The following is a 143,327-nucleotide window of genomic DNA, read 5'->3' as shown; positions in this document are numbered from 1 at the left end:
TGAAACTAAAGGTGACTGTGCTTTCGCCATCAGCTCCCCTCAACTTTGGAACAACCTGCCTGAGGAGATAAGACTCATAGAATCAGTTACATTTTTTAAAATCTCTTCTTAAAATTCAGTATTACAAATTTGCTTTTATGTGATGTCCCCTTTTTAAAATGTATTTATTTATTTATTTTATCTCTCTTCCTCTATTCATTGTAATGCTCTAACTCTGCCTGATGCCCTGTTCTTACCATCTTTTTATTTTTTTATTTATTTACTTGTTCACCTATCTCTTATTCATCTGTTTTTATCTTGTTAACTTAGTTTTATCCACACTTATAAGGTGTTGTTGTATATCATTTCTTATAGGCCTATTATTTTTATCATCTTTATTTGCTTTTATTCTTGCAAGGGGTATTGGGAGAGATTTTTTTCACATTGATTCATACTTTTGGACTATCTAAGACCATTGGAATAACATATATACATTGTGAAAATTGGTGTAGTACCCATTTAATGGCCCCTAATCCTACAGCTTTTCATAGATGTAAATGTTATTTTTCTACTATAAGTTTCAGTGTACCAATACTTAAAGATAGCCAAATGAGGCTAGGATCTCTGCAAGATTCCGCTACTGCCCAGCCTCCTATCGATGGGGGATGCCCTGTGAACCCGCCCACCCGTGCCCCCACCCATCAGTGCTGTCCAGAGGGTGGAGATAGAGTGTAGCAGGACCTGTGGGCTCCCAGGCGCTGCTTCAGGAGCTACTGGCTCCTTTATTCATTATTGACGTGTTACCGTCGACTTTATTACTTGTTGTTCAATTAAATATTCATCAAATAAAAATTCAAATATTTATCCTGTGCAATTCATCCAGCGGCCGGAGTGATGAAGGAGTGGGCGGATGGGGGGCGCAGTCATCGTTAAAGAAACCCCTCGCAGAGCGCATGCGCGAAGATTTGAAGAGAATACGCCATATTGAATTCCCGTAGGAAACGGCTAACATTTTTTTTCCAGCTAGCGGTGTAAAGGGGCCACTTTATCAATGGTCCTAATTCGGTTTAATGTGTAAATTCTTGTGCTTTCGTGACCCCGGACAGAGCAGCGACCTTCGGAAAGCTTCACAACGGGCTCGCTGCTGTTAGTCAGATACTTGTAGGGGGGTGACCAGAGAAAGAAGTTGAATGGATCCGAGGGTAGCTTGGATTCAGCCCGAACAGAAAGGACCTGCGAACGCCTTATGGATGCACGTCTGGGAGACCTCTCAGGGAGTACGGACACTCTCCGCTCAGCACCAGCTCCACAACCAGAACCACAACCAGTGCGTCAACTACGCCGCGCTGGATGTTTTAAAAAATGTGGCGACCGCGGTGGCATCGAGCAAGAGCATTTGCAGCAGCAACGGGAACGTTACTGCCAGTTTGAGCAACGGCAGCAGCCATCACAGCATCATGAACGGCACTACGAGTATTAACGGCACTGCGATGTCCTCGCTCGGGATAGCGCTGTCCAACGGGAACGTCCACAACTCCTTCAGCACGACGAACACCGCCGAGCCAGGTGAGAGAAAAAGCCAGAAGACGGGCTCTGTCTCCTCGTCCTCCTCGCAGGAATCCGGGACGGACTGCCCCCCTTCCAGCTGCTCACTTGAAAGGACTATGGGTGGAAATGTAACGGGCAACATGAATAAAAACGTCGGGGGTGCCAATCTGCTCTTCAGCGTGAGCGACAGCATGGACAATAATGTCAACCTTTACCACCATCACCACCGTCACCTACAGGAGCTCCCTGCTTTTAATTTACAGCAGATCTGTGCCAAGCGCCACCAGGTTCACCCCTCTGTACCTGTAAATCACACACACAACCACCATCCGGGCCGGAGGAAAAGTGACAACAAAGCGAGCACTTATGGGATGAATTACTTGCTTTCAAACTGCACTAATGGCAATTATGCGAGCACTTGGACGCCCTGGAAGGCGAGGAAGTACAATCCCGGGGTCCTCGGGTGAGTGAACACTGCTTTAATATTAAAAGCTAACGTTAGCGTGTGCTATTGGTTTTAATGGTTAACAGTTGTTGTTAATTATTGCAATATTATGTGTGTCGAGTACATAAAACGTGATTCAGCTGTTCGTTTTCCAACGCAGTTAACGCTTTATACGACGGAACACCCAGCATTGCAGTGTAAACTGGCTGTATGCTGGCTAGCTAAAAAGCTACCGTTAGATAAAACCAGACCGGAAGCACTTTGATTTTCTCTGCTGAAGTTTGAACTGGGCCGTTAAGAAAATACACGTTTCCAAAAAATAATAGACAAGTACGTTCAAACGTTATCCATTGTGGGAGAGTTTGCAATGATAAAGCTAGACCTACCATCTATTTTAAAAAAAATCAATTGGTGATTTATTTAGAAGGCTTTTACCGGATGTGAGTGTAGTCCGTTTGTTAGCCTGACCGATTAGCCTAGCTCGCTAACTTTAACGGTTTTCCCTTTTGTTTCCACTCTAAAGTTTAGAAACTAGCTAGTTAAAACCACAAATAATTACATTTTCGACCAATTAAAATAGGGTCTAATTAGAAAGTAGAGTTGGAGCTAATAAAATGATAGTAAAGTGAAATAATAATAAAATGCTAGCACCTCTCCAGGTCTTGGCTAAAGGGGTTGGATAACACCTAACTTGTGCAGTGTTGAGTGAAGTAACTGAGCTGGATATTCAGTCCCAGGCAATCTCAACTGTGCTTCAACATTACTCCTTATTGCCTTATTTGCAAAGTCGGCGAAAAACTGTATTTTTAGATAAGTACCACGATAACATTTTTTTTTTACATAATTAGAATTTCTAAACATTTATTCAAGTAATTTCCTTTTCCCCCTTTTTACAATTTCTTAAATAATTAATTTAATTATTTCAAAAAAGCTACCGAAATGCTAGGGAAAATTTGCCAACATTACATAATTAAAATATTTGTTACAGAACTAAAAAAATTTGACCTTTTTTTTTTTTTTTTTTTACATTTTTAAAAAAACTTTTTAAAGTTGAAATAGTTTAAAAAAAAAAAAAAAAGGTAATAATAATGATAATAATAATAAGAATTTCCTAACAAACAACAACAGCTGGGGGTAATTTCTTCTTCAGTTGCTCACTGCCTTCTTCCCATGTTTTTGAAAGAAATCAGACAAACTTGCTCAGGTTTCAGGCTCTCTTTTTCCAGGTTATTATTCCTGTAGCTTTCTCTTAGAGGGGCTTAACAGACAGAGTGAGTCAATATACATATTGCAAATATTTGGCCAGAGTAATAACAACCAACTTTCTAACTTTTTTTTTCTGTTTTGGTACCTGTGCATGATGGTAGCCGTGTAAATCCACAATACTTACCTTGTTGTTATGGTATGATTTGTGTACCTAAATATATTCAGATTTTTCAGAATACAACAGTAATTATTTGGCTCTGGCAGAAGCCTTCATCCAAAAGAAATAGCCAGGGAACTCCCAGATGTGTTGCAGGACCTTGTGATATTTGTAATGGCTGGTTGCACCCATCTGGGAATTTTCTGTACAAGGAATCGGTGTTTGTCATGAAAGCACTTCCACATGCTTGATGCTTAGTTTCCTAATAACCCAAATCCCTCAGTTGAGTGAAGATTTAAGTTGTATGAGAGTGTATGATATATGTTATTTTCTCCAGCTATTTGTGTTGTACAAGCTTTCAGATGCAAGTTTTGGCTTGTGCACTGATGAGTCTTGCAGTAGTTTGCCTTTAGGGGCACACTTTGAAGTTCCACATAGAGGGATTTGCACTTCAAATTGAAAACTCAAAGAATTGCATAGTGATGCTGCAATGAGTAGTGTAATGATCAGAGATTAGGTTTGGGTTAACGAAAATGCTCACATAGACTGCACCAGTGAACACCACTGATTAACACAAGGCCCTAAAGTTATTCAAATGTAATGTTTGACTCTAAACTAGTGTGTCAGGGATGGCAGTAGAAGCAGATCTTATTCTGACTGTGGGGTGGCCCAACTCTATCGGTGCCCTCTGTCAGTGGTGGATCATTGGCATGGATACGCCCAGGCCTGACTGGCTCGCTGGCAGAGAGTTTTGACCAAATAGTGGGCACCATGGGCTGACTGCATATCCTCCAGGGCTCTGGTAATTGATTGTGACAGTCTCCCTGTTCTGTATTTCACACTGACATCATGGCATGCATTCCTAGAAAAATGAATGGCCACAGGGCTGAACAGAGTTCCTCTGTTCTGAGGCATTTGACTGGTCAGAAATCTTTATATTACATGCACCGCTCTGTTGCCAGACACAAAACCATATCAGCAATAACAATGAAGCCTGGGACTGCAGGAACACACTGGCTGTTATGGCCCTCAGTGTTTCACTAAATCCATCCTCACATCCTCTCAAAGGTGTGTTTTTGTACCTGCTTCGTAATGAGGAACAAATGTCCTCACTGATGGCAAGATAAGAAAACCCCTCCTCCCTTTTTACTACAACAGCTTTTGTTGTGTCTTATTTCTGGGCTTGTGGTTATGTTAAGGGCTATGGTTACACTTGCTGATATGAATAGGGCTAAATCTAGTACTGGGGTTAAGTTGAAGAAATAAGTTTTAACTCAAATGGTCTGTGATCTTAAAATAAAGTAGAACATGTGTGTTTTGTCACGCCATTAAATTGAACCATTGTAAAAAAAAATTTTAAAAATTAAAAAAATAAAAATAAAACACTGTTCATGGTTTCACACAGTAATGACTTAAAAAAATTATTTAACCCTTTGGAACCTGAGAAATAAGGCTTTTCCCCCCAAAAGAACATGGTAAAAGGGCTATGAAAAACCCAAAAATTATCAAAAATATAAACAATTAAATTAAAAATTAAAAGAAGATTACCCGAAAAGGGGGAAAAACAAAGGAAAAAGACCCATAAAATGCTAATAATTCAGTAAAATAATTTAAAATATACACTTCTAATGATTATATATGTAGTTTTGAGGACATAGCCAGCTTTTAAAAAAATCAACCCCCATCTGCATTATCTAGGTGTGTTCGTCTGACTTCGAGAAATTTGTCTCAGTACAATTTCAGTTGGACTAACATGAGTACATAGATTTTAAAAGTTTTAGTCAGACTAACACAATAATTCCACTTTTTCTGACATCATGTAAACACATTGACTGTTGCTGTCTGCAGAATCATGCTGTGAGCAGCATAAAGTATTGCCTGACTTCCATATTAAAACATCAGTAGTTTATTTTGCTGCCCCAGAACTCTGTGACCTGTGGTGTTAAACTTCATGTCCAGTACCTACAGGTGTCGCCAAATCATCCAGGACCGAAATCTTTGAGTTTGCCACTTGAAAATATAATAATAATATGCAAAGTAATAAAGTTTTTACAGATGTCCCATATTTACATTACATTTACTAAGATACAGTATTTGATGTGTCTGGTTGATATTTGATCCACTGACATAGAGCATCAGCACCAGTGCAGATACAGCAGCTTGCGATGCATGTTGTGTTTTAAATATTCGGGTCTCAACTAAAATAGAGGCCAAAACAGAAACTACATCATAGTTATTGTCAGTGGAACATACTGTGCTGTTGCTATGCTTCCTCCGCTCCGGCATGATGGGGGTTAACTAGTACAGTGATAAGAAGGAAGCATATCTTGAGCCATCTGGAGTGTTTTTTTTTTTTTTCAGAATGTAAGCCAAAGATGGTGCATCTCTAAGTCAATTTTTAGAGGATATCCCAAATTGACCGTATATATGTTTGTGATATGAAATACTCCAAAGCAGAGGAGATATTTGACATCAACTACCATTTTTTTCTCTCAATCTAAGTTTTGTACTGGTCTGTGTGTAGCATAATTGTCACAGTGGTGAGTGTAACCCTTATCTGTCGTCCTCCTTTGTGTCCAGACTCCACGAGGAGGTGATGGACTTCTACAACTTCATGTCCCCTCGGCCAGAAGAAGCCGCCATGAGGAAGGAGGTGGTGAATAGGATAGAGATGATCATCAAGGAACTGTGGCCCACTGCAGATGTAAGATACACACACACACACCTCTGTTTATTTGGATCAATCTCTGCTTTCAGATTCCTAATATCCTAGAGAGCAGTCTCTTAAATCATACAGTCCACTCTCAGAGGAGGAATTATTGGCACACAGACAAACCATGATCTCCGACGGCTCATAAATCTTTGTTGAGATAGGGTGATTTAACACTTTTTTTAAAGGTGAGGCAGTGTTTGTACAAGATAAACCAACTTATTGTACATCTATATATTGTTTTCAATACCAATGCCAAATATTTCACAAGAGTTGTGGTACATCAATTTAGAGTTTGCAAAAAAGTACAGATTTTGATTCTTAATTGTGGTTAAAATTGAGTTTAGTCCAGCTGGAGTGAAGCTGCTTTAGATTCTGTCAGAACTGAAAGAAAAGTTTTGGGAAACATGATTTTGCTTTTTCTTGTCAAGAGTCAGATGCATAAATTGATACTGCTCACACATCTGTACGCTGAGTATGAAGCCATCGCCAGTAGCTTGCTAACTTATCAAAGCACAAAGACTACAAAATGGTGGAAGCTGTTAACCTGGCTTTTCCAAAAAAAAAAACCCAAATCCTCCTACCAGCGCATGTTAAGCTCATTAATGTGGGTTCTTGTATTTACATGTTGGCTTTTATACAAATTCAACAATTTGTTTTAGGATTGTGCCTATCTCCTGGTTAAGACCAATAACTTCTTTGAGTCTCTACAGGTTGCCTGGCAACAAATACTAACCAGAAAATGATTTGGCACAGAATAGGCAGGTTTCCATTACAGATTTGCGCAAAACTACAGTGATATTTTCAGAAAGTCAACATAAAACACAATTGGGAGATGACTGCATTTCCATTGAGTGATGTTCTGTGACTTCTCCTCTGGTGATTACATTCCAAGAAACATGGAGATTGATGTTCAAAACATTAGCAGCTTTATTTCTATTGCAGCCACCGCACTAGTCGTCATTATTTCCAATCCAAGGCCACATAGACAAGCAATAATAAAAAGACAAGCCCCTTATGTGTGGGAGTGGCCACATATGAGGGATTTCTGGGAGGTGATAGTCCACGATTTCACAGAGAAATTGTGGATTCAAAACTTCTGCTCTGCTCAATGTTTGAAGAGTTATGTGATGCAATAACACCATAGCTATGGCCATAGCTATTTATAATAGGGCTACCTGATGTGTGCAGAGTGCAGCGTAGTGGCTGAGACGCCTCAGACTCTTTGTCGTACATCATGTGACCTATAAAAAGACAGAAGTGTTTCCATTGCAGTTTTGCAAAATATAGCTTTTCCAGTCACCTGAAATACCACCTAATACGAGCATAAAAGCTTTTTTTTTTTTTTTTTAAATTGACAAATTTTATATTTGCAATATTTGCAATTGCAAAATTGGAATGCGCAATTTGAGGGTTAATGGAAACCCGCCTAATGGCATTCACAGGGATGTTTTTTAAAGGGATACTTTGCAGATTCAAAGCTAGCTTTGTATCATAACTTCTCTCGGTTTAAATCACTGGCTCCAAGGCTGTTGCTCAAACTACAGATTATACAGATTAAATTTCGATAAAACACAATTGCAAGATGACTGCGTTTCCATTGAATTATATTATGCGACTTCTATGGCAATGTTACGCAACGTTCCTCTTGCGATAACATTGCAGTAACCAAGGCAATGGATGTCCCTCCCTCGCTAATTATATATCTTTCCAAGTTTGAATTTTCTTGAGACTTAAATGTTGAAAAGGATGTACTTGCATTATTATGCTATATAATCATTATAACAGTGGCATACAATGGTTTTAAAACAACACAGACAATAATATCCTTTATTGTCATATTTTCTGGGAAAAAATATTGTCCAACAAAATGTGTTGTCACGACAGGCCTACATTTGTGCTACATAATAACGTACAAATGTAACATTTGCAGAAATGGACAGTGCTAACATTTGTTCTGGTGACTGGGTTTAATAAATAAATCACAAAGTTTAAGCTTAAAAAAGTAATTTGATGAAAAGTAATGTAAAGTCATTGTGTTCCTCTTTTATACTTTGAAGTGTGCTGAGTTTGTGCGTGCAGAAATAATGATGGCGGCTCCTGCAGCCTGTTGAGCAGTGCAGCGATGTAGGGTTAATGTACTGCCTCTCTCATTACTTAATCATGTGAAACACGTGCAGTGGTGATTTGTTGGCTGTCAGTCTTCCCCTTTCCACTGTGAGCCACATTGTCAGGTAAATGGATCAAGCACTGATTTGTACCGGCCTCCCTTTTCATTTCAACCTATTAATCCTGGCCTGTCTTTGTGCCGTTGCCTTGTCGTATTTACCAGACGGAAAGGGAAAGAACTCCACTCTACTTCCTCTTCGAGGGCTCTCGCTTGCAGTCCCCAAACAGCATTTTGTATCTGAGCTATTGTATACTTAATTTGGCAGCTTACTCAACTTGTCAGTGTGCACTGTCTCTAAAGTAGAAAGTTCTGAAAGTTTGCAAATATTTGAGTTGGATTTATAAATCATCACAACAAATGAGCTGTAGTAAAATACAGGATCTGTACAGTGAAAAGCATGCAGCCAAGCCCATTATCGTAGAATATGACAGGGCGAGCTCTGAAATGTCAGTGTTTCTTTTAAACCCCTTGAGACACGAGTAAGTTGGCTTGGTTTCTTTAAACATAAAAACATAGAAAGAAGGCAATGAGTAATAACAGGGGGAATTACCCTAAATCGGCAAAAAATAATAAAACTACATGAAAATTACAGAATTATTTTCAAATTCGTTTGAAAAAAAATGCATAGAGAATTTTTTTTAGATTATTAATATATTCATATAAAATTCTGTAACAATTTCAAATATGTAATGATGACAATAATAAATCATGTTTTTACCCTAGACAGTTATCTCTAGCTTTTTTGAAATCATTGTCTAAATCTCCATATTTCTTGCAAATGCCACATTATAGTTGTTACCAATTTGCTCATTGCCCTTTCTCCTGTTTTTTTAAAAGAAATCACACCAACTTGCTTGGGTTAAAAGGTTTAAATACTTGTGAAAGGCATCTGAAAGCAGCACAAAAAAGTGATGTCGCTCCAGGTTTCAAACGGGTTAAATACACTTATTTGGTCTCTTTTTTTTTTTTGATATTTTGTTTTTCCCAGGTCCAAATATTTGGCAGCTTCAGCACCGGGCTGTACCTTCCAACTAGGTAAGATTTGAAAATAACTCTACTGTGTATTTTATACCTGATGTCTTTTGCCAGCCAGTGTTTTTAACACTCTTGTTTCTTGCTCTCAGTGACATTGACCTGGTGGTGTTTGGGAAATGGGAGCGCCCCCCGCTGCAGGAGCTGGAACAGGCCCTCCGCAAGCATAACGTTGCAGAGCCTTTCTCCATTAAAGTGCTTGACAAAGCTACAGTGAGTAACCAGTGCATGTGTCTTTGTTGATACTTAACATTTTAATAAAACAACAGTGGTTTGCAGCAACAGATGTACATCAAAACGCACAGATGAGTGTGATAAAATTACTATTTTATTCCATGTATGCAATGGATAATGACCTGGCACAATAGAATATTTTACGGTTAATTTTAGTCCTCCTAAAGGTGCGATTCTTCACAGTAAGTAAGAGAATGTTACAGCCCCAGCAAATGGGGAACCAGTTGAAACAAGCTGAGCCAAACTGAAATTTGGCAGCACTTATTACATTCCTAGAAAAGTTCTTCTGAACTTCAAATGGTCAGTTAAAAGTTTAAAGCTTTGGCTCAGTCACACTTTTATCTCCATGGAAATATGAGGCGAAGAGAAGTCACTCAATTAGTGTCTTCCATCTGTTTGCGTGATAAGTGGCATAAACTGCCAGTTGTGTGGTCCTTCTCCCTGTTGAACTCTAAACAGGGTACGTATGGTCGTGAAAAACCTAGAAAAGTCATGCAGTTTGACAGTAGCCAATTTCCAGGCCTGGAAAAGTTTTTATAAACTTCAGTTTACCTTGAAAGTTTTGGAAAAGTCATGGAATTTTTGTTCACAAACCCATATAATAACACATGATGTGTTTGAGATTCATTGGAAATTTAAGAATCCCCAAATAGTTTTCTGTTTTTACAGTCTGTGACTGTGATAAATTGTGTGTTTTTGTGATTTTTATTGCAAGGCCTGTTTTCACCAACATCCCCTGTAAAGAAAACGTCACCAACAAAAATTGTAAAGAAAGAAAATCAACTCAAAGTAAAAAAATAAAATAAAATAAAATCTTTTTTTTAAAATAATAGCCGGATATGACCCCCCCATCACATGGCCAGTGGATCACAGATTTGATGCAGAACATCAAAAATAACATGTACACTCTATGGCTCGATTAAGAGATTTTACAAAACCTGGAACCCACTGATAAACTATGTGAATAATTTACCCGGCCTGGCCCTTTGAACTCAATACCTCAATAAGTGGTCTGTCCTGTATAAAATGCATTATAATGCACACGTCTTGTTTTATTGCTTTCTGTTTTGTCTTGTAACTTGTTTGTTCTTTTTTTCATTTTATGTTTCTTGACATTTATGTACACAGAGATTATATTTTACGTTAATGTATTGTCTGATAAACTGAAAAATCTCCATCAATAAAGTGTTAAAAAAATAATAGCCAAAAATATTTAAAGATTTTTTTTCAGAAAATCATCAAAACCTTTTCTTTAAAGTTTGCCAAAGATTTTTATAGAAAAAAAATGCCAAAATTCTTTCTTTAAAAATCACCTTTCTAAACCCTCTCTAAATAACAAACAGTCCCTATTTATATTTAAATATGCAGTTCTGATCCTGTTCTGAATTCATTATTTTTTTGAAATAGTACATATTAAAAATTCATGCCCACTATAATATTACATTAGCAATGGATCTTTTTTCAGCTCTAGTTCCCCCAAAAATAATAGTTAGGCATTAACTGCTCACCCTCATGTAGGGATAGGAACTGTTAAAATTTTTACTGAAAGCGATGCAAATATTGATTCTGCTCATGGGTCAGATTCTTTATTAATTCCCCTGTTGATTCCTGATCAAAAGCACACATGTTTTCAGCATTAAACATCACTGTTTTATTTTCTGAGCACAGTAAGGCCTGAGAGCTGGCTATAGTAGCAGTCTGTCATCATCAAAAATGGATGATATGAGAGAATATTTATACAGCATTTGTTTTGGTTTAGCTTTTTTTAGTCAAAGAAATATTCTGCTAAGCCTGCCTGCATGGCGCTAATGTTATTATAGGATATTTACCCTCAGTATCTGACGTGCTGCTCAGTTGGGAAGCAGTGGCACTCATGCGCAGAGTGTCAGATACGTGGCATTCCTGGAATTGAAAGCCATGTTGTGTAGAGAGATGTTTCAGCATATGGCTGGTGTTTCCACTCTTACTTTAGATCATTTTACGGACATTATAAGTGAAATTAAGTCATTCTTTGGACTGTTTCTTTCTTTCTGATGATTTTGTTTGTTGCAGTGTTGCAGAAAATTAAGCAATGTTGCAATTATACAACTATTACCAACCAAATAAAACTGTATAATCAAAATATAATCATGTTTTGAGGCAATTAGCTCTCAAAATGAAAAGCTTTTCGCGACTGTTATCTCCATTTCCATGGAAACACACAGAGCCTGACTAATTCCTGGAAAACAATCAGTCTTGTCGGTAGAATCCTATATAAAATGAAACATGGTTTACTACTCCAGCAAGTATCTGAAAGCCATGCTTGAGTAAAAGTGCAGATATCTTATCAGAGAATGACTTTGGTAGAAATTAAAGATAGAATATCACTCAAGTAAAAGTCTGAAAGTATCTGATATTTACTTCACTTTTTTATATATATACTTTATTTTTTGACATATCATTTCATAGAGCTTTTCATTTTGCTATATACAACAAATATATTTCCCAAACAAGGCCAACGAATCGACCAAATAAACAAAAAATATGTGAAGAAACTGAATAAGAGGGAAAAGAAGTTGGAGATATGCAGACAGTTCAACAACATGATCACCATATTCTAGTACACATTTTTATACATTATACAAATGGTGTGGCTGCCCTTCCCCATCTTCCGAAATCTACCTTTTTTAAAACACATTTTCCATATTTCATATCTTGTGAGTCACTTTTTCCATAAACTTGACTTCTTGAATCATATTTTTTTATGTTAATGATTCTGGTGGGTTGGATCTGTTTCAGTGCAGTGATTATCAAAATTCTGAACTGATACTTTTCATCTTGTGTGAGAGTAGCTGTTGGTTTTCCTAAAATAATGTGTTCTGCTTTTAGATAGAGAGGTTTTTTGAAAATTTCTTCCACCGACATAAACAGCCAAAATATTTATTTTATATTTACTTTACTTAATTTCAAAAGTAATATCATGATGTTAAATGTTCTTAAGAATTGATAGAAAAAGTACAAGTAAATGCTGGTAATAAAAAAGCAAGTGGTCATAATTTTAGACATCATGTACATTACACTTGAGGAAAAACTGAGGTCTTTTTCACAACTTCCAAATTTAAAGAACATTTTAATTTTAATTTAAAGATATTTTCAGGCTTCTATGGCCTTTATTAGATAGGAAAGCTGGAGAGATGACAGGAAACGGGGATGAGAGAATGGGGATGACATGTAGCAAAGGGCCGCCGGTCAGATTTGAACTCGGGGCTGCGGTGACACGTAACCTCTGTATATGGGGCATGCGCTCTACCATCTGAGCTACCCAGCACCCTGTGAAAGTTGACAGAAATATAAAAACTCAAGTAAGATACATATTCTCCCACAAAAAACTGTAACAAAGTATGATTATGTTGTTACATTACTCCAGTGGTTGCATCAGCATAGACACATGAGATTGGCATCATGTTTTGCAATGCACACTGTCAGAAAAACATGCTGGCATTGATAAAAGGAATTGATAGGCTCTGACGCCTGCTGTTCTGATGGATCGGACCATTTAGAACTGGATCTCAGTTCTCCATTCCCATCCCTGTCCTCAGGTCAGTGGTACTCTACTGAAGGTCTGTTCACTATACCAGTTTTCAGGCATCCAAACTTCCAAAGAGGTGGGAGGTAACAAAGAAACAAGTTAGTCTGACTTTTTCGACCGAAAATAATATCACATTTAGCCATTTTGTTAGCATGCAGGTCTCAGTAACTTTAGCCATAATAGCTAGAAAAAAATACTTTACAGGACAGCTAAGCTGTTACAGATTTCCGGTGATGTGTCGAGCTCATTGTAGATTTGGGATATGCCGGTTTCCTTTTGCTTATCTAACACTCTACTTTTTTGGAGTCATCTTTGCAAATTTAAAACTTCTGACAATTTTTTGACATCTTGCGAGTGTGCATTTTGAGTCTGTAATATTTAGTCGAACTACCCCAGTTTAGGTGCTGCTGGACAGCTGGTGACCGATGTTAGAAACATGTTTAGATGTTCTTGTCCAAGAATAACTAATAAAAAAAAATTAATGCAGATGTTTCATGAATTATTTTTGATCAGTATGTCTTAATTCATGTGCTATTATTGAGATAGATAGATAGATAGATAGATATGTAAAGATACTATATATATATATATATATATATATATATATATATATATATATATATATATATATATATATATATATATATATATATATATATATATATATTATTACACTCTTATAGCATTTATTAAGGCAACAATTAAACAATTGAAGCTTCGAGTCATTCAGGTCAGCCCTAGGCTGCTGTTTACTTCTGTTCATTTTTTTCTTTCTTTTCTTTTGTTTTTTTGTTTTGAAGTGAAAGCATTGTTTTGCAGCTAAATATACACTTTATGTTATGTACTGTGAATACCCATCTGGGTGGTACTTGTTATAACTGCATTCCCACAGCAGTGTGGTAGCTCTGTAGCATGAGCTATCAAGCTGTGGGGTGTGCACACCACCAGGCTAACCACTGCGAGCTTGGATGCTGTCTTGACTGACAGGAAAATAAGTAGTTAATGGCTGTATTTCATATTTGGATGAGCTATTCCATCTAAAAGGCTGTCAGCGGGGAAAGACGGCTTTTTTTCGCTCTTCACGCAGTGAATGTGTCCTTAGCTGATGACTTGACTGTAATGTTTGCTAATGTCACTTTTTCTCCCTCCAGGTGCCAATCATCAAGCTGACAGACCAGGAGACTGAGGTGAAGGTGGACATCAGTTTCAATGTGGAGACTGGCGTCAAGGCGGCAAGCTTCATTAAAGATTATGTGAAGGTGGGATATTCCTATCACCTGGTCATACTGCTGTCAGGATGTTTAGCTTACAGGTGCCCTTGTTATCTAAGGGTTATTTTATTATGGCTCTCCACGGGCGATAGCCGTGACCAGAGGCATTATTTTATCTGGCTGTCCGTATATCTGTCCCACCCATTCTTGTGTATGCAATATCAAAAGAACACCATGAAGGAATTTCTTCAAATTTGGCACAAACATCCACATAGACTCAATAATGAACTGATTAGATTTCAGTGGTCAAGGGTCAAGGTCAAGGTCACTTAATTTGAACACAATATCACAAGAAGGCCTGTAGGAATTTCTCTAAATACAGCACAAAGGTCCACTTGGACTCAAGCGTGAAGTGACTATAATTTGGTGGTCAAAGGTCAACGTCACTGTCATTTTATCTGTCTCATACTTGTGAACGCAATATCTTACACACCTTGAGGGATTTTTTCAGATTTGGCACAAAAGTTCATTTGAATTCAGTAATGAAATGATTAGATTTTGTCGGTCAGAGGTCAAGGTCACTGTCACCTTGAATCCATCTCGTTCACGTGAACACAATATCGCAAAAAAAGCATCCCATGTTTTCACAGACATGGATGTACACTGTAAGCGCGAGGCGGTAATTCTAGTTGAACCAGACAGGGATTGTGAACTGAGGTCTTCGTGGACTGAATGAGTTCCAGCCACAACACACATTACAAGCACAACATAGATATGGAGGAGAGCAGGAAAAGGTCACGCAGACATATTTAAATTAAAACCACCAGAGGAGTCACATAATTACTATTTTACACTGGGGTCTAAATACAGACGTTTGGAAATTCCCTCTGCGAATGAGACTAGCCAGCAGTTTAAAGCATCACACTTTACTTCACTCCAATCTCTTACTGGCTCATCTTATTTCCAAAATGAAGCTGGAATGGACTCCAGCAACTGTGCTCAGAATAATCTCCACTTAACTCAAACAGAGTCTGTGTGTTGCTGAAAAACCTTGTTGCCAAATCTACTCAGTGGAGTTGGAAATCCACCCCATGACTCTGTCAAATTTCCCACTGAAGGAGGTGGATCTTTGCCCGCTTTGTAACACTTGTAGTAGCTAATGCAGGAGAGGAATTCCAGGTACTGATGTTCCAGTGAGCTGTCAGGTTTTGGCTTCTTCCCTCTGTTGTTGTGTTTGATTTTTGTTTCACGCCTCTCTGGTAATACATGTCTCAGCTTGACTGCCTGCTGTTGACAACCACAGTCAGCATCATCCAGTGATAGTTGATGTTGTAAATGCGTGGGTGTGACAGTCTCCAATGCAGTCTTGTCATTTGAGAGGTCAACCTCAAAGGTAATCCTCACATGTCAGATTCCCATGCAGCCAGTTGGAGCAGCAGTCTTGTCCTCGCTTCTTAAAAGCATATTTGAAAAGTCAACCGAGCCCTGCTGCTCCACTGGCACCGATCTGTACACACGTACTGCCAGGAGGCTATGTTTCCTTTTCTATTGGAAAATGAACATATTTGTAATTCCCATTCTCAGGCCCTCTGGGCTTACAGCACATTATCAAGTCACAGGCTCTAGGAAGCCTAACGGAATACCTTTTTTTTTGAGAGTTTGACCCAGTTGGAAGCTAGATATAATACTGTAGCCTAACAATTCATACATGGCATTGACAACAAATAATGATTAGTCCACTCCCTCAACTCACTAAAAAAATAAGATGAATCAGTGTGGTTTCAGTAATAACTGTGGCATCAGCAGGGGTTTTTGCTGGTTTGGCAGAAGTATTGCTTGCTAAAAGAAAATCAGACATCTTCATTAAGTAATATGGAAACAGCATGCATTAGTCACAGTTACTGCGGAAACATGACTAATGTATCAAACTACTTCAGGTGACAAAGCATTTGCACTCTGAGGCTGCAGATTGTGCTGCTCTAGTTACTAGTTTGACCAGAAACTGTAACAAAATCTGCTGCAAGATCTACCTGCATGTAAGGATGGGCCAGTGTGAACATTTTCAAACCAGTTTGACATTAATGTCAGTATAGGACTGCACCAGTGTGTCGAATTTTAGCGGATGTCCCACTCAGTGTCTGCTCTTTAGTGGAACATAATGACATTGCGTCCCACCAGTAAATGAGCATGTGACTGTCATGTAGCATTATGTAACATCAGATCTCTCTGTCCACACTATTAGCTGTGTGCTTGAGATCAGACGTAACCACCTAAAAAATTGCCAAGTAGCCAAATTGCTATCTTCCTACATTTGTTATGTTACATAAACAGAAATTGCATTTTGTATTGGGATATTAACTGGAGGGTAAACTTAATATAGTCAACAGCAAGTAGCCTAGCTTGTTATTAGCGATGATCATTTACCTTAGGAGAAACGTTCAGCTCCCCGGCAATCTCCCTCCAGCCAGCTATAACTGTATTTAGGCTTTTGTAGTGAAATAAGCAGGTATTGTGTTCATAATTCATTATTTTAGCATTGTGAGTCAGCTGGTTCTTGTCCATTGCCGGGCTTTCAAAGCAAGCGACAGGAATAAATAGAAACAAGACGTCCAACTGCAGTTTAGCTTGAAAGGCGCTCGCAGCCAGTTAGGACAGCTCTTTCATCGGCTTCTGATCCAAATTGTTGCCATATTAGTGCAGTTTTAGTTTTCTTGAGAAATCAGATCCTCTTTCCCACTGCACAAAACACCCGCTAACATCTGGCAACTTAATGCAATGGGAAGGTATACAATCAGTATTCACATCTGGTCAAATGACTGCAGTAGTCACGGGTCTTTATCACCTCTGGCTCTAATCGACGTTGATACTAGGGTATCACCATGATAAGAGTGAGAGAGGTAAAAGTGAGAGATGTATACATAAAAAGAAGTTTTCACAGGCCTCTGTCCGTGCTGCTCTCTACTGTTGACCTGTTCTCTGGTCTGTTTGTGACATCACATGGACACACCAAAACAATCCACATTAACAGATTCTCGTTTGCTGCAGAGCCGTGTACACAGCTCTTCTCTACTGGAAATGGAAAAGGAGTTAATAGCCTATTTTCAGCAGGTTTAGTCATGTTTGAAAAACACATGCATGTGTGTTAATTTTGGTGGATAAGAGGTATAACTCTGCCATGTGTCCTCTCATCACCCCAAAAAATGCATGAACTGTCTTGTTATCAAACACAATGTGGCCGCCTGTCCCACCTCCCACTTCTTCTGACGTGATCTCCTTCGTGTTGCCAACGCTGGCCTGGGCTCAGCACCAAGGTGCACACAGCCTTTCAGACACTGCTCCATTAGTCCGTTTATACAACATATTATTATGTTAATCATGTTGTTGTATTGCTTATTACTAATACAATATGAGTTGGCTCTAGCGCCGTGACACCATCAGCACAGGTTGCAGATGCAGGCTACTTTAGAATATGCCAGAACGTGTAATGACAATGAATGCCAGCTCAGCCGGTTTGCATCAAATCAAACTGGTTTAAGCACATACAGTACACTGGAGCTGGCAAAACAGGAAATCGACCCAACTCTACTTGGATGATCCAGAATGTTTAATGGCAGCTGTGGCTCAGATGGTAGAGCAGGTCGTCTTTTAATCGAAAGGTTTGCAATTTGTTTCCTCGGTCCTCCAGTCAACATGTCAAAGTATCCATGGGGCAAGATACTGAACCCCATATTGCCCCTGATGCCTATTCATTCAGTGTGCGAGTGCGTGCCAGTGGTTATAAACTGATCATAAGGTGGCACCTTGTACTGTAGCCTTGGCCACCAGTGTGTGAATGTATGTGTGAATGGGTGAATGTGACTCGTAGTGTGAAACACTATAACCTCCATCCAAGTGCAGGTCGAATTACCGTTAAATTCCTGTATCAAATCACGGTAATTGACTCAAATTTAGAAGAAAACTGCTAATTTTCCTTGAATTAAGTCACTAAACCAGTAAATTCTAAATCAAGCAAATCAAATTAGTATTAGGCCAAAGATTCACACCCCTGGAGGTGAGTGATGTTTTATAATTACTTGCAATCATTTAGATATATTGCTCCCTTCATTTTTAATGTGGCTTCGTCCTATTTCCAACTCACTGAATTCTACACATCTCATCCAAAATCCCCACTTCTCCTTAGTGACTCACACAAACAGAACCTGAGTTTTATAATTAACCTTTTTGATTAAGGATTCTCTCCTTCACCTTCTGCTCGATATCTAATCCGCAGCTTGACTGAATCAACTCTTCTCATCTTCACATCTGTCTCTTCTTCCACTTTCAGATGTATCCAGTGCTGCCTTACTTGATCTTTGTGCTGAAGCAGTTTCTGCTGCAGAGAGATCTAAACGAAGTCTTTACTGGGGGAATCAGCTCGTATAGCCTCATCCTCATGGTCATCAGCTTTCTACAGGTACAAGAAGATGCAGACACACACCCCCTAAAATAACCTGTAATAAAAGCAGAAAGTAGCCTAAGGGCAGGTTGTGGTGTTTGTTGTACAATGGGGGGGCAATTTGGGGGAGGTAGTAGCAGCAGCGCTAATGACAGTAAAAGTGCTTATAATGCCAGCAGTAGTTTTGTTGTAAATTAACCATAGTGTGTCTTAAGGTAGAAATTTAGCAATAACAGGATTTGTAGTAGAATAAGTAGCAGTTGTACACTGACATCAAGAAAGCTTGACTAATGCACATTAAAAGTTGTTAAAAATACAAACTCATGCAGTCTCTCTGTGTTTGCTTTTCAGCTCCATCCTCGCATTGATGCCAGAAACCCCAACGAGAACTTGGGCGTGTTGCTGATCGAGTTCTTTGAGTTGTACGGCCGCCATTTCAACTACTTGAAAACAGGGATTCGCATAAAAAATGGAGGTGCATACATAGCCAAAGAGGAGATCATGAAGGCCATGACAAATGGATACAGACCATCCATGCTCTGCATAGAGGACCCGCTGCTTCCAGGTGTGTGTGTGTGTGTGTGTGTGTGTGTGTGTGTGTGTGTGTGTGTGTGTGTGTGTGTGTGTGTGTGTGTGTGTGTGTGTGTGTGTGTGTGTGTGTGTGTGTGTGTGTTAGTGAGTTGGTTAACATGTAAAATGAGGCTGAAAATGCTGTTGTAGGAACTGCACTGTAACAAATTGATTCAAATCATTTTTCTCATAACAAGTGCAAGTATAGCAGGGACAGAAAAGTTTCCTGAGGGGGGAATGTATTGGTGTTTTGCAAAACCAGATGGATAATAACCCAAGTCTTTAGGATTTAGGGGAATATATGGGCAAAAATGAAATGTAAGTATTTAGTATATGATCACCTGAAAATAAGAATGGTTGTTTTTGTTACATTAGAATGAGCCAGTTATATCTACATAGGCAGCAGGTCCTTGTTTATTGAGATTGCCATGTTGCACCACCATGTTTCTGCAGTAAACCAGAGAGTACAAACCAAACACTGGCTCTAGATAGGGACATTGATGTTTTGTTTTTGTGCTGGCCACCCTGATTAGTGGCCCCTCCACGACAATCAGAACAACTTAGACAGGGTTGGAAATGGTACCAGCCGTCAGCCAAGTGCTGGTAAAATAAACAAGTGGCTAGTAGATTTTCAAGTCCAACAGCCACAGTGGCACAGTGGGCTAACACACTGAAGAGACCTCTGCAGATAATTCAGCTCTTAGTGAAAACCTTCTGGATGTTTGGATCTTAAGTTACAAGTGAAAAAATGTTAGCACAGGTTAGCAGGTTCTAGGCCAGCAGTCTGTCTCTGACATTCAAAACAGCGTTTGAGAAACACTGGTTTGTAACGGGAAACCGGTTTCAGCTGGTCTGTTTGTTTTGGAGAGGAAGAGACCTCCAAGGTAATCCTGCCTCTGGTAAAAACCATCTAAATGATGAGCCCTAAAGGAATTCTAACCTGGAGAACTTTCAGCTGGTGTCAGTCTGTAATCCTCACCACTAGATGCCACTAAATCCCCCACACTGATCCTTATAGTATCACTTCTGAAAAGATCTGATCAAAAACATAGATGTAAAGATTGTGTATTGTACAGAATTTAAATTTACACTCCTGCAGAGTATTCCTCAGTGTGTGATTTGAAGGTTTCTTTTTTTGGTGCCATCCAGTGGTAGTTTCAAGACTGACACTGCTGATTTTAGCCCAAGTTGTCTGTGTCCCTTTGCTGTTTGTCACAGAGAGGCGGCGCCAGATGGACTGGATGTTAAATTTCTTTAAGAAAAATTTAAAAAACTTGTGCCATCACAATAATTTGAAAGATGATTTAATGTTTGTTAAAGAAAAATCAACACATAATGGCTTTAGTGTCCATAATTCATGAAGTTTGGCACATTTTTATGGTTTTTCTTTATATTTGATTTTAGATTTTTGTATTTTTGTACAACAATATCACAAAACAAAAGGAGACAGAGGGGACAGCAACAAAGTAAGGAAAACAAAACAAAAAATCTCCTACCGACAAAAACATACACAAATCACACACACAAAAAAAAAAACAAAAGCAACAAGGAAAATATACGTGGGTGGGGAACTGCCAGGAAATTAGTTTACAGTACAAGAATTTGCATGTAGCAAAGATGAGTAAAACTCATGAGTAATACATTTAGGACTTGTCAAGCAAAGTCAAAAAAGGCTTCGGTACCTTTAGAAAATAGTGTTAAAGCGAATCTGTTCCATCTTTGCAATAGAAAGCATTTCAGTAAGCCACCTCCTGAAACATGGGGATGATGTAGACTTCCAGTCCAAGTAATATCAATTTTTTAGCTGCAACCATGCCTGCCTTAAGAGCCTGTTTTTGATGGGAGGGAAGTGCCGTTGTCCTTTCAGAACAACCAAGTATTGCTGGCTGAATATTTATTTTGAATTGTTTAGAAAACCAGTTGAATATGTTGCACCAGAAATTACCTAGTGCTGGACGGTACCAGAGTAAGTGTGACATTTTTTACCTCAGAGCCCGGTCTGTATAAAATACTATGTGATCATAAGGTATGATATTGATTTACAAAGTTTTAGCACCAACATAATTATCACATCTCTATATGAGCGTGTAATATCCCACATTAAGGGAAGAGTTCAGAAAAGACCATAAGGCTAAATATCACAGAGCTTTCTGAGATAACCGGGTTCTCTTTACCCTGTAATATTTACCTCTGTGTTGTTGTGCTTGTCTTTCCACTGTGCAGGTAATGATGTGGGGAGGGGCTCTTATGGTGCCATGCACGTCAAGCAGGTGTTTGACTACGCCTACACTGTCCTGAGTCACGCCGTGTCCCCCCTGGCACGGTCGTATCCCAACAAAGACTCTGAGAGGTTAGTGCTCAGCCTACACATCAGGACTGATGATACCCTGTGTAACAGCAGGGCTTCTTTAAACTCCTCCTCTCTCCTCCTTGCAGCACCTTGGGCAGGATAATCAGGTTGACCCAGGAAGTGATCGACTACAGGGACTGGATCATTAAGAAGTGGGGGGGCAGGGATTTGGCACGAACAGACAACAGAGGTACCTCAGACCATAATAAACAATTCTTAAAGTCTTTAAACAAAGACTCTATAAACTTTATAGGATAAAGGATGTATTCTAATAAAACAGATTAGTTTGCTTTAGATGAATTACACTTAATGGAAGAGCCCCAGAAATCAAGGATTTTATTATTTTTTTAAAGTAAACTCTAAATGTGAAAACATTAAAATCCACGGAGTAAAGGGTGTAGAATTTGTGATATAGTGTTCATTGTTTTTCTTAGCTTCACCTCCCAAGGAGCCAGCGTCAGAGCAGGAGCCCTGTGTGCTCGGTGGGGGGTCAGAGGAGCAGCAAAGGGACTCTGTGTCGCCCCACAGCGCGGACTCCCCCATGTCCATCTCTAGCCCTCAGCAGCACTCCTCAGCCTCCTCTGTCTCCTCCCTGTCTGGATCAGACAATGTAAGGAAACACACACACACATGCAGAAGTAGGCACACACTGTAAAAGCACTTGGTGTGGTTTGGTTTGGATTTACTTGGACCCAACAATACCCCCAAAAAACTCATTAGATTTTGGTACTCAAAGGTCACTGTGACCTCACAAAACATGTTTTTGGCCACATTCAAGAATTCAGTTTGGTCAGTTACTGAATTGGTGACACTACTCTCGAGTGCCCACCTTGAATTTCTGTGCTACCAGGTTATGGGTTATCTTGTGTGCATGTGTTAGTTTTTTATCATTCTAGGCTCCCTCTCGAAATTTAGACATTTTGCAAATCTGTGAGTGCAGTGCAGGTGGAACTCGTCATGAGTTCGTATTTCCTCAGCGGCAGTTTGCAGAGTTTGAGTCGTAGTGTGGATAATTGATCCAGTGGATGACTAATAATTGATCAGTCGATTTGGTGTGAGCTGAAAAAGAAAGCAGTCTTTAGGACCCAGTGTGTAATGAGCAGGTTATTTTCACTTTCACTGCGCCTGGTGTTCAACTGCTCCGTCTGTGCCCAGAGTACACTCTGTGCTTTGAATGTGGTGCAATGTACTGTATAAGCAAATACTATCCCACAGGCCTGCAGGATTGGAAGGCATGTTTTCCTTAAAAATCACCAGTTTTTAAAAAATATTTATATCTATATATATATCTACACAGACACACACATATATATATATATATATATATACACATTTTTTTTTAACAGATTACTAAATAATGTTAAAGGAAAAAAAGAAGGCTAAAATCTTTAAGGAGAACCTGCAGGCCTGTGGGCTTGGAAGGCATGTTTTCTTATAAAAAAAACAGCAGGAAAATAAATACAAAATACAGCCATTTATCATTGGATACCCCTCCTCTAAAGTCTAAGTCCCTCCCCAGTGCTTAAAAAACTACAATTTGACACGCCTCCTCCTTTTTGCACCACCCCCTCCCCTTTCATAAATAACATACAGATTCTTAGTGGTATTTCAATATGTAGTTCTAATCCTGTTCTTAATTCAGTTCTTTAAAAAATATAAAATATATTTTAGAAAGCGATTATATAGTGATGAAACCGCTAAGGAGTATCAGTGTTTCAGAGAATGTATAATCTTTGCCTCAGAGTCATGGAAATTTATTGTTAAAAATGTGTATGAATCTTGCTCATAATTTCCTTCTTTCTTTTGTGTGTCATTTGCCAGGACTCTGATTCAGCACTGCCCTGTCCCGTCCCTCCGCCAGCCATGCCACCGTACCCGTCTTTCCCGCCTCTGGGCCTCGCTCTGCCACCTGGCCTCAACATGGCCTCAAAGCCCGGCATGGGAGGACACCATCTCCTCCTGCACCCAGGCTCCCAGGTAGTCACACAGCCACAGCACTCAGGCACCGGGCATTTCATTGGCTTAGATCATGTATGGAGGAGAGGAACAAGTGGTGAACATTTGGATCAGATTGTAGCTATAAAAGTAAGAGTGTTTTTTAACCTGACACTTGATACAATCAGCTAGCTGTTGTTGGTCTTTCCTGTCACTAAATGTTCCTCCTTTGGTCCTCCCAGGCTCGCGTCTCACTGCCCGGTGGTCTAGCAATGCACTCCATACCTGGCAGACAGGTGTGTATAGACACCGGGCTCCCCCCCTTCTTCCACATGCCCCCCCCAGCCCATGCTCATGCCCCTGCCCCTCCAGCCCCCAGCCTCCGCCCAGCCCCCACTCCAGCCACACACATAAGGTAGGCGCTGGATGCCACACTCAAACGCACTGTCAAGGCAAACTTGTCTCAGACATACATACATACACACACACACACACACACACACACACACACACACACACACATTCTCTCTCCGTCTCATATTTTCTGTCTGTCTTCCAGAGTCTCCATCCTCTATCATGTGTCTGACTGTCTTTCTCTCTCGCTCTCTCTCTCAAAAATGAATTGCCATCTGTAGTCTATAACTGATTGGTAAACAATAACACGATCACTGCTGCTCTGAGACCTGATGATTAGACATCTGCTGTGCACCTGTTGCTATGGAAAATGACAAAAACTGGGACTTGATCCATATCCATTTCATCAAATCTCAAGTTCTTACTGCCTACTGGCCACAGTAGAGGCTGGAGTCATTATGTTTCAGGTTGTTTGTCCACCCGTCTGTCTGTCCCATTCTTGTGAACTCAATAGCTCAAACACGCTTTTAGGGAATTTCTTCAGATTTGTCTCAATGATTAACTTGTACTTGGACTCAGTTATTAATTAGTAAGGTTGTGGTTGTCATGGCTTAAAGGTCAAGGTCACTGTGACCTTGCCTCCATCCCATATTCTTGAATGCAATATCTCAAGAACACCTTGAGGGAATTTCCCTGAAATTTGGCACAAGCATTGACTTCGACTGGACAGTGAACTAGTTAGATTTGTGTGGTCATAGGTCAAGGTTGCCACAATTTTTTCTGTCATTCTCGTAAAAGTTTTATCTGAAACTCATTGAGGAGATTTCCCCAAATTTGGCACAACCGTTCAATGTGCTGATTGTAGAGATCTTCTGTGCTGCCGGGGGAAGATGTCTGTGAAGCGTCCATGTTTTCACAGATATGGATGTAAACTCTAATTGTAACTTGGCTCTATGTGCAGAGACACACAACTGTGAGCCGATAATGTTAGTTTGACACAGAGTTTGGTTGATCAAACAGATTTAGAGAGGTTCTCGAGATCAGTCTACAAGGTTAAATTTAAAAAAAGAAACAAAAGCAAACCTAGTTTCCTTTTTGGTGTATCATCAGTAAATAAATAAGAAGCGTATTTATATATACTCTTTCTCTCTCTCTGTCTCTCTCTGTTCTCTTTACCCCTCGTCAGAACGGAGCCAAGTTCAACGTGAAGGGCTTCCACAACCCGCCGCTGGTCAACAACCCCGTTCTGGCTAACCGCGGACACACACACACTCACACGCACACACAGTACCACCGCAACACTTGGCGGCGCAGAAAGAGGGACAGCCTACCGGTCAGCCTGAGCAGATAGAAACCACTCCTCTTCCCCCACTTTTGCTCCCTGTCCTCTGCGGCTGCAGGAGCCTGGCTCTCGGCTGGTGTGGCAGGAGGACGGACAGGCAGACGGAGGACCAGAGACCAGCAGTTGTCACTCTGAAACAACAGCCCTCAGCTCTGCATCTTCTTCCTACTATCTCTACCTTTCCATTTCTGCATGACTTTGGTTCACACTTTTGTAGTTTCAGTATTATGTTACTTTCAGTATTTTTGTCCCCTCATTTTAGTTTCAGGTCTGGTTTTTGGTTATTTTTGGGGACTCTGCGGTGGCGCCATCGCCAAGTTCACTTGACCTCGTCTTGACCCTCGTAGCCAAGCTGCCTGTGGTTCAGTGTTACTTTTTTTTCCTTTTTTTACAGTTTATACACTTAAGAACAAAAAAAAAAGTTTTTCATTTTGTGCAATAATGTTATTTTTTTCTTTTTGGAACTAAAGTAAATGCTTATTTAATTTTGTGTGTGTATATGTAAAGGCATTTTTATACAGTTGTTTTATTTTTGTAGAGTTTTAAATTTTGTTTACGAAACCTTTCCCCAGGCAGCATCTCTGGAGTGTGTGTGTTCCTCAGATGTTGTTTCTGTGCGTGATGGGGAGTGTGTGTCTGTCATCAGGTGGAGATGGCCCCGCCCTCCGTCTCCTCCACTTGAATCGTGTTGTTCTGTTTGATAGAGAGCGGCGGGAACAGAAAGGGCGCTCTTATCTTGATATTCCTTCCATTCTGCTTCACGTGCCTTGTGTAAATGGGCGAGGTGAACATGAAATTCCTCTCCGGAAGTCTTGTTCCTCAGCCCAGTTGGTCCAAGGCATCCTGGAGGGAAGTGGAGGGAGGGAAGCTGCACCCCGGGATATGGTGAGCAGAGGATGGGAGTCTGTTTTTGCCTATGAGGGAGAGCAGATAGAGCTTTAGCAGTGCCACCTCGAGATTGTGTGTATTTGTATATGTGTGTGTGTCCCTCATGGGACTGTGCTGTTGCCATGTTTCGTCAGTCAGGGGGAAGGCATGATAGTTTTGCCCTGGCCAAAGCTTCCGGACAGTGCAGAGCCTCTTCTGTTAAACATATATGCTAGTGTTTTCATTCTTTTTATTCCATGTCGTAGGAGGCCGAGAAGCAGCAGCTTATCTGACTTGAATTAGAAGATTAAGATGAGGCTGAGAGGGCAGAAAGGCACTGACTCACGGTTCAGAGAAATCCTCTTCACTCGAGGTGTGGAAATTCCGATCCCGGGGCTGAGGTGAACTCTGGCCCACAGCTGTAAATCAGTGCAGACCAACACTAAAATGCTCGGCGATAAGGTTTTTTCTCCTTTGTGCTCCTGGACAAAGGAGGTGGAGTGAGGGAGTGAAGGGGGGGGAGGGGGGGCGATCTTCCTGAACCAAGGACCCTAGTGAAAGGGAATTATATTTTGATTCCATTCAGGAATCTTGTGTATATTTGATTGCCAGGTACTTCCGCGAATTGTTTGCAATGCCTTTCTTTGTGTTTACTCGGAGTGTGTGTGTACGTCGTTTTTTTCCCTGCGAGCACACCGTGTCACACAAATACACACACTCACAGACGAGACTGTCGGAGGCTGTGACTCGCCCAGAACACTACACGCGCTGGTGTTATTACTATGCAAGTGGATTCCTCTAATTATCGTGTCAACTTTATTTTTTTTTCTCCCAAATGACAAACACTGCTTGTAGGACTGGAGTTATGCTCCTGACCGACTACAAGCCCCCTGACACCCTGTACGCAGGTCCTGATATGTGTCAAAGTCTAGTTTTCTATCAGTCAGATGTAAGGAGCGGGGGATGTTCATGTCTATGCTTGGGTCTGTGTAGTGTGTGACATTGTGAAACGTGTGTGAGAAAGACTCATGCCTTTGCCACCACAGGTTTTTTAAATCCCGACGGTTCGTGAGCAGGTGCACCCAGAGCGCGCCTTGCACTCTGCACGTGCACTTCACAAGGGGTCATCCTACAACTCTGCCCCTCTTACTGAGACTCTGTTCAGTCCGGTTTCACTCTATATGTTTTTTTATTTTCTTTTAAACCATGGCAACTCTGATCCCTCAGTCAAAACCGCACCTGGCATCAGTTCAGATGAAGAGGTTCTCTTTTGACCGCTGCCTCACAGGCAAAGCAGATTATGAGCTAATCATCACCTCCAGAGAAATTCTTTTCAATGATTTGACCAAAAAATTCATCATGGGCGCTGCACCCAGCCATGCTATCTTTGATTATTTCGATCACGTTGTTGCATGAAATGCTCAGTTCCGTGCACTCCTACCCCCATTTATAAATTGGACAACAATGTGGATGTAGTACATCCTGTCAGCCATGTCTGCTTTTAGAGATTCGAAGCAGCATTGACGAGTGGCTGAACATGAAATTGCTTCCGGAAGGTTGTTGACGGGGTTAGAGTTGCCTGCATCTCCACAGCAAAGACTTGACCTGCAGTATTCTAGGAAGTCTGTATGGATTAAAATCTCTGTGCATCTCAGTGGTCCAGCTCACTCTCCGTCCACTCTTCTCCAGATCGGTGAAAGTGGCGGGAAAAGGAAGCAGCAGCGCAGAGCGGGCCGGGGCCGCTGAGATTTTGGCGTACACATGTACTTGTAGATGCAATGTAAAATGAACCCCCATTGCAATACAATGAGGGATTTTAAACTGGCGGCTGCTGTTTAGAGGAGAGTGGCAGCCCCTCTTTGTCCTGGCTGATTCATGTGGGCAGTGGCCCTCGAAACGGACACTGAGCTACCAGTGGCCAGAGGGAACAACTGCCCAGCTTTTGGTTGTTGTTTTTTTTTGACATTTTTATGTAAATATATTTTTTTCTATTTTATTTTTTAATAAACATTTTAAAACTGCCAGTCAGCGTGTGTTTCTTTCTCTTTATGCCTCAGAGCTGGCAATAGCAGTTGTTTTTTTGTACGTCTGTCGGTCCCATTCTTGTGAAGGTCAAAGGTCATCGCAACCTTGTCTTTCATGTGAATACGATATCCCAAGAACACCTGCACGAAATTTCCTCAAATTAAACAAAAATTTCCACTTAGTCTTAACAATCAACTGATTAGAATTTTAACAGTGAACGGTCAAGGTCGTTCACCTCATTCTTGTGAACACAGTATCTGAAGATGGCCTTGAGGATGTTTTTTCAAATTTGGTACAAACACCCACTTGTACTCAAGAATAGATTGATAAGAATTTGATGGTCAAAGGTCAAGCTCTCTGTGACCTCCTTAAATATGATTTGGCCATAGCTCAAGAAGTTAAAATTTCACACAAATGTCTAATTACAATATAGATGATAAAGTGCTGACATATCAAAGATACAAAAGGTCACCTTCACTGTGACATCAAAATTTTCTGCATAAATACTTTTCTGGCCATTATTCAACATCATAAGTCAAACAGAAGGGGAGACATTTGCTCAGATACTGAATCGGTGACACTGATCTTTATTCTGTGCTGATTGTAGAGATCTGTGCTGCTGGGGAGGATGTGTGTGAAGCATCCATGTTTTCACATATATGGATGTGAACTTTAAGTGCAACTTGACTGGTGTATGGTTAAGTATAAATATAGTTAACATTGATATTTTCCCTGGTCATGTGAAAATTGTCAAGCAAAGTTCATTTTCTTGTGACCTTTAAATTTTTATTTTTTTCTTCAGTTTGCCGGATATTTTATACCAAGTTGCTAATAGCCTTTTTTCCATGATTTTGAAAGTAATTCCCTTTTAAAGGTTTAAATACTTCTGAAAGGCGTCTGAACACTGTGCAAGGAAACTGATGTCCATCTAGGTTTTACAGGGTTAAACATTTGAAACTTGAGTAAATTTCAAAAACACAACAAAATTGTGATGAGAAATCAAAGAAAAAAAGGAAAAGTTTGAACAAACAAAATAAAACATGGAACTGACCCGAAAAAGTGTTTAATACTAATGATAATAATAATAATTCTGTAAAATATTTTTTAATTATATAAAATTGTGATAATAATAATATAGTTTTGTTTTTTGTTTTTGCCTAGCTTATAAAAATAATTCTCTAAATCTACTAATTTCTTCTAGTTTGCTGAAAAGTTCTTGCCAAGCTCCTCATCTGCTCAGATTTCAGAGGTTTAAATAATTGTGAAGGCATTTGAATGCAAAGAAAAGCAATGTTGATCCAGGTTTCGAAGAGATAACTTGCCATTCTTGATAGTAATCTCTTTGTCTGAACTCTGAGGGTCGATTGTTCAACTCTCACTGTGTGAATCTCTTCAGTCAATGTGTGATTCCTCTCATCGACACTGGGTGGCGCACACGTACTGCTGTTGCTGCTGAATGAGGCGAGGCTGCTGAGCTCTCTGCTCTGATCCAAAGATAGTGGCATTAACTCCATGATTCCAGGCTTTGTTCACGAGCTCATTCACATTCACATTCAGTCACAGTGGGCCTTCAGTGGACGTCAGGTGTCTGCGTTTGTTCAGGATCAGCTGTTGTGTCCGTGTTGGCAGCGCTGCTTCTTGTAATGATAAGAATCAGCACAGCTGCCTCTGAGGCACCTGCACTGGCATATTTATGACCATCCTGATCCACTTGTCTTAACCTCGCTGATATGACCTCTGAACTGTGATAAAGCTGAACTGCAGATGACGCTTTCAAAGATTAGATGTAATGCGAGGTGACAGGGGGGCAAAAAGTGAGTGCTTGAATTGTAAAGCAGCTTCTTGTTCAAAGGTGAGACATATGGATTAGTGCTCAGAGCAAGCCAGGCTGAAAGACATAGACAGGGATGACAGGGACAAGATGAAGAGATGAAAATCAAAGGTTTCTCAGAGGAGTCTGGGTGTCCTTAAGGTGACAAACTCCAATAAGAAAGTTCAAAACAGAGACAATTGAAGAGCCTGTCTTCATAATGCTGTCAACATATTGAACCTGTCTCCTAAGTTAACAGGAGTTAACTTAGGAGACAAGTTAACAATTGTGAAAAGTATGTAAAATATATGTTTTAAAGTGAAACAAGCTGTTGAGTGCTGAAATCAAAGATAATGGCAAAATATTGACTAAATGAGCAGTTCACAGTTTGATGAATATGTGCAATGTGTGGAAATAATAACCCAAGAATCTGTCCAATAAACAGATTGCAGATGTTTGAGTGGTGCCAGCCGCGCAGCCTGATGACCCAGGCCGGCCGTCGTCTGCAGCCAAAGCTGAGTTTAATGATTCTGAGCGGAAAGACTCAATGCACAGCTGAATGAACAAGTCTCTCACAAGTCAGTGATCAGCTGCTATGCACTTAGTGCTTGAAATTTAATTACCTGGTTGTCAAAAAAGAGCATATTTGTACTTAGTTTTGGCAACAATACCAATATTGTGCAATATAGCTCATTGTATAATATCAACAATTGAACATTTTTATGTGTGGGTGATAGCCATGGCTGGAGGCATTAGGTCTTCAGGTTGTCCCTTCATTCATACGTTCGTCAGCCCCTCCCATTCTTGTGAATGCGATTTCTTGAGAACGCCTTGAGGGAATTTCTTCCAATTTGGCACAAACTTTATTGTGGACTCAACTACAATATGACCTGAATGATTTTGCTGGTCAAAGTTTAAGTTCACAATGACCTTGCGCCCATTTTTGTGAAAGCAATATCACAAGAATACCTTAAGAAAATTACTTCAAATTTAGCAAAACGTCCACAGGGACTTGACAATGAGCTAATTTATATTTGGTGGTCAAAAGTCTAGGCTGCTGTGAGCTCATCATTCTCATTCTCTGTAACACTACAAGAATGCCTTAAGGGAATATCTTCAAATTTGGCACAAAGGTCCACCTGGACTCAATGATGAACTGCTTAGATTTTGGTGGTCAAAGGTCAAGGCTACAGTGAACTTTTCAGTCTCACTCTCATGAATGCAATATGTTTAGACCACCTTTGGGGATTTCTTTTAAATTGGGCGAAAATGTCAACCTGGAGTCAACAATGAAGTGATTCGATTTTGATGGTCTAAGGTCAAAGGCCAAAGTCTCTATGATTTTGCGTCTGTCCCATTCTTGTGAAAGTGATATCTGATGAACTCCTTGAGGGAATTTCTTTCAATTTGGCACAAACGTCATTCTGGACTCAACAATGACGTATATGATTTTGGTGGTCAGAGATCATGGTCGCTACCTTACATCCATTCTTGTGAAAGCAAAATATCAAGAAACACCTCAAGGGAATTTCTTCAACTTTGGTAAAACCTCAACCTGGAGTTAATGATTAAGTGATTAGATTTTGGTGGTCAAAGGTCAAGGTCACTGTGACTTTGCGTCGGTCCCATTCTCGTGAAAGTGATATCTGAAGAACACCTTGAGGGAATTTCTTCAACTTTGGCACAGAGGTCCACCAGGACTCAAGGATGAACTGAATATATTTCAGTGGTCAAAGGTCACTGTGATCTGTTTGCCTCTTTCTCATGAACGTGGTATTCCATCAGTATCTCTATTGGTGACACTAATTTTGAGTGCCCATGTTGAAACTGTGCTGTACTGCAGGGGAGTAATTCTTATGTTATGTTTTTTAAATTATTCTTTCAATTAGTTGTAATATTTATGATTATATGATTGAATAGCACTCAGAAAGGAGAGATTGGAGATTTGGTTTTTCCTTCTTTACGTTACTGTGAATTCCCTCAGATTTGAATATTTTTGTGTATTTACTGGTGTTGTGAAAGTCTTCTAACTCCACATTCATCCACTTCTCAAGATTTTGGGCTGCAGGAAACGCAGTAAAACAGCATTTTAACAAGCCTTGTAAGGATCTCCCGAACAATAGAAATCAAAGCCAATTAAAAGCCTGCTTATTTCAGCATTTTGTCAATTCCCAGATACTTTGTGTATCTCTCCAATAAGACTTTTTTTGTCAGGGGATCAAACGCAAAACAGGCTAAGTGGTAAATCACTACGTTTGATTGAGAAAAACATTGTGCTTTGTGCTTAATGAGTCCCACAGTGTTCACCGTAATGAGGAATCAGGAGTTCTCTGTGTGGGTGGTATCTCCCTCTCTATCGCTCTCTTTTTCTCTCTCTCTCTCCGTTTCCCACCTTCCCACCTTGATTGCTACTTATCTAGGTCATCTCAGTGTGTTTTAATCACCGTTGGGTTGAGAGAGACCCAGTTAGGTGATGAAGCCCTCTTTTCTCCCATCATGGTGGGAAGTCTGCTTAAAATTGAGCACATCTTCGGTCCTGCTGTAATTATCATTGCTTGTGCTCATCTGCATCTGGGATCAAATCCAATTGTATCAATTATTTCATATTCACAAGGTGCTTTGTAACCTAGATCGTGCTTTGCCCTCGATTTAACTCTTTATATAGAAGAGCAGACTCTGTTTTGACATGTGTGCACGTCAGTGGATCCATAAGAAGGGATTGATCTCAATCTCTGTGGATTTCCCATATGAGTCAAGGTGCATTGTGTGACACCAAGCATGCACAAATAAGATCGGCTGTATGCTGATTTCTGAAAATCCTGGTGGGTGTGTGACTGTGTGTTTTTACTGTAAACACAGAGGAAATCATGGTAGAATCCATTTGCCATTCTCTGTGTTCCTCCTGAGCCCATGCTGCTCTCTCTTTTAAAAAGTGACAAGTTGCAGATTTCTCTCAGCAGGCCTGCCAGCATCCAGCATCCTAATTATTCATTTGATTACCCAAGACAAGCTAAAAAAAACAGATTCTTAAACACAGAGGAAACGTCTTGGAGCCGGGCATTAACGCTGCACGCAAACACTCAAAGGTCCTTTATCTTCACTACAAAGCATTTTGTCACTTTGTTCTTAAGGCTCTTATGTGTTTCTTCCATTTGTGTTCTGCAAACACAACTTGTCATTGTTGTGTGTTTGTTATCTGGACCATGACCAAAAACACAACAGACTGATCAAAAAGGGTTTGTGACATAGTGGTTGTTTTGAGCAATCAGTCAAGTTACAAAGACATATTTTGTCTTTAACTGAAGTTGAACCTACATGTGTCTTGAACATTTTTATATCTTATGATACATATACAATTTGTTCTTGATTTTGATGGGGTTAATGTACCTACAAACAACAAATAATGCAATGTCTTTTAAAATATCGCTCTATACTCAAAGTGCAAGCAGCGGGCCTTTGCTCCTTCACACAGGTTGGGGATGCAGGTGGGATGCCAGCTGGTGCGGCCGAGCATTTCCGTGAAAGTCGGACACTGTGTGTAACAGTTAGGTAATACCTCCTGCTTGAAGTGCATGTTGCTGGAAATTATGTATTGCAAATTGTGTACCACGGCCTGTGTCTTTGACGATATGTGGATGAACATGCTGGGGCCTAATTATCGATTATATTATTTAACCTGGACTAATCAGTATTAGGTAAATACTGGATCATATGACAGAAGTCTAATGTCTTGAAGAAATATACCCAGAGAACTATCACCCAACTCTCAAGTTCTCCTCAGGTCCATGGAACTTTCTGCCCACAAACTGCTGACTTTATCCTCATTTTCAGCAGCAATGAGCAGTTGGTGTTTCAGGTAAAAGAAAAAGTCATGCTTTGCAAAACTGCAATGGAAACACTTTTTAGTCTTTTCTAGGTCACATGATGCTATGGCTATGTGCTTGTAAGTTTAATCTTCAAAAGTTGAGCGGATCATCCATAAATTTGGAATCGACAATTCCTCTGTGAAATTGTAGACTATCACCTCCAAGGAATCCCTCATACGTGGCCACTTCCACGGATAAGGGGCTTGCCTTTCCATTATCGCTCGCATAAAATGTCTACGTGGCCTCAGATTGGAAATAATGACAGCTAGTGTGGTGGCTACAATAGAAATAAACATGAGGAATATCCTGTCTCACCTTGACTATTGTTCACTATTGTTTATTTTTAGGGACCGATAGAATCCTCTCTCACTCACAGATGTATGCAAAATAACCTGATTTGGGAACATGTAGTGTCTTCCTAGGGAGGACTGTTGTAGTTAAGTACCAGCCTCAGACAAAGACACCTTCAGAATCTCTGGTTCGGCATACACTGTGCCACACTCCACATGTTCAGCTGTGATTCTCTTCGACTGAGTCTTATTCTCAAATACTGTGTGTATTTCATCAAAGTCCCAAGTTCTTCCTCAGTCATTATATCACCGGCTCTCATCAGTTTGTACAGAGCTGCAATACAATAGAATATGCTTCCATGTCCCATTAAAATAATCATATTAGCAAGTAAAATATAGCTTGTTGGTTTTGGGTCCTTTTTTCTAAACTTTGATATCACACTTGGACTACCATCATTCATCAGATTTGATAAGGTTAGGGATGGGCGAGGGGTAATACAGGGTGTGCTGGGTGGGTATATGGGTTTTTGTTTTGGGTAATGTTGATGTGCTTGTATGTTAAGTATGTATTTTTATGAGTGGAGCCCAGGAAGAATAGTTACTTCCCTGGTAGGGGTAGTAATAGGATCTCCGTAATGGGGCTCCTATTTCACAAATAAACTAATAAATAAATACATGAAAAGTTATGTCGCTCCAGGTTTCGAAGGGTTAACCTCCACATTACGATTTAGGCCTACCTCTAAACTGGGGATAAGTTATGCATGCTCAACTCATCAGTTGGAGTATTTCCTGCAACACATGAAGGCAGCATAGCGCCGTCGTCTTCTCTCCATCTGCTCGCGTCGCCTTGTCCTTTCTCCTGACACTGTGCCTCTGTCTGGAGGTGGGAGGGTGTCGATGCAGAATCAGTGTGTTAGGGCCACTCTTCCTCAATGTGCTCTCATTCTGTCACTGCCTTTAGCGCTGTCTGTGTGTGTGTGTGTGTGTGTGTGTGTTTGTGTGTGTGTGTGTGTGTGTGTGTGTGTGTGTGTGTGGAGTGGGTCACAGGTGGTCAGCACAACCACACCTGTTGTTAATATGATGCAGTACAAGAGCTTATATGGAATTTCCTATTTATAGCACAATGAGCACACACGCACACACACACTGATGAAGGGATGTGGTCTGACAATATGTTAGAGACAGGCGTTATAGCTGTGTCACACACACACTTGCTCATATCTGCTGGACTGTTTTCCAGTGTGTGTGTGTGGGTATGTGTATGTGTGTGTGTTGGACTTAATTCTAGGGGTTGTTACCACAAGTTCCTTTTCCTTCCTCCTCCTCCTCCTCTCGTCACAGTCTAAATTACACTTCACAGATTAGTTCCACAGTGATGCTGCTGCTACTTAGATAAAGAATGGGATTCCCCTAATTTAACATTGCTCAAGGGCTCATGAAAAACAACATTTATCACACTGAGCAAAGGACAAGTTAAATAAAGTAGTGCAGCTAACAGTTCAAGCTGTCTCTCACGTGCACAGCTACAATCACACACACAGTTGCACAACAGTTTTGGAGTGTGTGAGTGTGTGTGTTTGCGTGCAAGCGGCTCAGTTCATTAATCTTGTCTTTGTTGTGTCAAGGCATACCTAATTAGATTACAATACACACACACTCAATCAAAGCAACTGAGCAGGAAGCATATGATCTGTTGCAATATGGTATGAGTGCACACACAAAGGGATAAAACACACACACACACACACACACACACACACACACACACACACACACACACACACACACACACACACACACACACACACAAAAACAACCCACTGCAGATTGAGACCTCATCACGTCTGTCAAATGCCTCTGTTAGCGCCAGGAGAGAGATTTGATGTGACAATGAAACACATATCACACCAATGTCCTGTGGGTCGGGAGGCTGCTGGGACGGCGCAGACTCACAGGAGGCAGGATGAGCAACACTGCCTGGCTGTAAATACATCACACTTGGTGTCACACGGCCGTCAGCTTGTCAGAGAGAATCTGGGTTATTGGGATGCGTGACTCCTGGCGTCAGTCATCCCTCCTATCTCTCTGCTGTCTTTCCTGTTACTAAAATAAATATTTGGGCTTCTGCTGCTCCAACTCGAACAGCAGCGCCCTGCGGGAGGTTACTGACACAGAGGACTTGATCCTTTTCTCACCAACCTCTGAAGCAGCTGGCCTTCACAACTTCAGACTGTTCAAATCCTATTTTTCAGACTGCAGTTAGTGATATTGAAATGGAGCACCTGACGTTAAGTTCATGCACTGGCTGGAGTGTATTTTTAGTTTCTACCTGTTGCTGTTTTATAGGTTGTGAGTGTAGGCTAACAGAGTGTGATAACAAGTGTTTTAATGTCTTGTTATTGATTGATTAAAGGGACAGTACACCCTCCAAATCAAAAATACATATTTTCCTTTGTAAATTTACTTATTCTGAAAATTCTGACAGCTTGCTTTTTTATTACCAACATTTACTTTCAATACTTACCCAGCTAGGTGGGAACATTCCCACAACATTGACTTACATTACCTACAAGTTGCAATGATATTTTAAAGAAAACATTTTAATCCAATGTTCAAAGATGGTTTTAAGGATGTTTATCTTTTCAAAGAATGTCCCTCTATGATTAAATGCTGACTAAGACGTAATGTTTTAACTGCAACATTGTGAGGATGTTTTGGTGATGCTGAGAGGCGACAGATCATAGGATGTTCTTTTATAAAATGTTCCCACAATGTTACATTAGAACTACAATTTTATATGTTTACAAAAAAAAAAGAAAAAAAAAACTTTGCGAAGAACATTCTGGGAACTAAAAGAAAACTTGACATTGAAAACATTGCTAAAACACTACACTGGTTGCATTGGTTGCATTGTACCATTCTCAGAACCTCTTTACAATCAAAAATTGCTAGCTGGATGAGTCACACCAAAATCTGGACTGATAAACAGCACTACAGGTAAGCCTTTTCAGTGACAAGATAGGAGCTGCAATCACTTTTTGGCAGGTGAAATGGTGTATTTTATGTGTTGTATTGGCACTCTACAGGTATTTTAACAGTTAAAAAGGAGGTTAAAAAGGGGTCTAGAATGGTTATAATCAAGGGCTCAGGGCAGGTACAATAATCCAGGGTCATACAGATAATTGCAGATCATTTCTTAATTTTTATATTACTCATCCATAAATCATGTTAAATACAGTCTACTTTCCAAATATAAACAAGAATTTTAGACATAATAAACCCATATAAACATTGGGAACGATAATATTGCCTATTATCACATATATGTCAGGCCTGATCAAACTGTAAATCTTTGGTTACAGTTGTGTTTATTGGGTTTCATAAAACATAAAAGTTTAACAATGACATACCGAAATAAAGTTATGTTTATTTACACGTTATGACTGTTTGATCCATATAAAAGCTGCTTTATAAGTATGCAAGCTATGTGATACAGCTTTGACAGGCTGCGCGCGCTCCCTTGCGCGAGTATATTGTGTGCAAATCCCTGCAAATGTCCACAAAACTAAATCGCGCCAAGGAAGGACGAATAAATCGCGCGCCCGTTTGAAATGGAGACATCCATGTCACTCTCTAATAGTCTGTTTGTAATTTAAACCAGTATTTATTGATATCTTTTCTACTTAATTTACTTTGTTTATCATTAAATTAAAACCACTGAGACATTACCAGAGCTACTTTCAGCTGCATGGTTAACATCACATCACCGTGTCAGTCCTTTGACTCTTGTTAGCTCCGCATTTTTAACAGGACTCTGCTGCTGAGTCCTTTTTTCGTCAGCCCAGCAGCAAAATGAAAAGAAACCTGGAGTTAATAAGTAGCTGTTGGTGGTAAAGAAAGTTGGAGACCTAGTCAGACAACGAAAGACATTTTTCTTGGAATTGGTTGAGACCTACATGGAGTTGAAAGGTGAGTGGATGAATGCTAATGCTATATGCTGTCCTGTGTTAACAGGTGTGTTAATTACGCAGTCGTTTGCTAGCATGTTAGCATCAGGTATCAATATATAGATAACTTAGCATTATATTAATAGACTACTGTAAAATATACACTAACTTTATACACATTTCTTATTGCTGTTTTGGCAGTTTGCATCTTGCTAGCATAGAAATACACAACATAAGCTACACAAAAGAATGCAAAATATATTGTGATATTAGCATGCTAACATTACTGCCCAAAGGTTAAAGACAGGAAACTCCTCAAGAAGAAAGCTAAATGTTTTGTCTTTTTTTCTGACGCCCTCTTACCTTCATCAATAATTGGTTTTAATTTTTTCAGCTGTCAGTGATGTAGCTCCTTACATTTGTATTTACATATCTTTGTGAGACAGCACCTTTTTCATGGGGGGCATTTTGAATGGTTGTATAAAGCTGTAAAAACACAGGTGTAACTAATAACTAAGGGACATATAAATGGAGATAAATAATGTTGTGTGCTGTTTTCTGCTGTGCAAAGTGAAAATTTATGCCCTGAAAAAAAAAAACCTAGGACACTTAAAATACTGACATCATTGTGTATGCTTAATATTGCCATTTTCCCTTACATTCACATTCCTCATCTGCTAATTACTGTAATATAATATTTACTTTGTGTCTCTGGAGCCCTCAAGTGGTCATACATTTGCCCAATGCAGTTTTGAGTAAATGTATGGTTACTGAGTAGCTACACTGAATTGATCTGTTGTTAAAAATGTGTCATATTAAATTCAACAGTTAAATAATACTGACAGTAACTACAGCATTTTAACCAAGGCAGTCCAGCATCCAGCATCCAGCAACAACCAGTTGAGGTGGAAGTATACAAATTTGTCACTTAAGCCAAAGTAATAAACCACACTGTAAAAATACTCTATTACAAATAAAAGTCCTGCTCAGCAAACATTACTTGGGTAAAAGTATGTAAGTGTAATGAGGAAAGTGTACTTATTGAAAGTAGAAGTACCCAATGCAGAAAAATCTAAAAAGCAAACAACAACAACAACAACAAATAAAAAACAACAACTCAGAATTATTCAAAATAAATGTAAAAAATGTTTTTGGAAAAAAAGGTTTCCTGTCAATAGGCTACTTGATTAATTGACTCATTATTTAGGCTGCCCTTTTATAAATTGTTTAGTATTTTTAATTTATCCCCAAAAAATATCAACTCTTCATATGAAATTATTCCCAAATTTAATTTGTAACTAGTAACCAAAGCTGCTCAATAAATGTGATGAAGTAAAAAGTACAATATTTCTTTCAGAGGTGTAGAGGACTAGAAGTATAAAGTGTTACAAAAAACACAAGTACCTCTATATATGTGGGCCTAAGTGCAGTACTTGTGTAAATGTTTTTTGTTATATTCCACCACTGTTTTTCACTTATGTAGTGTACAATGTGACTAAAACATAAGAGTCTTTCTATCCAGGAGTCATGTATCAAATAAAGTGTGCAGGTGAGGTGTAGGTCCTTAAAACGACTTAAAGTATTACAAATATTAGGACCTCAAGTTATTAAATAGTCTTCAATTTGACTTTCTGAGAGGTTATTTGCCACAAACATTTTTTATAATTTAATTTATCCTCCTAATTTCTTTTATTCAAAATAAATCAAGCTATTCAGTGTGAAAGTCCATATTTGTGCATTCCTGCAATACTTGCATAAGACAAAGGTGATTGGTCTAAGAATCAAATGTTTGCATTTAAAATTATCTTAAGAACTACTAAAAAGCATTATATGTAAGTGTCTGATTTTTGTAGAAAAATATTTTGGTAGATTGAGGGTTAATGTGCAGTAGGAAAGGGTGATATCATTATCACTGTTAGCCAGTTAGATGGTGATTATCTCTGAATTTCTCACCATGTCGCTTTCTCTGCAGTGCTTGATCTCCCTGCTCTTACCTCTCTCTGAGAATTGCCATAAAATGTCTCTTTCTTTACTAATGTTTTTCTTTCTTTCTGCAGTCACGCAAACAAACAGACACATGCTTTGACCTCTTAGGCTTCTGGTTATTGGTGCAGCTGCTCATCTGATGTTGAAGAACTGAAGCCCCATATAGTTCCGGATTAGAAACCCATTGAGTAAGTGCATGCTTGTGTTCGTCCATCCCTTACATGTGATTTCACACATATAGCAAATGCGATTTTAACAGCACATCTCAGTTGTTACATTACAAGACTTTCACAATTCCATGAATGCCTGAAGGCGGTGGAACTGACAGTTCAAATAAGATGATGTATGGTGAACCCAGGTGTCTGTATCTGCTCTCAGGAACATCAATGTGCCTTTTCATTTATGTACTGACTGCATTATATGGTATTATATAATATTGGTTAATATTGGTTTTTTGGGGCAGTTAGCGATACCGATTACTAGTAGTTAATGAGACCCATAACCCATACTTGGAACTGATATGCATTTACAATAAAAATTAAAATGTTTGTCAGTATTTAGAATTTGGAATCTAACAAACTCCAACAAAAACTTCTTAAAATATTTAATCAAAACTGAGACTTTCAACATCATATACAGCAAGTTCCCAGCAACTTTTTTATTAAGTCAAGTGAAAATGAATGTTTGAATAATGTTCTTGTACTTTTTAATGAATTAATTTTATCTGCGATCATTAAAATAAAATGCTGATACAGTTAATCAGAATTTCATATGCTGATATATCGGCCAGGCCAATAATCTGCCGACCTCTAATATACTTTGCACTGATCCCTAGTTGATCTGTTCAGATTAGGGCTGCAACTAACAATGATTTTCATTATCAAAAAATCTGTTGATTATTTCCTTGATTAATCGATTAGTTATTTGATTTAGAAAATGAAAGAAAATGGTAAAAAAAAAAAATCAATCAGTGTTTCCCAAAGCTCCAGATGACATCCTCAAATATCTTGTTTTGTCCACATTCCAATGATATTCAGTTTACTGTCACGGGGGAGGGAAGAAACCGGAAAATATTTACATTCAAAGAAGCAGTGTGAAAAATTTAGGGGGCTTTAGTGGTATCTAGCAGTGATGATTGCAGATTGCAACATGCTGAAACTTCTCCTGGTAAGAAATATTTCAGTGTTTATTGTTCAGGAGGTTTTTACCAGGAGCCAGACTATCCACAGAGGTCTCCTCCTCTCCAAAACACACAGACCAGGTGATTTAAACCACTGAAAATAACTGAACAGAGCAGTTTGGTGTTACAAGTCAGTGTTTCTCTTACACTGTTTGGCATGTCACAGTCGGGCTGCTAGCCTGGGACCAAGTAAAGTGTGCCCACCTTTTTTCTCTGATAACTGAGGTTTAAGCTTGTCAGGGTCTGACCCTAAGCTACATAACGGAAATGTTGACCCTATATAGGCCACTCTGCCGCCTTAGAGCCTCAGGTGGATAGTCCTTCTGGGTGTTCCAGAGTCCAGGCTTCAAACTGAAGGTGATTGAGCCTTTGCCATCAGGGCCGTTCAGCTTTGGAAAGACATGCCTGAAGAAATAAAGCATGCAGAATCGGTGACTTCTTTTAAGTCTTAGGGACTGTTTGGCCCATTTTGTGTGCTATTCATTTTTAATGTGTGTATGTGTAATGAAATTGTTACAGTAATCTTAAATGGATAACCTTCCACTTAATGTAACATAACAGCAAATTCATTTTCTGTAGCTGACAACATAACATAGCTTTGATATGTGTCAATGGACGACAAAGTTTTGTTTACCATCACGTATGTTTCCTGATTTTCTCCCCGTGCCATGTCTCTCTCTTCATGTATGCCAGCTAGCTGAATTAATAAGTTTGAAAGATGGTGGGGAAGTGGGGCAAGAAAAAGAAAAAATATTTTGGATCCTTTAGAAGTCATGGAAAAGTTCCTAAACTTTGTATTTGAAAATGTGTGGGAAACCTAAATCCTACACACTGGATCTTTAAGTAGCTGGAATCCGAGAATTTTGACCTTTTTCTTTTTCAATTATTCGTGACTTTTCTCGTAGCTTTACCATGAAGTTGACATTTTTGGTTTTGTGTGAAATTTCTTAACAAAGTGATTTAGTGTCATAAAATGTGGTACTGAGTTTATGCTCCCCTTAGAATAAACTATAGTAACTGGTGATTCCTCGCCTTATTATCCCACAGTGTTGGTGCATTACTCTCCATGGATGACATGTTTATTGCTTTGCTTGTGCGTTTTGTTGCTGGGGGACAGAAGCTTGTTGTGTTTGGATGCAGACAGCATGCAGCTGGTGTATAAAAATGTAAAGCCTATAAAAATATTTCTAAAAATGGCCTTGGGTTTTCTGTACAGTAATTATCATTATTAGACAAGCTGTACGCGTGGCCTTAGTATACAGACTCTCTCTGTCTGGTTAGCATGCTAAAAGTAAATTGTGGATATGACACACTGAAGTGGCACGGTCATTTTCACACTTCACGGAGCATCACGTGGATAACTGCAAGAGAGAGAGAGAGAGGGACCCCACTATGGCAGACCAGGAGCGGAGGAGACAGAGGGAGAGGAATGAAAGCTGGGAGGAGGAGAGGAATATTGGGAGTTTGGTTCGTCAGATCATATTTTACTCCCACCACTGACACACGCAACCACTGTCGCGCTCAAACTTTCACTCATTACCAGCTCTCTCTTCCCGCTCCTTCCCCCTCGTTTGAAGCGCTGATCTCTCTTCCTCCCACACTCTCTCTGTCTCCTGAGGTTTTTCCTTCCTGACTTTGTTTCTTCCTCCTCTTCCTCCCCGTCCTTCCCCCTTCCGTGTGTGTTTTTCTTGCCCGTCTTTTTATCTTGTCGCTGGCTGCTGGATGGCATTTTATTCTCCTTCCCCTCCACACTGTGCTGCTCTTCTTGGTTTAGCACAGCTGTTATAAACCCTCACTCACTTTTGCTCTGCTTATCACGCATGCACACTGACACACACACATGCAGAAAAACACACATACAGCTCCTGGTCTTCCTCTCTTCTTTTCTGCCAACTTCTGTTTCTCTCTTATGTAAATTTCCAAGTCTCTTCTTTTTCTGTACCTTGCAAACACACACACACACACACACACACACATGCACCACAGTTTTGAGTCATATACCAGTTCTGTCCACATTAGCTAATCTCACACCATTCTCACAGTTGCAGCCGCTCTGATAGGTACAGCACACGCACACACACGCGCGCGCACACACACACACACACACACACACACACACACACACACACACACACACACTTTTACCCACTAGCTCTCCCCACCACACACACTGGTACACACCCTCTCCCCTCTCGCTCTCTTCTCCTCCCTCCCAGTTAAACACATCCTCTCTCTCCCTCAGCTCGCTCCCTCTCATTCCTCATCGGCACCTCAGCAGAGTAACATGTTGCCTCGTCTGAGCTCCAGTGCCGAGCGATGAGCGACGCGCTCTCTGTCTCACTGACCAAAAATACAGAGCAAACAAGGAGAGGCAAGAGTGAGGGAACTCATCTCTCGCCTTTGGTGTCCGACCACTGTCTCTGAGAGGAAGAGGAGGTGGAGGAGAAGGAGGAAGATCGCTTTTCACACTGTCCTGACTCAGTTTGTCACCTCCAGCAAACAGAGTGGCAGAGGATGCAAGGGGAAGCAGAGGAGCTGAAAAGTTGTCCCGCCATCGCTCAGCTGTCCATCCATCACTCACAGCTGACCAAACTTTTTTAAACAAAGAGGAGGAGGAGGAGGTGGAATTCTGAAGGTGAGGAGGACGGGGAGCGAAAGCATCCCTGGTTACTTTTGTGTACACGTGTTTTGGTCAGCAAGAAAGCAGCACCATCCTTCCAGAGGCAGCTACCCATGTGGCAGGAGGCTCTGTGGACCCGCGGACGTTACCTGCTGGAGAAGAACGATGGCGGCGAGGGCGGCGAGGGCCCTGAGAGCCTGGGAGATGGGTGCCCCGGGTTCCAGGGTGAGGTGTGCGTGGAGGGCGAGAAGCCCCAGGACTGGCTGTACGAGTCGTACTACAGAATGAGCCAGCAGCATCCGCTGATCGTGTTCCTGCTGCTGATCGTCATGGGAACCTGCCTCGCACTGCTGGCGGTTTTCTTCGCTTCAGGACTGGTGAGTGAGGGTGTGTATGTGTGATTGTGTGTGTTAACAGTGTGTGTGTTTAGAGGATAGAGTAAGTGTATTCATCCAGAAAGCAGAGTTAAGTCTACTTTGATGTTTACTATAAATGCAGCACATTTGTGCCAATAAACAGGAAATGGTATTACAGTTTCACAATATTTTCACATTAACAAATAAAAGAAGTATTTTATTACTGGAAAGATGTCCTTGTAATAAAACGAGTCTGTCTCTGCAGTAGAAAAATGCAAATACTTTTGAAATTGGTGCTACAATGACCAAAGAAAACAGAGAAACAGGACACTTCTGCTGAAGAGGTAGAAAACTTACTACTACCAGAATGCATTGCGCTGCGCCAGACCAGTAAATGCTCCTGCTTGGCGACATAGTGCAAACTTGTATGTGTTAAACAATGAAAGGTTTTTTTGTATTACAGTTAATCAGTAAGCTAAAATATGTTTCTGAAAACATTTGAGAAGAAAAATGCAACTCATTAACAGAATTTTAGCTTAGTTTTACTGTTAAAACTTTGGCCTCCGTTTTCACTGTGCAGGAAGCAGTATGGTGCCCACTTCCTGTTCACAAACTCTCGCTATTACAGCTAAATAGGGCATCAAAAATATGTTTCTGAAAAAAATTAGGTTAGAAATAGGCAGTGCAGTAACTTTATCTTGATTTATGTCGATCAGCACTGCCAAGTTTTACCGTTTGATCAGATTTTGGTCTGAGAGAGAGATAGGAGTGGGTCTGTGTCTTGATGCCCTTTTATACCTTTTTGTGTCTGTGGTGAGGACATGGGTGGTGGGCAATACTAAAATGTGGAAGTACAGCCTGTAGTTTGAGCAACAGCCCCTAGAGCCAGCGAAACTCTGCCGAATTACGTATTTTGCATTTACAAGATACTATCAAGACCCTGGTTAGATGGAGGGAAGTTTACTATAGTTTACTGACACATACTATTTGATACAAAGCTGGTTGAAAATTGGTATTAGTAGTATTCCTTTAATCTGCGACTCATTCAAATGTTACGTTTACATGTTTTGCTCTCTTGTGATCGGAAATCACTTTAGTCTTTTTAAAGATGTAAGGGAACTTGGTACCTAAAGGGAAAGTTTAACATTTTGTGAAATTTACTTATTCGCTTTCCTCCAGAGAGTTAGATAAGAAAATGGAAGCTGCAGCCGACAGATGGTAAGCTTCACACACAGACTGGGAACAAGGGGAAACAGCTCTCCTGGCTCTGTTTTAAGGAAGGAAAATCAGCTGAGGAGCACCTGTAAAGCTCACTAATTAACACGTTACATTTGGTTTCTTCACTTCAGTCCAAAAACCCAAGTGTAAAAATGACTAACTGCCCTTTTATGTGTCAGACTGTTTTTTTGGCCAGCTGTTTGCGTCTGTTTCTAGTCTTTATGCTAAGCTAAGTTAACTGGCTGCTGTCTGTAGATATATATTCATTAAACAGACATGAGAGTGATATTGATCTTCTCATGGAACTTTCATATTTGGCATATTGCCCAAAATACTGAATTACCATGAGCTGCAATAACCAGCACAAAGAAAGGAGCGCCACCTACAGAAAATCACTTCACACACTAAGTGACAGGGAATACCTGGGAAATGTAATGTGAAAATAAGTGTTTTGAATCACCACTTTCACAATTCAAGCATATGACTGTATTTTATTTTGGTGTCACACCCAAACCTTTTTTTCATTTCACTTGTGCTTCTCTTTGGTAAGACAGAACCAGAATTGCAGCATTCAACCAAGACCAGAGTTACATTTGTTTTTATCATGAACCATACCGATCAAAAGACTGAGATGCATTTAAAAAGGTTTGTTAGAATATTGTGTGTCTGTGTGTTTTAATGCTGTGGAATGCTGCACATTTAATTAACAGCACCCTAACAGATTCTACACAGCTACAAGCTTTAATTGCTTTCATCACGCAGCAAATAGAAACACTCTTGTCAGGATCACTGAAGAGGGCTGGAATAAAAGAAGAGTTTTAGGTCACACGAGACTGAATGACCGATGTGCATGTGTGTGATTATGTGTGACAACATAAGAGGCCATGAAGCAGCACTTTAAATCGCACCGCCGGGTTTGCAGAGTGGATCAAGAGCGGGATGAGAGTTTAGTTCGCAGCTGTGTAGGTGTTGGTGCTTTTGTAGAGTGAAAAGTGTTGTTTTGGACACAAACACTCAACCACGAACACAAGCTTTTGTTTCTCAAGCCCTGCTTTTGTGTTTTCATGAAATAGCCATACAAAAGGAATCCCACTCATTGCTGTGATTGTTGTTGTTGTTGTTGTTGTTTCAGAATGATTGTTTTGCTGCTATATGTTCAGGATCATTGTAGATTCATGCTTCTATCTTCAAGTTCGTGGAAGCCAAGAGCAAACTCTTCAATCAGACTTAGGGAGGGACCAGCTGGGTTGGGGGGCTGGGTTGGGACCAGGCGGGCTCCGAGGCTGAAAAATGCAGTTCCTCTGATGACCACTTGAGGCTGGCTCCAAAACAAAATCAATTCCTAAAGACCCCCCCATGTTAAAATGCTCAACTTTACAGCAGAAATAAATATGTTTACGGCCTCGTTCAAAAAACAGTTTGGGTCTCTGTAGCTAATTTAAGCAATCATGACAGCTGCACATGGGGTGGATTTATATGTAACTCACCTGTTCATATTTTATTAAGGCCAAAGTTACATGTATTTAAGGGTGGGGCTGCCTGAGTTAGAGGCTGTCTGCAAGGCGTTACTACCGACTGCTGGAGTCTGTAAGATCCATCCCGCACTCCTCCACAGCTTCCAAATATGGTCACTTATGGCTCCAAAAACCGAAGATGGCAACAGTTGAAATGCCAGCCCGTTCTTTTCACAAGTTGTCACATATTGTCGCTTTGCAGTGGACTTCTGCGTCTACATATTTTGCACTAGGTATACTTCTGCATTACCTGCTGATGTTTCAGCATGCTGCTACCGTGAGGTCAAAACAAGCATGTGGTGGGACTACACTGCACATGTCTAGGCAACAACAGCACATGGCAACCAACACTGGGACGTCAACAAATGCGCATGGTGGCACGGATGGTTAGGATTACGGGAAGGAGGCACGTGGTAAGGTGCAGAAAAAAACCATCACATTTAGACTGGAAGCAAACACTCCCACATGGTAGTTTGATTTTTTTTGGACCCATCCACTGCCCCTTCCACCTGCCCTACAGGGGCTTTCATGCACCTTATATGATGTTGTTACCAACAGAGTTTCAACCTGACACTGTACTGTAGTATATCATGTGGACGCAACAGGTACCATCAGGCTGTCTGGCAACATATGAAAATGCTGTGCCTGGTTCTGTCTGGCCACATTCTTAGCTGACGCAGTCGAGCAGCATAATGTCTTTTGAGTTAGGATCTTATGCCAAAAGCACTGTCAAAACAGTGGTATTTGACAACTTCGGAATGACAACGGGCTGTTTATAGTGTCTATGGCTGGGAGCCTCCAAGATAAGACAAGAATGAAATCCAGATCATCCTCCAGGCTGTTAGAGTGACAAACACCCGACCAGATGTGTTTAACAGAAGTAGCACACTGGTTTATATTCGACATATGCATCAGTGATGCTGTGTTTGGTTTAAACAGAATGTGTTTTGTAGACCTGTGAGTGATCAATTCAGCATACACCAACATGAAACAGGATGAGTGACCATGCGGTGTCAATTTTACACAGTATTGATGGAGACAAGCTTTCTTTCAACTTTTACAGACATTTGATGACTTGGGGTGGGGGGTGACCCATCACCTCGCACAGTGATTAAGTGCTTGCTTGGGGCTGTCACTAAAGTCTTGTTTTGTTCAATTTTACTCCATAACGGGGTCGTTCCCCGGAGAACCTCCAGCTAAATCAATTCTTTTACTTCTATTTAAGACAAATCAATAGATCTTATTTCCCAGGACAGTCGATTTAATTTTCCGTTCTCTTCTTCTGGGTCTGCACACTTGTGTGTCTTTAGGGTTACAATTACAGTCTCCCCTAATAATTCCCATCATCATTCACAGTGTCAATGGAAATCATTCTTTCTTTCTTATTTGTTCCTATTAACTAACAGACAGAGCTGTCTGTAGTTATGGAGTGGCTGTTCAATGAGGCGTGTGTATTTATTACTGCTGGACGAAGAAGAATGGCAGGAATAAATAGAGGGTAGCTTTAGAGCTGGGAGCCGGGCAGCAGAGAGAGGGGAGGATGTTGTTCTAAGTGTTCTGGCTTTATCAGTGAGCCGGCAGAAACTCAAGCAAAGCAGCACTAATGCTCCCAAAATTACTGCACACTTTTATCTTCCTCCACAGATCAGGGCTGGAGTGAGTGAATGTGGAGTTTTAATACAAAGACTCCTCCACCCATACGCTACACTGTGTGTGTGTGTGTGTGTGTGTGTGTGTGTGTGTGTGTGTGTGTGTTTGTGTGTGTGTGTTGGTATGCATGTGTGTACACTTGCATGCATTTTCATGTTTGTGATTGGGTGTGTGTGTGTGTGTGTGTTGTTTGGGTGTGTTTTCTAAGGAAGTCTCTCATTTCCTTCTTCAGCTTATCAGCATTTTTTAAAAAAGAAAATAATTCTTGTTCTTTCTTGTTGCCCTTAAGTTGTGTTGATTGGCATTTGTGTAAGTATTTGTGTGTGTGTGTGTGTGTGTGTGTGTGTGTGTTTGTGTGTGCGCGAGTCTGCATGGTCATATGTTAACCTAATGACACTCTGAACAACATCTCAGTTTAATAGAGATCTGTTGTTTTTGTTAATGGAACAATGGAAATCTATGACTTGGACAGAAAAGCATGTTCTCGTATTGACTATCATTCTGTCATGTTTTTTCAGCCTATGATGATCTGGATCCATAGATTTTATGAATAATGAATGTAGCTATTGTGATGTCACCCATCGGTTTGTGGACTGCAGTTTTAAAGCCTCGAGTTCGGCATTAAGGCCGTCACAATCTTGTTTTTTGTAGCCAGAAGTGACTGTATTTGGACAAGAGGGTGGAGCTGTGGAGGAGTAAGGGGTGGATCTGACTCGCTGCTTTTATACAAAGGTTGCGCTATAGGGGTGCAACAAAGTCCCCCCTTTATATCACCCCTGCACTTTTACACGGAAACCAACCAATGACGGCATCAGTCTGCTCCTGGGTATCTCCACTGCATCGCTGCATCCTGTGATCAAAAGGAAGCATGACACATGAGCGTCCGCCTCTAGTGTTATTTATGATAAATGCATTGGCAGCGCTTTCTAAATAATAACAAAAGCATAACATGTCAGCCACAGTCATTTATCTTCTGTTATATGATGGCTGATCTCGCCCTCTGCAATAAGGTTCAGGAGCTCCTGAACCTCATTGTTTTCCCAGTTTGCGGAGATATATGGCTGCTATTCCTTTTCACGTTGTCAAAACGTCAGATCCGTGCTGCCCATTGTCACGTCTTTTGGGCTTTACGTTTTATACAGACCTCGTTTTGGAGTGGTTACTACCTCCATTCCCGGTTTGACCACTCTGTAACCCTTTCCGCGAATGGACAATATATACAGAATGGCGAGGCGGCATAGTGGCGTAATATTAGTCTGTTGAACAGCCTGTGTAAATGTGGCTTTCGACCGTAGCAACCCATTGCAGACAGCCTGTCACTCAAAAAGCCAGCCCTTATATGCATGACTTTGAGCACTAATAAAATGTAAATAGGGGAGTTTAAAAAAAAAAAAAAATCACCCCCCATACAGTTGTTATGTATTTCGTTGTTGCATTTGAAGAATGTGTTCCATGTTGTTAAATGCAGGGTTGTGAGAACAGGATGTTGTTGTAATGATGGATTACCAGTCTATTATTGAGGGGCAGGAGGGTGAAGGAGGTGAAACAGATGCTGTGATGCCACTGAGGTGTGGTCAGAATTGCAACACCACAAAGCATTGATGCTCTACACGCAGATCCAAGACTTCTTACATAAATTGTCGAGTTTAATATGGAAAAAAACTGGACTTTTTGTTGGTTAATAGATTTTTTTGCGTACCTGATGGTTACCTCAGTTATGTGCCATTGACAAGCCAACCAACACTATTGACTATAACCATCAAGGCAATCCCTTGATGTGTTTTCGTTACCTTAGAATGAGCTGTTTATATGTACACAGGAAGCAGGTCCTAGTGTACAGAAATCACCATGTTGCACTGCCATGTTTGTAAAGTAGCCAAGAATGGACAAACCAAACACTGGCTCTAGATTGGGACATTTGTGTTTCACATTGGCGAGTGTAGTTAGCTTCCTCTGCAGGATGAAAATATTGAAAACGTTTTTTTTTTAAAAAATGAAACTGGTTTATTCTGTGTTTTAACAGCGTTAAGTCACCCGATCAGTTTGTTTTGGAGAGGAAGAGACCCCTACATATAATTCAGTTAATGGTCAAAACCTCCCAAATGTCTGGAGCCGTTACTCACTGACATTCTGAGAATCCTCTCAGAGAGCTCCAAAGTTAGCCTAAAAATTCTAGCAAGGAGTCGTAGCTTGGGAGTGATTGTGGGAAATTCTCAGAACAACTCTGAGCAAGGAGGGAACAGAAACTTTTATCTTAGTGAGGAGGTGTGGCTTACCCCGTTGCTAGGTATGACACAAGCTTTTCAAACATTCGATTGGTTATCACAGACACACCTTTTTGTGAGCCTGCATGGTGTGGACACCCAGTGGAAATGACATGAACTGTATCACAAGAAGATACTGGTTTGTGCTGTTTGTGATATCACGCTGCTGCACTTAAACATTTTTTTCAGTTTCAAATATCTTTCTGTTGTGATCACTTTCATTTCTGGTGTTATATTGTTACTACGATGGAAAGGACATGTGAGTGAATTGAATGAGATCGATTACAAGAATTATACCTGCACCATCTAAGGCATTTCGTTAACTCACTGTCATCCAGCGTTTAGAGAGCGTTTCTCCTACCTCTTTCTGCCATTTTCTCCTCTGTTCGGGAGACGCTCCTTAAAAGTCTTCCTCCCTACACTTGACAGATTTTCACCTTAGGAGCTTTCTTAGGGCTAAGATGCTTTGTCAGTGACCTTTATCTTTGTCAGGACCAAGTCCTAACTTTGAGGGGAAATTCTTTGAAAACGTATTTTTAACTCTTTGTACGGGGAAACTTTGTGAATACGGCACCTGATCTTGGGTAGAGCAGATTGTCCTCTTATCAGTCAGCGGTTTGATCCCCGGCTCCTCCAGTCAACATGTTGAAGTATCCTTGGGCACGATACTGAACCCCAAATTGCTCCCGATGCTGTGCCATTGGGGTGTGAGTGCATATGAATGGTTACTAAGTAGTAGGTGGCACCATGTACGGTAGCCTCCACCACCAGTGTGTGAAAGGGTGAATGTGATATGTAGTATGAAAGCGCTTTGAGTGGTCAAAAAGGTTAGAAAAGCGCTATAGTACAGTCCATTTACCATCTGTTTGTGTTGGAGAGGAAGAGACCTCCGCACTGAAGGAAAATTGAAAAATGAAAACTGAAGGAATTCTAACCAGGAGATGTGCAGTTGGTTGTCATCTGCTATTCTTTCCACAATATGCCACTGAATCTCCCAAAATCTTACACATTGCTCCTTAAAACAGTGAGTAGCTTACTTGTTGTAAAATGCTGACCACAATACAGTTCTCTTGTGGTCATATTTAAAGATATAAAAGCAAACATTGTGCAAAATATTTTCAATCAGCAGCCTCAGTACAAAAGAATCTGTATCAGATGAATATCTTAAATATATATATATAGCAATAGGGTTCCACATATCTCTCTCTCTCTATATATATGTGTGTGTGTGTGTGTGTGTGTAACCCTATTGCTAAGGCACTGCCAAAACTAAGGCAGGGGATAACTTCACCTGCCACATGAAAAGCTTCCACTTTAGTTTGGTGGATGATGCCAGCATTACTACACAGGAGGTATGTATGGAAAATGCATAGTATGTAATGAAAGTGAGTAGTCAACTGACTGAATGTAAAAAAACTGAGACATATTTTTCAAATCACACTTATTTTTCTTATGACACCTCAGGCTGTTTATCATCTGTTTGGTGAATGTTTTCAGGGTGTTCTTGTACTTCTTTACAGTGCAAGACAGAGACAAACTTGGAGGTGTTGTTATTTATAGGGTATTATGCAATACTTTTATTGACACTGCCCACTTGAGGTCAAATCAAGCTGTATGTGGCACATGAACTAAATTGAGTTTGACACCTCTGCTCTCTACACTCTACATCTCATGCCCATGTGCTGTTTCTATCAATAATCACATGTAAATCAAATCCAAGTGCACAGAACCACACTTGCGCGCAGAATATCTCTGCTGCTGAGAGCAATATGGTAGCCTGAGAAGATAAAACCATGTTTTAAGCACGTGCAGAATCTGAACGACTGCTGTCTCCTGCTCTGACAGTAAGTGGGGGAACAGGCTGCAGTAGTATCCCTAAATATTTGGTCAGCTTACTGTCTTTTTTTGTGTCTGGGCAAGGACGGAGGGAACTGCCTGATAGCACATGTACAATAGTGTCTGCTGTCTATGGCAACATGACAGGGACATTGCTTGGTTTTGAGTGTGCGGATCTCATTTGCTCTGCTCGTGATTATTGATAGTGATATGCCTTCATACAAGACACAGGCGACAGGAGGCCATGCAACAGTTAGCCTTTGTCACCACCATTTCTTTGATGTCAGTTTGATGTGTCTGGGACTTTATCTGTCAAATAAAGCAGAAAAACCAAAAAGATCATCTTAAACAACAAATTGTACAAGTTGGTAGAAAACCCCACTAGAAGACATTATGCAACTGTTTATGCAGGCTAAATAATACTGTGATACTACTGTAATACTGTGATTTCACAATGCCACATGATTGTGGTTTCAAATGCAGGGATTTGCTTTGTATCATTTAATGCTGTTGGACCTTTAAGCCTTCAAACTAAGATGTTCCTGAATAACTCCTTGATACACACTCTACCATTTTTCATGGCATTTCCATGTATGTTATTTATGATTTGGCCGGTGGGGATCTTTGCTTGTATGGGTGTATTTCACACTGGTTTGATGATCTCAGTGCTGTGCCCTCTGGCATGGTTTATGAAATGACCATTTCTTCACTCAGCTCTGAAGTCCTTCTGGGGGGGTCAGTGATGACTGGATCGAAGTTCATACAGTGAAGTAACAAAACCTCTTCCCATCTTCAGAACAGAAATAATCACAAGACACAATTAACAAGTATTTTATTCTGAAATATTACATTTTGAAACACAATTTCAGGGCTGATCTCAAAGATATATATTGGAAATAGTATTCGAGTTTTCATTCCATGACAATAGATCCTCTGTTAAAAGTGATCGGGACTTCAGATGAGCTAGCTATTGTGCTTCAAACTAGTTTGAATAATTTATTTCATAATCTTTTGGGTCAAATGCTGGCTGCTCTGCAACCATTGACCTGTTTTAGCAGAGTGTGTTAACGTCCTGCTGCACCACAAATGGAGCACTCAACTAAAAGTTTGTTGATTATTGATGATTTTCAAAAGCAAGCTGAGAGCCGATTGAAGAAATCTGCCACGAGTACTGCTTCATCATGCAGGATAAATATTGAACATGCAGAGAGCATACGCGATCATGATTTCAACACCAGCATCTGTGCCCCCTCTCCCCTTCTGTCTGTCTCATAATGTGTTTGGTGTGTTTGTGTCATTTCACTGCTGAATAATTAGATTACTGCATCTCTCTGTGTCTCTCCCGGCTGCTGCTATGCCTCCCTGTTCCCCCTTTTTCCTCCCAGTATAATAGCTGGATAAGCCAGACTGGGCTAAAAAAAGGAAATAATTGTTCTGGATGACAATGCAGTATATTATGGCAGGCAGGCCTCCCTGTGTGCCATGTTGAGGGAAATGGCTTTAAATGGTTTCAAAAGGGTTTTAACAGGATTAAATGGCCTACAATCAGAAATGTGCAAAGTGCAGATGCTTCTTTTTTCTGAATCACAAATAAGGGGAAGAGCAGCTAACAGAGGTTGCATGTTTGTGTGTGGGCATACAGTTTGTGCAAAATGTGTTTCAGGTCTATGTCACCAGCATCCACTCAGGTATCCCTCTGAGTTTGCTTTCTTGCTCACATCCTCATTGCCATTCAGTGTGCGCTACAGGCTGACTGTATAGCTGGCATGGCGTCAGCAGTCAGCTCCCATGGGATCCCTTTGCCAGTCCCTGACTCATGCTACCTCTGCTACATCGTGCTGCTCCACTAATACACAGCAAAATGCTCTCTTCCTGCTTTTGCTTTGGCAATATAGCCTGTGTTATTCTCAACAGTCAGCTCAAGCCAATAAACCGTCAAATCAGCCCCAAATTCAGGGCTGAATCTGTGACATCTTTCTGTTACGTAAAAGCTGCTCCAGTGAATTGCATGTTAGCGATGGAGCACATTCCTGTGCCCACATGGATGTTCGTTTTACTGTAAAATGGGTGACATCTAATCACACAGTGGCTCGCTAATTTAACATTTACAGCTGCTGGACCTGTCAGTGCAATCATGACTTTGGAATAACTTTAAATGCTTTGCGTGGGTGTCGGATAGGATCAGGTCTGTGAAAATATGTTCAGTGTGTGGAAGCTCTCAGTCCTCGCTTAGTGCAAATGATGGGGATTTTGCTGCTGTTCCATAATTTACACAGCCCGAAGAGGGCAAAAGGACTTAGAGAGTACTTTCATCTTCCCCTGACTGCATTTGTGTGTGCATATTTGTGTGTGAGGGGCTTTTTGCATACCAAAGTATTTTTCAGGAAAAAAACAGAAGAGGTACTTTGGCCTCAGAATGTACAATTATGATTAGGACACATCCTCAGGCAGAGGTTAAGGATAGGTCAACAGTATGAAAGAGATGGAGAAAATAAAGGGAACGGAAAGGCTCTGCAGTCTCCTCCCATTAACCCTTTGAAACCTGAGCAAATTAGTTTATTTCTATATTTCTTTCATGGAAAGCAATGAGCAATTTAAGAAGAAATTACTCAGAAATTAGCAAAAAGTACAAAACGCAACACTTAAACGCTTAAAAATTATAGGAATTTAGAAAAACAAACTTAAAATATAGAATTATAATAATTTTTAATATAGTTCTCTAAATCTTCCTGATATTTTGAAGAAATACTTCTCTAAATCTACTAATATATTGCAATAAGCTGTTAAATGCCTTTTTTTCACAACTTTATGAAATACAGCAATCCAATTTGCTCAGGGTTCAAAGCTTTAAATACTTGTTAAAGGCAGAGAATGCAGCAAAAGAAAAGTGATCTCAGTCCAGGTTTCAGTTTATCACATGACACATACCTGAATCTGAGCAGATAACTGCACAAACTTTGGTTCATCGTTTCTCCATGCTGAGAACAATTCACTGACCCACAAACTATACAGCCTACCATGAAGGTTTGGTGAAAATATAAGTGTAGTGACTGTGAGAATGATAGAGGAAATACTTTTGAAACTGTAGTTACTTTTCTGATATGAAGTTATTTTTCTAAAAACAAACAAAAAAAATGTTGTTTTTGGAAATTTCAAGGAACTAGAATCAGTATCTTGTAAGATGTGCTCTCTTTTATTATTTACGTAATTTATTGCTCGTACCTGCCTATTTGCACTATTGTGTCTTGTTTATTGTACATTTTACATAATGGTGTATTGTTTTATGTGTTTTTATGAAGCTTTGCTGTTTTCAAGCAAAGCCAAAGACAAATTTCCACTGAGGCCGACAATAAAGTCTGTCTATCTATCTATCTGAGGAGAAGCTGAGCTGCCTTGTGAGGAATACCCTCAGTCAGATTTGTCTCTTCTTTAACACAACCAACCTTTTAAGATTGACACTTTTTTTGTGAACATCCTCTTAAACTGCAAACACGACAGCGTGAGGGTGTGGAGGAGGCTGTAGAATTAGGAGTGGGGTGAGGGAGGGCTGGAGTCATAGAGAGATAGAGAGTGTGAGTGTGTGTTGACAGTGTCTAAATGCTGACTTTGACAGAGTGAGTCCAGAAGTGATGCTGTAGCACATTCTCTGGGCTCAGACTGTCTGACTACTGAACTGTCCGTTCATCTGTTTGTGAGTGTGTGTTATGTTATACCTTTGTCCTTATGAGGATTCAATGTCCTCAGTAGGACACAAAAGTAGGGAGAATTCTCCTGAAATTAGCACCTTTTTGTGTTATTTTGACCTTGTTTGAAGGTTTAAGGTTAAAGGAAAGTTTTGGGTTAACCTGATCTGTGTTAAGCATAGACTGTGTAAAAGTGATAGATGTAGCTACCATGATATCACACATTGGTTTATGGATTACTGCTTTGAAGCCTAAAGTTCAGCATTTTTGTCGCCACCATCTTGAAATTTTGGAGCCAGATTATGTATGACTTTAAGCCTTAAAATTAAATTTCAACAAGTGTTTTATATAAAAATGAACCCCCTGCACAGATATCATGAATGTTGTAATTAGCTATAGAGACTAAACCGTTTTTTTGTACCAGGTTTTTTCTCTGCTTTCAGGTTGGGCATTTTATCATGCGGCTCAATGGGGACTGACTGTTTTGGAGCCAGCATCAAGAAACCACTGAGATTGCTGCTGGTTGTAAATTACTGCAACTAGTCCTTTTCTTTTCTGTAAGAGAGAAAATGTAGGCTTTAGTTGGCACATGTAAATAAAATTTCAGAACAGCTCTTGCAGCCTGGGTGCGTTTCCGCCAGGCTAACACTGTAGCAAAGGTATCCTCATACAATGGTTTATATGACAGGCTACAAATTAGGGAAACAAGAATGATGTTACCTACTTGACGTTTAGTTATTTATCCTGGGGAAAGTTCTGTGTTTTGTGGCCCATCTACCACCTCAGTCTCCCCACTAACTGGAGAGCTTGAGACTGCTTCTCTCGTTACTTCTGTCAGCGCATTGGTCCCATGATTGCAGCCTCCCAAAATGCATGGTTTATGCACGAGTTACAGGCTCATCATTAAGTAGGACATGTAAGGATATGGGTGCGTTACTTTTAGTAGGTAGAGTGCATGAGATCGGCCTGCTGTAGCGTACACTGTGATGAGTTCTAACATTATTCAGAGTGATTACAACCATCCACGTGGTTACAAATGTACTCACTGGTCCTCACTAGCATATTACAAATTGTATATCTTAAAGATGTCAGTTTTAGATAATTTAGCCTTTGATAGCCAAGCACCCATTCACCGCTAACTTAACCCTTAATTTTTAAGAAAAAAAAACAACACAAAATTATGTGAAACACAAGAGGTATCTCCTTTTAGTCTCGAGCTCCACTGATTCAGCGAGCTTACGGTTACATTTCAAAGCACTATTGGTTTACAGATGGTGAAGTCTGAATGTTTTATATTTTTACAGTTTGGGTTGTATTTTATCTCCTGTTGGCTTTGCTGACAGCCAGCCAGCTAGCTGTGTTTACATGTGGAAACATGCCCACTGCCCAGCCTTCACGTCCACTGGTAAGCTAATGTTAGCTGACTGCTCTGCACTGTGATGCGGCAACCTGGTGGAGACCATAGGCTGAGCACAGTGTTTCCTCAGCAATGCTGTTGGGTTCGGGATAGCGTAACGTATTCATGACGTAATTGTAATTGTAATCACTGAATGAGAGGCAACATTAACTAGCCTTTTCAAGGCCTGGATGGCAAACAGTGCAGTCAACTGAAGAGAAACAAAGTATAACCCAGAGACCAACATGTGTAACTGGTCAAAAATATTTAAAAAGTTGACATCATAGAGTGTAAATAAAGATGGACAACACGAGAGCTCCCCAAAGTGTAACTTTTCAATCTCGATCGGCCCCTGATGTCTGACTGCAGTACAGGTCATAGAGCCCGCCCTTCCATGTTAATGAATGGACATAGGCCAAACTAAAAAAGCACATGAAAAATATTTTTTTTCCCAGAGATGGTTTCAGTCACTGAAGGTAGTTCTCATCACCCTGATGTTTGTTCAAGTGTTTGTTTTTATAAGTTCGGTTTTAATGAGTTATTAAAGTATACAAAAAGGGTCTTTTCTGCCATCATTGACAGCTGTGACAGCCAAACCATGCCCTCACATTTAATGGAGCTGCTTGCGATTGGTCAGACGGGTGTTTTGGCAGGAACACCCCTACTGCAGATATTGCTACTGCACGGATGCGGGCTCTCAATGACATCACCCTGGCATGATGGCAATGCCCGTATTTTGTATATTTTAACCTCACTTCAGCATATCGGGGGTAAGTGGGGGTGTGTCGTCCATCTTTATATACAGTCTATGGTTGGCATCCATAAATATACTGTATGTGTGAGTGGCCTCTAAATATGCATACAGGGACGTGCAAATCAGTGTGTTTCCAGATTGTGAGTGTGTTCAAATCCACTAAACTAACCAAACCTGCACTGTATAAACTAATAATTCTCTCTCTCTTTGCAGAATACAGAGGACCACTTGACGTTCTTGATCACGGTTCCCGCTGCCCTCTTCTTCTTCCTGTCCATCTTCATCCTTGTCTGCATTGAGTCAGTCTTCAAGCGGATGCTCCGCCTCTTCTCTCTCCTTATATGGGCTTGTCTGGTCACCATGGGTTACCTGTTCATGTTCTCAGGAGGGATTCTCAGCCCCTGGGACCAGGTAGATAAAGCTCTGTGTTTTTTTGTGTGCGTGTATCTGGATGTGTGTGTAGTAGAACATGCGGATGCATCTGTGGGCATAAGTAGTTTTAGTTGTACCTGCCGTGGTGTATAACATGGTTTCTGGCTCACGTATGTGGGTGTGCAACCAGTTTGACAGACTGTTTGCTGAGCTCCACCTCTCTTAGTTTCTGCATAAAGCAAAATTTCTGTTCTTGCATGGCACTTTGTGCAGTTTATGATGATGATGGTGGCAGATAAACCTCTCCAAATGTTCAGTCATCTCTGAAGCAGTGGGCTCTTGATTTCAGACAAAGGCAGAATAGAGCAGGCTCCTCATTTCTAGCTGGTGACCGTTGATTTTGCTGGCTGATATGACAACTGTTGCTTGTTAATTTTATCGGTTGTAGCTACCCAGCTAACTAAGTAAAAGTTAGCTTTTTGAGTTGGTGGTAAACACTCTCTGCAGCTGACTGTTTTTCCCATCAAACTCTTTTTGACATGAGGACTTTGTAAAAGGATCTTAAACATTCACATGGCTGAGGCTGCATGAAGCTGATGATTTTGATGATCCATGTAGAAGACATGGTTATAAATAAACAGCACTGTACACTGTGCTTGCTAGCACTAAGACTGTGATAATAATAAGGAGAAGATCAGGAGCGGCTCCCACACAGTAGGGTAATCCTACACAATCAATGTGCTGTCTTGAACAGGCTTTTTTTATGGAACATAAAATAAAACAAAACAATGTAGCATGAAATGCTCCTAGCATTGGAAGTAATGCTGCATTAAGTTAACTAGTAGTAAGATAGTAGTTGATAGTAAGATGGACATGCTAATATTTGCATCTTACATTAGAGCAGGCATACATTATATTTTAGCTCTTGTACTTTTGCTTTTGGAGAAAGAAAAACTAGGTCGAAACTATGTATGTATGGAGTATCACTTTTAGTGTAGCCCCATAAACATGATTTCAGCATGTGGGGTCATCCAAAGCTTGATAGGCCTGCCATACCTGGTTATGCTAAGTTATGACTGGATAATCATATGGTGGTAGGGGTAAAGCAAATGGTCAGTAATTATTAGCAAAACAGTTTTGACCTGCAGAGCATATATCTTCCATAAAGCCCTGCTCCTTGAAGTGTATGACTCAGAGTGATCCTTTAGACAGATAAGCCTTGTTTCCACCATGCAGTCCAGTTCAGCTCATTTCTGAACACGTTAGAATGGTTATTTTTGCGTAGTCACTGTAAAAAGTTGTGGAGGTGCCAATAGAACCATTCACTACTATCCCCATTTTTCATCACCCCTATGTTGGGGTACCTGGCACACTGATCCGGTACTAAAAGGTGGAGCTAGAAGCACTGCAGTCCGTTGACTGGTCAATAAAAAATGGTCACTACTCAGGGCTGAGTCGTGGCTGGTTTTGAAGCTTATGTTGCCACTGTAAATACCTTGGTAAGATTTTTTTCGTACAAAAGAAATTTATAACTATAAAATGACAGATATGAAAGAATTTTTGTCAGCCTCTAGCAGCAGCTGTAGAATGAGAAAAAAAATCATTTGAATGGGTGTGGTGACTGCTGACAGCTAGATGCAACTTTTAAGGTGGTTTCAGAGTGCACAAAACCCCTGCTCCTGCCTGACAAGGAGTCAGTGCACAAACCAGCTATTTTTAAAATCCCTTCAAGAGAGACGCTCACTCCTGCCTGTTGTTCTTTTGTTCTAAAAATGTCGGCGTGCAATCCTTTTCTGTGGATGATAAACGAGGTGGAGATGTTCCTCTGTATCACAGATGAAGTGGAAACACAGCAAAACTTGGAGTGACAACAACCCCGCCTACATTTAACTCAACTCCAGGCCCTGCTTTGGAGCTTCCCAGCTCCTTCAGGATTATCTTTGGTCTCTCTGTAGTCTCTCTGATTAATGCCCGTCTTCACTGGTCCTTTGGTGGGCAGCCCTCTCTTGGCAGGTTTGCTGTGGTGCCCTTTTTTTCCCATTGTGTAATGATGGATTATATGATGCTCAGTGGGATGTTCAAAGTGTCAGATATTTTTTATAACTCAAACTTGAGCTGTTCTTCTTCTTGACCTGTTTTGAGAGCTCCTTGGACTCTATGTTGCCTCGTGCTTAGTGGTGCTGCGGACTCTCAGGCCTTTTAGAACAGATGTGTATATACTGAGATTTTTACATTGCAAACAGCTGTACTGTATTTAACTGATTATACAACTTTTGAATCTTACTGGTAGGATTCAGAGCAAATGGAGCAAATACATTTGATTTGATAACATTAGATTTGATTAGATTTGATTTGATTTGATTTGATTTGATTTGGCTTTCTTGTCAGAAAAAAATCTGAAATTTGCTTTGTTCCACAACATTTACGGTTTAACATAGATATAAAATAACATTTAACCAACTAGCAAAACCATACAACAAACTCTGCAAAAAAAGTGGATGCAGCACAACATATTTATCATTTCCTGTTCCATTTAATGTTTAACCTAGCCACACTGAGGCTACTTAGAGGCCATACTTTGATTAACAGCTTGGCAAACTGAAGAACAAAAGATTTCTTCAACCTTTTCAATCGAGCCTGTGGGATTCCAAAGCTTTTGTGTGATGGCAAAAGGGGATATTCTTTAAATAACATGTGAGAGGGTTTGCAATATTACCAGTCAGCCACAACATTGCACGCAAATGGAGCGAATACATTTGCGTGCAGCACTTTTCAATGTTTTATTTTTCAGAATTTTTTAAAACAAGTTCTTTTTTCATTACACTTTGACTGCTTTGTGGAGTTCTGTAACAAAAAACCCAAAACATTTAAATAACAGGTTGTAATGCAACAAATTAGGCAAAACACCAAGAGGGGGTAATACTTTTGCAAGGTACTGGGACAAACCGTCCAAATTACTGTATCTGCAAAGAAAATGCACACACATCACAGCTGTACTAACTTTAAGGCATTCTCCAGCTACTTACTACATAGTACAGTTCCATAAAGTTGGGGGACTCACAGACAGATTAAACAGAAAGTAAATCAGCAAAGACATTCTGACTCTAGGGTCAAATTCTAAAAATACAGGAGCCTCCGAAACACAAGCATTAACATGTTTTCAATAGATTCCCCCTGCTTGGTGAAAGCATTATAGAAGCAAACAATACATGAATACATGACTAACAATAATCTAACCTAAAAAATAAAAGTCTGACTTTTGACACATCACATGCCCATTTGTTCACGTGTTCTTCTGATTGCATACATGTGCCAGGAGTTTCCTTTACACGCATGATTGTGTGTGTGTGTGTGTGTGTGTGTGTGTGTGTGTGTGTGTGTGTGTGTGACTGTGTGTGTGTGTGTGCAGTTGAGGGTGCAAAATTAACTCCACATGTGACAAGTGTTAATGAGTCCTGATGAGAGCTGGAGGTGAGCAGATCAGCAGACAGACACATTAGTTTTCAGTGCCAGACTCCTCTCTCTCTTTCTCTCTGTCTCAGGAATCCTATTTTCTCAATCTAGCACCCTGTCCCCGCCTATTCATCAAATCCCATTTTTCTCTCCCCAGCCTCTGCACCTGCCTCCTCCTCTGCTGTTAAGACCCCCACCCCCACCCCCCCATCCTCCATCCACCTCACCATGTCCAAATTTCCTCTCTCCCCTCTTTGTTCCCCTGCACTCCTTCCCTCCCTTTTTTGAGGTGGAGTTATTTTTATCATCAGCCACCTGTGAGAGCATAATCATTCTGCAATATTAATCACTCTGTTCTGCTCCCATGACTCTCCCACTTACACCCCTATTTATCTATGTATCTATCTATCTATCTATCTATCTATCTATCTATCTATCTATCTATCTATCTATCTATCTATCTATCTATCTATCTAATCTGCTTCTCTGTGTCCTCAAGTGGCAGCCTCGGGGGCAGCAAAATGAAGCCAGTGCCAAAGGCCAAAGTGCCAAACTTGGACTCCTTGAGCCCCATGTTAGAGTAAAAAGGCCAGATTCATAGCAGAAATGAACATGTTTACAGCCTGGTACAAAAAACAGTTTTGGTCTCTACAGATGAATCTAGAAATCGTTTAAAAAAAAAGTTACAAAGAAAGTAAAGGTAAAAGTAGAAAATTGTGTACTTTTCAGCACAGCTTGCATTCAAATGCTCGCAAAAAGGAGGGAGATGCCACTGCTGCAATGGTGATCTGTTAACTTCCACTCCTTTACCGGATTCATGTATAACTAATTCTAATTTGATTAAAACTCTATAACCCACCTGTTTTTATTAAAGGGATACTTTTACTAATTTTGTATCATAATGTGGGTAGTATGTGTAAATGAATTGTGGTAAATTCCACTTCATCTAACCAGTGCCTAGAAATTCTGACAGTTGATTCAAAACATGTCATCCAGTCTTGCTGGCTCCCGGGGCTGTTGCAGGAACTACAGGCTCTACTTTTGCATTTTTGTATTGCCCGCCACCCATGCCATCACCACTGACACAAAAAGCATAGAAGTGGACCCAAGAGACTTACCAGCCTCTCTTTCTCTCTCACTGTAAAACTCAGACCAAACTCTTATCAAACAGTAAACTCAGCAGAGCTGATCAAATATAAATCAAGATACAGTAACTGCACTGCCTATTTCTTACCTAAAATACTTTCAGAAACATATTTTAAAGCAAGAGTTTGTGAACCGGAAATGGGCACCATACTGCTTCTTACACAGTGAAAATGAAGGCTGAAAAAAACAGATTAAAAAAAAAAAAAAAAAGCAGCACTGATCAAATATTAACCAAGATTTTGTGACTGAGTTGCACATTTCTCACATTAAATGTTGTCAGAAACATATATAGGTAAGATAAGGTAGATTTATTGGAAATTTCATTGTTCCCTGGTCCTGCAACATCTTTGAGCTGAAAGTTGAGTTGATTACAATCAGAAGCGACTATGAAGATTCCATCCGGTTGTCTGACAATGTTGCCGCTGATGGCATCGTTCAGTTCCTGCAGTGCATTTTTTGAACATGCATTAGAGTCCTTTTGGCTCCCAGCAATGTCTGCCCATCCATCAGACCATCCATCTTGAGGGTTCCTTCCATCTGCAACAGCTTGATCCAGGATGTTAAGGGTTAATCATGACTCTGTGAAAACGTTACTACCATTAATAGTAATATATTAATTATTATGATATTAGCTTACTGTTTCACTGGAATACAGATTATTGTTTGTCCGCAGCTGGCCATAATTATGTTATACACATGAGTTTGCATTACCTCACCAATGAGTGGGAGCGTTTATTGGTTCGGTGCAGAGCATTTTGGTAGTTTTCTGCTTCTTAAGCAAAAGCAAATACCACACCTTTTTCTATGGTCATGTAACTCCAGTTTCAAAGTATTTGCATCTTTCTACTACATAGACAGACCGCTTTATTAAAACACCATTTGTTCAACTGTGAAATACCTCTTTAAGGCTTACATCACGTATAACTGGGGCTGTGGTGACTTTGGCTGTCTTTGAGGCTTCAGTATGAGTCAGGTCCATGGATGTATAAAGATACCTGGATGTGGGGTTGGAGGCAGGGCTCCGTCCAATCCCATGAAAGCTGTTGAGTTGCAGATAAAAGAAGCTCAGTTTGAGTGGTATGAAATTACCAAGATCTTCCTCATCATTTGGCCCATAGAGGAAGCACACAAGGTACTTAGGGCAGCCGAGTAGCTAACTTCCACTCTAGGTCTCCACTGACATGAAAGGGGGTAAAATAAAATGATAAAATGCTTTGGATTTTCTAGACCTTTAGAATGTTATCAGACCAATGGAGCAAATCTCAGTAGGTAAATGAGTCATTTTGTGGGGGTTGTGATGCTCAAAAAAGTGTATCCGCTGATTCACAAATGCCTCTTTCACAATAAAAGTCCATGGAAAAAAGTTTTTTGGGCCCCATGGCATCATGTGACGGACCTAAAAGTTGTAAATACACATTTAGCAACTATGTCAAATTGGCTTAAAAGCCTGGCAATGTTACTGGGGTTGGGTCAGGTCTCCGTAGCCCCACCCTCTCTGCTAAATGTGGTCACCTCTGGCTCCAAAAAAATCCATAATGGCAACCACCAAACTCGAGGCATCAAAATGTGAGTTCATAAACCAATGGGTGATGCTGTGGTGGCTACGTCCATCTTGTTACACAGCCTACAGTCTGTCTGTCTGTACCCTCTGTTCTGCTGTCACTTTTAGTTCATGAGAAGAAAGAGAGAAGGAAAGGAGAAAAAGGAACTTGTTTGAGAGCAAAAATCCAATGAAAAAAAAACAGCTGGATTTGCAGCCCGCTCTCAGTGGGTCGGATTGATTGTGATTACTGAGAGAACAGCATGTCTGGTGAAGCACACAGAGCTAATAACAGTGAAGGCCTGAAAAAAAATAGAGAGAAGAGGGGAGACAGAGACAGAGAGAAGCTGGCGCTCTGCTCGGTCATTCACTTTCAACCTCTCCACCCCAAACATGCTCGGTTGTGCACCCTCCTCCTGCACGCATACAAAATATCTTGTGCACGTACAGCACAATCCGCGTGTGCCACCATCTAGCTGCATTACCCGGTTAGTCTGGATTTTATTCAATTTCTGAAGGCCACGGCTCCTTCCAGAAGGCAGACTGAACGTGGCCGTCACACCTGAGACCCTAGGATCAGGACACAGTCACACTGACCTGTGTGTGTGTGTGTGTGTGTGTGTGTGTGTATGTGTTGGCACATACTTGTAAAGACTGGGGTGTTAACACCCAAAAGAGCTTTTTATGCTCATAAATGCTGAAGTGCACAAAGAGCAAACATTTTGGATGTGGGTATTCAAGCATGCTTATCTGTGTGTGTACGGAGGCATGTGAGCATGCACCGCTTTTGTCTGGAACACAGAGGAGAGTTGTGTGCTCTGAACAAGACAGAGCAAAAAAAGTAATGGAAGAAGCTGAAGTGAGATGATGGCCACAGTTCTCATCTAAAGGTGTTGGAGAGAGTATTAGGATTCTGGCCGGAGTGTGTCTGGCTGCCTGTGTGGCAGACAGAAGCAGGTGACGCACCTGAAATTGGACTGCCATTCTTCCATTCCCACAGCAGCCCAAACATACCGGATGTCACACACTCCAACTGCCCTGTAGTTGGCAGTTCAAGGTTAGGAGTTGAAGGTTAAGGCGAAATATACAGGACCTTTAAAACACCGCATATGCTCAGACGTCAGCATCCTTCCCCACATGGTTCCCCTAGCAACAGAAAGCCTACACAAAACTCCTCTGTCTCTGCTCTCTGTGTTCAGGTGTCCTTTTAGAGGGAACTCGGTCAACCCAATAATCACTCAGTACATGATGTTAGAAAAAGTCAAATTATTGTGTTAGTCTGAAACTGGACTTTTAAAAGACATGTAAACATGTTGTCTGACTGATATCAGACTAAATTGAATTTCTTGAGGTTGGACTAACATACCCAGGTGATTCGAGTGGAAGTGGAGCTACTCTGTCATGTTAACACTTTAGTGGGACTTTAACTGGACTCCTCCCTCTGTGGTTAGGGATAGGGACTGTTCGTTACTTATGAGGGGGGAAGAGGTGCTGCAAAATGGGTAAAGTGTCCATTATATTTGTATTGTCTGCTCTTTACATTCTACAACAGCTGTTTGAGGCAGCGTTAGAGCAGCAGCCCCGCTGTTCGGTGGAGTCTCAGTGGAGTCTGGTGTTCTTGATATAACGGCTTCAAATCCCTGTCCGTAAAGGCTCTTTTACAGCAAGGTAAAGCGGTGAAATATTTTAAATATAGATTAGGCTACACTTAAGCTGATACTGATTTTTTTAGGTAGCCTATAACCAGTCAAAGAAGGCAGAGTTTACTCAGCGCTGTTTGATTATATGTATGTCATGCTGCCTTTTTCTACCACAAAGTTGTTGTACATAAAGAATTCGATTGTGATATGGTCTATACCATAGACTGTATAAATAATATAGGTCTATAGCAACTACCTGAAAGGGGGCATATCTCCATCTGCTGTGGAGGGGTCGGACAGACTTCTGTCAATAAATTGATTCTCCCCTGCTGTTTGTGTACTGGGACAAGGACAGTAGTCCAATTTAATGGCTTATTAAGGCGACTGTAGCTCGACTAAACTGTGCATATAAACGTACTGGCTCATATCCAGTGTTCTAGTCATGTTTTTGATGAAACACAGTGGTAATAATTTTCTTGTAGCACTTCAGAGTAACCTGTCACTGCAAATAACGTTTATGATTCTGATTTCATAAACACAGTGATGAGCAATCAATTTGTCTGTTTTTAGCAGTTTACTCTAAACTGACACTCTCAGTAGATTCTTGTTTGGAGACTGGCTCTCTGAACCTGAAAGACACAGGAAATAAACAGACAGACAGGAAGGTCACAGTTCAGCTGGTGTCCCAGTTGAGAGTGTGACCTGTTCGCACCGTCACAACCAAAGCCACCATAACAGGAAGGGGTGGACTGACAGCAGGGGAAGCAGGCAGGGATGAAGAAAGAGGTTAAGGCACAAGGTATCAATGAACAACACAGTAGGAAACACACATCTACATGCATGCACAACATAAGTGAGAGCAGATACAAGGTCATGAAAAGGGAGAGGACTAAATACAGTAAACAAACAGGAAGCCTGATCTAAATATTTTCAACAGTAAAGCACGCATCCCCATACACAAGGAAATATGTGAGAGGTCATTGTAGTACCTTCAGTATTTTCTCATGTGGTATTTAGTTTTTAATGCAGTTTATCACAGATGCTTTTTCTGCAGTGCTGAGTGAGCAGCCCACCCATCTTCAGTAACTCACCATGGGATCAGCTGTGTATTATCTGATCTTTTTGTTAAGAAGAGTGGGCAGCCCACTCCACTCATAGAACAGTATCCTGTATTTAGGCAAAAAAGCAGACAAAGTGGGAAGATACTAAACAGAAATCTCTGGTGGGATTCAATCACAGGGATTTTTCTGATCTATATTTGGATATTGCTGTGCTCATAGTACTGTACTGGATTACTGGTATGACCAGGCACATCGGCCTGAATGATTTGACCTATGATGTTAAGTCATGTCAGAAAATGCTTTTACTGTCTGTAGAAATGAGGGTACCAAATGGGTTCTTCCTGAAAGTCAGAGGTTCTGCTCCAAATCATCGCTCCTGAAGAACCTTTTTTGCAGAAAGGGTTTTTGTAAGACTAAGGAGCCATTTACAGGGCAACAGTTCTTGCATGGAACATTAAACTTTTGTTGGAGTTTTGCCTTTTGTTCACACAGCAATGGCGTTTTGGAAGCCTGAAAATGCAAACTTATGAATCCAGGTTCCATTGTGGATTTTTTTAAAAAAGCAACCCCGACTGTTACTGTGAAAACTGGCAATGCATGGATCCTGTGAGAATGGTGATCTCACAGTCACACTTCACTCATGCGCATTACATTTTAGACAAAAAGTCATGCAAGAATAGGAGGACAACATGGTGGACTACCCAGCTGTGTTTGTGCTCTACTGAAGTTATTAACGTTGTCGGTTCTTGTTGTCTTCTTGTTTGTTTAAACTCACCACTCTGTAGAAGAATGCCTTTGTGCAGAGGCACATAGTGTCTTTGATATTTGCCATTACAAAAATACACCACCAACTACTGGCCTGGCATGCATACTACAGCGTTTTTGCAAATCTGGTACATAAGGATCATTTTCACAATGTTATGATGAACAAACACCATTTTAAAACACGCAAAAGAAAGACTTTTCTGTTATTATTGAGCTGTTCTCTTTTAAACATGGCCTAAGGGTTCCTTAAAAATATCATTTACATCCAAAGAACCTCTTTTGGAAGACAGAAGTCTTAAAAGATTGTTTAAAGCATGGGTGTTAAAGATCCTCAACCTCAAATATTCAGATGTTTTTCCATGTTTCAAATGATTTCAAATATACAACCGTCTGGAGGGGGGCGATTGCAGTTTGTTACAGTCACTCTGATGCCAGCATAGAGAATTATAGCAAGTAGAAATAAATATTTATATAATATTTACAACCATTTTATGCCATACAATACCACATGGTCTGTTGATCTATTTTATTTTATTTTATTTTATTTTATTTATTTATTTTTACGGGTACCTGGCAGTTGGTAGTTTGTATTAGGTTCTAATGTGGAACCAAGTTTTGGATCCCGACCCTACTACACCATTGACTAGTAAAGGTTGTAGTATTAGTGATATCCCCCCAAAATACCATGATTGTAGGGCCTTGTAGGAGACTCATGAGGCCTAAAACTCCTGGACATGTTATATGGCTCCAGGCTAAATTGAGTACCATGATTAGTGGAAGAGAGATCTATGAGTTATCAATCAAATTACTATTTTTAGAGCCCTCTGAGTGAGTTCTAGATAAAAACCTTTAAGATATAAAGGGGTTCTCGGTAGAATGCCCAAAGTGAGTTTTTGGTAGCATTATCAGATGTTGGTAAAGTTCTGAAAATAATCCCCAGAGGCGATTCTGGGTAAAACAATGACACCTTTGAAGGGTTCTCAGGAGAACCTCTCTTAGGGGGTTGTGGTTGGAACCTGTCACAGTTGGTATTAGATATAACCCTCTATGTTTGGTTCTTGGTAAAACACTCTGATACCCCGTTTCCACCAAAGTAGCTGTAGTTCTCGCATCGGTTCCATTACAGGTTCTTTGTGCTATCTAGTAAACCAGCACGTGTGTCCACTAATTTTGGAAGGAACCATTGTAATCAAGGATGTGTCATCAATAGAGGTCATTGCACAGTGCATGACAAAACAGTAGACGCAAAATAGCGGATGGCTTTTGTTCTCTTATTGCAGATATTCGTTTTTATCCAAAGAGCATGGACCAACTAATAATGCCCACTGCATGCTCTTTTTTTCCTAACAAATTCTAACTTGACTTCTCATATGCTGCACTCTCCATCCTCTCTTTCCAATCTGTAGAACATGACACGCCTACTGATGGTGTCACAGTTCAAGCTGAAGTTTACGAAACACCTGCTAAGTTTTGGCTCCAGTTGTGAACCAACTTTTGAGGCTGAGAAGCAAATTATTTTTGGTCAAAATTCTAAGAAAAAGTTCCAAATTAGGTGCAAGAACTGGAACAGAACCCATTCCACGTTGGTGGAAAAAGGTTTGAAAGGGTTCCATGAGAAACCTTTATAAAAAGTTTTACCAGGAACCAAACTGTTATGGCAGCGACACGGGTACACGGGAGAAGCCAGGACCTGCTGGTTGACGGAACAATCTGGCGATGAGTGGATGGAGTCTTTATAGGACAGGTCTTGATTGTGGGAATGAGTTGCACCTGGCACTGCCTGCAACAGAAAAACTTTGCCCACACGCTCACACACACACAACACAGACATGGGAGAGAAACATGGAGGATGAGACAGACAGGGATCAACAGACAACACACAGAGGAGAAGAAGGGGCTGCCATGATGTGAATCATGACAGGCACCTTCATTTGCAAGAGTGTATGTCTACAACGGTTATCATCGCTGAAGCATGATGGTGTTAAAAGTTTTGTGCCTGCATATTTCTCTCAAGCAGTAGCTGAATTATTTAATGCTTTCTGTTTATTTAGATTTATAGACAGAGGGAAAGCCACAAAGTTGAAAAAAAAGGATGAAGAAAAAGTTTTCAGAAAATATCTCACAACATCAAGAGCTGTGAACAGATCTAGTTTATCTAAGACAAATTACGTCACTATCTCCCTGCTTCCTGTTTCCAGGTGTCCTTCTTCCTGTTCATCGTGTTTGTGGTCTACACCATGCTGCCCTTCTCCATGAGAGGGGCCATTATCGCCAGTGCCATCACCTGCTTCTCACACACTGTCACCCTCAGTGTCTGTCTGGCCTCCACCGTCACAGAACTGGAACCTCTTGTCTGGCAGGTAAGAACTGTTGATGTACAACTTACACAACTTAATGAGGCCAAGATGGCTCTGTGGGGAACTTCCTGTTTTGGCTTTCTGAAGGCCTAAATCAGTGTTACACAATTTATGGCCAGCCAACAAAATCAGGACCTCCATAGGACGTCAGGTGGCACCCCGACCATTTTCTTAATCACAATAAAAAATAATGTGATTCACACCGGGAATTGTTTTTGTACTTTAGTATACATAAGGTGCTAGAGTGCATAAAACAACATCAAAATAGAGCTTGTTTATCAAAAAAAGTGCCAGTAGAGGATCCCCTGCAACCCCTGACAGGGGCCTGACAGGGGGTCCTAGCTAGGACCCTGATGTCCTAAAATCCTAGAAATGTTCTGAAATCCTAGAAATGATCAAAAAATCTGCAAACTGTCCTTAATCCAAGAAACATCCGAAGATCCTAGAAAAATTCTAAAATCCTGGATATGTTCTAAATCAGAGAACTGTCTTGAAACCTAGAAATGTCCTTGAATTCTAGAAACTTCAAAAAAATCTTGGAAATCTCCTTAAATCCCAGCAGTGTCCTAAAATCCAAGAAATGTCCTGGGATCCTAAAAACCTCATAAAATCCTAGAAATGTCCTAAAATCTGAGAAAAGTACTAAAATCCTAGATATTTCCTAAAATCCTAGAAACATGTATGGGGCTGCTGCAACTGGCCCCTGAGCTCCTGTCATTTGGCAGAAGTGGCCCCCAAGCAAAGCAAGGTGAATATCCCTGTCCTAAACGATCACCTCACTGCATTATTATCTGCAACACAGGGGTGAGTTTCTCAATACCACATTGGTAAATCTGTTCCATACACGATTAAAAATGACAGAGTACAACATTTTAATAAGGCCTGGGTTGTAAAACAATGAACCTATCGTGTATCATGGTGACACAGAACATTCGGCAAAGCCTCCAGAGTCAAATGAACTGCCTTTTAATATACTCAGGGAACAGCTCTTAAAACACTGCCTCACTGTTGACACAGCAGCACAAAAAAAATCTCAGCACAAAACAGAAACCTCATAATGCCTCTGTTAGTACACTAAAGTGCTAACATCAAACACATATGAGATAAATGTTGAAAATACAGAAACATGCCCAGGTGGATAGATAAAATTGATTTTGCATCACATGCATGTCTGAGGCTCACACACACATAGAGTGGAAAGGTGAACCACCAATAAAACATGCTCAGAGACACTTAGTGCCCTTGGATACAGCACCAAGGACAACCTATTGATATGCAGGGCCACCTTTTAAAGAGCTTGAAGTTAATGGTGGAAAAAGTGCAGTCAAAGCCTGTGCTCTGGCTCCGGCCTGGTTTTACGAGGTAATAATGTAGGCATACATGTACGTAAGTGGAAGGAGGCAGATAGTGGGAAAGTTACACTTACAGGCTCAACCACAACATTTGTTGTTCTTTGTGTGTGTGTGTGTGTGTTCGGCAGATCTTAGCCAATGTGATCATCTTCACCTGTGGGAACCTGGCTGGGGCGTACCACAAACACCTGATGGACCTGGCTCTCAAACAGACCTACCAAGACACCTGCAACTGCATCAAGTCGCCCATTAAACTGGAGTTTGAGAAGCACCAGCAGGTACACTCACACACACACACATACACACACACACACACACACACACACACACACACACACACACACAGACACACACACACACAAAGGTAGATTTGAAATGAACATTTAATTAAACTAGTTTCTGGGGATGTGGCTGACACATTAAAGATAGTGGGTGTTCCTACTTTTACTGTTTCAATAAAAAACTGCAAAATGTGACAAATCATAATATAAATATATCTAATATCTTAGTAACAACTATAAAAGAAATTAAACCCAACCCCAAATCAGTCAATAATACACATTTTCCCTTTTCTCTGTAGTGCTATTAATTAATCTAGATAGTTTTGGTGTGAGTCGCAGAGTGTTGGAGATATCGGCCGTAGAGAGGTCTGCCTTCTCTCCATTATAATGGAACTGGATGGCACTCGGCTTGTGGTGCTCAGAGTCCCCAAAAATACATTTGAAAAACTCAACAGTAATGTCTCTTGGCAGAAATCATGACCTGGTTACTCAAGATAATCCACAGGCTTTTTTGTTAGCAGTCTCATTTAAGAACTATTTACTTTCTTATGAACTACACCCACTAATCATATCACTGCGCAGACAGCATGCATCTACTGCTAGCTCACCTAGCATCACTGAGCTAGTTTACGTTACAGTTTAGCCGAGGCGAACGCCATTAATATTTTCTTCTTGCACTGTGACGAGCATGAGCCTCTCGTCAGTGAGTAGATTCACGTTTTCTTCTGTGCTGTGATTCGGTTGGTGGGTGTAGTTTGGTAGAGAGAAAATAGGTCCTACATGAAACTACTCACAACAAGGTCTGTGGATTATCTTGAGTAACTGAATCATGATTTCTGGAGAGAGACATTGATGATGAGTTTTCCAAATGTATTTTTTTGGCACATTCAGCAACACAAGCCAAGTGCCATCTAGTTCCATTATATTGGAGAGACGACAGACTTCTTTATGGCTAATATGTCCAAAACGCTGCAACTCACACCAAAACTATCAAGATTGATAAACAGCACTACAAGTAAGAGATAAAATATGTAGTTTTGACTTCTCATGTGTCCCTTTGTCTGTCTCCTTGTACTCAGTGAGCTACTCCTTTTTTTAGCTCTAGGAAAGGCAATGTTGGTGGGTCACTTGAGTGGTCGCTTCGCCACTTTTGTTACAGAGTGAAATGTCTCGACTGTTGGATGGATTGCATTCACGTTCCCCTCAGAAAGACTTGTAATAGTTTTGGTGATCCCTCACTCGGGTCAAAATTTATTTTATTTCTAATACAAACCCCTCAGCTTCAGCTTTGTGTGAAGTGCTAATTAGAAAACATGCTAATCTAATAAACTGGGAACATTGTAAGCACTATTCCTGCTAAATATCAGTGTTAGCATCATCATGCATATGTTAGCATTAACTCAAAGCACAATTTTATAGCCTCACAGAGCTGCTGGCTTGGCTGTGTTCCTCGCTCTCTCAGACACACATACAAGATGAGAGCCAAAATAAATTTCAAACTTGTGCTCTATTATTGCCAAAATATTTCACTTTTGAGTTTTGGGAGGGATGAGGATTTGGTAAGTCAGTCATGTCTAAAGGCATTATGCAATGACATTTGCTTGACATTAGCGTCTTCACCCTGACATTAGCCATTCTCACTGACTAGGGAAATGACACATACAATTAAACATTAATAAGTTCTGGTCCACTCAGGAGGGAACAGCTAGGATATTTTTTGCATTAAAAAAATCTAAAGTTTTTCCTTACTAATGGACAAAATATAATTTATCATTAATATATATATTTTTAATGTATTCACATCAATAAATATACAATATGCATGTGTGCATGCATGCCATTTATTCTACAGGTGGGTGTAAAAAGACTTATATATGAAAAATATACTTTTTTTGTTTAACATTTATGACCAAAAGTCAGATACAGGCTTTCTGAATATTTTTTGCCTGTATTTAAACTTTTGAAACCTGGTTTGACATCACTTTCTTTTGCTGCTTTCACATATATTTAAACCTTTGAACCCTGAGCAAAATGGTTCAAAATGTTTTAAAAACATGAGAAAAAGGTAATGAGAAACTTGTAAGGAAATGTTTCACAAATTGCAAGAAATTAGTAGATTTAGATTTTTTTTTTTTTTTTTTAAAACCTAGGGAAAAATGTCTTGGGAAAAAGGAAAAAAGCTAGGGAAAATATAACAACAACAGTTATTACTTCTCATTATAATTACATATTTTAAAGTATGTAATAGAAAATTATTAAAATTTGTAAGAATGTTTTGAGGTCATTTTCATTTTTAATTTTATTTTTTCCCCCTATTTTTTGTGCTAATTTTCAAGTAATTTTCTTGTACTTCAAAAACCCCCAAATCATGTCTTGTTATTTTTTTTTTTCATTTTTAAAGAAGTTAAGTCAATTTGCTCAGGTTTCAAAGGATTAAATAACAGGAATTATTTATACTTTAGCAGAAATCTTCATGTTGGATATGATCACTGACACACAGCAGTTTTCTGTGCGCTTGCATTACTCGTGTGTGTGTGTGTGTGTGTGTGTGTGTGTGTTGATGTGTGCTGTGGAGTGTGTGAGGATGCACGCAAATGCCAGTGCATAACTAAATACTGCCAAATCTCATTCAATAGCTGAATACAGATAACTTCAATTCATTAATCAAACACATGAGTAATAAAGCTACATCTCTTCAGGCTATTATGCCCCCTCTGCATGCTCACAGGAGAGTGTTCATATTGTTTCAGTGCTGAATAAGTAAATAAGTGCAGGTGGTGTGGAGTTCTATTTTTAGTGCATCACCCCCCCAACCCCTCTCTACTTAATTTGCTGCTGTGTTTTAGGAAATGAGCCCGTGGTGTGTGAACAATGTAATGACCCTCTCTGCTGTGAGCCGCATTTATGAGTCACACCCCCTCAGGCAGCTATTCGCTCTCTCTAATATGCACACACACACACACACACACACACACACACACACACACACACACGCACACGGCCAAACACTCACACACGCTCAAAATCACCCTCAAACAAGCCTCCATCCAATGTGGATGGTGCTAAATTAAAGCAAAAACCCACAACTTACATGGTTACACAACAGCTCTGAATGATGGATCTTGCATCTCTGGATCAACATTTTTCTTATTCCCAAGATAACTGACTCTATTATGCAATGACATGTCTTGTTGAGGATGTTTTCAGTGCAGCTGTGGGTGAACATGACTGTAAAGAACATATCAACTAACTCAGACATCGTCAGCAGGACAGACTGAAGTACAGATCAGTGTGGCAGGGTCAGAACACCAATAAATAACTGACAACACTACACAGGGCTCAGCATCATAAACGGATTATTTTTTTTGATAAGAATGTTTCACCTTTATGTTTCACCTGTCGGATCACAGACAATCTACAGAGCGTTCTCTGTTGCTTTCCTCTGCCTTTGTATCAAGAAAATGTCTGTACCTCAGATGCTCATATGTACAATACTTGATGTTAGCTTCCTGTGCTCAGGGCTGAAAAATTAGCCCCCATGAAGCATAATTAAGGGAACCTATAAATATGTCAAGGATGTTAAATATTAGCTGTGGATGACAACTGCTTTATAATTATATGCAGTACTATAGAAGAGAACAGAATGGAATAGAACAGAATGTTTTGTTCTATTCTATTGTGTCTATTCTGATCTATTCTAACCTATTTTTTCTGTTCTGTTCTGTTGTTTTTTGATCTATTCTGTTCTGTTCTGTTTTATTTTGGGGTTTTTCCTTTGGTTTTGTGGTTTATTACATTCTGTTCTATTGCCTTCTGTTCTGTTCTTTCTATTATGTTCCACTGTTTTCTGTTATATTCTATGATTTTCTGATCTATTTGGTTCTACTTCGTTCTTTTCTATTGTATTTCTTCTATTCTGTTCTCTTCTATTTCATTGTGTTCTCTTCTATACAGTTTTCTTATCTTTTATTTTCTGTTTTATTCTATTGTTCTATTATATTATGTTCAATTCTACTCTGGTCTGTGCTGTTCTATCTTGTTAATAGAACAGAATAAAATAGAACACAACAGAACAATAACTTGCTTCAATGCCACTCTAAACAGTATGAACTTTTGGCTCTCATTTTGAATGTATTAGATAGATAGACAGATAGATAGAGCACAGACAGGTAAGACAGCCAGACTGTATATGACAGATATGAAAGACACACAGAGTTAAAACACAAGAAACAAAACTAGAGTGGTATACTGCACACCACAGACATAAATTCCAAACTGTGTATTTCTCTGTATAGAGTCCAAACAAAAGTTTGAATGTGCAATAGCATTTGCTATTGATAAACGCCAGTAGCTCAGTCCATAGGGACTTGGCTTGGGAATCAAAGCGTCATTGGTTCAAGTATCCATACGGACCAAGTATAGAATGTGGACTGGCAGCCCCCTCACTCTGACATTTCTCCATTAATGCATGGGTTCAGTTTGTGGATGTGTCTGTTTTTCAGGCCTGTGTGTATCTAACAGCAGAGTGAAAAAATAATAATTTCCCCTTGGAGATTAATTAAGTCTTCTTAAAAAAAAAAAAGAACAAGTGCTGTTTGTATGTTTTTGTCTTTGACTCAGAATGGAGCAGTCCTGCTGTGTGAATCAAAAACAACACTGTAGCTGAATATTTTCAGCATTAAGCTGTACAGCAAAAGTAACACTACTTCAATCACTGTTACTGTGTTATCATTTCAACATGTTAATCCAAGTATTCGTTCATTTTTTCTTATCTTCTCCATGGATGTATTATCTTCTCCACATGGCACTATTGTTTGTAACATCCTAGTTGCTCTATTGACTTCTGGCTTCCATCCCTGTCTTCCCCTGTCTCTGTCCCCAGGAGCGTTTACTCTTATCCCTACTGCCGGCTCATATAGCCAGGGTGATGAAAGCCGAGATCATTCAGAGGTTGCAGGGACCCAACTTCGGCCGAACCGAGAGTACCAACAATTTCCACAACCTCTATGTGCAGCGACACACCAATGTCAGGTAAGATTCTTCCCCTTTATCTGTGCGTCCACATAATACAGGTTATTATTTTCTCCTCTCTTGTCGCTGCATTGCTTCTATACCATCCTGTCCTCCCCCTTGTCTTGTTTTGTCTTCCCCTCTCTACCTGCTCTCACATCGGATTTCTCCCACACTCTGTGCTCCTCTCATCATCTCCCTTTTTTTCCTCCACTCTTCTCTTCTTTCCATTCTCGTCATCTTCTCCACGTTCCATCCTCTTCTTCCTTTTCATTGCTATGGCCAAATTCTACTCAGACTTAATCCACCTCCACTGTACTCTGAGGTCACTCTGTTCTTGATGACATCCTCTATGTATGTTGTCGAGGTGCATAGAAACAAATCCAGGCTTATCATGAGAGCCTCTTTATAGAACCTATATAAATCCTGTTTTCTGCCATGCTGGAGCTTCACAGGAGAAACTTTATCACTGTGTCCCTTTTAAGTGGGCCTCATGTGTGTGTGTGTGTGTGTGTGCGTGTGTATGTGCGCGCTCATGTTGATCTGCCTATTATCCTTCCAATAATAACAAATTCTCACATAGGCTAGCTCACAGTGAATAGGGCAATCTCTCCAGAACAAAGAAGTGACACCCAAGGACATGTGGCAGCATAATTGTGCCAGGATCCTCCTACACTCGACAGTTAGCAGAGAGCCAAACACCAGCCGCTGCCTCCACTCTCATGTCTGCAGCTGGAATCACTGGTTGTTGACTAATATTGCGTGTTTCCAACAGAATAAGAATCTATGTGTGGCGGTAACTGACGACATGGGTGGGGGGGTGGGTGTTTGTCAGACAGCTTACTTTTTTTTTTTTTTTAATTCCTTTCTTGCGTGTGTGTATCTTCTTTATCATTCTGAGTCCCCTCTATAAATCTGCACATTTTTGCTGGTCTGTGCTGCATAAAAAAGCATAAAAAATTAGCTTTTTCATCCAAAAAAATGAAATGAAAAAAATGTGTAGAAATTACCTAAAATCTGAGAAACATTCTAAAATTCTGAAATCTGAGAAATATTCTAAAATTCTGAAATCTGAGAAATGTCCTAAAATTCTAGAAACATGTATGGGACTTATGCAACTGGCCCCTGGCTTCCTGAAAAATCGAATGAACTAAAGCAGCGTCTGCTCAGAAGACAAGCTGGTTTAGACCAGCCCTAATCACAGTGCCTCTCTCTTCTATAGCACTTGCCATTTTTGTCATTACTTCTTGTTGGTTTCAGCCATAGACTGTAAATGAAGATGAATGATGCTGAAGTGAGGTTAAAATATTCTGGATGTGAGCGTTGCCATCTTGTGAGGGTGATGTCACCGGGAGCCCTGCATCTGTGCAGTAACAATATCTGTGGTGAGGGAGTTCCTGCCCAAACACCCGTCCAAACAATCGTGAGCAGCTCCACTGAATGCGAGCACACAGATTTGCTGTCACAGCTGTCAATCATGACAAAAAAGCCCCCTTTTGTATAGTTTAATAACTCATTAAAACCAAAGTTATTATGAAAACAAACAGTTGAACAAACATCAGGGTGATGAGAACTACCTTCAGTGACAGAAACCATCTTTGGGAAAAATTTATTTGCCGTGTATTTTGAGTCTTTAGTTCGGCCTATGTCCCATTCACTGACATGGAGGGGCGGGTCTTAGGACCTTTGTTTACCATCATGTACATTTCTTCATTTTCTTACCACGTTCGGTCTCTCTCCATGTATGCAAGCTAAGTGAAATTATGTCTGAATAGAGACTGAATCTGATATGTTTGAAAAATGTCAGGCAAGTTTGGCAAGGGAAAAAAAACGTCGTTATATGGGGTCCTTGAAAAGTCATGGAAAAGTTTTGAAATTTTGTCTTTAAAATGTTGATGGTTTTGTTACTCAGTAATACCATATTAAAATGCTATATTAATTATTGTTTCTTGTTGTTTCCTGCAGCATTCTGTATGCTGACATCGTGGGCTTCACCAGGCTAGCCAGTGACTGCTCCCCAGGAGAACTGGTGCATATGCTAAACGAACTCTTCGGCAAGTTTGACCAGATTGCAAAGGTAAGCCAGTTTTCATCACATTTCATACACAAGGGTCTTTAGGAAAAAAATATTGGAATTTAAACAGTCTTTACAGTTTTTCTCATTCCCCTTGGTTCAATTCTTGAATGAGATTTTTTTTAAAAAACAAAAAGTTCCAATCTCTGAATAATTTTGACATATTGAACAGATTTGAATTTCTTATTTATTCTCAAGCAAATTGAACATGTGTTGGCGCATGTGTGCTGACGAAAACTAATGAGATAATTTTAAGGGAAATTTGTAAACTTCTAAACATTCTTTGATCATTTGAACCATCACATGCAAAATGATCCCTTTTATTATCAAAATATGTCAGACTTACATGTGAATTATCTGTTTACTATAGTATTCTGCCAGCCTTTTAAGAGTGAAGCGGTTAAGAATATTCCCGAAAGCAGCATCTATATTGTCTATAGCACTCACCATTGTTCTTATTGCCCCTCACTGGTTCCAGCTCACGGCTTGACAACAGCATTCCAACAGCGTTAGTCTCAAGCCCGTGCTGCTGATTGGCTAATTGAGTCCCATCAGAGTGCTCATTGTTTTTTTCGGGTTTTTTTTGTTTTATTTTAACTGAGAATCTGTTTCATGTCATGATGCCAGATCAATCAGTCAACGCAAAGTCAGTGGAGTTGGAGGATTCTAAGGTCTGGAACCAGACAAATGAAACATTTGTGACTATTGGCACTTTCAGTTGAGACAATGTTACTGTTAAAAGCATTTGGTCTTTATGAAGGCCCAAATGCACTGAAAGCGTCTAACTCTCCCATTTTGAAGTACACCTAGTATTTGAAATGGCTGAACATACACCAAAGGTGTTATGAGGCATGTCAAATGGCTTTGACAACCGTGCTCAGACCTTGCTTCAATTTTGGAACTTCAAATAAAGACCCAGCGCCCAAAGTCAGAGGTGGGACGGGATGACAGGGAGGTGAACAAAGGGGCACAGCAGTTTTTGGCAACAGATGACAGCTTATGTTTGCTCTATCAGCTTAACTAAAAACTCTAAGAGCAGTACAGTTGTAATTCTGCAGCTGTAAACCAAAAAACTGCTAACACTGATACCACTAGATCTGAACCGTTGCTGTCAAATGTCCCATACTGTCACCTACAATGAATGTTTACCAACATTTGCTGATCATAAAATCTAACTTGCTACATACACCTCACAACAGTAAATAAGTAATGTAACACAGAGATATGATTAGCTGTGCTTTATGTTTCACCCACCTACAAGAAAAAATAAAAGCTGAAATGGGGCTGGTCCCCAGTGGCTTTACTCATGCAGCCAGCCGACTGACAGAAGGAGCAGCACACATATAACAATTGCTCTCTTGCCTTGTGAACCTATATAGGCTGCTTATATATGTGTATGCATGTAAAATGAATGGGGGGAACCAGAAAAGCCTTATAAATATCAACCTTTTCCCATAATATTGGATTTTTTTAAATATATATTTATTGAGTTTTCTTATTTCTTATTTCTGTTGAACATTGACAACAACAAAAAAGACATCAAAACAATAATCACAAACAAACAAAACAAAACAAACAGTACAGCTCAGTTTGAAAGAAATGAACGGAAAGCAATAGGAGACAGTCTGCTTTACAAACAGATGACGGGTCACAAAAGTCCAGATTCAAGAGAGTCCTTGTACAAAAATGGAGGAAGAGTCAGGTCAAAGATAGTCCAAAGAGGGCAGCCAGACTTTATAAAACTGGTCTACTTTGTCCTGCAAAAATACTAGTAAGATATTTCAGAGGAAGCAACCCAAATATAACCTTACACCAACCTTTAATAGAAGGGGCCTTATCACTAATCCACTGTAACAATATATTTTTTCTGGCAGCAAAAACTAGGATGTTATACAATCTTTTGTTCCCTACAGTGGTTAAATGTCTACTTCCAAATATTTTCCCCATTTCACACAATATGTCAGACCAGTATTTCTGTAGTTTATAACATTACCATAGACAATGAGTTAAGGTACCTATTTCAGTCTTACATTTCAGACACAGACGAGAAAGTGTCGGGTTAAAAGTATGTCTTCGGTTAGGAGATATATGCAGTCTATGTATTATTCTAAACTGGATTGCCTTTGTACCAGTACAGATGGATATTTTTTTAGCATAATCCCAAATATCATTCCATCTCTCCTCGCTAATAGTCACTGACAATTCCTTTTCCCATACATCCTTAACCCTCTGCGTATTAGTGGAAGACATGTCACATAAGACATCAATGAACAAGCTAAGAGAAATCTTCCCTTGATATTGGAACTTTCTCAATCTCAGAGATCTTGGGGTTTTCTATAAGGGTTGTACTCTTAGTGATATAATGCCTTATTTGTAAAAAACAAAAAAAATCTTGTTTTGGGCAGTGGTATTTTTTCATCAGCTGTTCAAATGACATGAAGATATTATCTGAAAATAAGGCTCTCAGTTTGGATATACCTTTATTAAACCATTGTCTGAAGGAAGGATCACACATTCCTGGTAGAAAATCAGTGTTGTCAATTAGTGGGGTAAATAAGGACATCAGTTTGAGCTTCCCCTCTAGACGTCGGACAGATCGGCATGCCTTCAGCGTATTTATTGTTATCAGGTTGGTACAGTTATCTCTTATGCTTTTAAAATTCTTAAAAAATAAGAAATCTTGTAGTCGACCCTTTGCTAAAGATGATTCTATGTCTAGCCAAATAGAGGTGGCTTTGTCCTGTATCCATTTATATTATATTATAATATTTGGCAAATCTAAACCGCCCATTGGACCTGGCAGCTGCAACATTGACATTTTTAATGTAAGTCTACGTTTACTCCATATAAACGAACTAAGCCAGCTATTCAAATCTTTAAGGACCCTATTTGAAAATAATATAGGAACCATTTGAATAAAAAGCAACCTGTGTAACACATTCATTCTTATTAGGGTTATTCTACCTTACCTAAGAAACAGGGAGTGAGTTCCAGCGCTCCAAGTCTTGTCTTATTTTCCTAAATAATGGAACAAAATTAGCTTTATACAACTGTGTAAGATGGGGTAATGAAGATACCTAAGTAGATAAAACCAGGATCACTTCTCTGCATCCAGAGAAAGCACAAGACCATCAATAGATTTCTGCTCAAAGGCCTGCATAACTTTAAAAAGATGCCTAATATTGTTGGCTGAGTTTCGCCCTTTTATAAACACGGTTTGATCTTCTTTAATTAAGATAGGCAAAAGATCTTCTAAACAAGTAGCTAGGATTTTGGAAAGCACCTTTCGACATCTAATCCCTTTTTCTGCCTCTGTCGTAAGGTGACAGTTTATAGCTGATCTGAGAGCAGATATCTCTCGCCAAATAGTCGATGATGGAGAAATAATATAAGCTTTTTCTTTGTCTAATAACTTACCCTCTAAGAGCTTTTGTTTTTCTAAATTTTGATGCCTTTTAGTGGTGGAATATGATATAATCAAGGCTCTCACATAGGCTTTACAAGTCTCCCATAAAAGTGAGGAGTTATCTGTTAACTGTGAATTAATGGATAAAAATACCTCAAATTCAGTGGAAAAGTAAGAAGTGAAGGTATTATCTTTACGTATAACAGCGTTAAGTCTCCACTGGTGAGACTGATATGTTGAGACCTTAAGTTTTATATCCATGCCCACACTAGCATGGTCAGATATAATTATGCTGCCTGTGCCTCAAGACAAAACCGAAATAATGTAACTGAACTTAAAAAAAAAATAATAAGAAAAAAATAATAAATTCTGGTCTGACATCCATTAGGTGCAGAAAAGAAAGTATACTCTTTTCCAGAGGGATGAAGGCTTCTCCACACCATCAAATCCAAGATCTTCACAGATGGCATACAGGGCAGGGTCCAGTTAATGAGTATTGCTACCCCCTGCTTCTAGTTGTGAGTGACGAGAAAAATACTTGTCAATACATTCCCTGCTGTAACTTTAAATGCTCTGCGTCATTAAGGTGGGTTTCTTGCATGAGTACAATGTCTATATTTTTCTCTTTTCAAAAAGGTAAGCACTTTCCTGCATTTTATGGGCCTGTAAATCCCCCGTATTTTATTTGCCATTACTCTAAACTCTTAATGTAGCGGTATCCTGGCACATTGTTTAATATGCAGAAAAATAAAATGACTGAGCTGTGAATGGACATTAGAATCAGAACCAGAACAGAACACATTTAGGTCAAACACTAATTTAAATTGGGAAAAATCCCTGCTAAACATGCCGACAGCTCACCCAAGCGCTATTTACGCGCATCTACATAGAAACAACACAGGCCCCACCTCACATACAGAGACATAACAGTAGTCCGCATGGTAAGGTGCAATAAAGAAAAATAAAATACAGTGGTGAATGATATGAACGTGCAAGTACTCATTTGACTTAAGTTGGACTGAACATTATTGACACACATATATATAAAATAAAGACACCTTCCTTTCTTTTCGGCGTTTGTGCTGAGTCAGTAATCCAGAGTTTAAACAAGAGAGTCCACAAACGCCGGCGCTTCCTCCAGTGAATCAAACCTCTTTCCTGTTGACCGTAACCCTGAATATGGCCAGGTTCATCTCCTTCAGCTGCACCTTCACGTCATCAAAGGCCTTACGTTTCCTGGCCACTGTCGACAAATAGTTGTTGAAGAAATAAGTCTTTGGTTCCGTGCGTGCAGGTGGGTCCAGTTCCACACCGAGACGACGGGCTGCATTCATGATGTACTGCTTGTCGCTGAAGTTGTGAAACTTTATGATGATCGGCCTGGATTGTTGATTGGGGCCGGACTTTGGTGCTGAGGAGCAGTGCTCGCGGTCCAGCTTCACCCGTCCCGCTTTGGTTGTCATTTTAAAATAATCAGGTATCCACTTCTCCATAAAACTCACAGGATCTGTTCCCTCGGTACCTTCCGCTAACCCGACCACACGTACATTACACCTGCACCCACGATTATCCAGGTCATCAGTGTGCTCCAGCATTCACCTCACTTGTTTCTCCAGACTTGTCGTTTTAGCCTGTAATGACTCCGTCGTGGTCTCCACACTAAATCCTGCTCTCTGTCTCGCCGACTCAGGTTCCCAGCGCCTGTACTTGTGTCGTCTGTTCCCTTATAGCCACAAGCACCAATTCAATTTTAGCGTTGATAACTTTTGTGATATTCTCCGTAACATGGTTCATCGCTTGGAGAATAATTGGGTTAGCACTGTAGCTAGCATCTTCACATTCAGCTTCATCTACAGTGTTAGCTTCCGCAGTGTCATTCCCACAGTAAAAAAATGACACTTTTACCATGCAAATACGTAAAATAGTCGGATAACTTGATATATGCCTCAGGAGCTCGGTGAAGCACAGTGTTCCCTCTACGCTGCCATCTTGATTCCCCAAAATATAGGAATTTTAAAGGTGATGCCTGCAGTGCACCATAGGAGCATCAGTTGACACGTGTCAGATGGGCTACATTGACCTTTAGTATATTAGGCACCTTGAGGCTCAGTTAGAATTCATGAAATACATATCTGAAAAGTAAACCAATAATAGCTAGTGTAAATGCATTGTCTATTGGACAACCCAACAATGTTTTTTTTTAACGGAGTGTTTTAGAGGACAGACTACAGCAGGTGCTTGTGAATGCTTCTCAATCCAGTAAGTTGATTTTAAACACCAGGCCCCCTCAAGGTTTATTCCCCATTCCCTTCTCTGTTTACACCGACATCATCTCCTGCAGCAGTGAAGGAATGGCACCTTTAAAGTATGCAGATGACATGACTAGTGGTCCACCTGACTGGTACCAATGCCCTGTTTCCCAACCCCTCAGTATCAAAGGCTGACTGGTAAACTAGTACAGTCATTAAAGTAGCTAGGGACAGAGATAAAAACCTCCCTGTTATTTTCGCAGTGCACAGATTCTGTGTACAAGAAAGCCCAGCAGTGTCTCCACTTGCTGAGGAAGGACTTTTAATGCCAGCGAGGACATTTGAGCCCTGTTTAACAGGCCACTAATTGAATTTGTCCTCACCTTCAACATTTCATCCTGGTACACCACCCTCACCACCAAACACAAAACAAAACTCTCCCTCATAACTAATCGGGTCCGCTCAATAATTGGTTCACCTAAAGTCCCCTATTTGACCTATACAGCCAGCACAGTGATGAGGAAAGCCACTCTAATGAAACAGGAGCCCCCTTCCCCCCTCCACTAGTCCTTCCAGTTACTGCCATCAGGTCAACACCACAAAGTCCCTCTGAACCAGGAAAACATCTACAAAAAATCTTTTCTAAAAATACAATCCCCACAATTACAACCAAACCAATTGCGGTGTTATTATATGCTCCCAAACAACCAAATAGCACCTGCCACTTCAGCATGAGGTGCAGACAGTTGGCATCAGTTGAGAACACCACCGCATGGAACCATTCACGTTGTTATTATACGACACTTAATGGCCAGACGGAGCCTGTTGTGTTCATGTGATACCCTGCTGGATGGCGTCAAGTTCAAATGCTGAAAGTAACAACGTAGTATAATTAGCACTAAGGTCCCTGTAGGGCAGGCGGACGGAAAAGGTGATGACCCAACAAATCCTGGACTTTCAGTTCGGTGTTTGCTTCCTGTCGGTAATGATTTTTTTTCTATATCTTACCGTGTGCCTGTTTTTATTTATTTTTTTAAACAAGCATTTGAATTGGATTTTTTTTAATACTGCATGTACTACAGCAAAAACAAAAACAGAAACCAAGTAAGGTATGGTACAGAACATTCATAGTAAGGTATTATCTTATAAAACTGCTTAAACAGGACATCATGTAGAGTTTTTTTTAAGGTCTAAAATAATTGGGGAATGAAAATGCTACCTATACAATTATTGATGGTCCACAAGAAAAAAAAAAGAGAATCATGTTGTCATCAAGCATAAAGACAAGTATTATCCTATTTGAAATCATGAAAAACATGCATTGTAAATCCCTTGAATTAACCCAATAACTATCAACCATTACTATCTTAAATTACAGTATGGCATTTATAATCAAGAATTCATTTGGATCAATAGAGAAATAACGGAAGTTTAGGACACAAATGGTGCTTTAAGCTGACATTACCTGAAGTCTAACAGTTGGATCTACTTTGAATAATGTGCCGGAAGTGGCTGATTATGAAACAACAAGAAGGAGAGAGCAGGGGCTTGTGCTGTCAATCAGATGAAGCACAGCCTTGAAATGAATGTTTTCTCTGTCCTGCGGCCAGTGTCGTACCTTCCCAGAGCGCTGTGCATGTTCACAGCTGCAGGTTGCAGGAGTGTGGGCTGGTCCGAGTGTATCTGGCGGTCTCATGGGTACTCTGTTATTCGGGTCCAAACAGTTGAGTCAGGTTCTCTCAGGTTTGTGTCCAGCAGCTCTGTCCTCCTGCCTGATGAAGCCGCCGTTATATAAACCCGGTCCAACGATGAGCTGTTACACATCCCACATGTGGAATGAGAGCTAACGTGTTATGTGTGTAGGTGTTTGATTTTGGGCATGATGGATGTGACTGTGTGTGTGAGAGGGTTGTGTGGAGGTGAGAAAGAGCACAACACACAGCATTTTATAAATAAGATACTTAACTGTGGCTGTAGACGATCATTTTAGACAGATTATGGAGTTTGATGATAAACACACTTCTTCCAGTTAATCCACATTTTCCCCCTCTTCCTCTCTCTTTGTCTTTAAGGAGAACGAGTGTATGAGAATCAAGATCCTGGGAGATTGTTACTACTGTGTGTCTGGTCTGCCTGAGTCGCTTCCTCACCATGCCAGGAACTGCGTGAAGATGGGCTTGGATATGTGTGAGGCCATCAAGTAAAATACCAGATCTCTCTCTCTCTCTCGCTGTCTTTCTTTCTTTTTCTCTCTCTGTTTTTCTTTCTCTCTCTCTCTCTCTCCCTCACACACACATACACACGCACACACACAAACAGAAAACACAAACACAAACAAACAGGCGTGTGCCTGTCAAACAGATTGAGCAGAAGGAATGCCAGACTTGATTTCAGCTCTGTTTGAACTCCAGAGTAAACACAATGTGAATTCAATATGATAAGCTTCCCGACTGAACAAATACAAATTTCAAACAAATGAAAAAATATTCCCCTTGAGCCTTCCCACTCTTTTCGCTCTCTGTCTCTATACCTTTCACTCATGCATGATCTCAAACACATTAGTTTCACAGACCAATATGTTTGTCTTTTGACACTGACCTTTAATCCAAATCAGATTAAAGAGTCCAATCTGTGTCGTCCACCTCTGACACGATGAAGCACCGTCTGTATTTCAGTGCTGTTTGGGACGATTTTCTTCAGCGACTGAAATTGCACTCCAGAGGAAACACTCAATCTGTGTGACATACATATGTCACAAAATATAATGCTGGTTACTGGCAGAATTGGTGATGGCAGTCTACAAATGGCTAACTCAAGTGTCCAACATTTTGGTGAATATGCTTAATTGACCAAGAAGTTGTTTCAGCAAGTAAAATTGAGTCACAGTCATTTTTTTGTGTAAAGATTAAATAAATTAGACACCCCAACATCCCCTTTAAAATTACATGATACATGCTAATACAATAAAGTTGACTAATTTTTAGGTCTGGGTATTGGTGCTCAATACCTTAAAGGTACTGCCAAATAAACACAGTACCAGGTAGTATTTAAAACATATCCAGTCAAACAAAAGCTGCAACTTTTTTTGCTCTAGAAGCCTGTATTACGAATCAGGATTAGGGGTTAGCAAGGTAACTTCAAGGTACTGTATCTCTGGGTTTTCAGTGATATGCAGCTGGTTCACTTTTTACTGGTATAAACCACCGTGGTAACTGATGCTGAAACGCTAACCTGCTCTGTAGCAAGTTAACTTCAGTGTATCAGATAACAACCTGTTAAACCATGTGACCACTGATCAATCACATCAGTGGATAAAAAGTGTCCCAACATGAACAAAAGTCCAGAGTGACAGGAGTGACAGGTAAAAAGAGTGTATACTTTTTCTACGTCGTTAGTAAAACTATTTTATTGTTCTACGCTTTCTATTTCCACTGAGCTCATAACAAATGGAGAGGTAGTTTAGGACAGTAAAAACATGATGATGATTTCAGCTGCATTTTATTTGTGCAAAGTTTATTTTATCTGTGCAGTGTATCTGACAGTGTGGCTGATTTCACACTTTGATTAATCACTGCAGCTCAGAATGATGATGATTATTTTTATTATAAAAATCATCCACACACTGTTAACTGGCTCCTGTTATTAGGTGACAGAAACAGTCTGGCATCACTTAAAGTGTTTTTATGTGAATTCATTTAAAGTCTTGCCTACTATCGATAATTGAAAAGTATTTAAGTATTTCTATATCTTTTTATCCTGTTAGAATACAGGCTGTCATTTACATTTAACACCAATGAATAGGACTTTTTGGTTTTCCTTGAAAACAACATTGCCAGTGAAAAACAGTATTGCCATTTCATAGTCTATGGTACCAGAAGACGTACTTCATTTATGGTTCGATGATGTCACTCGTGATTAATATCCCATCCTCTTTCACGTGAATGCAGTCGTGGTTGGAGAGGAAAACTCAGAGTCGACTAATCGAGTTGCTGCTCGATTAGTCAGGCTGCTGTCCCCCCAGGCCCAAACCTGTCCCCTCCACGAACTGTCAGTTCAATGTCTGCATTGTTAACACAAGCGTACAGATCAGCAGCTAACACCCAACACCGAAACATTAAATGGTCCCAACAAACTCACACTGACATCGATATGACTTGGTTTTGTCATTAAAGTCTTTAAAACAATTAGGTAATGTTAGCCATGTTATGCTAACAGTTAGCCTGTCACTGTGTGTGCGGCTGGCTGAACTCTCACAGCAACTATGGTGTGGTGAAGCTGATCTGTGTATTTGACAGAGTTTTAGCGGGATAAGACAGGGCCAAAACGTTCAAATATATGGCTATATTACACACTCCTTTTATATTATAGGTATCCAATGAAGTACTTTATCAGTGTTTGTATAACTTTAAGGGTACTGGTATTGGTACCAGTATCATATTTTTTAAGTGATACCTAGCCCTCCTCATTTTTTAGTTTCAAATTTGTTTTTGTGAATTCAGCACAGATTCAGGTTAGCTGTTTCCTCTTGCTTCTGGTCTTTATGCTAAGCTAGGCTAACCACATTTTAATCTCACTCTTGGAAAGAAAGCACATTTTCCAAAAATGTTAAACTTCCTTTTGTAAAAGTGACTTCTGCTCTGTACCCTCCACAGAAAGGTCCGAGACGCCACGGGAGTCGATATCAACATGCGTGTTGGAGTTCATTCTGGGAATGTCCTGTGTGGTGTGATTGGCCTCCGCAAGTGGCAGTATGACGTGTGGTCACATGACGTGACGCTAGCCAATCATATGGAGGCAGGAGGTGTGCCAGGGTAAGATGTAACCATTACATAAAAAGAATGTTTGACTTGATCTCAGTGCATCTGCTGTGCTGCTTTGCAGATCATTGTAATCATTGTGTGGTTGGCAAACTAGGCTGTCAGTTTTAGTTTGTAAAGCAGACATGAAGCTATGTTTTGGGATTTCCTGCTCTCTTCGTGATTCATGTTGAGTCGCACTTAATGAAGGCATTGAATTCCCATCTGCTCCACTGCAGTTCCATGTGGCCTAAAGTCGAAGTGAGCAGGTCTCAGTGGGCAGCAGTGCCATTGTATCATTATCTTGAGTTCCAGTGGATAGTTACAGAGGCTGTTTTTGAGGCTTTTTAACCTCTCAAAAGCAAGGTAACTGCTTCTTTGCTCTCAGATTAATCTGTTATCAGCATGAAATATCCTACATCAACCAGTATAATATGAAAATATGTTCATATCAGTATCAGTGTTCTGTAATCAGTGTTGGCGGAACCATAGTAAACCAACCCTATAAACACAAATAGGGGCAATATATCAAATGAACTCAATGTATCATTGCTTGTTCCACATGGGATATACAGTATATATCCCAACTATATCTCCAACATATCGGTGTTATGCGCTGTCAGCCAGAAGCTCTGTCAAAAAAACCCTATAGATTTTATCTAGTTTTAAGGAATATTTAATGCTGCACCTTTAGATCTTTGTATCCTTAACTAAGTATTTTCACACTGTGAAGTATCTTAACAATCAGATGTTCGGATTCTTAGTTTTTAGTTCCCCATTCAATTTCAATTCAATCCAATTCAATTTTATTAATAAATTCCATTATCACAAAACACAGTTTGCCTCAGAGGGCTTTACAGCGTACGACATCCCTCTGCCATTAGACCCTCACAATGTCTAAGGAAAAACTCCCCCAAAAAAATCCTGTAACAAGAGAAAAAAAAAGGTAGAAACCTCAGGAAGAGTGACTGAGGAGGGATCCCTCTTCCATTATGGACAGACCTGCAATAGATGTCGTAAATAAAAATTATATTACAGTAATGACAGAGAGAAAGAAGAAAGAGAGAGGGAAAGAGAGGGGGAGAGAAGCACAGCAATAATGGCAACAATAGCATATCATATATCAATAGTGATAAACGTAAAATTACTAAATTCACTCTATGATAGCATGTGATGTTACGTGCAAATATCTTAGGAGTTGATAAGAATCCCATTCGTATATTAATAGTGGAGGCATGACGCATAATAATGGCAGTAGAAGGTCGCGTCGAGCAGGATCACAGCATCTGCACATCCAGGGCCCACGACACAGGCACAGCCTCAGACAGGACCACAGCAAAAGCACAACCAAGACCACGATCAAGGCGAGCCGGAGCTGCAGCCACAGCACGAGCATGGCCAAAGGCAGGGTCACAGCATCAGCACAGCCATCACCACGATCCAAGCACAGCCAAGATTGCAGCCAATATCTGGGAAAACTGGACAGCTTGCAACAAGTGAGTCTACCGTCAGCACACCCAGCTTGTGTGTTAGCACAGTAGCTAGCTAATAACCAATGACAGCAGAGAATACTACTAGAATCCTGGTCTTAACAACAACCATGGCTGTATGTGTGGATTGTAATCCTACTTTAGCTCAGCTGTAAACATGACATTGCCCGACTACATGCCGATCTCAAGCAGAAGGACAAGCTAATCCTGGAGCTGTCATCCGTAGCTTCATAGCAGTCAAAACACTTCCTCCTGGGCAGACGTGAGACCAGTCTGTCTTGCACCCAGGACCATACAGCGCTAGCCGGGGATACGACACAACTATTTAGTGGTCTGGAGGTGAAGAGTCCCACTCCATGGGTCTCCCTATCCAGGTTACAAGCAGCAAGCCATTTCAGGGTACAATCTCCCCAGCTTGAAAATAAATTTCAAGTCTTGGAAAACCTGGCCTCTCCACCTTCCCTGGCACACCCTGGCCCAGCTAGATGTCCTCCACCATCAGCGGCCGTTTTAATTTAATATCCTGGATGAGGATGATTTTCCGCCGCTGACCGGCCCATCACATCTAAAGAGGAGTGGAGCACACCTCATCGGCAACTGCACACCAACTTGGACCCTGATCTCCTGCATGGCAGCGGTTGCTAAAGGAGGCAGTGTGAAGGCACTCTGTCTACTCCAAACCGGCAAACAGCAACATCTACCCCAGTGCTCTGCATTCTTCAGACGGGATGGTCTCCACCCAAGTTGGCTCGGCGCTCACATGTTGTCTGCAAACATAATCTACTGTGCCCTTTTCTGCCCACCTGCATGACTGTTTACTATCACAGACACGTGTCCCAACCCCTGATATTCACTTCTCATTAGCCACCAGCTCTTGCTCTGCACAGCCATCTAAAATTATTGCCCCTAGTACTGTCAACCTCTGCTGGCCACCTACTGCATTACATTCACCACACATGATGATAAGGCTGCAAATCCTCAGCTCCCTATCCCAGTCATTGTAACAGCTAGAACCCCTAACTTACACTACACTGTGGTGTTAACTGGAAAAATCTTTTAACCTTAAAATCCACCTCCCTTATTTCACCTTGCCAGTCCCCTTTATTTAAATCATCTCTTTTTAATGTAAACTAAACCCAATCCATGCTTTTTAAGTGAATGTTCTGAATTTTTATCTTCTGTTGTACTGACCTATGACAGTGTTGTAATTACTGGTGATTTCAACACCCATATAAATGAGCTCTCTAATCCCACAAATGTTAAATTCAAAGCCATTTTAGAAAATTTAGATCTCACTCAGACAATCAATGAGTCACTGGGGTAATACCCTTGACCTGGTGATGTCCAAAGGCTGTGACACTATTAATGTCTTGGTGATATGACTGTATCTGACCATTTCTGTGTTTGTTTTGATTCATGTTTGCCAGTAACAAAAAGCACAGATAAAGTTACCATTCAAAAGCATTTTATGACTCTGAAGCACAACTTAATATAACATAATTGGCTAGGCAATATCTTCTTGATATAAATGGCTCACTAAATGAGATGGTTGCTTTATTTAATTTCAACATACTCTATAGTCTGAATACTGTAGCCCCGTAAAGGATGATCGAGAGATCCCAAAGAAAACCAAGAGTCAAGAGATCATGCAGAATAGCTGAAAGAAAATGGCAGAAATCTGGACTCACAGTCCATTAAAATGTATACAAGGACAAAATAGCCTCATCTAACACTGCTCTACGCTCTGCTAGAAGAGCCGACTTCTCCAAGGTGATAACAGAGAGTGGTAGCAACTCAAAAATACTATTCACTACTGTAAATTGACTTTTGAATCCTAGGTTAGACAATGACCTTCTTAGTCAGGCATCTCCTGCAAAATGTGAGTAATCTGCCCAACTTTTTTGTGTCCGTGTATTCTATTAGAGCAGACATTCTCAGAAATCCTCATAGCTATGACTGCCATCCTAAAGAAAAAAGAGGCTCATGTCAAAATTCAAAACAATCTCAGAGTCTGAACTCTGCAAAATTGTGTCAGAGAGTAAATCTTCTACTTGCTGTCTTGACCCTGTCCCAAGCACACTCTTAAAAAATTGTTTTATTGTGTTCTTAAGCCTGTCAAGGATATTATTGATACGTCCCTGGAAACTGGAGTTTTCCCAGATGCCTTCAAAACAGCAGCCGTAAAACCCATACTGAAAAAAACAAACCTTGACAATGGAGATTTAAGTAATTATAGACAAATATCAAATCTTTCTTTTTTTTAAGCAAAATACTTGAAAATGTTGTTTTTATTCAAATTAATAATTTTCTGGTTGAAAGGACATTTTTGAAATATTTCAATCTGGTTTCCAGGCTAACAATAGTACAGAGATGGCCCATCGACATAATCGACGTTATTGATTACGTGAATACGTTGATTCATGTAATGTGCGTCGAAGCGTTGCACCGTTTCATCCAGCACGTGGAATGAGGGCTTGAGCAGCGCCGGGCGTGTTGTTTTTTGCTTCGGCACTCATGTATCAAGTTAGAGTGTGTACAAGAGCAGTGCTTGTCAGGCGCGTCTGAGCTGCGTGTCAGCTGCAGCACATCTAAAGAAACGGCAAGCCACTGTTTTTTTTTTTTTTTACCTGTGGCGCTTGCGTTCATTGACTCTAGTCTAGTGGTAACTTTATACTGGAGTTTAAAGTCTCTCTCTGTCACAGAGATGAGAAAATACAAAGATGTGTTTTACCTCATCTTCCTTGCTTCCCTTTCAAAACAAAAGCTATCTGACTGTGTCTCTGGCCAGAATGCCAACAGCTGCTGATACAATGTATTTTATTTTGAAACATTTACAGGACGGGTTCTCAGCTGTGCAGGAGCTTGTTAACTTAACATTATAACATAAATGAGTGGAATATGTGCTTATAAATATGAAATACAGCACTCATATCAGCAGGCAGTGGTATACCTGAAGGCCAATTAAGGCTGGTCTATTTTGATGCAGAATCAAAGTTATAATTATTTCTGTTAGAGAAAAGTTATGGTGTTTTTTTAAATTGCACTAATTTTACTGTAAGATGCTAGATTTGAGGTTTTGTCACTGTAAGAGTAACTTTTGTTACTGGTTTTGGTTTTTTTTGTTACTCCTAAAAGTGACTTGTATTTTACATTGTTTTATTTATTTTGCTGTTGGATTGCTAAATGTAGATTGTACTACATTCCTTTTACTTGAGTGGAACAAGCTCTAGCATTAATTTTGTTTTGGAGAGACTTTATATCAAACTGTAAAACACAGATTACCAGTTAAGACTGTGATATTTCTTTGCTGGGGAATAATGCTCTGCAGTGTATGACAGGTTTTAAAATGTAATTTTCAGTAAATTCGTTGTTATATTAATAACTATTTAATAACTATTTTTCTGTTGCACTTCTTTTATTGTGAAGCACTTAGAGCTGCATTCCTTGTATGAAAAGTGCTCTATAAATAAAGTATATTATTATTATTATTATTATTATTATTATTATTATTAATATTAACATTGAGTATACATTTTCACATCATTTTTTTAAGATGGCAGCATGAGAATCACTTTGGCGTTTCAGTTCTTTCACACTCTCAAGTTGAAAGGCCCTGTGGTAACAGTTTAACTTTCTGCTAACTGCAAACAGCTAACTTTTGATGGCAATCTTCAAGTGTACAGCAAAAACATCAACAGTTCCAGCTGGGGATCGGTCAGGTGTTCCAAAATAATAGCGCCAGTGGTTAAACTTTGATTTATTAATTTTTTAACAGTACTTTATTTAACTTTCTTTTTACAGTCCTCTAACTTTCCTATAATAGTACTTTCCTAAATTTTCTTATAACCGTACTTTTTGTAACTTTACTATAAAAATATTTTATTTAACTTTATCATAGAAATACTTTATTTAACTGCATTATAACAGCAGTACTTTATTTAACTTTGTTCTAATATGCACTTTATTTAACTTAATTATGACAGTATTTTATTTAAATTTATTATAACTACCTTGTTTAACTTCATTGTAACAGTACTTTATTTAACTTTATCATAACAGCACTTTATATAAATTCATTATAACAATACTTTCAAATAAAGTACTTTAACAGTACTTTATTTGAACAGTGCTTTAAAGCACCAGTGGTTAAGCTTTGAATTATTTTAATGTAACAGTACGTATTTAACTTTCTTAAAAAAGTACTTAATTAAACTTAACTATATCAGCACTTTATGTAACGTTATTATAACAGTACCTTATTACAGCATTTTATTTAATTTTATTATAACAGTATTTTATTTAATAATATTCTAACAGTACTTTATTTAACTTTAGAAAAGCAAAACTTTAACTTTATTTTTTGATAGTGGCAACTTCAACTTTATTGTAACTGTAGTTCATTAGTTCATCTTGTAATTTTGTATGGTAGTTTAGAAGGAGATTTCACAATAGCAAGATATATATTCCGTGTTGCGATATAGTCTACAATTACAATATAAATTTTAAGCCACATTGCCAAGCCAGCCCTAAATATGAAGATATGCCTGAGGGAACAACATACTAATGTGTTGCAGCAGCATTGGGAACAAGCACAATCAACACTCAACTGAAAAGTTTTATATAGAAGTATACTAATTTCTTGACCCTTTGCTAACTTCATCAGGAAGTGCACATGTTCACAGACTTGATGTGGAAAATGTATGCATGTCTGTTCTAATTCTATCCAACATTTTAGTCAATTATAGCCACCTCATTTTACCAATCAGCTCAACATGTGTTATGTGGGCATTTGCTGTGGCATCCCAGCACTGCAACAAGCATGGAGGAATTGGCTGGTGGTTATGTGTATGCAGCACAGAAAATAAGCTCCCACTCTGTAGTCTCGCTGGGCTGGTTTGTCTCCTGTTTGCCTACTAAAAAAAAAAACCACATTCCCCTCTCCTTCCCTCTCTGCATAGGTAATAAACAATGTTGAAAAGGGAGAATTACAGGTTATTTTTGTTATAAATCAGGAAAGTAAAAAATATTTTTGAGGGAGCTGTTAATGACACAAGCTCTTAACCTATCATCATCTGTCCTGCCTCATCTCCAGACGGGTCCACATCTCTTCAGTGACGTTGGAGCATTTGAAGGGCTCATATAAGGTGGAGCCTGGAGACGGTCAAAGCCGAGACTCCTACCTGAAAGAACACAGAGTGGTCACCTACTTGGTCATCAACCCCAAGGTCAGACACCATCACCAACATGGTTTTTACATTCATACAGTAAGAAAGCACGTGGCTTACCACTTTGACCCAAAGGGAAATATATCAAGAGCTATCAGATGGATTTCCATGAAATTCAGTACAGACATGCATGGTCCCCATACAATGAGGCCTACTTAGGGATTATTCATTATTTATTAGGGAGGAGGGGTTGGTTCAAAATGGGGGAGGCATTTTAAATAATGTTTTAGGCGCTGGGGAGGGACTGATGATTGCTGATAAAAAAAAAAAACAAACCCAGTCCCTTACTCCCCTGAGCACAGGAACAGTGCTGGAATCTGAGGCCAACTTAGATAGTAGCCAGACCGTGGAATTACATCTTTTGGGTTCAACATGTGATGCCCTGGAACCTAAAGAATTTTTTCCCACACACTGATGCATCATTCCCACTGCACAAAAAAAATCTGCTAACACCCAATAACATCTGACTTTTAAATACAGTGAGAATGCTTCCAATCGGCATTCACACCTGGGTCAAATTACTCTGTAATAGACACAGGTTTTATAACCTCCGGGTGAAGTTGCACAGACACACCAACAAAACAACCCAGAAACACACACACACACACACACACACACACACACACACACACACACACACACACACACACACACACACACACACACACAAGAAAGGCAGACTTTTACCTTGCAGCAGTGTGTTCTCTGGCAGTGGGAATGTAGTCAATTGCCTATATTTAGCGGGTCTACCCGCGTGCACGTTTTAAAATTGGTGAAAAACGGGCCTTTACATTGTAAACGAGACGTCTGGTAATCAGTGGATACAATTTTTGTGAGTGTCACAAACCCCACAAAATAACTAGTGACTCACAATCTAGATTTTATCCATTCAGTCCAATAACATTATGAAAGTCTGGAAGAGCCGCAAAATTAAATCGTTTTATCCCCATTCGAGTTAGAAGAGAGCTAAACCGTTTGGCCAGTGGAAGTCTCCATTGCACTCACTCCATGGGCCCGACAGTGTGAAAAATGAGGGTAATCTTTGACAGGAAAGCTAAACTTGCTTGGCTTCATGCGCCACTGAGCGACTTTTATAGGAATGAATGGCCCCTTGCCTCCCATGCTGTATTCAGCTTTCTTCATAGAGATTGGGGATGTGTTGTTATCAACAGCGAGTTGGTTATTTTTGAAGGATAAGGAATCTTTCATCTGTTGGCTATTCTCCAAGTGTCAAAAAAAAATGCTGAACTAACACAAAACACTACTTAATGAATACAATTCAAAATATAGAATATCCAGCAGTCAGTCAGACACCAGCTTATCTTTGTCTGGTTGATTGTGATTGGCATTTGGTTTGTACCCATCTTGTCGAATCACCTTGTAGGACCATAACATGTATATACAAATTTGGTGATTGAGTAAAATAAACTGTTGCTTTATAGAAAATGCTCTGACTTTTTACGATAATTTAACTGTTTAAAAGTAGATAAGCTGAAGAATGTGTGGTGGCAAAACTGAAAGCAAGAATATTTTTTAGTAGTTCATAAAAACATTTTTTGGGTACATGGTTTTCACAGGGGCCAGCAAATATATTATATTCCTTCTGCATTGTCCTTTATATGTTATCATTTGGAAACCAGTTTGGATTTTGTCAGGAGAGTTGTCAGGAGCAGTTATATAGTTTGTGTGTTTGGAGGCTGACTTTTTCATGTCACTTTTAGCAGATGTAATGAGCTAGAATGCAGAAATATGAGGGTCTGTTTTCAGCAGACAACAACTGCTTTACAAACATTTCCATGTGCAGGCAGGTTTACAGTCCTACACCACGGTCTTATCCTGCTGAGAGCTCAGTAAGCAGCTGATCAATATGACAATGTCATGTATCAGAAAATAATATTAGTGTGTTATTAAATAAACATCTCTCCATGTGTTTAGGTGGTCGCACACTGAGAGAATATTAGAGAGAAGTCTCTTTTCACTGCTGGAGGCGTTGTGAGTGGACTGAGTGTGGACCAGTGCAGCTCCTCCTGTCAAACCAGGATGTAAAAGGGCCGGTTAAGGACATTTCAGAGAGCTGCCTCTTCTGTGAACTTTCTGCTGAGAATTTCTTTATATAGAATTTGTTGTTGGCATCCAGTCTGTGCTCAGTGTTTTTGGCTTGGCAAGTGAAAAACCATGCTTAACAGTCCTCTGCCTTTCTAATCCCTCCATAACTTGGCTAAGATGCACCCACCCCCTAAAATATCTGAAGTGAGGCCTTCAGGCATCCTGTCTTCACTATCGGCTTGCTCCATAGAACTCGGGTCTCTGAGTGGCATTTTTTTTTTGAGGAAATAAGGTCTTTACAGTTTCTAGTGCATCTTTTGAAAATGGCACCAGTGACACAAAAAGCCACGGTGTCTTTTCAGAATCAATCCCTCCAAATCTGCTCCTCTGGCTCCTGTTTTGTCTTCTGCTTTCCATTGTCTGATTCCTCTCCAGAGAGCTTGACCAAGGCATTGTAGCTTTCACATAAAGTCATCACATCTCGACAAACTCTCCCTCTCTCCCTCTCAGAGTCGGATTCAAAACTCAGCACTAGCAAATTACAGTTTCTGTGTGAGCGCTGAGTTATTTTATCAGACAGTAGTCTTGTCGGTTCATTGAAGTGAAACACAAAAGTTACCCTCACCTTCATAGAAAGCAAATGCACATTTTTTTCATATTGTTTCAATTATCATCAATCTTAATGTCAGAAAAAAGCCAGTTATCTGTGGGATTTTTTCAGAGATTATTTTGTCCGCCATTTTTTATTCACACTCTCTGTCCTCTGCAGTATATTAGGGCATTTCACGAGAGATTGGCACCTGTTTACATGCGTTTCAACTCTGGTTGGGTTGCACCAAAATCTTTAAAACTGGCTTGGTATTAAGAGCAGAATGGACCAATATACCAAATTTAACATGCTTGACTTCCAAGTGGAACAAATTGACACAGTGTCCCAAGAGCAAACCAGTGTTTGACTATTATCACATAGCATCACATAACATCGGAGCTCTCTTTCCACGCTGAACCCATTAAACATGCACTCCTGTCATGTCATGTACATAAATTAAATTAGTATCAGCTGTGTGATCAAGATCAGACTGTATATGTAACCACAAAGATGGGCGAGTAGTCGACTTGCTTTCTTGCTACGTTTCTAACATTACTTTTGAAAACAGAAAACACATCTGATGTTTTAAAATTTACTGGAAATGACAATAGCCAACAGCAGGTAGCCTAGCTTGTTATTAGCAATAGTCAGTTAGCTTAATAGAAACTTTCAGCCCCCTGACAGTTTATTTTGTTTACCAACATCAGTCCTAATCATAACTGTCCAATATTTATTAATTTTCAGAATTTTAAACCTTTAAATGCTAGGTTTTTGTCATGATGCCACTATGTTTTTAGATTAAAAAATTAATTGATTTCAATATACTACATGCTAGTTTTTTTTGGATGATCACAGCCTAAGATATGTCAATAATTAGCAGCAACACTGATTTTTATTAATTAATTTTTTTTGTGAGGGTCGTATGCTCACACTCATATCTCTCTGCACACAAAATGCACTTTTCAAAATCAGACTTCAAAAAATATTATACATTAATGTGATTTTCTATTTTCATTGCGTTTATGTTTTTAAGACATCCGTCCTAATCATAAATATCAAATTTTCATTTATTTAATTTTTAGAATTTTAACCTCTTAAATGCCAGGTTTTTGTCATGATGCCATGATGTTTAAAAAAAAAAAAGTTATCAGGTGGAAAAAAGTAAATATTACAAATTCCAAGGCAAAAGCACAGAATGACACCCAGAAATAATACAATGCATGTTTTTATGCTTTGATGGCTGTGGGATCAAAAATTGTAGATTGGCACATTTTTTGCAATGTAACAGTTTTGTTTCCACAGTGTATGTTAGACTTATTGTAGGAGCTGAGCTGGAAATTCCAAGATTAAACAAAAATACACAATCTTGCCAAAATCTGTGCCATATGCATGAACAGTCAAAATGTTTAAAAAATGAAGAATGAAAAGGGCTAGGGGTTAAGCCCTACAGTAATTAGGTAAACTGGCAGTTTTCAACCTAACATGAGCCTCTTGATAGTTAATATGTTTTAAAGCCTGACATTATGACCTTAGGAGATCTCTACAAAATATGACAAGATTCTATTCTCTGTCCTTTATTTTCTGTAATAGAGATATATTTTTTTTAATAGCCTATCAGATACTGGAAAAAGGCTGTGGGGGCCCTGTGACATTTTCATGAAGCCCTGAATGGATCAAGGCCAAATATGGAGTATGGATCACAGGAGGTGTCATCTCCACTGTCATTGTAATTGATCGTCACTGTCAGAGCCGTTCAGTGCACCCGCAGGGAATTAACACCGCCATTACGGACAATGACTTTGTCAATTCTTCTAGGCTTATGTGCCATGTTTGGTCCATCACAACACCTGTCTCTGTCAGCAAGTGAAGTAAATCATTGAACATCATCCGACTAATCCTGCTAGATTTGATCCACTCGTTTTTGGAGTTCCATAAGTAATGGGAAAAAGCTTTTACTTTGACTGCTGTGTTGCTTCATGCAGGTTAGTGTTTCTGTCAGCAGTAAAGTGGTGTGGTGTTTGTCAGAGAGAGGCACTCAGCATACATGGCAAAATAAAACGGGAGCGGCAGCGTTCTCTAAAATTGTTTTAAGTAGCTCAAAACACTGACAGGCAGGGCACAGATGTCAAGAGCCATCAGTTGACCACTGTTCCCAAAGTACCTAGTTATTTTTACTGTATTGTGGACTGCTGTTGCAATATTTACTTATTTCTACACTTTGAGGATCGGCTTTGTCAGAAATGAAGGCTTTGTACACAGGGTCTGAAATTAATTTTTTAAAACTTTTTTTTCTGGCACTCAGAAACTTTATCTGCCACTTTTCAAATGTATGTGCTTAATTAGGGAATAACATTTAGATCACTTGACATCATTTAATGTAAAAAATGATTCATGGCAAGGTGTCTTAGCCTCAACATCTGTGCTCTCTCTGGTGGTTTTTGAGGTAAACGGCGTGTCGAAGCCTACGCTTTTGCTTGAAAAATGTCATAACGATCCCTTGTGGGTCACAAGAATTTCCATGCACATAACATCATCTCTGTTGAAGACCCAGAATATTGACAAAATCACATTATCTGTCTACACTAAACCCCTCCATATACATAAAACTCAATTCTGAGCAAACACTGCCTCAATTTATTAGTTTTTAGCCACCTAAAAAAAAAAAAAAAAAACTATCATTTTAAGTGCACGCTATATTTAGAATATTTTCATTGCTTTACCTTGGCATCAGGCAGCCCTTTCTGACAGGAAATTGAAGACGTAGTTTCATATAGGGGTGAGTAATATATCGAATATACAGGTGCAACTTGCAGATATTATGAACTGGAGAGCTGTTTGATGAATGCTCACAATGAAATAATCCTCATGGTTAAAGGCACTGCAGTAATCTGTTGAAGCATCTGCTAATTCTAACATCCAACTGTTGACCAGAAGCTTCAAAAACATTGACACTTCTTGTCTGAGATGAACGAGGTCCTTCAAAATAAAAGGTTAAAAGGAAGAATAAAAGGACTGACAGTGCTGTGCATGGGCCATGTGCTTTTGAATGTTTTAGAGACGTTGACAATCAGAGGGAATGATTAAAACCATCTGAAATTGACTGCAAACTCAAACAGTTCCGGTCAAAACATGGATAACAAAAGTGTTAAGGCTCAGTTATGTCACTTATGAGAAGAAAATAGCAAAGTCTTTCTCCTTTAAGTGTACTTTGGAATTTATATGCAATAAAATGCACCCTTGCTCATTTTAATATGCTCAGGAGTTTTGCTGCTGATATCTTAAATCATATGGTATGAACAGTATCTTGTGTTAGCTCATGTTAGCCAACCTATAGCAAAATCAGTAATGTCAGTAAATACATATGCCCTTTTCTCTTCCTGTATGTTTCCTCAGACTGAGAGGCACAGCCCTCTGTTGGGTGTGCGCTCTCGTCCCTCTCTGGACGGCGGGAAGATGAGGGCGTCTGTCAGAATGACCCGCTACCTGGAGTCCTGGGGCGCCGCCAAGCCCTTTGCCAACCTCCACCATCGAGACAGCATGACCACAGACAATGGCATGATCAACACAACTGTGAGTGCAATGCTATGTGTGTGTCTGTCAAACACACACACACACACACACACACACACACACACACACACACACACACACACACACACGCACACATTCCCACATAAAAATCAGTCATGAATATAATAATGACTCCTGTTTCAGGATGTTCCAATGGGGCAATACCACTTCCAGAGGAGAGAGAGGTGAGCTGGGAGCAGTACTGCATTTATTATCATGACACATGGAATCACTCTTTTTTAATGGAAGCGCTTATATTCTGTGTCCATGTTTTACTCATGCCTTTTCTGTGATCCCAGGTCCAAATCTCAAAGGAGGAGGTTTGAGGAGGAACTCAATGAGCGAATGATCCGCACCATCGACGGCATCAACTCGCAGAAGTAAGCATCACGTCTGCTGCACATCCTGTGTCTCTCACATTACTCTTAACAATCACACACCATGCAGTCCCTTCAGATAAACGTCCTCCTCACGCTTAGTTGTAGAAACATTAAGAAACATCTTCTCTAATTACAGTACTGTAGTTATTATACTGAACCATAAAAACTTACAGAAACCTCTCATATCCCGTTTCCACCGGTACTAATTCTGGGCCGTTCTGTGCCAGTTGCTAATCTAGAACCAGTTCTTTGTGTTTCAGCATTCAAAGAACTGGCCCTGGCCCTGAAGAACCAGTTGCAGACTGGCACCAACACTTTGTTCGGCCAGAGAAAATAACCACTTACGTCAGTGGCTGGGGGCGTTGTTATCACGACCAACCAAAAAACGGTGGCCACCATTTTTAAAAACCCACATACAGACAGACACAGTTTCTTAACTTGAGCAATATATTATGTTATAATGTGTTATGATATCTATATCATATATTTATATCTATATTCTACGTTATGGCGAAGCAGCTGTAGTCTGAGGAAGGAGCCACCTGCCTCCTTGGGCTGTGATCTTCAGCCAAAGTCCAGGAGAAACTGTCGTTGAAATCCTGACTTCATCAAACTCGTTTCGTGAGCTTGTTACCAAGACATATTTACGTTAACTTTCTCCAGCATAGTAATTACATGTGCATGTAACATTGAATATCACCTAAGGTGGGTTAAGAGACAAACGCGGTTTGCTTAACTGTGATTGGAAATACAACTGCATAGTTGATGCTATAGATAAACGTTAACAAAAACTAAAGTCTTACCTTTAGTGTTAATAAGAATCAGAATATTACATCTCCTCCCAAACATTGTCACCATCCATGAGAGTCCCGATGAGCATTACAAATGCTCTGGAGACATTGTCTCTGGAGTTTTAAGAAGGTTTGTAAAACCAGGAGCAACACTTTGAAATACAAAAAGTCCACTATTGTTGATGGTGTGTATCCGGCGCTAGTGATGCTTGGAAATCAGAAACATATTCGGAGGCTGTATAGTGACGTAATGACATGGAAAATCAAATCTTAAGAGGCTCCTATGTGGAACCAGCTCCAAACCAGCACAACACCAACCCAGCACTAGGTTCAGTTTGAAGGAAAAGGGATGTCAGTTCATCAAATAAATGTCAGTCAAAGAATGTCATGTGGTTTAACTATTTAACCCTTTGAAAAATGAGCAAACTGGTTTTGTTTATTTCAAAAACATGGGGAAAAAATGCAATGAGCAACTTGGCAAGAAATGTCCCACAAAAAAATATATATATATAAGAAGCATATATTATGTAGCAAAGTCATTTTCTTGTTTGTTTCTTCTTTTTTTGTCGCTAATTATTACAGAATTTTATTGTAAATTTTTACACATTTCTTCCTTTTTTTTTGGCCATTTCTTACAATTACTCATTGTTCTTCCCAAGCTTTTGAAAGAAATCAAGCCAATTTGCTCAGGTTTTAAAGGGTTTAAATGCAAGTTTAGGGTGAAAAATGTCACAGATGCTTAAAGCCAGAAATACATTTTGTTTGGTCTTGTTTTAAAGGTATGACAGTGTCATTTCCCTGAGTGCTTATGAATACAAGCGGTTTGTAAATTACCTCCTTTGTTGTCTTTGGTATTTTATAGTGCATTTTACTTAACAAACAACAATTCTGAGATCTTTTCCAAGTGCATAGTATTTTCAATGTAATTTACCAATAAGGCATCGTAATGGGAAAATTACCATCTATTTTGTTATTCATGAAACAATAAAAGGCTCTCTGGCTTTATTGAATGAAAGCAACACATTCATCATAGCTATATTAAAACTGTAATAAGTATACACAATAAAGACTATTGTCCATATTTTGGCTGATTACAGCACAGTGAAAAGATAGATAGTTTTCAGACAGCACATAACCCACCGCAGAGCCTGGTCCCTGTGCTCAATCTGAATCTGTCTGTTTGGTTTGTGTCTGCAGACAGTGGCTTAAGTCTGAGGACATCCAGAGGATCTCATTGTTCTTTCACAACAAAGCTCTGGAGAAAGAGGTAGGCGAGTGCATACAAAACACCTGCCAGCAGTGTTCACTGGGGAAACAAATCAGCGGGACTGTATAGTTGTAAGTGAAACACAAGTCAAACCTTATAGGACACAGAGGCTGCGTTTCCACCAAGCAGTTTGATTCAGTTCGATTTGATTTATTTAGCACATATTAAGTTCATATTAGTTCAGTTCAGTTAGTTCAGTAAGTTCATATTAGTTCAGTTCCATTTGGTACACATTTTTTTAGGGTTTCCATTACGAGAAGTTGTGGATGGTACCAGTGGAACTGTTCCTTCTCGTCCCCATTTCGTCACCCCTCTGAGTATCTAGTACACAGATCTGGTACTAAAAGGTGGAGCTAGAAACCGTGCAGTCTGTTGATTGGTCAGTAGAGAATAAACACTTTGTGCTCAGGGCTGAGCCATGACAAGTTTTTGGTACATTAGTAACTATAACTGTAAAACGAAAAAGGAGCAGCAGCTGGAGACTGAAAAAAAAAAATTATTCACTGGGCCTACTGCCAATAACTTTTAAGGTGGGATGTTTACTTGAAACTCCCATCTATAATTTCAGTATTATAACTTTGACCATTTCACTTGTTTTCATTGTTTCTCTAAGACAGACACTTTTAGTGATACACGGATCTTCAAACGTTTAAAAATGTGTATTCATTGTGACTGGATTATGTGAACTGCATATATACCAATCCTTGCTTGGAGAAAAAGAAACTTGGGGGGAGTGTTGTTCCTGTGTGCTCCAGCAGCACAAAACTGCTGCTGTTGCCTGAGAAGGACACAAGCACAATTTTATTTAAAAAGTTTGGCTGAGGAGTGCTACTTCACATGTGTATTTGCTGGCACCTGTAATCAGTCTTGATATATCTGTGAGCTGCTAGCTGTTATTACAGCCCTGATGAAGACTTTAAGTTGAAACACGTAGACGTCAAGCCCATTTAGGCTTTTTAACTTTTGCAAAACAGTGTACCTTGGAATTTTGGTTTTGACTTATTGACAAAAGAAATAGCATGTCTAACGTCTCCCTACTTTTCTGGGCTTAATTTTATAAATTTATAAATATCCCATTGAGAAAGACTCACTTTTAGCCCTTTTTTGTTCTAAGAATGTCGCCATGCAGCTTTGTTCTGTGGATGATAAACGGATTTAGAGCGAGTGGTGGTGAACAGAGCAGTGAGTGACAACAACCTCGCCCATTTGTAAGAGTACTTTCTGCTGTGGAAACGCCAAACAGATCTAGGGTCGAGGCACATGTTCAAGGGTTGCAAGGGTTGCTTTTAGTTCCAAAGGTACCACACCGAAAGCTTTTGATGGAAACGCTGCTAGATTGTTCACTGTATGGTCCATGTGTCCTCAATTTCCTATTTTTGTCATTGCTTTATTCCAAATAGGGGTGTGGCATATTTTTGTGCATGCTCATGTTAATTTTGGCTTTTGCTTAGCATCTTTTACTGCTGCTGTGTTACACAATTTCATCTCACTGTACCCAATGTTTCTGTCCTTCTTTTTACAGTACAGATCCACAACATTACCAGCCTTCAAGTACTATGTCACCTGCGCCTGCCTCATCTTCTGCTGTATATTCATAGTGCAGGTCCTCGTCCTGCCCAAGTAAGTCTGCGCTCCTTCACAGGATTTACACTGCACCCTCCCTGTAGCATCAGCAGACCAGCTGTGGCAGCGGGTTGATGTGAAAAAGCCATTTGACGCCAGCTGTCTCATCAACAGGACCACGCTGAAATGAGAGAGGCAGGGGAGCAAGAGGCAGAATGCTAAAAAGCACATGGAGATGAAAGGGCTCTAGGTCTGCTAGTGATTACAGATCAGGTGAATCAAAGTGTGTCGTATCTTTAATGGCGGGGAGAGAAACTCACGGTCATGCTAATTTACTGCCTGTGAGAGCCAAAGGTGTAATTCAGCCTCTGAGAGGCCACTGATTGTCTAATTCTCCTCTCCCTCTCTCTTTATCTTGGCTCTGTGTCGCAGCATCACTCTGCACATGAGAAGTGACATCATCTGTTTTATGGCAGAGATCCTTAAATCAGCCATACTGTGTTCCTCCAGAAAAAATATGATACATGAGTGTAACTGCATTACGAAGCATATATAGTACGCTACTGTACAGTCCACACTTTTGCTTACTCAGTGTAAAAGGATTGCATGTCTGAGGTAGAATACATTAGAACCTTGATCACATTTATTGCCCTGGATGGCACTGCAGAGACCCGAGAGGTGCCAAGAGGGTTTAGAGTAATGTGCTGTGTGTGTGTGTGTGTGTGTGTGTGTGTGTGTGTGTGTGTGCGTGTGCGTGCGTGTGTGTTACAGAACTGCTGTGCTGGGGATCTCCTTTGGCTTGGCGTTCCTGCTGTTGGCGCTGATCCTGCTCCTTTGCTTCGCTGGTCACATTCTGGTGGGTTTGCATGGATTTATCCGTGAATATGCACATTTTGATATGTTTAATCACGATTTGTTTACTTTTTTTTGCGTATGACCATATCATAGCTGTGATGATACACAGTAGATCAACATGGCCTCGATTGTGATATTGCTGCTATACAGCAACTCTGCCATTTACGTCGCTTGAGCGTGTTTCCACTATCAGCTATGATCTCTGTCACCTTGAGACCCATATCAGACAGTTTGTGTATAGGGATAGCTCTCAGGCTGTGGTTGGTGTAAGAAGAGTGTTTCCCTTTCTCGCTGTACATCCCTGTAATGTCTGTGACAGCTGGTTTACTCCCAGGGATCTGCGGTATGCCACAACCGTGGCAGCTGCTTCCTTCCTAGGCTGCAGGTATAGGGTCTTTGCATTGGGTGAAATTTTGCTCAGGTATTTGTTTTAGCGATTATATCGGTCAGAAAGGATTTCCTCTCTCTTAAACATTGATACAATCAACAGTAACATTAGATAACTACAAACCGTTTGTTTTTGCCTGATTAACACCTGTAAAGCAGAGTGGTACATACAGAGGTAAAAGTCCCAATAATGTTGTACTATATATCGCTCATGGAATGCCTCCTTACTAATCATATTGCTTGGTCAGAACTAAAGGTTGTATAAACATTTTTATTCTTTTATTTGGTTTGCTTTTATTTGTATGATGATCCGGTACAATGATGTATAAATTGTCTCAACAGTTTGAGATGCAGGAATTCAGCCTTTATTTTTTTTTTTACATAAGGTCATTTTTCTACACACCTGTCTACCAGCTGTGCTTTAGATAACACTGAGTACAACTTTAAAGCTACAAAAATATCCACCCTTCACCTAGTGATCCATAAGAGACACAGCTTAACAAGAACACAGTTATCTTTTCCCTCTGCTGACCGGATGTTTCCAACAGCTTTATGCTGCAACTTTTAGAACATTATATCATCTGCAGCTATTCTATGTGAGGTTTATATGAGCTGATCTACCCTTTACTCTCCCTCATACCATAGTTCATCAATCAAGTTGCTGCTGTTGTTTATTATCCAGCACCAGTGGATGGATAGCTGTTATTTACATATTGCAGCAGCTACCTGTCACAAGTGTTTTACGGACAATCAATAGATGATGTCTCCCCTAAGAGCCCATTTCCTCCCTCTTGTTTGTCAAGAGAGTATCATCACCCAGTGAGTGGGTCACCTCTAATTAATGGGGGTTATCAATAACGCTGGGTCTGCCCTGACCCAGATATCAGCTTCGTACACTGCTTCAGTGGATTTATACTAACCGCCAATTTAACACTCAATAAAGGCTGCTGCGATCACTGGTGACAAAGACACAGCTTACAGACAGAGCATGTCTAACATGCCATTGCATTTGTGTAAGTTATTTTTAATGAGGCATTAATAGTTAACAGACGTCTCAGTTCATCTGTGAAAAAGTGCATTACACGGTCATCATGTTTAAACACATTTCTGGGAAATTGTCTTTTCAAGTCAAATGAGCTTAGCTGTCACTGAGCAAAAAGCATCACCACAACCACCGCACAGAGAATTTGTTAGACCTCAAGAGACATGTCAGACACAGAGTGTCTCTGTTCAGCAACAGTCAGAGGGGACACAGTTTATGTCCTTATGAGTCACCACTCAGTTTGGCAAATAAGTGTTAAAATGTTTCTTTTTTGTTCACCCAGACAAACGTCGCTAGTGTCACAAAACAAATGACTCAATCCAAGTGGGAGTGTCCTGTTAGAGCTCATAATGACAGATGCAGTGTTGAGGAGTGATGACCTACATGTAAATAAACTAGTACTATAACTACATTTTTCAGTAGCTTGCTGGTAGCTCATCAACAATCATTTGCATATAGATTCAAGTAGTTATAGTAGTTTTTTCACATTTTGTTAACTACTGAAATGACAAAAAAAACAACAGGCCACCAAAGGAGACGAATGATTTTTTTATTCTTTATTTTATGATAGCTTTCCTTCTGTAATGTTACCTGAATAATCCATTATATACAATGCTGACATTCATGCACTCTCCATGAATTCATCAATAGTGGGTAATGTTGTCAGAGGAGTGTATGTAGACACTTTTTGCAATGGACTCAGCTAAGTGACATGTTTTGCTTAAATGTAACTTTTTATATTATATTTTATGTCATTTCGTATCAAGTGCACAGTGTCGATTTGATCATTTTCGATTATTATTTTTAAGCCTCCGCTTTGACGATAGACAAGGCCGGAGGCATTATGACACATTCTTGTGAATGCAATATCTGAAGATCCCACAAGGAATTTTTTCAAATTCTGCACAAACACCTACTTGTACTTCACGATGAACTGATTAGATTTTGATGGTCAAAGTTCAAAGTCACTGTAATCCTAGCATCCATCTCATACTCGTGAATGCAATATCTCAAGAACACCTTGTCAGAATTTTTCCAAATATGGCCCAAACATCCACTTTGAGTCATGGAAGTTTATTTATGGGCTTTTATTTGTTGTTATTGTTTTTTCATTTTTATTTACTTTATTAATCCCCAAGGAGAAATTAAATTTTTAGGAATTTGAAGGAACATGAAGCTTTAAAATGTCCAGGACTATACTCTAAACTATACTCTAAAAGAAAGACATCATTTCACCTCTGCACGTCCATGTTTGGCATGTATGTGATATGTGAGCTTCTCTGTATTTGTTTAAAATGCTGACTGAGATGTGGTAAAATCAACTAAACTACCCTGACCTATAACATAACACTAGGTGGGTTTTCATTGCAGATTTGCGCGAAACTTAATCAATATTTCCAAATGTCGATAAAACACAATTACGACATGACTGCATTTCCACTGAGTGATGTTCTGTGACTTCTTCTCTGTCGATAAAATTCCAAGAAACATGGTGATGGATGTTCAAAACATTAGCAACTTTATTTCTATTGCAGCCACCACATCAGCCGTCATTATTTCCAATCCAAGGCCACACAGGCATGTTAATGAGCCATAATGGAAAGGCAATCCTGTTATACGTGGGAGCGGCCACGTATGAGGGATTTCTGGGAGATGATAGTCCACGATTTCACAGAGGAATTGTGTTATATTTGCAATTTCAATTTGTGCATTTGTAAGTTTAATGGAAACCTGCCTACTAATAAAGCCAAAATAGCATCTTGGGTTTTTGAGAGACCACACAGTCCCCAGAGGAGTATAATTATCTAGTAGTATGAGCAGGAACAATAAGAGGTTTCCCTTTGAGTTGTATGATAACAGTGCTTTGGGTCTTTTTGCTGCCTCTCTCTCTTTTCAGTCTTTCCTTCTGTTTCTGTGCATCCGCAGCAGGGAAGAAAGGGCTCTTTCTGCTCCCTAAACTGGCTGTTCCCCACTTCCTCTTGCATCATCGTCACCAATAATCCCTGGCTGCGATTGGTCCTCACCATGACAACCACTGCTCTCATACTTGTGATGGCCGTCTTCAATATGGTGAGAAGCAGCTTACAGGTTACGCTGTTGTGCACTGATGTATTAGGTCATTGTGCATGTGCTTGGGTCACTGCATGGGTAAATGTCTATTTTATTGTTATGACATCATATATAACTCTTTCAATCACATCCATGCCAAAAAAATGCAGCACTTATGCATTTCCATGTAGTGTAGTTGTAAAGATTATATATATATATATATTATATTATATTATATTATATTATATTATATATATTACTAATACATGAGGGCTTCCAGCTTCATCATGGTGGCAGATAAGGACTTTCCCTTTTTTTATATATTCAGCTGCTGTGCTCGGCTGCCTGTTGATGCACATGGGAGGAAGTGTGTGCTGGCTTGTTTTAAAGTAACTAATTATTGCCTTGTTTAAAAAAAAAGTTAGGGATTTGAATTCAATGTTCTTTTATAACTCAACCCAGTGAGGGTTGAAATGATTAAATGAGTGAATGTTGCCTTGAGAGGCTTTAAAGGAAGTGTGACAAAACTCAGCGAAATCCAGCTCACATTATTTTTCCTCATTATTAAAACCTAATTAAGCAGTTTTAAATCAGACATCAGTAAACTCAGTAACTCCTCTGTCTCCTGGGCAAGTCTTTACAACACATACGTGACGTTAATCACCTGTGGCTGCTGCGACAGTAATGTGATCCATCCTGTCTGTTTTGTTTGTCAGTTCTTTGTGGAGCACCCAGGAGGATCCACAGAGGATGTCCTGACTCCTCCACCTGTGAATCCAACTAATGACAGCCTGCTGGACTACCTGGAAGAAAGCAAGTTTTATCTGCCAGTAAGTACAACCACCAATATCTTAAGAACAGCTTAAACTAGAAAAGTGCACTCAGTGCAATGCAGATCTCCACCAGTACAGGCAGTGAGCAGATCAAAGCCACTCCACACAACTCTGGTAATGCCAGAAGTCGCACCACACCTTGTTTATTTTTGATTTGCCCTGATGCATTGCCCAAGGCAGATCAAGTTTTTCTATTCACAAGCACTCTCTCCTAATATGAAAAACACAGCCTCAAATCTTTAATACACATTGTTCATAACAGGGTCATTAAAGGTGTTAACTTTGTCTGTAAGCTACGACATAACAATGTAGGAAATAACAATAAACACATTTAATATTGACAAACTACAAAACCTGGCCAGCATTGAGACCCAATTTGCCCTGCAACAACAACAACAACCTACTTGCTGTTGGCTATATTGTATTATTTACCGGATATGAGACAATATCTGTAAAACTATTCCCCCTACTGGCTGATTGAGAGGAGTGAGGGGGTCAGCAGTCAGTGTTAGTACTGTACGTATATGACAGTTATAAAACAGCTTTTAAAAACTGTGAACCTGGAGATAATGAGCTGACAGTCATCTGAAAATGCAAAAAATTGTCTTTAAATTGATCTAGCTGTCTGTACTGCAATTACATTACGACTCCCACAAACTCTCTGCTTTAACTGTCTAACATGTTAGTGTGAATGTAGAATTGGAACCTGTAACTCTCCCTGTCCACTGTGACACAGCTGTGACACTTACCCTTAAAAAAAGATTCACAGAAGAAGCCTTGACAATATTTTTCATATGCATGAGGAAACTTATCTGTTTTAATACTGACATGACATCAGGTCACATCGGGCCAGAAAAAGAAATCACCCCAGAGAAAGCTCCATGTTGGTTGTAGGCATCATGGGCAGGGGATTTTACAAGCGTAAAGCTTGTATTCAGTGTCCTGTTTCTCCTTAATAAGTATGGCAGAGGCCTTACACCAGTGATACTCAACTTACAGCCTGCAGGCCTGCAAGGTGCCCCCCCACGCATTTTCTAATTCAAAATTTTTAAAAAAGAGAAAACTAAAAAAGTAATTCACACTAGGAATTATTTTTATACTTTAAGTATACATAAAGTGCCATAGTGCATAAAACAACATCAAAAAAGAGCTTGTTTATCAAAAAAAGTTCCACTTTAGGATCCCCCACCCCCCCAGACAGAGGTCCTAGCTAAGCCCCTAATGTCCTGAAATCCTAGAAAAGTTCAAACATCCTAGAAACATCCTAAAATCTTAGAAAATACCTTAAATCCTGGAAACAACCTAAATTTCTAAAAACGTCCTAAAATCCTAGAAACATGTATGGGGCTGCTGCAACTGGCTCCTGGCCTCCTGTCATTTTGCAAAGGTGGCCCCCAAACAAAGCAGGCTGAGTATCCCTGCCTTACACACTCACTATCAGCTCACAGAAATACCATTTGTATCATTCTTTGGTATTACGTAAACATGTTGTATAAGGATATTGACATTTTCTCATGTCAGTCTTTAAACTCTGTTCTGCTCTCATTTCAACTATACAATGTGCTGAATGACTCACTGCTGTCAAGGCAGCACACTTACTGAAAGAATACATACAGCGACATCACCACCTTTGTTTCTCCATATACGTCAGTGTTATCTGTCACTGAGGTCACACAGACCTTCACCTCTCTCTCTCTTTCTCTCTCTCTCTCTCTCTCCATCCACAGTACTTCATCTACTGCTGCATACTGGGGCTGGTGTCATGCTCAGTGTTTCTGAGGATCAACTATGAGCTGAAGATGGTGGTGATGCTGGTTGCCGTGGTAATCTACAACATCATCATCCTTCAGACACACGCCTCCCTGCTGGATGGATTTAGCAAAGCGCTATATCCCACCAATACACTGGATAGGTACCTGCTAACTGCCTACACAAACACACACACACACACACCAATCTTGGAAATAATCAAACAATTATAGAACCCACTTAAGGCTAGTACTATCTGTTTAAAAGCCTTAGCCGCCTCTAACCCTGCATCCCGCTGGCATCAGTTAAGCAGAGCCTATTAAAAGCACTAATGAGACTGGACCCTGGTACCGCTGTGGTTACAATTTCCCATATAACTGTCGATCAAGTGTAACCCCTGGAGAGGGGGATGATGAGTGGCAGAGTGAGATACAGCAGTTTATGTTGATGGAGCTGAATTCATCACGTTTGACTGACAGCTCGAGACTCACTGCTCAAGAAATGCCATTATGCAAAAAGTTTTCAGAGCAGTAAGAAAGACAGAGGAACTGGTTTTGTTTCTCTCCTTTACCTCGGCTTTATTAGCATGAGTGAAGTGCTGCAGCCACAGCACCGGGACATATCAATACAACCGTTAGGAGGTGCTGAATAAAAAGCAAATAGACAAGGACTGGTTAATGAATCTTTTTTGTGTCTTGACAAACGTCAGTTTACACATCATTGTCTTGAAGGATAGTTTGGCATTAAATTGCGTTTCTAAATATAGTTTAGTCAAATAACTTTACATGTCTTCATCCTCTGATGTACACCTGTAAAAGCAAGTGAGCATGATACGTGCTGATTTATGATGCTGATTTTAGACAGTGCAAAATCACTAAAAATACATGACCTTTTTTGTAGAATCTTAAGTGTTAAACAAGATTCTTTAAAACATCTTTTATAGTTTTACTTGTTGCTTCACATCTACATCAGTCAATAGACACAGGTTACTATTTTTATTTCGTGTCATTGACCAGGATGTACCCCGTCTCTCGCCCATTGGCAGCTGGGATTGGCTCCAGCCCCTCCGTGATCCTTACAAGGACAAGCGGTTATGGACAATGAATGAATGAATGTCTGTTTACAAAACACAAGTACTACACATTATTACTGATTATTTACCATCATATTTAAGTACCTGAATGTGTTTTTCTTCAAATCTGGGGAAACTTTGCGCAGCTTTTAAGATTAGTAGGCAATTCACTGCACATTACGAGTGATGGGAGAAAAATTCAGACCTTTTACTACAGGAAAAGTAGCGAGAAATAAACAGTGGCGCCCCTAAGGAGGGGTCATGGCCGCCTAGCAAAAATAATTGGAGGTACACTACTGTCTTGAAGAGATCTTAAGAGCTAGTTAGTGGTATCATGAAAGAAGACAACCTAAGAGCCGGGACACGTGTCGCATTTGAATTCGCAAAGCGCTAGGTCATTCGCTAGGTGCTGCAACTTTCAGTAGTGCATAGGCAGTTTGGATCTGAGGTTAACCATACTCAGCACTGTATCATAGCCTACTTACCAGAAATCCAGTGCAGAGCTGATCTTCTTCCAGGCGTTCTTTTATAAAATGTGTATTAAAGCCTAAGGGAACCCAAATCAACCAAAACATTCTTAATTTGTAAATAAGGGTCTTACAGACCCTTATTTACAAATTAAGAACATAATAAACAGCATCAAAAATGATCAGACATTAGCCTCATTAGCCTTTTCACAGTTTACTGAGGCTGGGTGGATTTGGGCGTGGTTATCCGCGATCCATATTACTTAATATGAATAAAGCCAATCAAAACTCAGGTGTTGGTTGATACTAATGTTAACCTTTTGTGCTTCAGTTTCCCGTCCATATCAAGCACAGTGAAGATTTGTTTACCTCCAGGGCCGAAGCAACTTTGGGGTTGACTCCCTTCACTTTGACAATCATCCACCACTCACTCCATACACTCTCTCTCACACACACACACACACACACACTGCATGCTAATTTAACATGACAAATTGAAATCCCTCAGCAATCCTTTCAATGTTGTAGATGTAACATTACCAGACGGGACAATTGTTATTCTGGGCTGGGACAGATAGAGCTGTACCATACCCACTCTGCTTTGCTCCAAGGCTGTCATCGAGATGAGAGACAGTTGGCAAAAGTGGGATCCAAGGAGGTGTCAATCAAAACATGATCTGCCACGCCCACACAGTCTAGGGAAATGCTGTTCCCTTCTAAATGAGCTGTTTTGAACTCGTTTTTCAAACAGTTGGGAACATTTAATTTCCATCAGATTTTTGTAGATACTTAATAAGACACTCAACTTTGATCAAATATGTACATTCTTACTATTTCAAGGTTTTAAAATGTTGTCCATTGGACAGATGTAACACTCTGTGTAGCCCTAAACTAAAATGATCAACTTCTCCATATTTACTACAGACTGATATTCACAGAAGAAGGCAAAGATATCTGCTGGTTGTGATTGGTTGTTCTCATTCAGATGACATGGTGATTGTACTGCTATGTTCCGAAAGTTGAATCCTGTTTATCTCAGGGCACAGCCATCTCTTCAGAGCACCCCCTCTGCAAGTCTACATTAAAAAAAATGGATTTGAGGCAAAAAATGAGCATGTGTACAGCTCTAACACATCAATTGGTACCAGCTATGTCAGCAGAGCTTGTTGGGGAGGAGGCAAAATAACTCTCCAACTTTAGACATCTGGATGAAAATGGATTCTACAGGTACCCACAAGTCTCCCCTTTAGAGAGCTTGTTCCCAATAAATATTTAAATCCTCGCAATTAATGTTGTTTGATGGAAAAGGACAATGAAAGGCCTCTAACATCTACATACAGATACATAACACATTAAAACAGGAAACTCAAAATGTTAATTACTGAAATTATGTGATGGCTCCGTTTAAATATATTCAGGGGGGCGCCACTGGCAATAACACAGTGTATGAATATTGTGTTACACATAAAAGCTAAAGAAATCACTTAAATGACTTGAGTAATAGGCTGCAACATGCTTTCTAAATGAACTGCCTGTGTTTTTAATATTTTGGACAATAATGGAGCTCTACGGCACAGAGGAAAATACTAAATCAAGCGTTGGCCACACAGAAAATACTTCTTGGATTGATTTATTGCTTGTTTTGTTTTTTTCATCGGATTTGTTGATTATACAATATGACCAGACCCTGACATCAGACGATAAACAGTGTAATAACGGATAATGTACTCTCTCTCTCAGTTGAGTGTGCGTTATTGGCATGAGTGTAACAAAGACAATATTGCCAAAGTGCTGAGTAATAATATGTCTCTGTGTCCAGACCCGGAGTGCTGAAGGATCTGAAGACGATGGGCTCTGTGTCTCTTTTCATCTTCTTCATCACCCTACTGGTATTAGCCAGGCAGGTCAGTAGTCCTCTTTAAGGGTTCTATGTGGTTCTTATACATAGACAGTGTATTACAAGCAGTAGATGTCAGTCGGCACGCTCCCAGTTTGGAGAAGCAGGCTGGAGTCTGACATGGAGGCTATGCAACGTGCTACTGTGGAGGAGTCAGCAACAGAACCTTTTTTAGCCACCTAACAAAACATCCCACTTAAAAAAAAATCATGTACGCTATACTGAGAATATTTTCACATTAACTTTTTGACACCTGGATCAACATCACTTTTCTCGTGCTGCATTTAGATGCCTTTCACAGGTACTGTGTAAAGTATATATATATGTATATATATATATAAACTAACATGCATCTTTTTACTTTTCCTTTTTTGTTTGTTTGTTTGTTTATTTGTTTGGGTTTTTATGTTTAGTTTTATGGTTTGTTTGTTTTTTGCTAATCTTCAGGTAATTTTCTCATACTTTTAACTAAATTCTTCTTAAGTTGCTCATTGCCTTCTTCCGATGTTTTTGGAAGAAATCAGGCCAATTTGCTAAGGTTTCAAAGGGTTAATGTTAGTAATTTCCAATTTTTTTTTAAAAAAATGAAGCTTTTAAATTGCTCTCTTGACAGGGGCATAGATGGCTTCCCAATTGGAATGGGCAGTCTGACAGAGGTAAAGCAGTGAAAATACCCTCAGTATAGTGTTCACATGAACTGATATTTAATTTTTCAGGTGGCCAGTCTATGTTTTGTTGCTGACCCTTATCCACAGCAATAGATTGCTCCAGCCTGCTTTTCCAAACTGGAAGCGTACCGACTGACATCTATTCCATGTAATATACTGCACATGACTAGACATCTCTTTGTAATAGTTATAGTTAACAGTTTTTATTTTGACAGGGGTCCCTTCAGCTATATCTATCTTACAATTTAGTGATGTCACAGAATGTTTTGCTGAAAACTCTGCATGAGGAAAGACTCTTTCAAAATGCTTAATACCACTGGAACAGAAACAATCGCTCCTTCTCTCCAGAACAGAATTTTGAGGCAAGTGAACCTGTTTTCAAGAATTTGGCTCAAAGTGCTCAACGATCAAAATGCTTATTCAGATGGACATCTTTGCAGGGTGTAGCTGCCAGCCTGCCCCCCTGCCTCCACCTCCTGTGTGTCCAGCATCCTTACTTCATACCAGAGCTAAACTCAGCTGACACACATTTGCTGTTCGTGTTCTATTTTTTGGAGGCACCATCCATCGTCTCTGACCCCAAAACAGATGTTCTGGACAGAAAGACTCCCCCCAGAGCTCCTGTACCCAAAACCAGGGCTCCCCTGAGAGCCACCATTGATTCAAACAGCTCCATGTGTTGTTCTCATTCTGGGTCACTGTCAGCAGAAGGGAGGGGAGCATTTGTTTTGGAAACACAACTTTTGCTGCGGTAAACTCTTTGTTGCTGTCATATCTCATTCCAGGCTGCGCTCTTATCAAGGTCTTTCAGGGGTAATTGGATTCGTCCTTCCGGATGCTGTTTGGGTATAAATTAGTGCAGTGAAATGCTTCATCAATTATCCTCAGAATAATTCTGGAAACAGGTCAAAAGGTGTTTGAAGTGGCGTCACCCGAAACCCTTGACGCAGAAGTGCGCAAGTCGTCAGCGAATATGAGGGCACAAGGCGTAGGAGCATCCTTTTTACATGCTTTTATCCTGCTATTAACAAATTTGCCTTGCAAAAATTTTCATCGTCAACCCTAATGAGCCCATTTCCAGCCATTTAGTCGGAGGGAGGAGAAAGCAGGTTAGGAGAACGGATGCATCTGTAATTCATCCCTCAAGAACAGATGCACGATGGAGCAAAGCTCCTTTACAGGCTTGTTAGCTGCTTTCTAAATGGCCTACATTCTAGACTCCACGAGGTACTGAAGCTTCTCTCTCCACAACAGCAGCAAGTGCTCCAACTACACATATGTACACATACACAAATGCTTCAGACTAACTATGCTTTCTGCCCCATCTATATCTGTGTTTCAGCCTCAGGCAATCAACACTGCAGCATAGAGCAGTACGGGCCTACACTGTTGGAGTCGTCTAAATTGGCATCACTTTCATCTCAAGGGAAAAATATTCAGTGCACACATTCATCATCCAGACTGCTAGCTACAAACATGAAGTGTTTCTCACAGGAGACGCTCCCACATATATCCATTCACACGCAGTGTAAGGGCCAGGCCACAAGCAGCCCAGAGTGCTGACATATATACGGGGATAATGACGGTGTGTTCAGGGGACCCCGGCTCATGCACAAACGCACACTCCTGAGATGTTTTGACCCTGATATATAGAAAACTCCCTCAAGCATGAATAACCCAAACATTAGAAAAAAACAAGCGGCGGCTACCTTTTATGCAAAGCAGTCCTATCTGCCAACTATTTCCTTGAGCAACGAGGGCACAGCTTCTCACACTGGTTCATCGTCCTCTTTATTGGGAGATTAATTTTCTATGAATACCAAGCAAACCCCTTAGTTTCAGCTGGTCAGGTTTTCCTTGAAATTCTATACATTTTACATGAGTAGCAAATAGAAGAGAATGATGCAGGCGGCCTATCTCTTATATCAAAGACACATTTCTATAGCTGGAGGACTGCTGTATAGGAGAATGATTCAGACTTGTTTGCAGCTTCTCAGATCAAACTTCAGTCCAAATCAAATATCAGAATTTAACACAAGAAAATGATTTTAAAAAATTAGGGCTGTACCCAACTCAAAATTATGCTAGTCGAATCAGATTTGACAGTTCACTATGAATATTTGTTATATTTGTTTTGCTTTCCATGCATAGTTTTAAAGTTTGAATAGGCTCTGCAGGACGTTCAATGTGACAGCAGCATTTATGTAATATGTTAAATAAGCTAACGGTCTCATGACAGATTGCAAATGCAAAACAACATTTTTTGCCCACACTAGATATCAACAAAAGCCAGAGACTTTATCATAATAACTTGATGTGAGCTGGAAATTGACAACTTCTTCACCTTACAATACAGTCTCTCTCTCTCTCTCTCTGTGCCGCTGCCTGTATGTCTGCAGCTGCACAGAATTGAGTGAAAGTGAAGAGCGCTCACTCCGCAGCAACATCTGAGGACCAAAACAGGAGTACACTGCACAGAAAAAAAAATGACTGCCCAACTGATTCAAGCTTCTGACTTTCAAGGGGAAGCCCTACAAATGAATGCTAGAGATTTTTGTTTTTTTTCTGTAACATCATTTAAAATATATAATTTAGAGAATTATAAATGTAACTGTTCTCAGATGATTTCCTTGTTTCAGTTTTTTTTGTTTTTTGTGAAACATCCCTTGCCAAATTGGTCATTATGTACTTTCCTGTATTTTTGAAAGAATTAAAACAATTTCTCTCAAGTTTCAGAGGTTTAAAGGCTATTGAGGACAAGTGATGTTGGTCCAGGTTTTAAAGGGTTAACTGTCAGTTAAAAAGGAAATCTTTTCTTGACCTTGGCGTAGGTTTCTTGTGTGGCCTGGTGCTTTGGAGCAGAGTGCTTGGTGTGAATGACATAGGTGTCTCTTTACTCTGTGTCCTCCTGTAACAGAATGAATATTACTGTAGGTTGGACTTCTTGTGGAGGGACAAGTTCAAGAGGGAGTGTGAGGAGATCGAAACAATGGAGAACCTCAACCGGGTTCTGCTGGAGAACGTTTTACCAGCCCACGTTGCCGAACACTTCCTGGGACGCAACTGGAAAAACGAGGTAAATTCTCAAGAGGATGAGACAATGTTACTGTATTAGTGTTGGGCTGTGGTTTACATCTTCTGTATTTATTCAGATGTCTACGTTAAAGGAGCAGTTTTGCATTTTGAATAATTGTCTTATTAGCTACTGTAATGATGGTAATGTTTGTACAGTGAATAGGAGTTTAGACTGAATCCAGTGACTGTAAAAATAACTCATATTGTTCATTTTTTTGAGCCAGACACCAGCTGCCCTCTTAGTTAGCATGGTGCATTTGCAGTTATGATTAATTATGATAATACTAATGCTAATTTTCACTTGTAAAAAACGATCTTAAAACCTTAAAAACAAAATGTACTTTCCGGAAAAACTGAACACCAGACTCCTTAGACAGTCTTTAAGTAAAACCAAATGCTAAATGGGACTTTCTAGGGAGACCAAAACGCTACACTTTCTAAACTGAAAACACACTAAAATAGAATTTGATTCAAACTCTTATACTCTGTGAATCTGGGGTTGTGCCATGGGTACATTACCTAACCAACATGTAACACATAACTTGTCAATGGAGAGCAACCACCCGTCACCCAAAGCAGCCACATGCTTAAAGGGGTGTCCAGATGGGGCCACTGAAACTCTCAGAGTGGCATCCCAAAACCAAAAGCCATAAATAAATTTCACCAATTCAATCATGCTGTTGAAATATTTAGGTTACATAAAGATTTTGTCAGTGTGGATAAATAAAGGCTCTTGGAACCCAAATCATCCAAAACTGTCTTAATATGTAACATGCAAAATAAAAAAACATTAAAAATGATCAGACATTAGCCTCGATCCAAATCTGAAATATTGTCATTTTAGTTTTTTTCACAGTTTGCTGAAGCTAGGTTGATTTGGGCGTGGTTATCCCCAATCTTTATCACGTTATATGGATAAAAACAATCAACACTTCATAGTCAGTTGTCAGTTGATAGTAATTAAATGTGCCAAATTGAAAAATCCCTGTTGGAATAGACCGTTTGGTTATCCAGAGCACCACACTCTGAGAGTGTCAGAGCACATGCTAATTCATGGAGAAACAGAACGCTACGAGGCTTTGAACAGCAGGTATCTCATTTTCACAGTCAGAGGCCTGGAACAGATAGAGCTGTACCATGCAGACTCTGCTTTGCTCCATGGCTGTCATCGTGGAGACGAGAGACAGTTGACTAAGGTGGTGTCCAAGAAGGTGTCAATCAAAACATGATCTGTCACGCCCACACAGTCTGGAGAAATGCTATTATCCTCAAAATGAGCTGTTTTCAACTCGTTTTTCTAACAGTTGGGAACATTTGATTTCACTCAGATTTTTGTAGATACTTAATAGGACACTCAAATTGGATATAATATGTGCATTCTTACTATTTCAAGCCATGTTTTTTTTAGGTGTTATTGAATCATATACTGATGTGATCTGTTTTGGGTTTTTTTTGTTTTACAGTTAATATTACAAATTGTCTGTTGTGCATAAATTGATACCAGTGCAGTTAACATTTGAAAACTACGCCCATTTTAAAAATTTATACATGTTTATCCAATGGTTCAAGACAGTCCAAAATACAGTATGAAGTCAGGAGGACAAGGAATTGGGACAGATGCTCTAGATGACACTTAGAGCAGCCAGGGGAATGATCTGAGTATTTAGGAATTTTTTTTGTTTCACAACTGAGGACACTGTGAAACAATAAAGCTCAATCATTTATTATTTATGGAGCAACTCTAGACTTTATACTTTATATTTATTATACTGATTGAACTGTGCATAGTTTTAGCCTTAACAACATTTAAACGGGTGGCTTACATAGAAATTCCCCCTGGAAAGTTGTCATTGACAGTAAAAATTAGCTATTGAGATGCAAATCATATTTGGTTCTAGACTTTATGTGTGTATGACATGTTTATTTCTATTGTAAAGTTGCTGTAAAGCTGTTGTAAAAATGTTGACATTGGTGTGTATGGGCACTGACTTGCTCTTGGAGCCAGCCTTAAGTGGCCATTGGAGGAACTGCAGGTTTTGGCACTCCTGCGTCAGCCCCGGCAGTTGCAGTTTGACTTGCACAGGGAGCAGTGTTGTTTTCATACACTCCAGAAAGTTACTGTAACCAGCCAATATCTTAATTAAACAAACAAGACTTGAATTTGTGTATATTTAATTTGGAAAACGAACAATGCAATTTAAAAGAGTTCCAATACAGAGTTTGAGACTAATGTATTACACTGAGTGTATAGCTTCTGCTAATTTTCAGCTTTTGTCCCTAGCTGGACTTTTACATATAAACTTACTGTGTTATTAAAATATTGAATTTTAAACAGCATAAGACCACAATACACTATAAACCTGGAATGCACATTGAAAATACATGTAAACATGTTAATTAGTTTGCGTTTGAGGTGCTGGAAAGGCCTTTGTTACCTTTAGACGGAGCCAAGTTTCCCCGTTTTCATGTGCATTCGTACCAAGCTAAGCTAAGTGACTGCTTGCAATAGCAGCAACATTACAGTAATATTGACCCTCTCATTTGACCACCTGTAAGAAAGAAAATAACTACATTTCCCAAACTGTCAAAGATTCAATCTACTAACTCTGTATGTGCTGTCAATTTACTTCTTTTATCAGCAGATTCTTTCGTTTTCTCAGCTGTACATGCATGATTTACTTTCCCAGCCATCCAGTGTCCCCAGAGATGATTAAAGTTTTATTTCATTTGTGTAAAGATCCAGTGTCATGGTCCGTGTTAGATATTCAGCTCATAAATCACTGAAAGCACACCGCGTTTTACTTTGCTTCATCAGTGCTCCATCAATACGACACATCCAGCTGTGATCTTCTTCCTCTTGTCATCAGGATCTTTATCATCAGTCATATGAGTCGGTGTGTGTGATGTTCGCCTCCATCCCAGACTTCAAAGAGTTTTACACCGAGTCTGATGTCAATAAGGAAGGACTGGAGTGCCTCCGTCTTCTCAACGAGATCATAGCAGACTTTGATGAGGTAAACTCCTCTCACACTCATAATCCTGCCTCTCTGACAATGTGAAAAAATATTCCTACTGCTTTTTTGAGAAGCAGCCCCACTGGCTGAATCTGCCCAAAGGTATAAGGAGAAGCAGGCAAATATAACAGTGTTTGGCAGAGAGCTGGTGTTATTTCCCGCTCCTGTGTGCGTGCGTGTCATGTTATGTGCTGTATTCCTCATGTGTCCTCAGCTGCTGTCCAAACCCAAGTTCAGCGGAGTGGAGAAGATAAAGACCATTGGAAGTACCTACATGGCTGCGACTGGACTTAACGTGACGCTGGGACCAGAGTGCGCACAGGCACGCTTACACACACTTGTCACACACACACATATCAAAAGTGAGTGGACATACAACCTCATTACCAAAAAAGTTTGGCCACTGTGTCAAATATTAATAAAAACAGAATGCAATGATTTTCTTATTTGACCTATATTCAATTGAACGCAATATTAAGAGAAGATATTTAATGTTCAAACTGAAAACTTTTTTGTTTTTTGTAAATATACACTCATTCTGAATTTGATGCCTGCAATAAATAGTTGGGACATGAGCAACAAAAGACTGAGAAAGTGTTTAAAAAACACCTGGGCTAAACAGATTAGTTGGTAACAGACTAAAGTATCAATACTGGGTATGGAAGGAGCATCCTCAAAAGGCTTAGTTGTAAGGATCACAAGTAAGGATGGTAACTTTATGAAAAACTGTGGGAAAACATTCCAAGAGTTTAAGAACAACCTTACACAGTTCATCTCTGCATCTACAAACTCAAGTTCAGACTCTACCATGCAAAGTGAAAGCCAGATATCAACAACATCCAGAAACACTGCAGACTTCTCTGGACCCAAGCTCATCTGAGACGGACTGACACAAAGTAGAAAAGTGTGCTGTGGTCTGAAGGGTCCATGTTTTAAATTGTTTTTGGAAATTTGGACGTTGTGTCCTCCAGGTTAAAGAGGAAAAGAACCGTCCAGATTGTTACCAGCTCAAAGCTCAAAGCCAGTAGTGCTGATGCTATGAGGGGTGGTGTTAGTGCCCATGGCATCATGGGTAACTTCACATCTGTGAAGGCACCATAAATGCTGCAAGGTACATTCAGGTTTTGGAGCAACATATGCTGCCATCCAGATGACATCTTTTACAGGGACGTCCCTGCTTATTCCAGCAAGATAATGAGACACTTTCTGCTGTTCCAAGAGTGGCTTTGTAAAGAGTGCAGCTACTAGACTGACCTGTCTGCAGTCCAAACCTGACTCCCATTCAACATGTGTGGAGCATTATGAAATGCAAAATAAGACAAAAGAGACCCTGCACTGTTGAGCAATCGAAGTCATTTAAAAAGCAAGAAGGGAAAAGAATTTCACTTTCAAAACCTCAACGAGTGTCCTTAGTTCCCAAACACTTACTGAGTGTTTTTAAAAGAAAAGGTGATGTCACACAGAGGTAAACATGCCCCTGTCCCGACTTTTTTGGAACATGTTGTAGGCATCAAATTCAAAATGATTGTGTATAAAAAAAAAAAGTTTATCAGTTTGAACATTGAATATCTTGTCTTTGGACTGTATTCAGTTAAATGTAATTCAAAAAAGATTAACAAATCATTGTATTCTGTTTTTATTCACGTTTTACACAGTCACAACTTTTTTGGAAATGGGGTAGTACATGGACAGCGACAGTGTTTATTGTCTCATCCACAGACAGTATGAGGTCAAAGCTCCACCTGTACAGCTTTCATTCCAGCTCGTTTGTGATGATAGAGGACCAGACAGAAAACAGAGGCCTGTTTGCACATGCTCACCCTCATTTCAGAGTGACAGAAGTGTTTTGGCAGCCTGCGCTCATATTCAGTAAACATGTCATTTTTTATTTATGATGACAAAACAGGATGTAGAAGTATTTATTGCTGTCCAAATACATTGGATGCTTTGTGTGGGTTGTCCCTTAAAATATGTTACACATACCATTCAGGCATCAGTGATTCATTACAACACTCATCTGAATATATTAGTGTAGTCACTGGGAGCAAATGAGATCATCACTCTGAAATGTGGCAAGAAAATTGTGATTGGTTGAAAGAACAAGCCAGAATATTTTCCCTTATAAGAGAATAATAATATGTGCTTCCAGACTTCTCTGTGGTGCCGACACTCCCTGCATCCACACAGTGAATGTGTCACTTCTAACATAATCTTTAACCCCACTAAATCATGTCCATTATTTTGCTCATGATGTGCTCGTCATCCTTAGAAGTAACACTCTGTCATTACTGTAGGCAGTGAGCTACTGAGGTGAACATGCAAATGTTTGCAGCTTACAGTAATAGAGTAACGGACAACACACTGTGTAGTCCAGTCTTTATAAGTCTTTTTGTGTGTTTATCTTCTTCATTAAAACCAATCAAAGGGAGCTTGATTGGAGATGCTGCAAGATGCAAGTTTTTATTTTAACCCTAAGGGCCCTTTAGTATCACACACACTCGTATCTCTCTGTGGACAAAATGAGCTTTTTAAAATCAAACTTTAAAAAATGTTACACATGAATATTATTTTCTTCTTTCATTGAGTTATTTTTTTTAACCATCAGTCCTAATCGTCGTATATCTATATGTCTTTAGATATTTAGATATCTTATTTAGATATTTAGATAGATGTTTTTATAATGATGCGACTATGCTTTTAGATGAAAAAAAAAGAACACAGTGAGTTATTTTTAATATTCTACATGCTAAGTAATTTTTTATGATAACAGTCTGGGATATGTTAGTGATTTGCAGCAACATTGACTCTGACAGTGCACATAGTGGAAATAGCATGTATGTTTCTCCATATGCCAAACAGCAAAAATGATGTCATCAGGTGGAAAATAGTAAAAATGACAAATTCCAAGGCAAAAACCCTTTAATGAACCCCAGAAATAATACAGTGCATGTTTTTATGCTTTGGTGGCTTTGGGATCAAAAATTGCAGTTTGAATGTCTTTTCGTGGCACATTTTTTTGTACTTCACAGTATGAATTTAACAATTTTGTTCACACAGTGTATTTTAGACTTATTGTAGGAGCTTACCTGGAAATTCCAAGATTAAACAAAAATACACAATCTTGCCAAAATGTATGCCATATGCATAAACACAGCCAAAATTATCAAAAATGAAGAATGTAAAGCGCATCAAATGGGCCAAACAGTCACTAAGGGTTAAAGGCATGAGCAATGATCATAATCCCTCTGCATGACACTCAGATTTCCATTGAGATTGTCGTCTTTTTTAACACACAGCTTTGCTGATTCTCTGGTCAATTACAGCTTTATGATATCAGACAGAATTTGTCATGAAGTTTCACTTCAGTCTTCACTCTGACATTTCATCCACTCTAACTGATTCTACAGAGGAGGGGGATTTGATGTTGGGTAATACCGGGAAAACATGTTGATTTAGAACAACAGTGATAGCAGGGTCTTTCTTGTTGATAGCCACTGTTGTTATTGTTGCTCGCTGGTTCCAGGGCACTGCTTGACAACAGCTCATGGTGCTGATTGACTATTATTAGTCTCCCTGGGGCGCTTATTGGTTGTTATTGTGGTTATTTATTTGTTTCATGTCACGATGCCTGATGAATCAGTTAACTCAGAGGACTACGTAAGTTCCAGGGTCTGGACCCAGGCAACAATTACAGCGCTATGAGGTCTGTTATTTTCTGAAGAGCAAGCAGTTGTTATGGATGCAGATCTGATCACTTAGCCGAAGCAGTAAAAACATTTTTAAATTGTTCTCTTTCAAATGACAAGTTTTCTTCAGTGAGGTTTTGTGCAATAAGCTGCATGCTGTACAGTGAGTGGGTCACTATTGCAGAACAAACCTGCTCTCTGTACATTATCCCATATATACTGTATTTCGTCTCAAGTTATAACTGTTAATTTGACACATTGAGGTCTAAACATGGCGGCTCCTTTAACTTCTGTTCTCTCCCCCTCTGCCTTCCCCTCAGGAGCATGACAGACAGTACATGCACATCGGCACCATGGTGGAGTTTGCCTTTGCTCTGGTGGGGAAGCTAGATGTCATCAACAAACACTCCTTCAATGACTTCAGACTCAGAATTGGTGAGAACTTTTCTCCCCAGCATTAACGTAATGTGTTTGTCTTGTTTTTTTGTGTTTGTTTGTTTGTTTTGTTTCAAATCTTTTATTAAATTTTCTGCAGACATGAAATCCAGCAAAGACAGAGCAAGACAAAATGTTTGTGAAAGAAAAAAATGGAAGAACAAGAACAGGATTTAAAAATCCTTAAAAAGTCTTTAAAAGCATTGAATTCATTGATCTAAAAAAAGGTCTTGATTGGTATGAAAATATCTTTCAAAAGTCTTAAAAATACTTAGACACAGGGAGTAGGATTTTATGAATGTGATGTTGCATTGTAAAATGTCAAAATAATTGTTAACTTCTTTATTTTATTATTTAATTGTATTATTATATTTATTCTTTTTATATATTTGCATATATTGGATATTTTTTATTTTATTTTTATTATTATTATTATGTAAAAAAATATAATACTTGCTGAATTCCTGTCCCCTGAAAAAGTCATGTTTTACATTACAAAAAATATTTGGGTAAAATTGTCCCTAACCCAAAGCAATTGATGTTTTTTTGTTTGTTTTGGTTGTTGTAATATATACCTAAATGTTATTCCGAGTGGCATTAGAAAGTCTGAACAAGTCTTAAGTCTAACTTGCCTTGAGCTGTAATACCCCTAAAGAAAGACCCACCGCCCTGTCTATGACAGAAAAAAAACAGAGGAACAAGAACAGGGTTCCTGTGGATTCTTATAAAGTCTTTAAAAGCATCAAATTCGTTAATCTAAAAATAAAGGCCTTCATTAGTATTAAAAGGTGTGTCAAAAGTCTTAAAAATACAAAAACATGGGAAGTCAGATTTTATGAATCCTTTTTTCTAATGTTGCATTGTAAAATGTCAAAATAACTGGTGACTTCTTTTCTTTTATTCTATTATTATTATTATCATCATTATTATTATTATTATTATTATTGTCCCTCACCCTAAACATTTCATTTTTTTGTTTTGGTTGTTGAAAAATAAGTCATACATTTAATTCCCAGTGGCATTAAAAAGTCTTAAAAAGTCTTAAATTTAACTTGCATAAGCTTTGGGAGCCCTGAAGAATCCCCTCCCCCTTAAATAAAACAAAACTTAGACTGATGATATGTAACTATTTTGAAGAATAAGCCACTTAAACTGTGTGATTTGTTTTGTTTTTTCCAGGTATAAACCACGGGCCAGTGATTGCGGGAGTTATCGGGGCCCAGAAACCTCAGTATGACATCTGGGGAAACAGTGTAAATGTGGCAAGTAGGATGGAGACCACTGGGGTTCTGGGAAAAATACAGGTGGGACCTCTCACACGGTGCAGGTCTTCCAGCGTGTCGGTGAACTTCTCATTTTTGTCATGTGTCTTTCTCCCTGTGCAGGTGACAGAGGAAACAAGTCGAATCTTATCAACACTGGGGTACATGTGTTCGTGTCGTGGCATCATTAACGTGAAGGGCAAAGGAGAGCTGAAGACCTTCTTCGTTCACACGGAGATGACCCGATCTCTGTCACAAGGGACTGTGATGCCATGAGCACGCCGCACTTACTCAACAAATAAGACTCGGAAACACAATCACACACACAAAGTGGCCGTAGAGGTGATTCGTCATGCTCCGTAACTAAAACCCATTACCAGCAGCCTGCCGTACAATGGATAGACAATTGTCAAGAACCAGTTTTGTCCTTAGCAACACAATGTAGAGCAGGGCCAGGTGCACCGCCACAGTCCTTCAACGCTGCACTAGTGTCAAGTGGAACAAGGACTTGGCTCCGAAAGAGTCTCTTCCCTGTCCAAAGGAGTGCCCAACTTAAGAGAGCTCTGCCACATTAGTGCAGCTCTCAAGGACCGCAGTCACCCATCTGTACAGTAGTAGTGGCGTGGAGCTAATGATCCATGCCAGCCAGTGTTGCAGTGCTTCAGAGCCTTATACTTGAGCAAACTGAGCTGCCTGCCGAGCTGTGTTTTTTATTTGATATCTTTGGCACTGTGAGACGGTTTGTTCCATTTTATCCCAAATGGATGTTACAATAGTTTATTGTCATGTAGAGCAAGCGACGCCATCAAATGGCCAGTGTGACGGGTAGTGTGCCAAAACCTGTGAATTGTATTTATAGCTTTAGAGCTGCGTTTGTGTCCCACGGAAGAGTCGGTGGACTCATGCACAAGATTCAAGAAGAAAGAAGAGGTTTCTTTTTTTTATATCCATCTGGAACCAACCAACAGCAATGTGTGTGAAAGCCCACTGCCATCCTTTTGTTAGTCATTAAACATTTATATATATATTGACCTACGCTGTCGGTATGTTTGTGTGTTTTGAAGCCTTAAAAGCAGCTGAAAAACACAGACGAGTTTTATGGGGGGCCTATTGTAAAGTTGTGCACTCTGAAAGAAACAGCAGCATTTCCCCACATTTAGCTCTAAAACATTTAAAATCAGGTCACATTTTTATTACATTTATATTTGCAAACTTTGTCAGATTAAACATATTAAAAGTTAATATCAAATCTAAATGTTATATTTAAATGCTAATTGCTAATTCTGAATGTTATATGTAAATGTTAATTGCTAAATATAAATGTTTATTGTTAAATCTAAATGTTATATGTAAATGTTCATAGCTATATATACATTTTTATTGGTAAATTTAAATGTTAAATGTTATATCTAAATGTTAATTGTTAAATCTAAATTTTAAATGTTACATCTAAATGTTGTATGTTAAATATAAATGTTAATTGATATATCTAAATACTAAATCAAAATGTTATATGTTTAATAATATTTTAAATGTTATATTGAAATTTTAAATGTTAAATCTAAATGTCACCATTCTAGATATTTAGCTTATATGCAAATTCACACTGCAGCTTAGCAGGAGTACCAAAATAAGAGCTCAGTGTATTTAATACAAAGAACCAGTCACTTGTTGTCTCCTGCAGGTGGCTCACAGGATGGTCTGCTGGTGAATTAGCAGAGAATATTGTAAAGGCTGTTCTGACTGCAGTTCAGAGGTTCAGCAAATACTTCCTCAGCATCAGCGACGGGATCTACCACAGAGCCTTCACAGCACTCGGTAAGTTTCTTTTCTAACACGTGTTGAATTTACAGGTTGGTAGACTGTGTTTGCTGTCAGCATGCATGTTAAACTACAGTAACTAACGTCAGCCCGGTCAGGGTACGCTTTGTGAGAGATGTAGCTTGCAAAAACATACTTAATGCTAAAGCGCATTTGTTTTGTTTTTGTACATAATTTTATAAAGTATACTCAAGTGTAGGTCCCACAAAATAGTATTTCAGTACAGTACTTGAGTAAATGTACTACCCAGCTAGCAATTTTTGCTTTGAAAAGCATTCTGAGAATGGTACATTGCAACCAATGCAAAGTTTCAGCAATGTTTTCAGTTAGCTCCCAGAACGTTTTGATTAAACTTAGGGTGAAATTCTCTATAAACATCCAAAAATGTTGATTTTTGTGTGTGTGTGTGTGTGTGTGTGTGTGTGTGTGTGTGTGTGTGTGTGTGTGTGTGTGTGTGTGTGTGTGTCATCTCAGTACCTCTCAATACATGTTCTGCATATTGCTTTTAAAATGTTCTGTCTTTGTTGTCATGTAACATTGTGGGAACGTTTTATAAAAAGAACATTCTATGATCTGTCACCTCTCAACATCACCAAAACATCCTCAGAATGTTGCAGTTAAAAAATTTGGCCATAGTCAGCATTTAACTAATGATAAACATCCTTAAAACGTTCTTTGAACATTACATTAAAATGTAACGTAATGTTAGACAATGTTTTGGGAACGTTCCCTGCTAGCTGGGTAGTTACATCACACCACTGCCTTCAGAAACATTGATGTGAAACCTATGAAATGTGCAAATGCAGCATAACGCAGCTTTTCTGACTGAGCTGAATGAGTGATTCATCACAGTGGAAAACATTCACAGGAAGTGCTCACAAAAAAAAATGTGTAAGATCACTGGTTTGAAAGATCAGAGACAACACGGGTTTTCATTTGGTTGATGTATTTATTGTATTCATCCGACATACCAGAATGAATAGCAATAGTAATACTGGTCCCTATTTTTACACTAGCTCTAATAGCAATATATATGGGAGATGAGAAGCGTTTCACATATTTTCTCTTAAAAAGTAAAAAATATGAACATTGAGAAATGATTTGTGTTGCAATTACACATTGAGCTGCACTTAGTGCAGGACTACGCAGAATTCCCTACAGAGAAATCTGTTGGTTGAGGTGAGAAACCATTGTTTTATAAAGGCTTTCGTGAACCACAATTTATGCGACAACATTTACATTTCACTCTGCTATTTTTTCTCTTTCTCCTTTTATAACGCCACCTTGTGTATTAACTCCTAATCCTCTTAAATAAACACTGCACTCCTAACACCAAACAGATTCAAATACTGTATCATTTCTAAGAATAAATGGTCTATTTCTGCCCGAGTACAAAGGCAGGAGCAAATGAGATACTGCACGTCTGTGCTCAAACAATCCTATTATGTAGGAGGCTGGTCTCAGTTGCGTGGGTTCAGAATTTATACACAAAAAGAATCCAAGAACTCGCTAAACAAAGAGGTTAGTGATGCAGAGAGGGAACAGTATTTACACAAAGCCAGGGGAACAGAAAGGGGACAGATCAAATCCAGGCAATGTGGAAAAAATGGAGATGAATGATTGTGGGTTTGGGTGATATTGTTCTTTGTAACTTCTACAGCTCATGTTAATTAATCTCAGTGCCTGTCAGAGATAAATGGCGAAGCCTTTGACAGTAAACTGACAGGGTTTCATGACTGAACATGCCATTATAGAGTTCTCCAGGGATTCTCTGTGGGCCAACCAGGAAGTTAGCATTGCCCTGGTTCCCTCGAAAGCACACCAAGAAACGCAAAGAAGTAAAGTAAAATTAATATTTAAAAAAATGTGATTCTCAGTTCTGTTCATTTAGGAATGAATGGATGACTGAACACACCTACAGGGCACAGGCCCCGGGGCCCAAAGTGTCAGGAGGCCTCCCTGGTCCTCACCTGTGAAATGTCACTTAAATGAACACTTACCGACAAGGAAGAAACGCAAAATGACCACAGAGACACAAAACCACTACAAATGAATATGACATTACCTTAAATGAAAACAAAATTACCACAGAGACAGAAAACAACAAATATATCATCATCTTTCAAAAAGATTAAAAGGAAATTATCACTACATTTAATTCATGATGATTAGTTATTTTTAGATGAGTGCATATAGATATAAATATTTTCCATTTTTCTGTACACTTTGTTTTATATATGCCATGAAATTCTTGTTTTTTGTTGGATTAATGTTGACTTACTGGTTACTTTTTTTGTTGTCATTATTTCTTTTTTTCTATTTTACTGTAAGATGTTAATTAAGGGGTTTTTGATTTTTTTGTGTGTGTTTGTTTTTTCTTCGCTTTTATTACTGTTTGTTTTCTGTGGGGGTTCCATTTGTATGAGCCTCTTTCTGAGACATTTTTCGTTTGTTTTCAGCTGGATTTTATGCAGTTTTTAATTGTGTACAACTAAACTTTACTAAACTACACTACACTTAAGTTAACTAAACATAAATTAATGTAACTTAACATAAACTAACTTAACTTAACTAAAAGATAGATAATGCAACACACAAAACAAAAACAAGAAAGAGACAAAACCCACTTTAAAGTTTGAGTCTGTGTGGAGAGGTGGTGGGGCCTTTGTCATATGGGTGCCTAGGGGCCCATTATCTCATTATCTGGCCCTGCATTTGAGCAAAATGATCCCTATAAGTTAAACCTCATGTCAGTTCAAGCTTTCATTTTCTCTGTCTCTCTTTAATTTTGGTGATAGTAAGATTGGTCTTGAATTTAAATTATTAATGGCATTAAAAAGTATTAAATCGAACTTTCTTTAAGCTGCAGACCCGGGACATGTTCAACAGAGAAACCCCGTCAGTTTTAGGATCCGCACTACGCCTGTCATCCAGAACATTCAGTCTCTCAATAAAAGCAACTGCTGTTCTGAAATCTGAACACCGATCTCTGATATCATGAGCAATATCCAACTGCAATAACTGGAAGACATTTTTGGATTTATAGACTGTCTGTACCAGCTGAAGCTTTAAATCATGCTCACACTGACGGAGTGATTTCAGCCTCAGATGTACCTCAAGCTTCCTGGAAAATGTCACCGTCTTCATATTTTCTGATTTATTCTTTAAAGTCTTTGAGGACAGATAATATTTCACCCCCAAAAACAGTACACATGTTTTGATTATTACCAGAATAGAGTAAAGTTATATATCATCATCAAATGTCATCTGATTAACCACTGACATAAGTATTCCTGTGCTGCATTCTGATTCTTTTATAAGCATTTAAACCTCTGAAACTCAGAGAGTGGGTTTGATTTCTTTCAAAATACAGGAAAAACATAATGAGCAACTTGTCAAGAAAAGGTGACAAGGAAATGATCTGAAAATTAGCTGGGGGAATTATTAGGTATTATCAAAAAAACAAAGGAAAAATGTCCAGGAAACGATGTTTAGAACTCTGAAATATTGTTTTTAAAATTGTGTTACTTATTTTTTAGCACTTTCTTGAGGTAAGTTTCTCGTCTTTTTTGTGGTATTATTGTGTTTATTTTCAGGTATTTGTCTTGTACTTTTTACTAATTTCATGCTAATTTGGGTGCCATTTCTTGTTAAATTGCATGTTGCCTTCTTCCTATGTTTTTTTTTAAATCAAGCCAATTTGCTAAGGTTTTAAAGGGTTAAATTATTGTTTTTTTTTTCTTTTCTTTCTTTTTTTTGAACAACGAATCCATCAAGAAACCTACACACTACAACACTGCTTTATTATTGTCACAGTGAGAACAAACACTGACATCCTGGTCTCATACTTCAGGTTTAGATTGGGGCCACTGATCCGTATCCTTCGGCCACATTCCAGATGATCCCATTTTTCATGAAAAATTCAGCGTTTATGCAAGCTACACGAGCGTACTGCCGGCTTGTTTCGTAGACGACAGGGACGGGACGACGTCCATATTCTGAAGAGGCGCGCACTGGCACTGCTCTGGACTTCTCCTGAGGGTGAGCACAACAACAAGGCAGACACACAGAATAAATAAGCAAAATATAAATAAATTAAGACGAGCCATTATCCTTGGCGATTTGGGGAAAATAACAAATAGATCTTTTTTCATTCACTTTCATTTTGACATGCAGGAAAAGTACAAGAAAAGTACCTAAAAATTAGAAGAAGAAAAAAACCAAAAGAAAATAATGGCAAAAAGAAAATTATTTACTTGAAAAAGTGCTTAAAATAATAATTCTGTAAAATAATTTTAAATGCATTATTCTGATGATTATAAATATAGTTTTTTTTTTAACAATTTCTCCCTAGCTTCTTTAAAAATAATTTTCCAAATCTAATCGCCTAGTTGCTCTTCGACATTTTTTTCTGATATTCTCAAACCAATATGCTCCTATTAGGTTTAAATGCTTGTGAAGGGGTCTGAACACAACACAAAAAAGTCATGTCAATCCAGGTTTCAAAGGGTTAATGATTACTGCATTTCTGTTTGGTGTGTCAGTTGTGTGGTCCAGGCATTGTTCATGTTTGCAAACTGACATCAACTAAATGGAACAGAGCCTTCGTTAACAGCATTAGTTCCACTTGTAGCTTTTCTTCTCGGACAATTCGAAACATCTGCTGAGAACAAGCGGACATTTCTGACCATGTGACTGTGTTGACACCACAGAGGAATGGACAGGACAGAGTGCTGACATGGAGACATGTTTAGCTGGGGACAGTTGTCACATCAGCTCATTAAACTGTCACTGTTGCCAGCTCAAACCTTCACCTCTAACTGCTTGTTAAGATAAGATATAAATCGTGTCATTAAAAGTTTAGCCATTTTAAATTTGCACTCACACAAAATTGCAATTTCAATTTAAAAAACAAATGCAACTCTCAGCTGTAACCTGTGTGTATCCAGGGTAACACCTGCCTGTTTAACTGAAGCTGTGTTTCAGTCACGCTCACAAAGCTTTCATTGTCATTTCATATGGACATGACATGTACAGCATGTGTGTGGCTCTTTACAAGTACTTCACTGAGCCATTTTTAGCCCTGAACTGTCCCCAGTGAATTTATTTTAGCAATGAGATGGAGGGAGCAGTGGTGGATCAAGTACCTGAAAGCAATAATACTTGAGTAAAAGTACAAATGTCTTAGCGGAAAATGAATTTGGTAAAAGTTGGAGTCACCTATTGGAATGTTTCCTGAGTAAAAGTCTTAAAGTGTCTAATATTTACTGTACTCATGTATCAAAACTATTTTGTTAAATATCGAATGTACTGAAAGTATTGAAAGTAAAAGTATAGGTAAACACTGTTCATAAAAAAGTTAGCAGTCAGATTTTTTTAGAATTATGTAGCCTAAACCACCATAAAAACAGAGCCTACATAACACCATAAGACAAAATAGTTTTTTTCAGAACTTCAGAAAAAAATCCAGTTTTTCCTTCTCTGCACTTTCTCACATTCGTCTGTCCGTCCCTTCCTTCCTCGGTCCTTCCTTCATTCCTTTCTTCCCTTTTTTGTAGTAAGTTATTAAGATGCTTTGGATATATGTAGTGGAGTAAAAGTACACATTTTTATTAAGGAAATTTAGTAAAAGTAAATGCTAACAGAAAGATAAAAACAAAGTAAAACAAAGTACTATTACTTGTCATTTTTATTAACCTCTTGCTAATTTTGGGGTCATTTCTTCATATTGCTCATTGCTTTCTTCCCGTGTTTTTGAAAGAAATTAAGTCAATTTTCTCAGGTTTTAAAGGGTTAAGTTTCATTTTAAATGCATTAGGGTTCAACATTGGCAGGAGTGAAAATTGCCCCAGCAGGTGACACAGTTAATTCACAGCACCATAATGTAAGATCAGGAATGACTGAAGCCCATGAGTTTCTCGGTGTGACCGCGGGCAGCAGCGTGTCTCACTGCAGGTCACCATCTGCAGAACAGACAGTACCTGCTCCTGTGAGTTTCCATTTTTATACACCTTCGGACAAAAAAGAACACACCGCCATTATCCCCTGAATAGTTTATATAATAGCTTTTAATTCACACTCGGATGTGAATTCCTGAACAGAAACGTCCTAATTCAGCAGGAGCTGTCACCGCCGCTGACAGCCAGCCCCTCGTCTCACTGTAATTACAAGCTCAGCAGTGTGTGTGGCTGCTTTGTTCACCACCCTCTCTGCTTTCACTGACCCAGAAACTCACTGTGAGCTCGTTTCTTGACATGAATAATTCCTCTATGGAGATGAAATGGCTTCAAAAAGGAGCCATAAACAAATGTCATGAAATTTAAATGTCACCACATGGTAAAAGAGTTACCAGACTTATGAATATGGAGCACTGAAATGTATATTATTCATACTCAAATGACTTTTCCATCTCTAAAACACTCCAAAAGTCATGTTGCCAATATCCTGCAAAGCTTCTGTTTGCAACAATAAGCTCCAGTAAACACCAGGGAAGGTGTTATTAGCCGAGCACAGTGGTACTGTATATAATGCACTGCTCCTGGCTCTGTGTGCTACGTGTGTAGGTGGTCAGTGCTGTAAGGCAATGTCCACTGACGTCATAACTGGAGACGAAGTAATGAACTGCAATTCATAAGTTAAACTAATAATGACATTAGTTTGAATACATGTTCCTGTAAAACGAGGCTGATCTGGGCTTCTGCTGATGTGCATTTTTCATGTAAAGCAAACTCGGGAGACCTAAGAATGTGATATATTCACTGTTCCAACTTCATTACAGGAGAAAATTAAAGCTGTAATTCTCAATATGTTACCTTCAGTGGGGAATATAATCAAAGAACATCATCCCTGATAGCATCGTACTATAGAGAGCCCCAGGAATGATGTTTCTCTGTAGGCCGACATAGAAGTTAGCATCTCCCTAGTTCCCTCTGTCAAGAACTCACAGGCAGGTGGACACAGTACTGCAGCAGCACTCAGAAGATTAGGCAGTAACGTGGTCTTTATTTCAGTCTAAAGTCCGTTCACAGGAATCAGAAACTCACAGCAACAGTACAGAAGGATCAGGCAAAGCTCCCAGGTCTGGAAACTAGTCACGAAGGTCATGCACGAGGAATCAGTGATCATAAATGCTGGGACATTTGCTCACGGGGGAAGACAAGACGAACTGGCACAAAGGGCAGGGAGAGCTTGGCTTATATACACATGAGGGAGGGGGAGAACGAGACACAGGTGAGGCAAATGACGGAAATCACCAGTGATGGGAAAGGGAACAAAGGGAGGAAGTAAACTTCGAGACAACACAGGGGGAGATGAGACTACAAAATAAAACAGGAAGTGACAGACAGAAAACTCAAACCCTGAAACCCTCCTCAAAAAGCCTATGGGATTTTTCCATTGGAGTTTTGGATTATAGCAGAATAAAAGCTCTGTAGTAAACAAACTTTTACAATACTTACATGTTTTGTTCAGTGAGATAATCTACACAAATTAACACCACTTTCAGGTTTTTTGAAGCCTAAATGTTATTGTCATATGTGAAAAGCTAATTTTAGGTTATAAACGTACAGCCTGTTCTTGTTTCTAACTTGTAAAATCCACGACTTTGACAGCGCTTTTGGCGTAAGATCACAACACTAAAAGCCACCTTTCGCGTGCGCATGATATGCTGCTGGTCGGCGTCAGTCGTGAACGCAGTCGAAAAGAACCAGTCGCAATATTATTATATGCTGGCAGACAGCTAAGCTGACTGTCATTTGTTGTGACTTCATGACGCAGCAGGATGGCGTCAGATTAAATCACTGCCAGTAACAACTATGTTGGCGGGAGTCTGGTGCTCATAAAGTCTGAGTGTGATTTTTTTTTTCTACGCCCTTCCATGTGCCTCCTTCACTTAATCCTAACCATCCATGACAGCATGTGTTTGTTGCCAAGTGCCGTTGTTGTGTAAACATAACCGTGTGCAGTGTATTCCCACCATGTGTTTGTGTTGACATCACAGTGGTGACATCCCAGAATGCAAACAGCAGATGCAGAAGGATATCTAGAGTGTAATATGTTGACGTAAAAGTCCACTTTAAAGCGGCATGTACTGTACATGTGATGACTTGGGATGAGAACGTGTTGAAACAAACTACACTACAGTCACATGACTTGACGTCACCACCACAACTAGGCCTTAAAGCTGTGTTCGGTGCGGTTTGACACGATGGCGTTCTTTAGTCTCATTTCAACACTTGTTTGCAACCACCTTTTTGAGACACATAAAAGCTTCAAAGTTCACTTTTGTTGGTCACATTACCCAGTATGTCACCAGGGGACCATCTCTGAAATTGTGAATATAAAATACACCTAAAGAAACACATCAATTAAAAAAAAGTTAATGAAACCATGGTACTCCATTTTGTATAGATTACCAGTTTTAACATAAGAGGAGCATATTGTTGTTGTTATTTTGTTTTTTTTATTATTAGTTTTTTTTAATATATATATGTTTGTTTGTTTGTTTGTTTGTTTTGAAATACTCTTTAATTCTTCATTCTGTGTTATGTTACAACTACATGTTATGTGTTATATGGTTGTAAGAGATGTATCTTGAAATATGAAAAATCTGAATAAAAACATTGTGGGAAAAAAACTCCACATTTATCACAAAAAAAGTTTATATGCTTGCATGAGATGGTATTTCAGACAACTGGAAAAGGCCATATTTCGCAAAACTGCAATGGAAACACTTTTTTGGCTTTTCTAGGTCACATGATGCTATGGTTATGTGTTTGTCAGTAGGAACTTTCTCCCTCATGATGCAGCAGGAGCTACAAGAGGTGTTATTGCATCACATAACCCTTTAAAAGTTGAGCTGATCATCTGCAAGTTTTGAATCCACAATTCCTCTGTGAAATCGTGGACTAACACCTCCCAGAATAACAAGTAGCCTACGTGGCCTTAGACTGGAAATAGTAACGGCTAGTGCGGTGGCTGCAACAGAAATAAACCTGATAAAGTTTTAAACATCCACCTTCATGCTTCTTGGAGTGTTAGCACCAGAGAAGAAGTCACAGAACATCACTCAGTGGAAACACAGTCATCTCACAATTGTGTTTTATCAACATTTTGAAAATATCGTCCAGGTTCTGCACAAATCTGTAATGGAAACCTGCCTTGTGTCTCTGTGGACACACATGCATGTTAAACAGCTGCATGCAGCTGCCATGCGAGACAGAGACTGAGTGATTGTAGCAGCTCGTATGACTGGACTTCTTTTTTGTTTGTTTATTTGTTATTGTATTATAACTACCCGGTTTGTTTAGTGATTGCTGAAGTAGAAGTAGTAAAATTGATCAAATAAATAAAATTATAGTATGCAAGTATAATATGCAAGCAGAATATATTGTTAAATAGATGTGCCAGGGATGTGGTCTAAAAGAGTAAAAAGACATTTTTCCTTTTTTCCTCACCTTGAACATACAAAAGAAGCAGAAATATACATTTCCCACAATTCCTAATAAATGGAGACAAGTGTAATATTGTGCTGACGCTCGGCTAAACACACCTGCCAGATTCATTTAACTCCAGCGTGAGCACATCAGCGGGCTCAAACACTTTAAATGAGATGTTTAAAAGCCAAAATAGTGGCTAAAGTGGGGTCATTACCTCCTGGTGTATGTCTAATCCTCGTCCTTTGTAGTGTTTCCTGTCCTCTCGGTGCAGCCTGACATCATAACCCTCCACCTGGTGGAACACTTGGTCAAACGTGGTGACTTCTGGGGCCTGCCGATGGAGAGACAGTGAACAAGTGTTTCTCAGTCAGAGCCTGTCCTCAGACAGAAGGGGATCATTGATGGGACTCTGGAGAAGGTACACAAGGGAGGTGAGGAATCACGTCCAATAATCACAGCAATCTCCTCTCAAAAGAGGCTCAGATAACAAGAAAACAAACAGCAGTGGTATTTCAAGTAATCCTGTAGAGACCCTCACACGGTATTCAGGGTTTCTCTGCCTATCTACTGAGAGTTTTTTGATCAGCCTTAGAAATAAAAACTGTTGTTTATCACAGTTGATTGTCTAAATAATACAATAGGAATTTGAATTTTAATTCCAGAAGATAACAGTGTTCTTTAATAAAGGGTCTATATGAATCAGAGGAGGAAAGAAGAAAACACAGAGATCTTAAAGGCTATTTTAACAGTAAATTAGTATGGGAAGTTTTATACACGGTCTAACAGGTTCTTAATAAAGCAGCCAGCCAGAACAGATAGTTCAGGAGGAAAGTGAGACTCAAACCAGAGGAGAAAGAGCAATTATACAAGTTGGTGAAAAATCAGGAATAGCCTAATAAGTCAAAATAAACCTTCCAATTTTTGTTATTTTTGATATTTAACAGTTAGAACAGGTAGCACAAAAAAGTGGACTTTAGTGGACATGGGTTATTAGGTATAAAAAAAATCTTATTATTACATTTATTAAAAATTATATTACAGAAAAATATTTTTTATGTGTTTTGTTTTTTCTTTCTTCCTCTTTCCCCTTTTGCTAATTTTTGTTCTTGTAATTTGTTTAATTAATTTCTCTCTAGTTTTTGAGCCATTTGTTGTTAAACTGCTTATTGCCTTCTTTGCTTATTTTCAAAGAAATCAAGCCACTTTGCTTAGCTTTAAGTTAACCAGCATGACCCAAAAGCCATAGTTGGCTAATGAACAGCCTGATTGAAAGCTGTGTACTTTGCAGAAAACACACTCCCTGACATCATTTTTTTGTCTTTTTTTTTAAACCCTCAAATCATTTTCATTTTCTTATCCCATCAACTATTCTGCCACCCACATTTACAAGCATTTGCAATCTTTGTCTAAACACTTCAAGGCAGTGTCAGTGTAATATCAAATATTGTGTTTTTTCACTCAGGAAGGGTCATTTCCACTTAACTTGACTGCAAATCACTAACATTACGCAATTAACATTAGCTTTACAAAACTTCCCCGACTTCCTTTGTCTGGAATATACCTATCCTAATATTATTAGCTAACATATAGGGACTGTTTATTGGGGGAGCCATGTCAAAAAAATCTTTAAGCCCTGGGAAGCAACTTTGGCTTTTTGGCTGAGGACGGGCATACAACTTTAAACGGTTGTTATAGTATCATGGTGAATTTCAATATTTTAGCCAGCTAACTAGCCAGCAGCTAGCGTTAGCAGGGAGAATATTTTTTGGTAAACCACGGCGCGTTACCTTGGAGTCTTTGTTGAAGTAAGACATTTCTTTGGCGTCCTTTCGCCGCGGTGGGATGTAGCTGAAAGCAGACAAGGTAGAAAGCGGTTTGGTTTGTGCCTCGCGGGATACGTCCATCTTTTCGGCTGAAAATCACCCGGTAACGTTAATAAAAGCTCAGAAAAGTGAATCCACAACTGGAGGACGCAGTGCTGGCGTTTGTGGTTGCTAGGATATCAACTGTGGTCTGGGCCACGCGCTGCTTTCACGAGCTCCTCGTCCGCCTGTACTTCAGAGTTTCACAGTGCTACATGTCAGCTAACTCAATAACTACGTTTTTATAAGCATAGATCATATGAATGTGCTGTTAACACGTATGTAATCTATGGGAAATATGGGTGCAACACGTTTCAGGCTATTAGGGACTGTTCTTTATTTATCAGAGGAGGCACGTGGCTGGGGTGTGACTTTGCTTTATTTTTATTTTATTTTGATCCTTCCCAAAGAACAGATATTTTTCCTTGAGCCTCCCTGAGTCGTTGGTGGAAAATGCATGTTAATTTATAGGGGGCAGAACATACTAATGAACATCAGTGTCAAATACAAACGTATATATGCCGTAGTCAGCAGTACTGCTAGTTTACATCAGTAGTCCCTTGGCAGGTAACAGACAATAGAAATATCAAGAAGGAAAGGAAAAGGGAAAAATATTTTTTTTTTTTTTTAAATGACCCTTTAATGTTGGAAAGTTAAAAGTTGAAGGTGAAATCCTGGAGTTAAAAAAGCCTTGGTTTTTGACTCTAGTCTTGCATGCTGATTATTTCATGCAAACAGTTTATTTGGGGGCAAAAATTTAAATGATATATGTGAATTCAAGTTAT

General features: G+C 39.6%; 3 protein-coding genes across 4 annotated transcripts; 2 read left to right on the top strand and 1 right to left on the bottom strand.

Annotated features, from left to right (window-relative positions):
* The first annotated feature begins 924 nt into the window (after positions 1-924).
* Positions 925-28,137, top strand: tent4a (terminal nucleotidyltransferase 4A). The gene is given in 14 exon segments (XM_042507126.2): positions 925-1,990; positions 5,916-6,039; positions 9,204-9,250; positions 9,340-9,460; positions 14,201-14,308; positions 18,585-18,713; positions 19,047-19,260; positions 21,489-21,615; positions 21,702-21,805; positions 22,050-22,225; positions 23,437-23,592; positions 23,793-23,910; positions 23,913-23,965; positions 25,091-28,137. Coding segments are annotated over 14 exon segments (2,463 nt in total). The 5' UTR covers positions 925-1,169; the 3' UTR covers positions 25,256-28,137.
* A 15,218-nt stretch (positions 28,138-43,355) lies between these two features.
* Positions 43,356-130,453, top strand: adcy2b (adenylate cyclase 2b (brain)). 2 transcript variants are annotated; one of them, XM_088090410.1, is made up of 25 exons: positions 43,356-44,214; positions 58,722-58,919; positions 70,684-70,845; positions 72,323-72,472; positions 77,358-77,506; positions 79,451-79,562; positions 87,287-87,414; positions 89,867-90,025; positions 96,593-96,725; positions 102,754-102,930; positions 103,075-103,115; positions 103,230-103,310; positions 105,299-105,368; positions 106,891-106,988; positions 107,703-107,787; positions 111,145-111,285; positions 111,981-112,094; positions 113,825-114,009; positions 117,205-117,289; positions 120,868-121,026; positions 123,893-124,039; positions 124,254-124,361; positions 128,046-128,160; positions 129,340-129,464; positions 129,546-130,453. In XM_088090410.1, exons 1-25 carry the CDS (start codon positions 43,951-43,953, stop codon positions 129,696-129,698), a joined length of 3,339 nt encoding a protein of 1,112 aa, XP_087946536.1. In that variant the 5' UTR covers positions 43,356-43,950; the 3' UTR covers positions 129,699-130,453. The 2 variants fall into 2 exon arrangements, with proteins under 2 accessions (XP_087946536.1, XP_042362367.1); XM_042506433.2 differs by having other exon boundaries at positions 43,358-44,214; positions 111,142-111,285.
* A 615-nt stretch (positions 130,454-131,068) lies between these two features.
* cfap90 (cilia and flagella associated protein 90) lies at positions 131,069-142,863 on the bottom strand. Its single transcript, XM_042506019.2, has 3 exons — positions 142,468-142,863; positions 140,895-141,011; positions 131,069-135,278 (listed from the first exon to the last, which is right to left on the bottom strand). Exons 1-3 carry the CDS (start codon positions 142,582-142,584, stop codon positions 135,099-135,101), a joined length of 414 nt encoding a protein of 137 aa, XP_042361953.2. The 5' UTR covers positions 142,585-142,863; the 3' UTR covers positions 131,069-135,098.
* Positions 142,864-143,327: the final 464 nt, after the last annotated feature.

This window comes from Plectropomus leopardus, chromosome 17, assembly GCF_026936395.1.
Source record: "Plectropomus leopardus strain MGB_pleo_1.0 chromosome 17, ASM2693639v1, whole genome shotgun sequence".
Taxonomy (NCBI): Eukaryota; Metazoa; Chordata; class Actinopteri; order Perciformes; family Serranidae; genus Plectropomus; species Plectropomus leopardus.
Note: the sequence above shows the minus strand (reverse complement) of the source record. Positions and strands in the feature narration are given on the sequence as shown.

What these genes read in the sequence shown, in the direction of transcription:
- adcy2b (XM_042506433.2), top strand. Translation starts at nt 43,951, where the DNA reads ATGTGGCAGGAGGCTCTGTGGACCCGCGGACGTTACCTGCTGGAGAAG. An exon ending in AAAGCAAGTTTTATCTGCCA is followed by an intron (nt 112,095 to 113,824) that starts GTAAGTACAACC and finishes CTCCATCCACAG; the next exon opens with TACTTCATCTACTGCTGCAT. An exon ending in TGGGACCAGAGTGCGCACAG is followed by an intron (nt 124,362 to 128,045) that starts GCACGCTTACAC and finishes CCTTCCCCTCAG; the next exon opens with GAGCATGACAGACAGTACAT.
- cfap90 (XM_042506019.2), bottom strand. Translation starts at nt 142,584, where the DNA reads ATGGACGTATCCCGCGAGGCACAAACCAAACCGCTTTCTACCTTGTCT. An exon ending in ACTTCAACAAAGACTCCAAG is followed by an intron (nt 141,012 to 142,467) that starts GTAACGCGCCGT and finishes CTCCATCGGCAG; the next exon opens with GCCCCAGAAGTCACCACGTT. An exon ending in GATTAGACATACACCAGGAG is followed by an intron (nt 135,279 to 140,894) that starts GTAATGACCCCA and finishes GCTCACCCTCAG; the next exon opens with GAGAAGTCCAGAGCAGTGCC.